This window comes from Artemia sp. Qi Xiang Cuo, chromosome 8 (assembly GCF_049724085.1).
Source record: "Artemia sp. Qi Xiang Cuo chromosome 8, ASM4972408v1, whole genome shotgun sequence".
NCBI lineage: Eukaryota > Metazoa > Arthropoda > Branchiopoda > Anostraca > Artemiidae > Artemia > Artemia sp. Qi Xiang Cuo.
The window spans coordinates 56,461,140-56,588,535 of record NC_142801.1 but is presented as its reverse complement, the minus strand read 5'-3'; the positions used below and the strand labels follow the sequence as shown (position 1 = coordinate 56,588,535).

General features: G+C 36.5%; 1 protein-coding gene across 1 annotated transcript; it reads left to right on the top strand.

Moving 5' to 3' along the window:
* The first annotated feature begins 61,773 nt into the window (after nt 1–61,773).
* On the top strand, nt 61,774–99,535 carry LOC148949593 (uncharacterized). Its single transcript, XM_089093619.1, has 10 exons — nt 61,774–61,908; nt 70,346–70,426; nt 73,918–74,091; nt 78,513–78,974; nt 79,690–79,881; nt 81,886–81,959; nt 87,803–88,019; nt 89,576–89,695; nt 93,084–93,214; nt 99,381–99,535. The coding sequence occupies exons 1-10, from the start codon at nt 61,833–61,835 to the stop codon at nt 99,444–99,446; spliced, it is 1,593 nt and encodes a 530-aa protein (XP_088949745.1). The 5' UTR covers nt 61,774–61,832; the 3' UTR covers nt 99,447–99,535.
* Nucleotides 99,536–127,396: the final 27,861 nt, after the last annotated feature.

Below are 127,396 nucleotides of genomic sequence, written 5' to 3'. Positions count from 1 at the left end.
ATGTTGAGGGTAGAGACCCCTATTATTTATCAGATAAATATTATCCTATTCTTTGCGCAATTTTACACATTAGCTTTAACTTTTGTTCTGGCGCATTACCCAACTTCTCACGAATTCTAAAAGAAATCTAAACAATTCTTAAATTGCCAATGCTTGGAGACACATTGATCTCACAGTCTAGTTTAAGCATAGTATAGTAATCTTTCACCACCGTACTCAGTTCCTATCTGTCATTGAAAACTTCCTGATTGGAACTTGGATTGCTGAAAGGATGTTAGTAGTTGTATGAGAATACTTGTGCCTCTTGAAATGTGAAAGATAGCGGTGCAAACTTTTGCTCATTTTCCATCTTCCTGGGGTGATAGGCAGTGATACCTATAAAACCAGATCTTTTTGCAGACCAGCAGTGAAAAGTCAAGCTAGTCTGAGTGGCAGATCTTAAAGCAGCCTTCTGAACTTCTTTTTTTCTGGCAGCAAAACTTATGTGACAATGGATGGTTCCCCCAAGTGGTGCTTTCAAGCCCCCTGTTTTTTTTTTTAAATAAGCTGTTTCACATCTGGCTTATCAAACACCGAAATTGACAATTTGTCCTTAAACAGGGTTTTGCAGCACAGCATTCTCAGAGCAGCTTGTTTTGATAGACTGGAAATAAACAACCGTCGCATCTCTGCTCTTCTTATTCCAGATTTCAGTAATTCATTGCCCTCTGGGTCACTTGCTTTACTATCTACAGCTTTCTCAAGGGAAGCAGCCTGACTTGATCTATATTTTTTTTTTTTTTGGTTTAAGTTTGTTATTTGCTGCACCAGCCGCATATACTTTATCTTTGTGCATATCAATTGTGTGCTTCCTTTTAAGATAGTATATAAATATCATGGCAGGACTTCCTTAGCCTTTAGAGACGCTCCTCAGAAGTTCCACCTAAAACTTTCTTTGCTTCCTTTTTCCGTAGGGTACCCAGAGAGATATCTTGAAGCATCCAAGTCGTCATCAGAAAATGATATCATGCTTGTCTTAAAACAAAGGTTGATTCTTGGATTTTTCCCAAAATTAGAAGCACCTTCTAGTAGCCTACCATTTTGAAAATTGCACCTCCAGCCAAATATTTGACCCTCTTTCACCTCAGTGACGTAATTAGGAGGAAAGGGGCCAATTTCCTCCTGAGCAGTTTCGCTTGCACAATGAGCCAAGAAAACCTGTCGGCAAAAAAAAGTAAAATAACAGCTCCTAACTACGGTTTCCTGAAAACTTAAACCATTTGCAGCACAGTATTACACGGCTTCCGTGTTCGCCGGAAGATGTGGCATCCTAAAGAATGAGAAAAGTGCATCAGCATTTTATAAGACTTCACCCAGTTACGCAAGAATCAGTTAGTTAGGCCACTGTTTCAACTCTAGGCTTTTCCTGGAAAGGGTTTCCATTGATTCTATTCAGAGATGGTTTTATTAACATGAGAAAAAGTATACTTGGCATCTTGAAAAAAGTATATCTTTTTATGTTGATGCAATAAAACTTGCCAGCAAATACATATATTTCTACTGGACAAGAATTCAATACATTTACACTCCTCTCTGACTAAACATTCCAGAAAATTTGCAATTAATAATCGGTATTTAGCATGTATAGGCGAATATGGTAATCATAGCAAGTCACTGTTATCTAGCAGCATAAATTCCATGGAGACCATTCAATTAGAAGTTTCTTGGCTAAAGGCACGGATTACTTTCCTTAGAATGTAGAATACAGAGGCCCTACCAATAGAACCAGAGTATACAGCAATAAGTGATTTGTTTGAATTTTGCTTCACCTAGACAGTATCTGTACAACTTGGCTGCTCAATTGACTGAATTGAGTTTTAGTGGAACAAAACTGCAACTTTACCGTTCTCCCATTTACACACCTACCTACTCTCATCTGACTCCTAAGCCCTAATTTTGCATAGCTGAAATAATCTAGCAGCACATTTGATATTTTAGACACACTGAGTGCCATCATTTTACTGCCACTTCTACTTTATATTGACGCTCCAATTCCAAAAACTGTATGGGGCGTAACCACGCTTCTTTAAAATTTCAAATTATGATTTAAAACACTATTTTGTAAGTTCGTAATTTTTTAATATATTATTCTAGAATCAATAAAATAAAATCGAGAAAAGAAGAAAAACAGGCAGAAAAAAAAATAGAAGCAGGACAAAATAAAATAGAAACTATTATAAAAACAGAAACAGAACAGAACAGGTAAATAAAAAACAGGTCATCTGTTTCTGTTCTGTTTCTGTTTTTTTTTTTTGTAAGAACAGAACAGCAACAGGTACTTTAAAAACAGAACAGAAAACAGAAACAGTGCCCATGCTTACTCTATAGCTCTGGGGTCAAAATCAGTGGACAACCATTTTTCTCAAATTGTTCAACGGTCAAATAAATATACATTCCACGTTTGACACGGCCAGTGCATCCCCAGTCCCTGAATTATTCCAAGGGCCCTTTATTCACAAATAGTTTACGTAAAATAAAGTGGAGGGCTTGATCCTCGCTAGGAAACTTCATAGGTCATTTTTTTTAGCCAACAAATGACTGCACTTTCCTTGGGAGGGGGAATTTCATGGGCTATTAGTAGTATAAGTTTCGATGCGTCATACCACTTTTTTCCATATTCTGGCATCGCAGTCTTTTTTTTTAGCGGTCATAATAGGTTTTTTTTTAATCACATTCTATGTATCTGCGTGTCTATACCGTGTATTATTTATAAATATATGTTTCTTAGTAGTGCTTGTTTTTGAAACTTTCCTATTAAGGTTAGGCTAAGACCCTGTTTGGCATCTTATAAAGATTAAACAAAATTTCCATTAATTCCAGTTGTTTATGTACTTAGAGTGTCCAGCTGACGTCATCATTAGTGCCATTTTTGAGCTTCACTCACTATCCCCTGTAAAGAAATTGGAATTTCCTCTAAATCCCTTCTTATGACTTCTTCCACATTATTCGTCTTTAAATTAATGTTAGGGCAAAAACTGTCAGATTTAATTCAAAAGACTGTGGAACAAAATAAATTTGACACGAAAGTCGAAAATCTAAAAGAACATCGTTTTAGGGATTCAAGTATTAATAAAAATCACCGCGCACGTCCCTCCTTTACTCCAACCTTTTCAGAGCTACGCTCTTTATCCCCTTTGAAGAAATCCCGATTTTCTCTAAATTCCTTTTTATGGCTTCTTCACAGTACTTTGATTTTAAGTTAACATTGAGATAAATAACTAGTTCCAACTAGTTCCTCACTATAATGAGGAACTAGTTGAAAAGGAAATCTATAAAAAGTTGTGAAAAAGTTTATTTATTTTTATATTTATTTATCTGATCTCATGTGTTATATTTTCTTGTTGTTTGACGTCCGCTGCTAGCTATAAGCTATTATGGAAATAAAGAGTTATTATTATAAATATTTGACTATTTTTAAATCAAAATAATGCAGAACAAAATAAATTTGACAGGAAAGTTAAAATTTAAAAGAAAATCGTTTTAGGGTATAGACTACTATCGAACATCTTTGCCCAAGCTCCCTTTTTACCTTAAGCTTTCCAGAGCTTCACTCTTTTTACCCTGTGAAGAAACTGCAATTTCTTGTAAATCGTTTTTTACGACTTTTTCCTAATTCTTTTTTTTTTTTCAGTTAGATCTGTTACCCTATATTCTACCTATCAGCGGTTGCAGTAGTAGTGAAACTTGAGAGGCTCCTAAGACCTCGAGAAAGGATTTACATGTCTCAATGTGGGACTTTTGGAAATCATAGGAATGTATTGCTAATAATATTTTATTAACGCTAAGCTTCTTATTTCTGTTGGCTTGTGTGCCATATATTTATTCATCGGATCTCAGGTTCAAATCTTACTGTAGCCAAACGTTTCAAAAAAAGTTTAGGGAGACTTTGAGTTTCAATGGCAACCGAGTATGTCTTTTCTGGATTATTGTGGGTTAAAAGACTTGGAGGATCATGTGGAACCTCTTAAAATAAATTATTGATTTTAATAAGGGAACTTTGAGGGTGATTTGGACTAATCTGAGTACACCCCCTATGTTGGGATTTAATGTAGGGCAACTTTGAGTGGCCTAGTGTCTCTCATCAAATCTTATGAGTAGTTTCAATCTCTGAAGTTTAAAAGTTTTGAAAATCCTATTATTTGTTGAGCTAGTTATATTTTATGAACTCATTTCAAAGAAATTATCTTGCTCTTTCCATATATTTTGTTTCCCTGAACCCCCCACCCCACCCTCTTTTCCTCATGCCTAAACCCACAAGTGTAATTAGACCAACACAACAGCCATAAAAATTGTAAAGTAAGTTCAATCTGTTTAGCAGAAAGTTGAAAGTAAGAAATGTATAGGTCGAGCTTAATTTGTGAACCTTTTATTTTTTTTTTATTTAGGCTTGAACAAATATAGCTCTGAAAAAAACGAGCTTAAGCGGCATGATTCTAAGGAACATGACATTTTGCGCTATATCGATTTTTATCAATATAGCGCTAAATATACAGGAGCTTGCCATCATGAACGCAATGGAAAGTTACATATTTGACATGTATGAAGGAAGGCATTTTTTCATTTAAAATGTTTCACAAGTTTACTACTACTTACACTGGTTTACTTTACTAGGTTATACCCACCCTCCCCTTCTCGAGCTCACAGAATTCTATAGTTGTAAATTATTCTTATATTTTTTTTCCAATGAATTGAAAGAAACAACTTTTCTTAGGACTATGTATCCGAACATTGAGATAAGAATATTCAACGGATAATGAGTTTTCAAAATAATGTATTAGAATAGTGACTTCTTTTTATGTTTAAACGTCGAAGTCTTTTAGTTGTAACATGAATATTCACCTTTTATTTTTAGACCTTCGGTCATAACAGACTACAATTTTCAGATTTATTCAAATAAACCCTTTATACTTCAATCTAAAGTTCTTTTCTTTTCAAAGTTAAGCATGGAAAATTCAAATAAATCCTTTATACTTCAATCTAAAGTTCTTGTTTGTTTGTTTTTGTTCCACCACCTGAACAATTAAAAGAAATAAAAGGCGATATGTCATTCATAATGACAAATAATTATTAATAATAATAATTTATTTATAACCTACTGCACAAACAATGTGATAAAAAGAGGAGCAAAGAGAAAAAAGAAGAAAAATAAAGACACACAGCACTTAGAGTAAAAATAAACAAATAAAAAGAACATTCAGCAAAACAAACGAATGATAATAATATATTTCTTACCACTAACAAAAGGGAAAAAAGTGAAGTACCGGGAAAGAAAACAAAAAACTACAAATAAGCAAAAAATACACAAAAAAGAAACAACGAATTAGCTAAATAGGCGGATAAGACGATGGTTAGGACCAAGACAGATTGGCGCATCATCAATTAGTTTCGAACTTAATTTTTCCACTGAAAGAACAATATTTGTTGCCTGATACTGACTAATTAACCTCCGGTTCCGGAATAATCGTGGTAAATAAAGTAAAAACTTGCAATAGCGATAGTAATCCACCTTGGCCCTTTTTACGTCACCTTTGTTCAGAAGCATATATAAACCAGAGCAAAATAACACGGAATGGTCGCAAAAACTCGGGTACAGCTCTGTTAGCGCTTGTCGCCGGAAATGTCTACGATTTCCAACAATTTTAGAATATCCCAGTTTAAGCTTATTCTTAATATCAGGAATTGTCTGAAACCGAAAAGAACTTAGTGAATTGCAGACAGAGATCCCGAGCCATCGAAAAGAGGTGAATTGAGGTATAGAAAAAGAGCTGTAATCCTAAGGATGAGACGAACTAATCCCATTAAAAATTAGATATTCACATTTATCAACGTTTAGGAATAACCCAATACTTGCAAATGCAGTGGCGACGGATCGGACAGAACGCGCTAAACCAAACTCAGTTCGGCTAATAAGAAGCAAGTCGTCAGCATAAGCTAAGTATGATACACCTGTGAATCCCGTAAGGCAAGAACTACGTATATCAGACAAAACATGTTCAATAGAAGCAATAAAGATATGGGGAGAGAGAACTCCCCCCTGCCTAACTCCACACTTAACTGGTATATGTCCGAAAAAATCCCCACTTCCTGATTTTAATCTTAGATATGAATTTGAATACCAAAATTTTAGAACAAGGATCAGAGACGCAGTCACACCGAGCTGACTAAGAGCATAGAAAGCTTGGGCATGGCAAATACTATCGAATGCTTTAAATATATCAAGGGTACAAAAATGAAGACTATAACTATTTCGACTGGCTTCCTTAATAAGGTGCGCTAAAACGCGGTGACCATGTTGACAACTCAAACCTGACCTGAATCCAATCTGGTTAGCCTCGTAATTTGCAAATTTATCAATGTGTGGAAGCAATACATACTCAAATAATTTACTTAGAGTACAGGCGACAGTAAGCGGCCTATACGAATTACATGAATGTAGATCATTTCCTTTTTTTAAGTATAGTACTAACACTTGCCCATAAAAATGAATCAGGGACAATAGACCTAAAAAGGCACAGCTGAAATAATAACTGGAGATGTGATACAAGTTCAGCGGAACGTGGATCAAAATGAGCTGCACAAATACTATCAAGGTCACAAGCCTTTGACTTGAACCGTCGAAGAGAATTCACAATATTAGATTTTTCAGCAGGAGTAATATGTCTTTGGCTCACCCTATTAGGAAGAACCTTTGCCAGTAAAGCAGAAAAACCGATTAATCCACGACAGTCTGGCAATAATATCACTGGCGAAGGAATCTTCGAGTTTTGACGCATTCAGCACACTTTTCCAATGTTTACCATTAGATGGGAATCTAGCGCCCGAAAACCGAACTGCAAGAAGATGATGCTTATAAGCCGATTTTGTATTCTGCTTGATGCTAAAAACTTGCCCACTAGAAGGTCTACCGCAAGCCATCCACAATTTTAAACAAAACTTAGCTTGGTTCTTAACTTTCTTAAGTTCCGGATCACACTTCCAGAAAGTCTTGCGGGTGTTAAGTCACACGCGAATAAACAGAACAGCTATTGCTTCAGCTTGTTTAATTGAAGAGATGATATTTCTATAGTAAGCATTTAGCTGACCACAGACATCACTGATAAAATAACCGGCACCAAGAAGATGTAAAGGCACAGATATATTGGATAGCAGCAAAGCAAGAGTCAAAAGATAGAGGGACCAATTTGCATTACCCCAATCACGTTTGCAAGTCCATTTTTGAGGCTTAGGAGGAGCACTGAAGCTGATTGTAGAGCTAATAGATAGATCAAAAATGAGAGGGAGGTGGTCAGAGTCTCTCTCCTCATCATTGAAATGAACTTCAGAGGAATGAAGAAGGGACGAACACAAACAATGGTCTAAATCAGAAACTGCACCATTATTATGGATATATGAGAAGCTACAATCTTTATTTATAATCCTATGCACATCTGGTTGAGCATTTAGCAGGGTCTCAGAACGACTGGATGTTAAGTGAATGTTGTAATTCAGATCACCAGTAAGTAGCCAAGAGATTCGATGCCACTAATTAGACCTTGTAGCTTATCACAAGACTTGGCAAAGCTCGAGAACGACTGTACCAACTTTTTATCATACGGCAGGTAAGCATTTATTAGGACAGTGTCACCAAGTCTTACAGCTAGAAAGTGCTCACATGAGTGGTGGCACACCGGGGATAAATCTGCAAGAGTCCGTCTAATATAACAGGCGAGACCACCAGAAAACCTACCCCAAGTCTTTCTAGCGTTGGTATTAAACACAATGTGATCACGATTCCTTCGCAAAAAGTTCACGCTACAGGCAGGAAGCAAATGTTCCTGTAGGAAAAGGACATCTAGATGGCACAACTTTTCTTCCACTTTATCTTTAGTCCCGTTAATATTAAACGAACACACAGAGATTTTGCGACAGTTCATTTATGAAGGCGCCCATTAACGTTCTTAATAAGAGCTTGGTTACGGGGACAGCGAAAACTAACTGCCACATGATCATTTCCACAGTTTGCACATTTTATGGGATTCGTACCAGGGGTTTCCTTGCAGTACTCATGAGGGCTGGAGCATCTGGAACATTTATGGGAGTTACTGGGACAGTTAGTAATTAGATGCTCCGGGGACTGGCATTTTCCACAGCATCTTGGGATTTTCTTAAATTCATAGACACGGATCAGTTCATATTCAACTTTCAGTCCCAATCTAAGAGCCAAAATACGAGATCCTTGATCACTAAAAGCAATCTTGACACGCCGTGAATTGCCAATTCGGGTGGCTTCAATAACCCCAGAACAGTTCATGAATAGAGATAAATCAAACGAATCGCCAATCCCTTTCGCGATTCCGTAAAAATTCTTTTCCACAACCTTCACATCAAATCCGCACAAGACCAAACGGGCTGAATCGCAAAAGCCACTTGCCACGACACTGTCAATATTCACTATTATTCTGTCCCCCGAGGCGCAAATATTCTCAACACATTCTTGTCCGGCAATTTTATCAATCCCAGCTTTTCGTTTCGACGGATTGTCAAGATCACGTGGTGTCTTCGTGATAACAATTGTCGCTTTATTCGTTTCAACTGGAAAAGGAGCACCATCGTCCCTTGGTGTCCAAAATCAACGTCCATTTTCCGTGCAATTTGTTAATCCAAAAGAGTAATAAGTTTATCCGTAAAACAATGCGTCTACTAATGTCTAATTTGTTGCTAAAAACTAGTCAGACAGGTTTCACACAATATCGCTACAAGCTACCTTCAAAATAAGTTCATAAAAACTTGCCAAACAGCTTTTATTTAAAATCCAGAAAAGTCGTTTTTTTTTGTTGTTCACTGAATGAATGCAAAAGACAAGTCGAGACAAAAGAAGAAGTGTATTGTCCCACCACCTGAACAATTAAAAGAAATAAAGATTTTACATGTTTTTATTTACGCTTTAGTTCACGTTTTACAAGTTTACAAATTCAACATGACTGAGAACCCTACGGTTTTGATATGTTTCAGCGTAATACTACTGTTCTGATATGTTAAATTCAGCTTTAACCATCTAATGTGTTAAATTTCGATGGTTTTCTACCAGGTTAGGTTATACTCACCCGTCCCCTTCTCGAGGTTCCAGAATTCTAGAGTTGCAAATGATTCTTATAGTTTTTTTTCCAATGAATTGAAAGAAACAACTTTTCTTAGGACTATGTATCCAAACATTGAGATAAAAATATTCAATGGGTTATGAGTTTTTAAAATAATGTATCAGAATAGTGACTTATTCTCATATTTAAACGTCAAAGTCTTTTAGTTATATCATGGATATTCGCCTTCTTTTTTTTAGATCTTCTGTCGTAACAGACTACAAATTTAAAATTTATTCAATTAAACCCTTTATGCTTCAATCTAATTACAAATTTCAGATTTATTCAAATAAATAATAATAATTATAATATAATGCAAAAACGTAGGCCAGAGCCTCTTACTAAACAGGAAAAAGATAATACAAAAATTTAGAAAAATCTTCTAAAGTTATTGAAGTCGTACACACGATTCCCGTATATCTTGTCAAATAGGCTCTTGAAAGAGCGGATGGAGGGTGCAAGAACGTTTTCTTTAGGTGGAGTTCCAGGTGTCGACGAATCTGTTTCGAAAGGCCATTTTGCCTACATCTTTGTAGAACCTTTCAGTTTTAAGCTTTAAGGGATGGCCACGTAGATGATTTTCGTTGAAGACCAACAGTGCTTCTCCGGGGACGTTGCCATAGCAGCCATGGCATAGCTTGTCAGCTCGATCATATTACCTATTAGAAATCTGTATGAGAGTGCTGGTAGGTGAAGCAGACGAAGACGTTGTTCGTGTGGGAGGTCGTTCAGACTTGGGGAGAACTTCGTCATTCGCCTTTGAACTACTTCCAGTGCATCTATATCCTTGTTCAGGGATGGACGAACTGTGCAATGAGCATATTCGAGAATTGGGCGGACTAGCGACTTCGTGAGGGTCGTGAGCATTTCTTTATCGAGACGCTTGAAAATTCTCCTGATCAGCGCTGATACCCGCGTAGCCTGTTTTATCGCCAATTCATAGTGGTCCGATAAGATCAACTTGTGGTCAACCATGATACCCAAATCTCTTTTGATCTTGCTTTGAGCAAGTGATGTGGGACCAATTCTGTATGATGCAGATGAATATTCAGCTCCGAGGGTCAAGTGGTGGCTTTTCGGAATATTAATTTCCATCAGCCAAGTCTTCATCCAGGCGCTAAAACGGTCGAGATCTTCTTGGAGTTTTGCTGAGTCTTCAGGTGACATGATGATACGATATAGCTTGGTGTCATCCGCGTACAGCAGAATTATGGAGTCAATACCATCAACTAGGTCGTTTATATAAAGGTTGAACAGAAGGGGACCTAGGATAGATCCCTATGGGACACCACTGATAAAGTCAAATTCTATTTGGCTTATCTGACCTTCTATAACAATGACTTGCTTGCGCCCCGTTACAAAGTTTGTTATCCGGGAAATATTTTGCAAGATTGAGAAGTAGACGCTTATGGGGCACTTCGTCGAGAGCTTTCTGGAGATCCAGGTAGAAAAAATCTATTTCAAGTCCCTTATCAAGAGAGGTCTTACAGTCTTCTGCTGCGTAGAGCATCTGAATTTCCGCAGATCGTTTTTTAAGAAAATCAAACTGTTTATCAGTAAGAATTCGTTTGCTTTTTAGATAGACGAGAATATGGTCTGATAGTCTAGACTCAAGAATCTTGAAGGGAATACTAGTGAGACGGATCGGACAGTAATTTGACGGGATCTCCCTTTTGACAGATTTGAAAATAGGTGCCACGATTACACTCTTCCAGACCCTTGGTAGTTTACCTTTATCCAACGATTTCTGGGATATAAGTGTTAACGGACGAGCGGTTAAGACAGCTGTCTCTTTTAAAAGTTTTGGATGCAGTTTATCCGGCCCTAAGGATTTCGTCCTGTTTATAGCTTTCAGTTTTTTGAGTACTAAGGATTCAGTTATGCTGGTACTGGAGATCGGCTCGTGATCGTTTGGGCTGCTGGTCGAGGGAATGGGATCTTTAAGGTCTGGTTCTTGAGTAAAGACTCTTGCAAATTGCTTGCCAAGAAGGTCTGCTTTGCCCTTTGGGTCTTCTATGGGGGTGTCTAGCTGCTTGTCAAACAAAGGTGGAATTCCCCCTCCATCCTTACGCTTTGAGTTGACGTATCTCCAGAAGCATTTTGGATTTTTCTTCAGGCTATTGGCCAGTTTCTGTTCCCATTCATTTGCTTTAAAGCGGGTTGCTTTTCGAACTCTGTTCAAAGCCTTTCGATAGCCAGCCTTTTCCGAGGAAGCAGGATGCTCATTTTTTAGTTTCGATTTCATTTTCTCCCAAGCTTCTAGTTCTTCTTTCATGAGGTTAGTTGTTTCACTCGACAATGCTACCCGCGAGTGACTCTCTGATCACTCACGCGAGTGAGTGTCTGATCAGCGGAATGTGTCACCCTTCAGCTTCTTTTATGACCGACAGGAAAATGTCATTGAGTTTGTCAGGTGAGTCTTGGTCCTTGAACGTTTTTTTTCCAGTAAATATTTTGGAGGTCTTGTCTCATCGGTTGATAATTTCCCGTGTAATAGTTGAGCTTCGGCTGAGATGGTGATTTCGCTTGTGGTTTGGCTTTGGTCTCAAACGCTATAACGGCAGAATCGAATTTTCCAACTGGTGCTAGCACTTTGATATTCTCTACCATTTTAATATCACTCATGAGGAGGAGATCTAAGAGGCTTGGGGTGTCGGTGCCACGCACCGTCGTGGGCTCATCTATCAGCTGTTTGAGATAGTTTTCGTTAAACGTTTCCATGTAGAGCCATGTAGGCCCATGCTTCAAAGTGCCAGTGTAGCGTTGTTGCCAGTCAACCTTAGGTGAATTGAAGTCACCGACAATTACAAGGCTCAGATCTTGCTCACTTGCTACAGAGGAAATTGTGGAGAATATCGCCTGGTCATTTTCCAGAAGAGCTGTTGGGGCTTCGGTAGGTTACCCCTACAACAATGCTGTTGCCGCTAGGGATAGTTAGCTTGATCCAAAGGTATTCGTGAGGGTTAGAATTTCCGAAGGAAACGTGCTGAGCTGGCATAGCTCAGCGCGTTTCCTTACTTTCACTAGGTTAGGTTTCAAAGCTAAGCATCGATTTTTTGATTTTTTTTTTATACTCTCGGTCATAAAAAGACTGTAAATTTCAGAATTCTTTAAATAAAACCTTTTTTATACTGTAATTTAAAGTTCTTTCTTTTCATATTTAGACGTCGAAGCCTTTAGTTGTGTGTAAAATGATGGATTCTTGAAATCAATGACTTATGCATATTCAATGTTTCAGGAGAGAATGGTCGCCTTATAATTCGACTAGTCGAGTTACCTGGAATTAGGAGACGCGTGATGGCACTCCCAGAAATCTTAAGGCGGATATTGGCAGGATTGTCAGCATTTCTGCGGGAGCGGGTTATCACATTTGTCACATATACCGGATATTGACAATAAAGTCATCATTGTAAGGAGTGTGATAAATGTCGATCTTACAAATGAATTATTGTTTTTTTTTCTTGTTTTAAATTAAAATGTTATTTTGAATTTACTATGGCTGCGCTTAAAGTAATAGCATTTCTATCGTTGTGAAAATTTTGTTTCATTAAGAGAGAGGATACGAGGGATTGACAACTCCAACATGGGTCCGCTTGTATTGTATAGGTTTTAATGGGAGTACTGTGCGCTTAATTTGCATACAGGGATCCAGGGGGTACTGCTCGATTGAAACGATTTCCTATGGTTGCGCTTAAAGTAATAGCATTTCTATCATTGAGAAAATTTTGTTCTGTTAAGAGAGAGGTTATAAGGGAATTGGAGCGCCTATATGTCTTTGCGTGCATTGTATAGGGCTGCGCTCGTATAGTGGGTGGTTCTGGCCTCCTGGAATGAGGGGCCTCTTGTATGGTGGGGGTACTGGCCTCCTAGAATGATGGCCTCTTTTATGGTGGGAGTACTGGCTTCCTGCAATGATGGGCCTCTTGTATGATGGGTTTACTGGTCCCCTGTATAGATTGACCCCATAATACTAGTGTTGCCCATCAAATGCTATAAGTCTGAGAAAATTTGCCTGATTTTTCGAAAATGGTGGAAAATACCCACTGAAAGCCAAAGAACGTTAATGAAAACCACACCTCCACATTCATCGTATCAGAGATCCCTACTGTAAAGGTTTCAAGCTCCTACCTGCAAAAATGTGGAATTTAGTAATTTTTGCCAGAAGAAAGATCACAGATGCATGTTTATTTGTTGTTGTTTTTTTTTTTTTAGCTTAGATTTCCAGGGGTGATCGTATCGAAACACTGGTCCTATTACATCGGGAGAGGGATAATTTCAACGGAAATTAAAAGTTCTAATGCTCTTTTTAAGCGATTAATTTAAAATAAAACTTTCCGATAAATAAGTTTTTCAAACAAAAGTAAAGGCCATTTTAAACTTAAGCTCAGCAGATACAAATACCTGTTAAAATTCAAACTCAAAACGACCAGAAATTGCTATTAAAGAATAAGTGAAACCAAAACGAACAGAAATTAAATAAACGATCATAGCAAAAAAATACAACAAGTAATAATATAAATAAATAAATAGATCTTAAAGCAAGGTATGCTTAGATTGAACATGAAAATCAAGCTTAAAACGAAAAAAAATATTTTGGTATTGAAGTATAAATGAAACTTAAAATGAACAGAAATTAAACAAACAATGAATGCAACCAAACATACAATAGATATTAATGTAAATGAATAAATAAATCTTAAAACGAATGAAACTTAAATTGAATATCCAAATCAAGCTTGAAACGAACAAAAATCAATACGAACAAGAGTTTGGGTATCGCCTCCTTCTCTCACTGTAAAAGTCTAAAACCTACTGCGTCGTCGGCGCTTGACTGAAAACCAATTTTATTAAAGATATTTTCTTTTGTACTTAATATTGAAAATAAACATTAAAATTATGATAAAATTTTGAACTGATGTGCTTTCAGCAATTAATATTATTATATATCAAATACTCAGTTTCATTTACTAGTTCTTTCTAAAGTTGTTTAAGACGAATATAGTTTCAATACAAACAAGAGTTTGGATACTGCCCCCTTCCTTAACTGTAAATATAAACCAAAAGCCTACTGCATCATTGGCGCCTATTTTCTTACAAATATTTTATTTTACAGTTCTTACAGCATTGAAAATAAAAATAAAATTGCAGTGAAATAAATTCTTGAACTGATGGATCTTTCAACAATTAATATCATTATACATCAAATATTCAATTCGATGTTGTTTATACTTTCCAAGACTGTTCAAGACGCATACAGTTTTCAGTAAAGCGCCAATGACGCAACAGGTTTTAGACTTTTACAGTGAGAGAAGGAGGTGATACCCAAACTTTTTTTGTAGTGATTTTTGTTCGTTTGGAGCTTTATTTGTATATTCAGTTTGGGGAAAAAGGGGAAAAATGGAGCTGGGGAAAATTTTGGGAAAAGGGGCGTTGGGGGGTGGTTGGGAGGCTTGTTGCCCTTAAATCTCTTGACTCGTAAAAAGGGAATTAGAACTTTAAATTTCCAATCAAATGGGCCCTCAATGAAATTTATACGAGCATCCCTTTCATTAGAACCAAACATGCCTTTAGGGTATAACTTAGAACGCCTTCCCCCAGGACCTGGGGGGGTTGTATTGACACCGGAGTTTATCTGACCTTTGAACTATTTTTAACAAAATATCTATCTCAAAAGTTTCATCAGATTGGTTTTGAAAAAGAATGCGTGGGGAGGAGGCTAGCTGCCCTCGGATCTCTTGACTCTTAAAAAGTAAGCTCGAACTTTCAATTTCGAATCAAATGAGCCCTCTCTGAAGTTTATACGAGCATCCCTTTCATAAGAACTATATATGCCCCAGGGCATAATTTACAACGCCTGCCCCCGGGCCCTGGGGGGTTGTGTCGACACCTGAGGTTTTGTTAATGGCTATCTCAAAATTTTTATCGGATGTATTTGGGGAAAAAGGGGCGGGGGGGGGGGGGCTAGTTGCCCTCCAATATCTTTTGACTATCAAAATGTGAACTAGAACTTTTAATTTTCAATCAAATGAGCCCTCTCTGAGTTTTTTACGAGCCTCCCTTACATAAGAACGATACATCCCCCCTGGGAATAACTTACAAAGCCTGCCCTTGGGCCCTGGGGGGCTGTTTCCGCCCCGGAGTTTTCTTTATATGGTCTTTGAACTATTTTTAAAAATATGGCTATCTCCAAGTTCTTATCGGATGGGTTTGAGGAAAAAAGGGTGTGGAAGGGGGGGTCCTCCAATTTCTTTTGACTCTTAAAAAGTGAACTAGAAATTTTCAATTTCCAATCAAATGAGCCATCTCTGAAGTTAATACGAGCATCCCTTCCATAAGAACCATTTATGCCCCCAGGGCATAACTTACAACGCCTGCCCCGGGCCCTGGGAGGGGGGGATGTTTCGACACTGGAGTTTTTATTATATGATCTTTGAACTATTTTTAACAAAATAGCTATCTCAAAATTGTTATCGAATGCATTTGGGAAAAAAGGGCAGGGGGAGGGGCAGGTTACACTCCGATATCTTCTGACGCTTCAAAAGTGAACTAGAACTTTCAATTTCCAATCAAATGAGCCCTCTCTGAAGTTTATACGAGCATTCCTTCCATAAGAACCATATATGCCCCCAGGGCATAAATTATAACCCCTGCTCTGAAGACTGTGGGGGGAGTGTCCAACTCAAAGTTATAATTTCCAGAACCTTCAACTGGTGGCTATCTCAAAATTTTTATTGGATGTGTTTGGGGAAATAGTGGGCTTGGAAGGGGTGTTAGTTGCCCTCTAATCACTTTTGACTATTAAAAAGGGCACTAGCCATTTAAATTTCCTATTGAATGAGCCCTTTTTGAAGTTTTTAAAACAACGCTTTCTATAAAAACCTTATATGCCCACATGACATGACTTACAATCCTTGCCCTCAGGGCCGTTGGGGGGGGGGGGGGTCATCCTCAAAAATCTCTTTTCCCAAATTTTCAACTACGTTGAACAAAATGGCTATCTCAAAATTTTGATTGGATGTGTTTGGGGAAAAGGTGGGCGCGAGAGGGGGGTGAGTTGCCCTCCAATCACTTGATACTATTAAAAAGGGAACTAGCCCTTTGAATTTTCAATCGAATGAGTCCTTTTTGAAGTTTCTATGACAAAGCCTTCTATAAGAAACCTTATATCCCCCCAGGGTATAACTTACAACCCGTGCCCTGAGGGCTGTGGGGAAGTGTCCTCATCAAAACATGATTTCTATCTGGAGATCAACTACGTGGAACAAAATGGCTACCTCAAAATTTTGATTGGATGTTTTTGGTGAAACGGTGGGCGTGGAAGGGATGTTAGTTGCCTTCGAATCAGTTTTGACACTTAAAAAGGGCACTAGAACTCTTGATTTTTAATCGAATGAGACCCCTTTGAAGTTTATACGACGACCCCTTCCATATGAAGTGCCTCTGGGGGAAAAAATATTTGAGATAGACATTTTGTTAGAAAGGGGGGGGGGCGTGGGGGGGGGTAGTTGAACTTTCAATTTCCAATCAAATGAGCCCTCTCTGAAGTTTTTACGAGCATTCCTTCCATAAGAACCATTTATTCCCCCAGGGCATAAAGCCTGCCCTCGGGTTCTGGGGGCTGTGTTGACCTCGTATTTTTTGTTATATCGTCTTTGAACTATTAAAAAAAAATGGCTATCTAAAAGTTCTTATCAGATGGGTTTGAGAAAAAAGGGCGTAGAAGGGGGGGGGGGGGGCTACTTGCCCTCCAGTCTCTTTTGACAAGTGAACTAGAACTTTCAATTTCCAATCAAATGAGCCCTCTTTGAAGCTTATACGAGCATCCCTTCCATAAGAACCATACATGCCCCCAGGGTATGACTTACAACGCCTGCCCCCGGGCCCTTGGGGGTTGTTTTGACATGGATGTAGGGGGATGGTTACCCTTCGATATCTTTTGATGCTTAAAAAGTGAACTAGAACTTTCAGTTTCCAATCAAATGAGCCCTATCTGAAGTTTGTACAAGCATTCCTACCATAAGAACCATATATGCCCCCCAGGAAATAACTTACAGCCCTTGCCCTGAGGGATGTGGAGGGGGGTGTCATCCTCAAAGACCTAATTTCCAGAATGTTCAACTACGTTGAACAAAATGGCTCTCTCAAAATTTTGATTGGATGTGTTTTGGGAAAAGGTGGGCGTGAGAGGGGGGTTAGTTGCCCTCCAATTACTTTCGACTATTAAAAAGGGCACTAGCCCTTTGAATTTCCAATCGAATGAGCCATTTTTAAAGTTTCTAAGACAAAGATTTCTATAAAAACCTTAAAAGCCCCCAGGGCATAACCTAAAACCCTTTCCCTGAGGGTTGGGGGGGAGTGCCCTCCTCAAAACATAATTTCTATCTGGAAATAAACTACGTAGAACAAAATGGCTAAAATGGGGAAATGGTTGGCATGGAAGGTGTGTTGGTTGCCTTCCAATCACTTTTGACCCTTAAAAAGGGCACTAGAACTCTCAATTTCTAATCGTAGGAGCCCCCTTTGAAGTTTATACGACGAAACCTTCCATATGAAGTGCCTCTGGGAAAAAACAATAATAAATATTAATAACAAAACATTGGAGCCGTATGGTCATTACTATAGGCAACGCTATAGCGTTGACTCTGACCAAAAAGACTGGAGAGCAGCTAGCATCCCTCCCATGCCCGTTTTTTCCCCAAAATCGTCCGATCAAAATTTTGAGACAGACATTTTGTTAAACATAGTTGAAAGGTCCAATAAGATACCTTTGGAGATATATGACCCCCACAGCCCCTGGTGGAAGGACCTCAAGTTATAAAGTTTTCCGTTGTTTGCGTATAGTATTTGTTATAGGTAAGTTTTCATACATTTTTTAGGTAAGGGAGGGGTGGTGAACTCTCTGCAGGTGGGACTTTCTACGGGGAAGGAAGTTTCCGGAAACTGAACTTTTCAGAGCAAATATTACACTGGGGGAATATGTTAGAATTTCTATACGAATTTTTTTTTATTTGCCTTGCTTTCTCTTTGCCGACTCAATTCTACGTGTGGAGATGTTAAGGGTAATTATTCAGGATAAATTTTCATCCGGATTTAATTATCTAGGAAATCTTTGTGTGTGTTTGTTTGTGTGGGGGGGGGGTATTTTTCCATGGAGACGGTGCCAGATTTCTCAGTATTATTTAAAAATCCATCAGAAATTAAATTTCAAAAACAAGTTTTGTTTTCAACTGAAAGTAAGGAGAAACATTAAATCTTAAAACAAACAGAAATAACTACACATTCAAAGGGGGTTGCCCCCTTCTTATCACCTTGCACTTTACGCTTGAGGAGAGGGTGGCCCCCTTCATATACCGGAAAGGGCTGTAAGTTTTAAAATTTGCCCACATTGTTTACAAATAGTATTTATCATTGAAATGTACTGCAGATCGAGAGATCACCAGTTCAAACGTGGCTATTGCCCGATTTTAGTCAGAATCCAAGTCAAGAGCTATGACTATGACATTGAATTTTAACAAAGTAGTTAAAAATTTTATCAAAAAATTTTAAAAACAGTGTATCAAATAGTTATATGTGTTTTTGTGTCATTTGGAAAATGATCAGCAATTAAATAAAAATTTTTATTTAACTGAAATTAAGAAGCGACATTAAAACTTAAAACGAACAGAAATTATTTCGTATATCAAAGGGGCTGTCTCGTATTCCACACCTCGCTCTTAGTCACCCCCCTATCACTTTTGACTTTTAAACAGAACACTAGTACTCCAGATTTCCAATTGAATGTACCACATTCGAAGTTTATACGATCTACAACCACCCTTTCTAGAAAAACCTTAAATCTTAATAACAGACAACTACTACAGCTTGTAGTCCTTGCCCTGATGGCCGTGAGGGGGGTGTCATATCCAAAGACATAATTAATGGATCTTTCAAATATACTTCACAAAATGGCTATGTCTGAAGTTTGATTGGTTGTGTTTGGAGGAAATGATGGGGTTGGAAGGGGGGCGGGGCTGATTGCCCTCCAATCACTTTCTATTATTAAAAATGGCATTAGAACCTCTCATTTTCAATCCAATGAGCTTCTTCCAAGTTTACGACCATGCTTTCATAGGCAGCGCGCTAGCGCGGCCTAAGTAAAGAACGATGTGGCACAATGTGTTTTTTTTTCTCTCCATACCCGGGCACTTAGTATCGAAGGAGTTGTCGTAGAAACTTCAAAAAGGGCTCATTCGATTAGAAATTGGAGTGGCTAGTGCCTTTTTTAATAGTCAAAAGTGATTGGAGGGGAACTAGCCCCCCCCCCTCCCCCACGATCATCATTCCCCCAAAAACATCCAATCAAAATTTTGAGATAGCCATTTTGTTCAACCTAGTTGAGTTCCAGATATAAAATATCTTTTTGAGGAGGACCCTCCCCCACAACCCTCGGGGCAAATTATGCCCTGGGGGCACATAAGATCAGTGTTGACACAATGTACAGTTTATTATTTTTTTTCTTTAAAGCAGGGCACTTCATATGGAAGGGGTCGTCGTAGAGACTTCAAAAGGGGTTCATTCGATTGGAAATCCAGATTTCTAGTGCCATTTTTAATATTCGAAAGTGACTGGAGGGCAACTAGACCCCACCTCACGCCAATCATTCCCCCAAACACATCCAATCGAAATTTTGAGATAGTCATTTTGTTCAGCGTAGTTGATTTCCAGATAGAAAATGTGTTTTTCAGGAGGACACTCCCCCAAAACCCTCAGGGCAAGGTTTTTAAGTTATGCCCTGGGGGCATATAAGGTTTTTATAGAAGGTGATGTCGTAGAAACTTCAAAACAGGATCATTCGATTGAAAATTCAAAGGGTTAGTGCCCTTTTTAATAGTCGAAAGTGATTGATGGGCAACAAGCCACCCCCCCACCCCACGCCCATCATTCCCCCAAACACATCCAATCAAAATTCTGAGATAGCCATTTTTTTCAGTGTGGTTGATTTCCACATAGACATCATGTTTTTGAGTAGGACACCCTCCAAAACACTCAGGTCAAAGTTTTTAAGTTATGCCTTGGGGGCATATAAGGTTTTTATTGAAGGCGTTGTCGTAGAAACTTCAAAACAGGCTCATTCGATTGGAAATTCAAAGGGTTAGTGCCCTTTTTAATAATCGAAAGTGATTGGAGGGCAACTAGCCCCCCCCCCACGCCCATCATTCCCCCAAACACATCCAATCAAAATTTTGAGATATCCATTTTGTTCAGCGTAGTTGATTTCAAGGTAGAAAATGTTTTTTGAGGAGGACACTCCCCCACAACCCTCAGGGAAAGGGTTTTAAGTTATGCGTTGGGGGCATATAAGGTTTTTATAGAAGGCGTTGTCGTAGAAACTTCAAAAAAAGCTCATTCGATTGTAAGTTCAAAGGAATAGTGCCCTTTTTAATAGTCGAAAATGTCAGTTAAGGATGGATTTCCCCTAATCTTAACACGACAAATCCAGTGATGAAGTCCGAATTTTTCTATCTGTTATAGTTGCTGAGATACCACCTAGTATCTACATTGATAAAAACATATTTTACCGGTTTTCCACAGCCAAACCTAGTATGCACATACTATAATTGTAAAACCTAGTATCTATATCCAGCAAGAAAATGGGTGGCAAAACCTAGTATCTGCGGCGAAAATCGAGCAGACGAAACCAAGTATCTACGGAATTCATGAAACAACGATAAAATTTCATTATGATCATCACTTTCTTCTGTTTACTTTTTAGAAATAACAATAACGAAGTCTGAACAATAATAAGGGGTTTTAGCAATAGTAGAGAAGAATTACTTGTAAGACTTGCAGTGCAATAGCTTTCTTCCATTCAGTATTTCTTGAGATATTTCAAGATATTGAACCTGTGAAGCATATTGAACCATCGTAGCCCTCCTGTAGTAGACCAGACCTTGGTAAAAAGAGTGTGCTAACTTGCAAGAGCTCAGATATAGGAAGATGAGTGTTACTAAGACTTTTGGTTTTGGTCTTGAGTTCGTGGGTACTGCAATCTCATCCCTATGCAGTAAAAACTACTTTGTCGAGTTTATGCTACGAAACAACTGGTTTCGCATTCCATCTCCAGATTCGATTTGTTTTTACATTTTGTGGGTTACTCAAAGATTTCTGCCGTTTTTTGGTTTCAGCGATTTGGGATTGCTGTTGCGCTAAGCTGGAATCATCTTATATCCCATCTGTATTATGCTCCAGTCAGGTGTTACTCTTTTCATTAGCTGGTGAATTTCTGATAAATCTCGCCATATGTCACAATATTTGCCCTCCTGCGCAACATTTTTATCCCAAGCCACAAAGGATTGAATCAGCAAAGTTTTTTGGCACTTTCGAAAAGACTAAGAACTCTAGAAAACAGGTATGTTGAGTTTTACAATTGGGGTTTCTGGCTCACAACAGCCGGTAAGAATTTTCGCAAAAAATTATGAATCCAGTACAAAAAAAATCTGCATTAGAAAATGGAAAAGACAAATTATGTATTTCCTATTTCAGGTTTGGCCAAGCAGCTACAGGCAGTGATGTAGTCGTGTGACAACCTATTGCTGCAAGAAGCGCAGCTGAGCAGACGACAGCTTACGAAGACACCCAGATTGACAAAGACCCTTCAGTTAATGAGGCTGAACTTCTAGTGTTTCATGAATTGCAACCATTATTCACTGATGATGTCTTTGAACTAAAGCTATTTGTGCCATTTGACATGCCATGCAGTGCACTGAATAAAACTCTTGTTGCTAATAAATATATCAGTAATGGTAAAGTTTTGAGGAATGTCAATAGTTTTGAGGAAAAAAGGGCCTATTATAGTACTAGTGGAAATAAGCTTCAAGGAAACAGTCAAGAAATACGAGAACAAAGAAATACAGAAGCAAGAATTGTGTCGGTAAATGGTAACTCAAATCAAAAAATTAGTGATACTGAACAACAAGAAAATGCGAATACGGAGCACCCCAGGCAAAAAAAGAAAATACTAAGTGCAAGCATCCTTTTATTGAAAACTACTGTGATATTACATATTGTAAGGAGGCCTTATTTTGTGTAAATTTCGTAACTCAATTTTATTAAAGCTTGGAATTCCCTTTCGCTTCATAGATCAGAAATATAGCGACAATTTCAAATTAGCTTGAATTTGAAAATAAATTCTCTTTGCATAACTAGTCATAAATCTTGTAGTGACACTCTTTGTCCAAGAATCAAACGAACTTTGAACCCGTGATATGTTAAGACCTAATTTAGACCAGTTTTGCAAGTCCTTGAAAGACTGGAAAGAAACTACTTTTTACAAATGGTGGTTGATTGGCTAGGAGGGAGGGAAGGTCGCTAAACGGATGAAGTAGCAAAATGAATATAACTTACGGATGAGAGACAAATCGGGGTAGTTTTGCCTCGGAACCAAGGAATATGAGTAAGTGTTTTCTTTATGAATTAGGATAAAGAGCTACTACTAGCCTGCATGAATTTCCTTTGAGAATAACACTCAAATAAAGTAACAAACTTCAGAAAAGTTTCTGTCGCTGGGATTAAATTAAGATCCAACTTTGAATTAATTTAATACTTTCATGTATGCCACATAAATTGAAATTAGGACGAAAATTTCCCTTTGAGGGTTGCCAATATATTTACAGAGGGTTTTGATTCTTACTAATTTGTGATGTAATCCTGAGGTCCTTCGTAATTAATAAAAGGATGTGTAATCTAATTAAAATTGATTAGAGGCGGAAACATCTTAAGACTCTAATTAGGTTTTATTCATTTGGTGGTTGGTATTTCAGTTAATATATTTCACTTAGCAAAGGCTTGAGCCATTTGGACAAAACAGTATTTTAAGGTTAGAATAAGCCAAATTAGATTTCTTCCCAGAAATTTCAGCTTTGAATAACTGAGGGTTCAAAGAGGAAAGGAACCTTAACCAAGAGGAAAACGCTAGTACACCCGTTTGTGCTACCCCTTGTCACCCTAGAGTCTCTTGAGGCTTAGGTTGACTTTACAAAGACCTTACATCCAAAATTCAGAATCATCAGACCATAACATTAATTGCCCCCCCCCCCTTTGTGCAATCTTCAGACGTTTATACGAAGAGGAACACCGTTCACTTTTTAAACATACTTTCATTTCGTTAACCCCGTACTGCATGTTTATACAAATGTGACCTTAATGTTTAAACAGGTAGGTTAGGGGAAAAGGGCACAATATTGTCAGCTTAAGAATTTCCAAACCGTTATGCCCAGAAGTTTTCAATTAAGTATTCCCTGCTAAACTTAAAGCTTAATAAAGGTCGAAGCAATATCTAACCCTTTTTAAGAAATAATAAGAGAATCTCATGGTCTGGGCTTCAGAAATTTGAGCTAAAAGCAAGTACGGTTTTTCTTAACTTAGCTCAGCAATAGCTTGAACTAAAGGGTTTTTATAACCTAGAACTCAAGCCTTGACTAGCTGTTCAAGTTTAACCCTTTTAAGCAGAAACATTCGTTAGCTTAGGGTTAACTTAATCTTTTTCTTTTCGGTAAACATTGGTGGATTGAAAAAGTAGATCATTAGACCTTAGACCTAGAAGAGGTTTGGAAATATTCAACATAATCAGAATTAGAATATTTTTCCTTTTATCTTTTTTTGTAAATAAAATCAGGTGTCACTGAATTCTGAGTACCGATTTCTTACCCAACACCTCTGTTTCTATCACGCTATCAAATTTATTAGCCCTGCTAGTAGAGGCAACTTTATACCTGTTGGCAGCGGTACTCATATTCAGTATAACTTATGTTTAGGCGGGGAAGGATTAATTAGATTTACGATATTTGATAAAATTTAGTCCTCCTTTACTCACAAGAAGGTGTGTGTTCAGTTTTCCAAACCTATCCAAGACAGAAAACTTTGAAAAGTGTTCATTAAAGGAAATTTTAACCTAAGGGGGAAGCTCAGACAGACTTTTACCTTTTATCTTCCTAAGATTCTTTCTTTCTTCTTCTTTTCTTTCTCTTTGCTACAAGTTCTAGTATCCAAATCACCTATAATTTACAAAAAAAAGGTCATAGGTTAATCATCCTCAAGAGCATGTAACTATAATACTAAACTGGAGGATAAATTTAAACCAAGGTACTGAGAAAATTCTCATACAATTTATAAGTAGACCCATTTTAGCGACTTAAAGCACTATAAGGAATCAAAATGTTTCCAACGCTAAGAATTGAAAGGAACATATCCATCATGAGTTCAAATGAAAACCAAATCAAAGAGTTAGAAATTTCACTACAAGACGTACAGTCTAGAATAAACACTATAGAAGGGAAATATAGAGATGCCACGGTCACAAGTAGGCTTCAAAGCCTATTTGTGGAGCAAGCGTCTCCGGTCCCATTACTGACATACCTAAATGAAATCCAGTCATGGATTTACACCCTTAAACAAATACAAAGGAGTTTAGAAAAAAATGACATTGCTGTGATAAATCAAGCTCTTTGTTATACTCGAGGAGAAATGCAAAGATTCGCAACGAGCTTTGATATTCCTAAAATAAAAGATTTAGACCATTTAGAAAAACTTTTAAAAGAAGCCTTTTTACATGAAGAACCAGCCGCCCAAAGACCACAAGAACTGCTTTCCAAAAAACAAAGACGATCTGAGTTGGTACATCCATTTTACTCCCGAATTAGTAGAAAGGCACTAGAGTTTGCAAAAACTTCTCCTGGTATAAGGGCAGATGACATAACTATTGGTATTTTCAAAAATGGTATGCTCCCTTCAATTGGAAGGAAAGTTCATGAACAAACTAAAACAACAGACGACAAAGATGAATTATTAGAGCTGGCAAAGAGATTTGAATCGATTGATTTGATGTATAGGGACTTTTCAGACATGTCTTTGAGAGCAACAGTGGTTGACTTAGGAGACAAGACCTTCCCTGGAGAACAAAGAGATAAGTCCAGAGTAGAATTTCAAAACATAGGAAATTATAAAATAACCCAAAGAAATGTTTGAACTGTGGAAAGAAAGATATGTCAGGATCAACTAGGGATAATTATTACAGGTATAGGTTGAGTAAAAGAAAAAAGGCCTGCATAAAATGCTGGACCTGCGGGGGTCTATATAAATATTCAGAATTTGGAAAACCTCTAACTTGTATCCGTTGGGGTGAAGCAGGACAAAAAACAAGACCTTGTTTAGCCACAGCACCTATAAACCAAGCCCAACGAAAATTTTGGGGCAAATTTTGCCGAAAACATGACGGCCTCCAAGCGATGGTTAGGGAACCACTGGAAGGCACATGCACAGATTCCGTAGTTTTTTAAATATAGGTTAACCGTTAGGAGTAGACCTAGAGTGACTAGAAGTCACGGACATGTCATGACAGGGAGTCATGTACTTCAGAGGGAGGTTGAGAGGACAGCTCTTAAGGATACAAAAATGGGTTGCTTCCACCTCTTAATGATACAAAAATAGGTTGCGTCCACCTCTTAATGAAGCAAAAAGGTTTGCATCCATAGGGATATGAAAAAGGGTTGTATCCCAACGTACATAGGCTGCATTTGCATATACTCACAGAGTATTCATGATCATGAACCTGGATTAGAGTCTCCCAGGCTAAAAATTGAGACAAAGTAAGCTAGCACAGTGCTGAAATGGCTTCTAAAATAAACAGGATACCGAAATATTTCCAAGATTTGATATTTTGAGCAGAGCTCAGAACCAAAAATTTCGAATTTAGGAAAGAAAGGAAATCCCATTTTTTAAGAATTGGTTAGAAAATCTCCGTTTGGTTCCCGTGAATGGCTTATAGTATACACTGGATGATTCTGAAAAAAAAGACGTCAATTTAAGATCATTTTATCAAAAAAAAACTAGTTAATGGAGTCATCCGTTTCCTGCATTCAATTTTTTTTTTCGGGGGGTCAAGATGGGAGCAGTCAAAAACTTAAATAAATTAAGACAATATGGTATCTTTGTATATATGTACTGCCAGGTTGAAGAGGTAGTAAAGAATTATGAACTCTGTTTGAGAATTGTTAAAGTTAGCGTTAGTTACCCCACTCTTTAGGGATAATATTTTCCCTTATGACCTCTTTCACATTCGGTCAAGTGATACCACAGGAAAATTGTGACTTAGCGCGAATGATGACCAATGCACATTGGTAAAAATATAGTATTAGGACCATCTAAGGAATAATGTTAAAACTAAATAGCATTGCCCATAGGATTCAGAATATTGCTGAATATAAAAGGCACTGCCGATAGGATTTAAAAAATCCGTCAAATAAAGGATAAGAATTATAGAAATTAAATAAGACACTTCTTATAATACAGCCATACAATAACTTAAGATATTAATAATTTGTGATTTCTGTCTCCAACAAAGGAGATGAATTCAGAATATTCGAAAGGTTCGAAATTTTCATAATTCGTAATTTTTAAAAAAATAGAGAACGGGTACAGATTTTTTTTCTTTCAGTGTAGAATGTATTTGCATTTGATTTCTCAAGCCTTCCATTGTTACTAGACCTTTTGGCACCTTTAAATACCCTTTCTAGTACTCACTTATAATTTGAAAAAAAAATTGTTAATAAAGTCTGAAGAGGCCCAAATAAGAAAATAGCATTTAGCTGTTCGTAAAGGTCAATTAATATATCTTCTTTTTATTAAAGATATGCTCAATTTTAAACTTAAGTAATCAAATAGTCGATTTATCTATGCTTAGCAACACAAGAGCAGGGGTTTGATTTCAGATGCCGCAAAACAACAAACAAAAACAACCGTAGATTAAAAATATCTGCATGAGCTCATAAGGATTCTGGCTGAGAACTTTGCATAAGTTCTACTACATTAGGAAGACGAAACTGAATATTTAACTTTTATTTACTTTTAGAATAGGTTTAGTTCAACAACTGGCCTGTATGAAGTGAAACAAATACAAGTTTCCTCACAAGAAGAAAAGGGAAGATGCAACAACAAATTGGACACCAAAATATAATATATTTACGATCTTTTAATATAAAATAGGATTTATGTCAGTAGGCCTGATATTCAGGAAATTAACAAATTTATATGCAGATTGTAGAGACCAAAAGTCTTACGGATTAAATTTAAAAGTAGTATAAGGAGAAATTGAATTACACTAGATCTTAGTAAATTTGTGTTTCCTTTTGTTTATTTCTTTTAAAACAAAAATTATAATAAGATTTTAAGTGGGGGAAGATTGTAAAGAGGCCTTATTTTTTGTAAATTTCGAAGCTAAATTTTATTACAGCTTGGAATTCCCTGTCCGATAATAGATAAGAAATAGAGCGTCAATTACAAATTAGCTTGAATTTGGAAATAGCTTCTCCTCGCATAAATAGTCATAAATCTTGTAGTGACACTCTTTGTCCAAGAATCAAACGAACTTTGAACCCGTGATATGTTAAGACCTAATTTAGACCAGTTTTGCAAGTCCTTGAAAGACTGGAAAGAAACTACTTTTTACAAATATTGGTTGATTGGCTAGGAGGGAGGGAAGGTCGGTAAATGGATGAAGTAGCAAAAAGAATATAACTTACGGATGAGAGACAAATCGGGTTAGTTTTGCCTCGGAACTAAGGAATATGAGTAAGTGCTTTCTTTATGAATTAGGATGAAGAGCTACTACTAGCCTGCATGAACTTCCTTTGAGAATAACACTCAAATAAAGAAACAAACTTCAGAAAGGTTTCTGTCGCTGGGATTAAATCAAGATCCTACTTTGAATTAATTTAATACTTTCATTTATGCCACATAAACTGTAATTAGGGCGAAAATTTCCCTTTGAGGGTTGCCAATATATTTACAGAGGGTTTTGAATCTTACTAATAGTGATGTAATCCTGAGGTCCTTTGTAATTAATAAAAGGATGTGTAATCTAATTAAAATTGATTAGAGGCAAAAATATCTTAAGACTCTTATTAGGTTTTATTCATTTGGTGGTTGGTATTTCAGTTAATATATTTCACTTAGCAGAGGCTTGAGCCATTTGGACAAAACAGCATTTTAAGGTTAGAATAAGCCAAATTAAATTTCTTCCCAGAGATTTAAGCTTTGAATGACTGAGGGTTCAAAGAGGAAACCTTAACCAAAAAGAGAACGCTAGGAGAGCCATTTGTGCTTCCCCTTTTCAGCCTAGAGTCCCTTGAGGCTTAGCTTGACTTTATAAAGACCTTATATCCAAAAATTGGAATCATCGGACAATAACATTAATTACCCCCCCCCCCCCCTTGTGCAATCTTCAGACGTTTATACGAAGAGGAACACTGTTCCCTTTTTAGCCATTCTTTCATTTCGTTAACCCCGTACTGCATGTTTATACAAAGGTGACCTTAATGTTTAAACAGGTAGGTTAGGGGAAAAGGGAACAATATTATCAGCTTAAGAATTTCCAAACCTTTATGTCCAGATGATTTCGATTAAGTTTTCCCTGCTAAAGTTAAAGCTTAATAAAGGTCCAAGCAATACACAACCCTTTTCAAGAAATAATAAGAAAATCTCTTGGTTTGGGTTACTGAAAATTGAATTAAAAGCAAGTACGGTTGTTCTTAGCTTACCTCAACAATAGCTTGAAGTAAAGGGTTTTTATAACCTAGAGCTCAAGCCTTGACTAGCTGTTTAAGTTTAACCCTTTTAAGAAGAAACATTCGTTAGCCTAGGAATGACCTAATCTTTTTCTTTTCAGTAAACATTGGTGGATTGAACAAGTAGATCATTAGACCTTAGACCTAGAAGAGGTTTGGAAATATTCAACATAATCAGAATTAGAATATTTTTTTTTTTATCTTCTTTTGTAAATAAAATCAGTTGTCACTGAATTCTGAGTACCGATTTCTTACCCAACGCCTCAGTTTGTATCCCACTACCAAATTTATTAGCCCTGTTAGAGGGGCAACCTTACAATGTAAAAAGAAATGTAAAGAGCTTGACATTGGGACCAGAAAAGAAATCTGGGAAAGTTTTTGGAAAGAAGGCTATGCGTCAAGAACCAAATTTCTCGCCGGCTGTGTGAGGCTGGAGTTTGTAAGAAGACGGACGGTAGAAAGTAACCCTCAATCGTTTTAAGTCCACCGAAAAAATGAAACTAAGCACTACTACCTTCAGAAGAAAGACAAAACTGTGGTAGTGAAGATGGAAATTTGCAAAAAACTTTTCATGAATACTTTTGGGTTTAAATCGGATTATTAGCTAACTGAATTGAGCAAGAAGATGAAAACTGGGCTAACTATGGATTTCAGGGGTAGGCAGAGTCCTCACAACAAGCTACCCCCAGAAGTAGTTGAGAATGTGAAAAATCATATCATTTCTTTTGGACCCTTTACGCCACATTACCGTCGACAAAATGCACCAAACATCAGATATCTGCCATCTTCTTTGACGGTTGATCTGATGCATTAGGACTTTGTTACTAAGAATCCAGTACCAGTTGTGTCGCACGAGACTTACAGACATCAGTTGAAAGAAATTTACATTTTGCTAAAGATGCCAGCATGTGATGTTCGTCCTGAGTGTGAAAAGTACAATCTCATGGAGAACGATGATAGCAGCAAATAAAAAAGCAGCGATGAAGGTGTTAATTGAGAGTTGGAACCTTCTTATGCTGCTGCAAATAAGACTCACGATGCTGAAGTTTCCAGGCGAAACTGGCAAGAACACATTGAACAGGCAAGGAAGGCTACACATGCCTATCAACGTGACGCAACCAAAAGTGAGGAAACTGGAATATGTGCATTCGCAGGTGACTTGCAAAAAAGTGATTCTGTTACCTGACTTGCCAGGGAACAAAGAAGCAATATTCCTTAGTCGTCTTGTTGTCTTCAATGAAACATTCGCCCGTGTCGACCAGTATGAGGCAGTGTCTGTAGGAAAAGGCCGTTCTTTTTGTGCGCTGTGGCACGAAGGTTTGAGGGGCAGGAGTGCGAAAACATAGTGGATTCTGTTTATACTGTAGTTACAGCAGACAAGGATGTGCAGGAATTTATTATTCTGAATGAACAATTGTTCTACTCAGAATAAGAAGTGTGTGCTTTAAGTTTCTCTTGTGATGATGGTCGACAGAGAATATGCGCTAAACAGGAAAAAGTTAAATAATCTGACAAAAGGACACATGAACAGTGCAATAGACGGCATAAACGGCAAAATTGAAACAAAAATAAGAAAAAAAAGAAGAAATGCTATGACTTTCCTGACTTTGTTGAGTGTGTTGCAAACTGCAGGAAGGGAGTTTCTGCAATAGAGTTGAAGGATTTCAGGGATTGGAAATCCAAGAAAAGAACCCCTGGTAAAAAGGATTCACCCCTACCAAAGTTAAACTCAATTGTTGCAGCTACCTTTCAAAAGGGGTTCTGCGGCATGAAATTTCTCCAAGATTTCGACGGAGAGGAAAAGTAATGCTTGTTTCTTCAGAAGAAATTCAATATCAAGCAGCTTCCCGAGCCCAACTCTGTTCCGAGGGATGTTCAAAGCCAGAAAAAAGTTTCAATTGTTAACAAGCTGTGTCTGATGATGCCGGCAAATCGAAGGAAATTTTGGAAGGATCTTACGGTTTCCGACGAAAGCCTGAATCTCATCGAGGATGAAGACTACCCACATGAAGAATAAACCTCTCTGATAAGCTATGGGTTCAGTTCTCCTTTCTTTTTATTCGAAGTAGCAGATTATCTTCATTGTTACTTGAAGATCTTTTTTAAAACAAAATTTGGTGTAGATACAAGGTTTTGGCGGTGGAATACTCAGTTTACTAGCAAAAAAAACCTCTGTCAAAACCTAGTATCTACATTTACTGAAGTTTAAAAAAAAGATAATTTAAAAAAAAATGCTTCTACCTACTAAGCCGACCCCGGAATACCTATTGACGAAGTTTTGTATCGTCATCAGCTATCCCAGCTTAGAAAATGAAAAAAATCACTATTTTACGGTTTTCTTGGAAACTTGAAAAATGTAGATACTTGGTTTTGGCAGAGAACAGCCGAACTAGTCCCCCCCCCCACGCCCATCTTTCCCCCAAACACATCCAATCAAAATTGTGAGATAGCCATTTTGTTCAACGTAGTTGATTTCAAGATAGAAAATAGGTTTTTGAGGAGGACACTCCCCCAAAACCCTTAGGGCAAGGGTTTTAAGTTATGCCCTGGGGGCATATAAGGCTTTTATAGAAGGCGTTGTCGTAGAAACTTCAAAACAGGCTCATTCGATTGGAAAATCAAAGGGCTAGTGCCCTTTATAATAGTCTAAAGTGATTGGAGGGCAACTAGCCCCCCCCCACGCCCAGCATTCCCCCAAACACATCCAATCAAAATTTTGATATAGTTATTTTGTAAGTGTAGCTGATTTCCAGAGAGAAAATATCTTTTTGAGGAGGACACTCCCCTAAACCCTCGGGGCAAGGGTTTTAAGTTATGCCCTGGGGGCATATAAGGTTTTTATAGAAGGCGTTGTCGTAGAAACTTCAAAACAGGCACATTGATTGGAAATTCAAAGGGCTAGTGCCCATTTTAATAGTCGAAAGTGATTGGAGGGCAACTAGCCCACGCCCATCATCCCCCCAAACACATCCGATTAAAATTTTGAGATAGGCATTTTGTCAGCGTAGCTGATTTCCAGATAGAAAATATCTTTTTGAGGAGGGCACTTCCCCAAAACCCTTGGGGCAAGGGTTTTAAGTTATGCCCTGGGGGCATATAATTTTTTTACATAAGGTCTTGTTGTAGAGACTTCAAAACAGGCTCATTCGAATGAAAATTCAAAGGGCTAGTGCCCTTTTTAATAGTAAAAAGTGATTGGAGTGCAACTAGCCCCCCCCCCCCCACGCCTATCCTTCCCCCAAATACATCCAATCAAAATTTTGAGATAGCCATTTTGTTGAGTGTGGTTGATTTAAAAAAGAAAATGTGATTTTGAGGAGGAGACTTCCCCACAACCCTCGGGGCAAGGGTTTTAAGTTATGCCCAGGGGGCATATAAGGTTTTTATAGAAGGCGTTGTCGTAGAAACTTTAAAACAGGCTCATTATTACTCTTTTCATTAGCTGGAGAATTTCTGAAAAGTCTTGCCAGACGTCACAATATGTTCCTTTATACTTAACATTTGTATCCCAAGCCACAAAGGAATGAACTCTGTCGGCCAATTTTTTGGAAATTTCAAAAAGACTAAGAGCTCAGGAAAAACTGATGTTGAGTTTTTACAATTGGAGGTGCTGGCTCACTACAGCCTGCAGGAATTATAGCAAAAATTATGAATCCTGTACAAAAAAAAATTTGCATTAGAAAATGGAAAAGACAAATTATGTATTTCCTATTTCAGGTTTGGCCAAGCAGCTGCAGGCAGTGATGTAGTCGTCGGACAACCTATTACTGTAAGAAGCGCAGCTGAGCAGACGACAGCTTACGAAGACACCCGGATAGATAAAGACCCTTCAGTTAATGAGTCTGAACTTCTAGTGTTTCATGAATTGCAACCATTATTCACTGATGATGTCTTTGAACTAGAGCCATTTGTGCCATTTGACATGCCATGCGGTACACTGACTGAAACTCTTGTTGCTAATAAATATATCAGTAATAGTGAAGTTTTGAGGAATGTCAGTAGTTCTGAGGAAAACAGAGCCGATTATTGTACTGGTAGAAATCAGCTGCAAGGAAACGGTCAAGACATACGAGAACAAAGAAATACAAAAGCAAGAATTGTGTCAGTAAATGGTAACAGAAATCATGAAATAAGTGGTACTGAACAACAAGAAATGCGATTACGGAGCACCCTAGAAGAAAAAGAAACAGAAGTGAAGAGGCAAAAAAGAAAATACTAAGTGCAAGAATCCTTTTATTGAAAACTACTGTGATATTGCATGTGAAAAAAGATGTAAAGAGATTGACATTGGGACCAAAAAACAAATCTGGGAAATTTTTTGGAAAAAAGTGCTGTGCATCAAGAAACGAATTTCTGGCCGGCTGTGTGAGGCTGGAGTTTATAAGAAGACGGACGGTAGAAAGTAACCCTCAATCGTTTTAAGTCTACCGAAAAAATGAAACTAGGCACTACTACCTTCCGAAGAAAGATAACAATGTGGCTGTGAAGATGGAGGTTTACAAAAAACTGTTCATGAATACTTTTGGGTTTAAATCGGACTCTTACCTAACTGAATTGAGCAAGAAGATGAAAACTGGGCAAGTTGGCCAGCGCATAATGGATTTCAGGGGTAGGCAGAGTCCTCACAACAAGCTACCCCCAGAAGTAGTTGAGAATGTGAAAAATCATTTCTTTTGAACCCTCTACGCCACATTACCGTCGCAAAAATGCACCAAACATCAGATATCTGCCATCTTCTTTGACGGTTGATCTGATGCATCAGGACTTTGTTCCTAAGAATCCAGTACCAGTTGTGTCGCACGAGACTTATAGACGTCAGTTGAAAGAAATTTACATTTTGCTAAAGATGCCAGCATTTGATGTTTGTCCTGAGTGTGAAAAGTACAATCTCGTGGAGAACGATGATAGCAGCAAATAAAACAGCAGCGATGAAGGTGTTAATTGAGAATTTGAACCTTCTTATGCTACTGCAAATAAGACTCACGATGCTGAAGTTTCCAGGCGAAACTGGCAAGAACACATTGAACAGGCAAGGAAGGCTACACATGCCTATCAACGTGACGCAACCAAAAGTGGGGAAACTGGAATATGTGTATTAGCAGGTGACATACAAAAAATGATTCTGTTACCTGACTTGCCAGGGAATAAAGAAGCAATATTTCTTAGTCGTCTTGTTGTCTTCAATAAAACCTTCGCCCGTGTCGACCAGTATGAGGCAGTGTCTGTAGGAAAAGGCCGTTCTTTTTGTGCGTTGTGGAAGGAGGCCTTGAGAGACAGGAGTACCAAAAAATAGTGGATTCTGCTTATATTGTAGTTACAGCAGAGAGGGATGTCCAGGAGTTCATATCATGGATGGATAATTTTTCTAGTCAGAATAAGAACTGGGTACTTTATACTTCTCTTGTGATGATGGTCAACAGAGAAGAAGCGCCCAAGAGGATAAAGTTAAAGAATCTGACAAAAGGGCACACGCACAATGCAGCAGACGGCATACACGGCAACATTGAAACGAAAATGAGAAAAAAAGAGGAAATACTATGACTTTCCTGACTTTGTTGAGTGTGTTGCAAACTGCAGGAAGGGAGTTTCTGCAATAGAGTTGAAGGATTTCAGGGATTGGAAATTCAAGAAAAGATCCCCTGGTAAAAAGGATTTACCCCTACTAAAGATAAACTCAATTGTTGCAGCTACCTTTCAAAAGGGGTTCTGCTGCATGAAACTCCTCCTAGATTTCGACGGAGAGGAAAAGTAATGCTTGTTTCTTCTGAAGAAATTCAATATCAAGCAGCTTCCCGAGCCCAGCTCTGTTCCGAGGGATGTTCAAAGCCAGAAAAAAGTTTCAATTGTTAACAAGTTGTGCCCGATGATGCCGGTAAATTGAAGGAAATTTTGGAAGGATCTTCCAGTTTCCGATGAAAGCCTAGATCTCATCGATAATGAAGACGACCCACATGAAGAATAAACCTCTCTGATAAGCTATGGACTCAGTTCTCCTTTCTTTTAATTCGAAATAGCAGTTTATCTTCATTGTTACTTGAAGATCTTTTTTAAAATAAAATTTGGTGTGTATACAAGGTTTTGGCGGTGGAATACTCAGATTATTAGCAAAAAAAAAGCTCTGCCAAAACCTAGAATCTACATTTACTGAAGTTAAAAAAAAAATAATGTGAAAAAAATGTTTCTACCTACTAAGCCGACCCCGGAATACCTATTGACGAAGTTTTGTATCGTCATCTGCTATTCCAGCTTAGAAAATGTAAAAAATCAATATTTTACGATTTTCTTGGAAACTTGAGAAATGTGGATACTTGGTTTTGGCAGAGGACAGCCGAAATAGTCCCCCCCCCCCACACTCATCATTCCCCCAAACATATCCAATCAAAATTGTGAGATAGCCATTTTGTTCAACGTAGTTGATTTCCAGATAGAAAATAGGTTTTTGAGGAGGACACTCCCCCACAACCCTCAGGGCAAGGGTTTTAAGTTATGCCCTGGGAGCATATAAGGCTACTATAGAAGGCGTTGTCGTAGAAACATCAAAACAGGCTCATATGATTGGAAAATCAAAGGGCTAGTGCCGTTTTTAATAGTCGAAAGTGATTGGAGGGCAAATACCCCCCCCCCACGCCCATCATTCCCCCAAGCACATCCAAACAAAATTTTGATATAGGCATTTTGTCAGCGTAGATGATTTCCAGATAGAAAATGTCTTTTTGAGGAGGACTGTCCCCCACAACCCTCGGGGCAAGGGTTTTAAGTTATGCCCTGGGGGCATATAAGGTTTTATAGAAGGCGCTGTCTTAGAAACTTCAAAACAGGCTCATTCGATTAAAAGTTCAAAGGGCTAGCGCCCTTTTTTATAGTCGAAAGTGATTGGAGGGCAACTAGCCCCCCCCTCCTACCCCCATCCTTCCGCCAAACACATCCGATCAAAATTTTGAGATAGGCATTTTGTCAGCGTAGCTGATTTCCAGATAGAAAATATCTTTTTGAGGAGGACACTTCCCCAAAACCCTTGGGGCAGGGGTTTTAAGTTATGCCCTGGGGCATATAAGATTTTTATAGAAGGCGTTGTCGTAGAAACTTCAAAACAGGCTCATTCGATTGGAAATTCAAAGGGCTAGCGCCCTTTTTAATATCGAAAGTGCTTGAAGGGCAACTAGCCCCCCCCCCCCCGCCCATCATTCTCCTTAACACATCCAATCAAAATTGTGAGATAGCCATTTTTGTTCAGATTAGTTGATTTCCAGATAGAGAATATGTTTTTGAGGAGGACACTCCCCCACAACCCTCGGGGCTAGGGTTTTAAGTTATGCCCTGGGGGCATATAAGGTTTTTATGGAAGGCGTTGTCGTAGAAACTTCAAAACAGGTTCATTCGATTGGAAATTCAAAGGGCTAGTGCCCTTTTTAAATTCAAAAGTGGTTGGAGGGCAACTAGCCCCCCCCCCTCGCACGCCAATCATTCCCCCAAATACATCCAATCAAAATTTTGAGATATCCATTTTGTTCAGCATAGTTGATTTCCTGATATAAAATATGTTTTTGAGGAGAAAACTCCCCCACAACCCTCAGGGCATAGGTTTTAAGTTACGCCCTGGGGGCATATAAGGTTTTTATGGAAGGCGTTGTCGTAAAAACTTCAAAACAGGCTCATTCGATTGGGAATTCAAAGGGCTAGTGCTCTTTTTAATAGTTGAAAGTGATTGGAGGACAACTAGCCCCCCACGCCCATCATACCCTCAAACACATCCAATCAAAATTTTGAGATAGCCATTTTGTTCAGCGTAGCCTAGTTGATTTTCAGATAGAAAATATATTTTTTAGGAGGACACTCCCCCACAACCCTCAGGGCAAGGGTTTTAAGTTATGCCCAGGGGTATATAAGGTTTTTATAAGAAGGCGTTGTCGTAGAAACTTCAAAACAGGCTCACTCGATTGGAAATTCAAAGGGCTAGTTCCCTTCTTAATAATCAAAAGTGATTGGAGGGGAACTAGCACCTCCCCCACGCCCATCATTCCCCCAAACACATCCAATCAAAATTTTGGCATAATAGATAGCAATTTTGTTCAGCGTAGTTGGTTTCCAGATAGAAAATATGTTTTTGAGGAGGACACTTCCCAACAACCCTCAGGGCAAGGGTTTTAAGTTATGTGCTGGGGTATATAAAGTTTTTATAGAAGAAGTTGTCATAGAAACTTCAAAAGGGGCTAATTTGATTGGAAATTCAAAGGGTTAGTGCCCTTTTTAATAGTCAAAAGTGACTGGAGGGCAACCAGCCCCACCCCCCAAGTCCATCATTCGCCCAAACACATCCAATCAAAAGTTTGAGATAGCCGTTTTGTTTAGCGTAGGCTATTTGATTTCCAGATAGAAATATATGTTTTTGAGAAGGATACTCCCCCACAACCCTCAGGGCAAGGATTTTCAGTTATGCCCTGGGGGCATATAAGGTTTTTATAGTAGGCGTTGTCGCAGAAACTTCAAAAAATGCTAATTCGACTGGAAATTCAAAGGGCTAGTGAGTAGTAATCAATGTTATACTTTGCTTGGCTTATGTTCCCTCCCATGTTATGTGCTTGGCCTATGTTCCTTCCATGCTATTCTATGTTCCTCCATTGTTATTCTATGGGACCTCTACACGTGATTAAACACGTCATGAAACTACGTGCTATTTGCTTATGTCCTGTTGGTACCATTCCAAACGAGTGGGGATTCCCCACCTGTTCCTAAATATTGCAAAAAAGATAGCAGTATGAACGGGGGATTCCCCGCACAAATTTGTTTCAACTCCAAGTTTTTTTCAACCAGAGTGGGTTTTTTTTTCGAGCTGAAACCTGTTTTTTAGGCAGCCAATCAGAGAACTGCTTAACAATTCGTCATTGAAACCCCGTATAAAACGTTCATGATTTGGAATTTAATTTTCATTATGTATTAGCATATCGAGCATAGTACACTGGATTTTATTAACTCTGAAACAATGGATATTTCTATTTTCAATGTAAGTACACTTTCATTCTTTATCTCCAAAAAAAAAAACGTCTTACTAGTAAATTCAAACTTCAGGGGGACTTAGCCCCCCTCCCCTCCAACAATACAAAACTTTAAAATATAACGAGTATATTCGATAGAAAGCGCTAAGTATGCTTTTTTCTATTATGTAAAACAAAAAACTCCCTTTTCCATTGCTCTGTTAGGAGCATAATTCTGTAGTTTTAGTTCTTTTTCGTTCAAAAGAATCCTTTTCCAATCGCGCGTTTAAAATGTACTGTCTTCTTCCGCTCTAAATTAAACCATCTGTGTTTAACATGTTATCAAAGAGGGGATGATTTCAAGACAACATTTGGCATGCGTCTTATCGGGATTAAGAAAACAAAAAGATGGATATGTGCAATTCAAGACTCATTGACAAAAGAGTTTGTTTTTTGACCAAATTAGACAGATATTTTTCAATTGTATTTGATGAAGGCAAATGAATTTCACAGATGATTAAGAGGCTTTTATAAAAATATATGACAGGGAAGAGGGCAATGAATCAATTCTAACACGGTTTTTCTTTACTTGGTATCCGTTAAAAGCTAAATTTTTGTGTTAAATAAGTTATTCTTGTATCTTTTAAAAGAGCTTTACGGGGTTTGAGAGAGACTCTGTTCCCTGATTCCGTGTGGTTAGAGGGGATTCTTTGTGCAGACTAATTTTTTTTGTGTAAAAAAGGGAATTGTTTTTTTTTCATGCTAAATTTTGCCTTCTTTTTTAAGTAAGAGGATTCCTACAATTACTCTCCTCCGGAAAAGAGAGCTAAGACTAACGACGTCGCTCCAATACAGCAAGTGGAGATAGGCAGTCCATTGGGGGCCACTCACATCCATTCCAGACCGGCGCTGCCTGCTCAAAACTTACCGGTGCCAACTCCTATGCAGCCAGGTAGAAAGCTGAAAAGAGAATGGATGGTTGCTCACATGATGGGGAGCCCCACTGGCTCACCTGTACAAGCCAGTGACATTGCCACCACATCTATGCAAGAAACGGACGGCACTCAACAGCAGTCTGAATTTGGAAATGTGAGTATTTTCACCTCTAGCTTCTACCTATTTCTATCCAACTTTTTTTTTTTTTTTTTTAAGTATTTTCTTTTCGCCATTTTTCACCACCGTAAAAGTGTATGCCAGAGATATTAAAATGTTAGTCCCCCCCCCCACCCCCGACCATTGTTTTAAATTTCTCTGCCCCCCTCAGAGATAGCTGAATATAATGCATTTTTTTTATTAGCAAAGAAAGCACTCTTTTGCTTCTTTCTGAACTTTCTGTAGGAGGGGGGGGGAGGCAAGTATTTAGTTTAAATAATTCAAGGAGGAATTGAGTTTTGAAGGGTGAGGTGAAAAATGAACATGTTTTTTTTTAACTTTATAAAATAATGGTTATTTCACATAGAAAATAAAACCTTTTTTCTATAGGTTAATGAATTAACCTTTTTGCTGTTTTTTTCAACACCGTAAAAGTGTATGTCAGAGATATTAAAATGTTAATCTCCCCCCCCCCACCCCCGACCATTGTTTTAAATTTCTCTGCCACCCTCAGAGATAGCTTAATATAATCCATATTCTTTTTTTAGCAAAGAACGTACTATTTTGAGTCTTTCTGAACTTTCTGTGGGAGGGGGGGGGGTGGATGCAAGTATTTACTCGAAACAAATCTAGGAGGAATTTAGTTTTGAGTATGGGGTGAAAAAAGGAACATGTTTTTTTTTAACTTTATAGAATAATGACTATTTAAAATAGAAAATAAAACCTTTTTTCTATATGTCAGTGAATTAGCATTTTTGCTGTTTTTTTTCAAAACCATATAATTGTATTTACGTGATCTTCAAATGTTAATCTCCCCCCACCCCCGCCCATAGTTTTAAATTTCTCTGCTCCCCTCCGAGATAGCGGAATTTAAAGAATTTTTTTTGTATTAGCAAATAAAACAATCCTTAGTGACTGTCTGAACAGAATGTGGGAGGGGGGTGGAGGCAAGTGTTTAGCCTTTAGAGTTATCGGAGAAATTTAGTTTTGAGGGTGAAGTGAAAAAATTAAAATGTTTTTATTATACTTGATATAATAACGGTTATTTAACATAAAAAATAAAACCTTTTTTCTATAGGTTAATTAATTAACCTTTTCGATGTTTTTTTTTCAACACCGTTAAAGTGTATGTCAGAGATATTAAAATGTTAATCTCCCCCCACCCCCGACCATTGTTTTAAAGTTCTCTGCCCTCCTCAGAGATAGCTGAATATAATGCATTTTTTTATTAGCAAAGAAAGCACTCTTTTGCGTCTTTCTGAACTTTCTGTGGGAGGGGGGGGGGGTGGAGAAAAGTGTTTAGTTTAAATAATTCTAGGAGGAATTGAGTTTTGAGGATGGGGTGAAAAAATGAACATGTTTTTTTTTAACTTTATAAAATAATCGATATTTCACATAGAAAATAAAACATTTTTTATATAGGTTAATGAATTAACCTTTTCGCTGTTTTTTTTCAACACCATAAAAGTGTATGTCAGAGATATTCAAATGTTCATCTCCCCCCACCCCCGACCATTTTTTTAAATTTCTCTGCCCACCTCAGAGATAACTGAATATAAAGCATTTTTTTTTATTAGAAAATAAATCACTATTTTGCGTATTTCTGAACTTTCTGTGGGAGGGGGGTGGAGGCAAGTATTTAGTTTAAATAATTCTAGAAGGAATTGAGTTTTGAGGATGGGGTGAAAATGAACATGTTTTTTTTTAACTTTATAAAATAATGGTTATTTCACATAGAAAATAAAACCTTTTTCTATAGATTAATGAATTAGCCTTTTCGCCATTTTTTTCAACACTATAAAAGTGTGTGTGCGTGTGTGTGTGTAAGTGTAAGTGAGTGTGTGTGCATGTGTGAGTGTGTGTGCATGCGTGAGTGTGTGTGCATGTGTGTTGTGTGTGTGTGAGTGTGTGTGTAAGTGTGTGAGTGTGTTTTCATGTGTGAGTGTCTGCGCATGTGTGTTTTGTGTGTGTGCGTGTGTGTGTGTGAGAGTGTGTGCATATGTGTGAATGTGTGTGTGTATGTGTGTGTGAACGTGTGTACGTGTATGTGTGTGGGCGTGTGTGTGTGCAAGCGTGTGTGTGACAGTGTTTGTGTGTGAGTGTGTGTGTAAGTGTGAGTGTGTGTGTGTGTGCTATTAACAAAATTTGTAATTTATTATGCATTGTTTTGTAAATAATGCTATAAGCAAAAATTTGTAATTTATTATGCATTTGTTTGATAAATATTACTATAATCAAAAAAAAAGTGTGCTATAGTTGTGATAAAACTTTTGTCAAAGAAAAACAAAACTTAATCATTCATTTTCTACCTTCAGAGGGAAGCTGTGAAAACTTCTGCCTTTCCTGGCCCGGGACTTCAAAGTGTCATGGGTAATTGTCCCCTCTCACTGGATGATGATGATGTTAGTGAAGGTATGCCATTTAATATCCCCCTGGATTTTCAATTTACAGCTGAAGAAATGGACAGTCTTATGCAAATTGTTGGACCTAATGTTTCCAGGGACATTTTTGACGATAGTTTTTTAATTAGTGAATTGAGTCCTGTACAAATAGGTGCAGGACATGAAAATAGTGTCACGTCCCCGGAATTACGTGAATTTTATTTGTTAGAATCTGCTCTAGGTCACTTGCAAACATATAGGGTAGATTTTAACCCCCCCGAAGAAAACTCGGTTGACGAGAGCATTATTTTCAAGTACCTTGTAAATGTTCTCCAGATAAACTTTAAAAGAACTTGAGCAAAAACTGAAATTCAGGTTCAGAAATGGGGGGGTCAAGGGGGGGTTACATAAACGATAGATCAAAAAATTTGTTTACAAAAGGCGACACATGGGGACATTTTTTATTTTCATTTTTCAACAGGCAACCAGAATTTTTACCATGGTCAAAACGAATTTGAGACAAACTTTTTTAACTGGGTAATTAAATTAATTTCGACTTTGGACACGTTTAACGAGAGGGGGAGTGGGTCCACCAATTTATAAATTTCACACATGTATCTGAATCTCAGTAGATTTAAAAAAAACTTTATTTCAAGAGGGGCGGGTAGTAGACGAAGAATAAAATGCCACCCAGATTTGTTGGCTACAGGAGGGGTTCAAGGTTTCGATTTTGAAACGGGGCTGCAATGCTTTAAATACGCATTTTTAGCAGCAGCCCATAAAACATTAAAACAAGATTCAACAATAAAAAATCTCGACGGACTTGCTCGTAACGGTGGAAAAAATTTCCCTAAAGTAAATTTTGACTGTTTAGAGGGGAAGTATCCGGTGTCCTTGAAAGAAATAGCCATATTTGAAAAAGCAAATGAAAATCTTGGGTTGGGGGTGGTTGTTCTTAAGCATGACACGAAATTTGTCAATGGAGAAATGAAACCAAATAAAAAAGGAGTTTTGTATTCAGTTAGGACACCGATGGTGAATAATGTTAAAAATTGGGTTTGGGTTATTTACGAGCCTCCCAAAGATGTAAATTCCTATGGTAATTTTTTCCCCGTTACAGCAATAAGTCGACTCCTATCTCAAAGTGTGAAGAAAGGGGAACGTCTCTATTGCCCCATGTGCCCTTTCCCCCTTTAGATCTGAGTGAACATTCTCAGATCACATGGGGCATTCCAAAATTCATGGGAATCAACGAATAGAAATGCCGGCAGGAGGCAAAGATACTTTACAATTTAAAAATTTCCAAAATTCCCTGCTACAAGTTGATAAAGTGTGTTTAAACTGTACAACAAGACTGGTTGAGACATAGAACCCATCATAGCAAAATGTAGTCAATCAACATAAACTGGTTACGTGTTTGTACGTTCACGCCCGTTGCAATCCCACTAATAAAATACAATTGGAAGAGTTTTTTTTGGCTATGGATGAGGAGGGAGTATGGAAAAGTTATTGATATCTTTAATAAAAACAGCAAATGGCGCAATTTCACGATTTCGTCACACCAACTACCCAATGACATTATCAGATAAGGAGCGACTGGCACTAGAAAAGGGGACAATTTGCTGGGTTTGTAGAGGTGTTCTTGCCCCAAAAGACGCAGTCCAGGATCATAATCACCTTATTGACCCCAATTCAACGGGAAAAAATACTTTCGGGGTGGGCTCACAATTCATGTAACTTAAAAATTAAACAGCAACTCTTTCTTCCGGTTTTTATACATAACTCTAACTACGATCTGAAGTATGTGCTATTAGCAATGACACATTTTCAAAGAAATAAAACAGTGATGATGCATGGGTGATAGTCAGTTTTTCCTACAAAATCATTCCTAAATCATCGGAAAAGTTGCTTGTTTTGGAATTTATGTGGAAATTTGTTGAAGCCGACGTTGAGTACACGAATAAATTTCGCTTTTTAGATTCCTACAGTTTTTTCCCCAAATCATTGAGCGAATTAATTCAGGTGCAGAAAAACAATGACGGCTGCAACGCTTTCCCCCTTCTCAAGCAACAATTTCCAAATGATTTATATGATTTGTTGACGGTCAAGGGCATCTATCCTTATGATTATTATTGTTCCATGTCGAGATTCACCGAGAAAACTATTCCTTCGATTGAATCGTTTTACGACAGTCTACATGATCGTAGGTGCACCCCCGATGAATACAGTTTTGCTAAAAAAGTTTGGGCCGAGGGAGGGTGTAAAAATGGGTTTGGCTACTGCGAATTGTATTTGTCGAGGGATGTGTTAACTTTGTTAGACATTATGTGTAAAAATACGGACAAAATCTATGGGGAATTTAATCTTGTTTTGGGCTATTATTTTTCATAATGGACCTCATCCTAAAAATTAGTGGGAAAAAAATTGGGCTAATCACAGACATTGATCAGCATCTGTTCATCGAAAGGTGAATGAGGGGTGGATTTGTTCACGGGGATCGTATCTTGGAAACTGATCCAACTGGAGAGAAGACGGGGACAAAATCGGATGCAGTTTTCCTTGATATGAATTCTTTTTACCCCTCGGCCATGCCCCATTATGCGCTACCTTGCGGTGACTATGTATGGCTCAATGACCCTCAAGCTTCCCATTTCCCCAACATTGACAGTGTTGAGGAGAATGGACCGGTTGGATGGTTTTTTGAAATTGATGGGGAGATACCAGTTGAGCTTCACGATTTAGTAAAGGATTTTATTTTCCCGTGCATAGATAGACCTTTGACTAGGGACTCTTTGAGCCCCCGCAATAGATATTTAGTCGAGGACGACAGATTGCATTGGTCACCTTCAAAACAAAAACTTATTGCTGACCTTCTGCCGAAAAAAATATTGTTGTACATCACGTGGCTTTAAAATGGATGTGCAACAACGGTTTCAACGTCACAAAGGTTCACAGAGCGCTCCAGTTTAGCCAAAAACCATATCTAAAAACGTTTGTTGACACTTTTGTCAAGAAACGTTCTGAAGCACAGACGAAAGCCGAAAAAGAAATTTAGAAGCTCATTTTGAATTCGGCTTTCGGCAAAATGTGTGAGAGTGTTCGCAATAGGAATCGTTTTGACGTCGTGACCGACCCCAAACAATGTGCTCGAATTATTGCCGATCCAAATTACACTTGCGTCACGATAATTACCCCAGATAAGGTACTATTGAATAGGAAAAAAAGACGCATTATCCGGAATACAAATGTTGCTACAGGCAGTTCGATCTTGTAGTTCTATAAAAAGCTTAAGTCGGAATTATAGTACAATGCGGCTCGCGTACAGTGGCCCTAGAAGGGGCAAGTAGAGGTCTGCTACGGGGACACGGATTCTCTACTGTTAAAAGTAAAAACCCCAAAACTAATTGATGATTTGGCGCACGGTGAAATTATCTGCTCACGGATGGACTACACACATTGGAGTGGGCTATACCCAGAGATAGTGAAACGTCGGGTGCCAAATCAGTTTTTATTTTTTAAATCAGAAACGGGAAGCGACCTGATTTCCAGTGGTGTGTTTGTAAGTCCGAAGGTGTACTTTATACAGACACAAGACGAGGAAATCAAGAAACGTTGCAAAGGGGTACCCACGCGCTATGTGGATAAGAATTTCAAAATGGACATCTATAGGAATTGTATTGCTGAAAATACAATTCCACGAGCCAAATTGCTGGCAATTCATTCCCTCAACTACAGGAACTTTACTGTAAATGTAGAAAAAATTGCCATGAGTACCATCTCCGACAAGGTCTATTTTTGTCAAGATGGTGTGACCGCCCTCCCCCTTGGGCGCTATTGAACTTCAGACCGGGCCGAATGTGTTATCCATAGGGAAAGTCTCGGTTTGAATAAAGTCCAGTAATTTTTTTTTCCTAAGCCTTTTGGGGGGGGGGCCGCGCGTCCCGGGGGGGCGGCCGCCAGCGGGGGGCGCAACGCCAGCCACTACCAAAGTTATCTTTTTTTGGACTTAGAGCAGATTTTTTTTTGTGTGCTTTTGTACATGTTGCATTAAAAAAAAGTGGTATTATTTTAAGTGCTTTATTCTAATAAATGTTGTATTTTTTCTATAAAAAAACAAAAAGAAGTGTATTTATTTAAGTGTTTTTTTTCTCTCTCTGTGCCTATGTAAATGTTGTATTTTTTTCAAGTTTAATGTGCTTTTTTTCAATGTAGTATTTTTTTTAAGTATTTTTACTTTTTTGTGCATATAATAAAAAAAAATATGATTCTTTATTCGTCTTCTTATTATTATTATTATTGAACAGAGTAGTAGTAGTAGGGAAATTATTTAGTCATTAGACAACTATGGTCTACAGTTAGTTGTTAAGGTGAACTATTGAAGGGAACATGTATCAATTTAAAACACCATTCAGATTGTTTCTGTGTGGGCCGTTAATGTCGGGGAAAACAACACTCTTAACTAAAATAATTAAAAATTGCGATAAAATGTTTGTGGAAAATCCGAAAAAAATGTACTATTGTTACAGTATTTGGCAGGAGTCATATGATAAAATAAAAGCAATTGCTGCCACCATGGGATTGGTGCAGATACAGTTCATACAGGGACTTGATGTTTTCAGCATTATTGAACCAAACTCTTGGTTGATCATTGACGATTTAGCTGAATCCATTGAACAATGGTCCCAGGAAATGCTACAATTGTTCACCGTTCGCTCTCATCATGAACAGATTTCCGTTACTCAGGTTCTACACAATCTCTTTCATCAGAGCAAATGTATGCGAACACTTGCATTGAACTGCACCTACTATATCATCTACAGCGTTGTTCGTGATTCCAGCTCTCTAATAACTCTCAATAAACAAATCTATCCAGGTGCCCCTAAATTTCTGCTCTCAGCATACAATCAGGCAACTAATAAACCCCATGGCTATATCCTATTGGATCTTAATCAAAATAAACCCAAGGATCTGCGTGTAGTCACAGATATTTTTGACAATGATATTACACTATATCTTCCAGTGAACACTAAAAAGACCAATTTGTCGCTATCATGACACTGAAGGAACTACATGAAAATAGACATCTGTTTTCGGTTCTAAGCACTTCAAAACCGCCGCTTAGGAAAGCCATACTCAAACATGATATTGACAATAATTTCAATAATCTAATATCTGAATTTTTTTTAAATTTGATCCTGGGTAATGTTAAACTGCCATAAGTAGTTAAGCAACAGGAAATGAAACATCGTTCAATTGTACTTACATTGGCCTATAAAAAGAAAGGAAAGAATTTTAAAAGTAAACGACTTCTTCAGGCGGGCGGTAGCTTTTTCACACTTTTACTGCCAATAATTGCAGGACTTGTAAACAGTTTTCTCTAGAGAATGGCAAAACCCTATAAATTGACTACAATAGAACTCGCTCTCTCACCCGTCGAACACTTTGAGAACAATCTGAGTAAATTCCTTGACAACGAGAATATTGAGGATGATAAAAAACTGCTTTTACTTCAAGATGCACTTCGCCGAGTGGACAAACATAAGCTCTATCGTGTGAAGGCCACTGCTGCTGCTGATCACAAAAAAGAATCATCTCCTCAAGAGTCTGCTGGAACACAATTAAAGAAGGAGGAATTTGATTCAGTTGTAATGAAAATTATAAATCTATTGCCTAATTAATATCTCGAAAAATTAACACGCCTCCTAGCCTATCTCTTGGAAAGTGGTCATGATAACATTTAAGTTGAGAGCAATGGAAAAAGGATTATAATTCTGGGCAAGAGTTATAATCTACTTGATTTAATATATGATATGGTTACAAATCGTAAAGGACTATTATCATTTGACGCTCATCTATACAACTTTCTAAATATATTAAACTTTCCCAAAAGTCTTATTGGCAATAGACAAATTCTAAAAAAAATTAAATGAACATCATTGTCAACACCACCACCATTAAAATATGAAGAAGAAGAAGATTTTAAATCAATTTTGGAAAATACTAGCACACCACTGATAGCTAGACAAAAGCAAAGACGTATCAAGTCAACGTCACCACCACCACCACCAGCAATAACAACCGTCAGTATACAAAAGGTTAGCGGACGTTACACAACGTGTTTACGTTCAAAATGGTTAAAGTCCTGAAACGTGTTTATGAAAATATTGGTGAGGTAGGGAGTTTAAGTTCACCCACCACTCTTTCCAAAGTCCCTGGTGTTCACACGTAAAATTATACATGACTATCTACAAAATGAAACAAGTTACGCTCTGCATCGAAATCATATACTTCGTGTCAATCAATATCATAAAACTAAAGCCTTTTACCCATTTCTTATAATGCATGCAGATCTGACTCTAGATGAGGTTCAACGACGTCACAATATACCGTACAAGTACATCCTACTTGCAATCAGTGTTTATAGTCGCTATGCATATGCAATTCCATTGCGTTCGAAGAGAGGCGTTAAAGTTGCTCAGGCCATTGAAAGTATTCTCGAACAGGATTCATATAAAAAAATTCAAACGGATCGTAGTAGTGAATTTGTTAATCCTTATGTTGCAAAAATACTAGAGAAATATAGTACACTGCTCTATCATAGTCATAGTCCTATAAAGGCTGCATTGGCCGAATGATTGATAAGAACTATTCGACTTTTAATTTCAAGATATTGGACATTGAAAAATACACCGGCTTTTATTCATGATTTAGATAAAATCATGTTGATTTAAAATCATCGAGCTCATCAACCATTGTCCAACTCAACAACAACGGAAGTTAATCATTCTGATCATGATTCAATTGACACCTTTCTTAAAGAATATTCCAATGAATCGATTGTTAAGAAGAAAAATAAATTAAATGTTGGTGATACCGTTCGAATTAATAGAACAACTAATGTTTTTGAAAAGGGGAATTACTTGTGGTCCACAGAAATTTTTAAAGTGGCGAAAATCCTAGACACTAGACCCATAACTTATCGCTTGCGCTATACCAAAGATGAAGAGATTCTCGGCGGCTTTTATGACTAAGAACTACAAAAAGTTAAAAATAATAGTGAAATCTATCAAATTGAAAAGATATTAAAGACTCGTACTCACAGGGGTAAGAAACAGTTACTTGTTCGGTGGCTAGGATACAACTCTGATTTTGATTCTTGGATCAGTATTGAAGATATTGACAATGCCCAATGATTTTTATGTAACTTTTCAGTCCAATGTTTCCAATCCTCTCTACAACGACTTAAATACGACAAGTGATTTTTTGACAAAACTCTCCCCCGCAATCAAATTTGACAGTGCGTATGAAGTTGCTCTTGTCGATTGTATTTTAAAAAATACCTACGACATCCTGAGAAAGGTTCGTGTGTATGATATAGAAGTTACACCACTCGATTGGACTATGAATGGGTTGACCTATGTCGACTATGAATGGGTTGAAGCACTTAAATCTAGTGACTATCCACATGCCAAATTGAAATATATTGAATACGATAATATGACAGATTTGTGTCGTACAATCAATAGAAAAATCTCATATCGTAGGAATGGTAAATTCCATTTTAATTATTCATTGGAACATGATAGGATTTACATTAACTCACCTGTTGACACCGAAATAATTATTCTCAATGATAATCTGAGAGATGTTCTTGGCTTTAAACAGAATATGATCAATGGGAAAAATGCTGTCACCGTTTACGGGATGGACCAAGTTTTTTTTGCTAATTATCCACCTGGTTTCGCATCGGACTCTTGAATATTTCTCTATACATCCTTTGTGGAAACATCGAGAGTCGGTAATTCAAATGTCCCCCTCCTACGTGTTCTTGAACAAAAAACATCTCATGAACTTGTTCATCACTATAATATAAAAGCACTATAAAAGCATCTTCAGTATGTTCCTGTAAACACTTCGTATTTGGAACTCTGTCAGTTAACACTAAGAAGTGAATTGGGTGATCCTCTAGCAATAACAAAAGGCTTAGCAGTGATTACATGTCATTTTCGACCCATTGTTGGCGATAGCACAATCACCTAAAATGAACAATAGAAGAATTCCATTTGTCTGTCCCGATATCAATTGATATGTTGGTGCTTTGAGTCCACGTCAAATAGGCAATGGCTTGGACTACTACAAGGGGCGTACTACAATGTCTGGCTATGGTCTTGGTAGCTGGTTTGCTAGGCTATTTCGTTCTGCACTACCCCTTGCCAGAAAATATCTTGTACCTGCTGCATTGAATTTTGCTGCCTCCACACTACAGGACTGGGGGTCGGGCAAGAATTTCAAGGAGAGTGTTAAGGAAAATATTAGATCTTCAGCAAGAGCCGTGGGTGAGCAATTAAAAACTCGGCACAATGGGGAGGGATTGAAAAGGATGCGTGCACGTCATTCACTCATCAGGGTCCACCCAGGTGGGAAGCAAAGGACATCAACAAGGACTTTGAGGAATAAAACAAGGAATACCAATAAGCAGAAGAAGAAAAAGAAAAAGATTGTTAGATCAATGAAGGATTTCTTCTCTTAAGATGACTTATCTCCCCCACAAGGAAGCATATCCATCAATCAGTTCCTCATTGAATCTATTCAATGCTGAAAATGTTGATGTCAGTGTCAAGTATGGCTACTATGAACAATTTCATCCCCAACATCCCCTCTCGGAAAATATACACTTTCAAATATTTTCCAATGAAGTCTATTTCATTGATTTGTCATTAACATTAATTGATTTAAATGTTGCGGTGAAGAAAAAGTCAGATAATACAACTCCAAATGCTGGCGACGGTCTCTCCTACGAGAACTGTACTCTACACAGCCTATTCAAACAAATTAATGTATTTATTAATGGAACATTGGTGAGCACTAGCAATAATTTATCAAACTATGCAAGCTACATACAATTTATGATGATGACACCAAAGGCATACAAGGAGTTGAGAGGATAATCATTGGGCTATGAATATCGATCAGGTGTTGATACTGATGGTGAGTTGACTACTGCAGTGACCCAAGAGTATCATCTGGTTGGAAAATTAAATCATGAGATATTCAATATATCCCAATGGCTACCCCGTAATGTCAAGATTGACATAAAGTTACAGCTGGCCCCATCGAATTTCATTTTGAGAAAAACACTTCCTGTAGCACCCGATGCAAATGTCATTATCACATCGGCAATTCTCCACGTCCGAAAACAACAAGTTATGAGCTCTGTTGCATTGGCAGTGGAAAAGCTAATAGCCAATGGCAACAACATTAAACTTCTTGTCCCCCATACGATCACCAATCAACGTCACATTGCCACCGGCTCTCGTAGGCATAGCGTTTTATCATTTATCAATGGAGAAATGCAATCAAAATTGGCTTTGGTCTTTGTGAAGAGTGGCAGTGCTGTTGGATCCTGGACTGAATCCCCCATGATTTTAATTTGTTCGGTCTATCTAGCCTTGTGTGTAAAGTGAATGGTATTCCATTGTACACTATATCATTTGACAAAAATCCTATAGAACTCTGTACGAGTTGACCATGCAATCCCTAGATTATGACTCTCAACTATTTGAAAATGGAATAACCGATTCAATTTTTTCAAAAAATCATGGGTTAATTGTTTTGGACTTGTCAGGGACTCAGGATATGAGCATAGTACGAACAGGGAATGTACGTTTAGAGTGTACTTTTGCCAATGCTTTGACTGAGAGTATCACGCTAATATCACTGAGTCAATTTGAAACCTATTGGGAAATTACTCCCGACGGCAGTGTTCTACTAGACCTAACACAATGAACACAAATCAAATAATCAACGTATTTAGTATGGATCCATACATGTCCCAGTACAAGTCCTATTGCATACCGTCGGACTTCATTGAAAAAATTCCAAGTGTTAACAATACCTTAATCATTGTTAATAGCAGTCCATCAACTTTGAAGACCGGTCATTGGCTATGCATCTTTCAAACATCGAAGAATATTGAATTTTTTATCCTCTTGGTCTGTTGTATAAATTTTACGCACTAAACATCAGCAACTTTGTTGAAAACAATGGGTAAACTCATATTCAAAATCAACGAAGAATACAGGATTTAGCGACTAAGAAATGTGGGTTTCATTTACTACTCTTTTTCATGTTCAGACGTCGTGGCTACACCTAAAAGCCGTTTTATCGACATCTACGTTGACTTACCTCGATTGAACGACTTTCTAGTGGAAAATATACTTACAAGCGTATTTAATATTGATTTTAGTGCCCTACGAATAAAATGTTCTAAAAATATATGTGAAATTGTTTATTAATAAAAATTTATATACATGATAAAACGACTTTTCTACTCATTAGATTTCATCTTCTACTAGGTATAGGTATTTGTCGACAACAACTAGTGCAGGTAGATTATCTGAATTCACAGTGTACTGATCCTGATGTAGCGCAATGTCAGGGTCACATTTTCTACAATAGAGTGTAACTTCACTCTTGTCATTTCTCTTTGTATAGTCAATGATACTATTCTCATTCATTCTATAGAATTCACATGTTTCAATTTGTTTATTTGAAGTAATGTCACAAATAGTGTCCTCAAGGAGCAAATCACATTCCGTCACAGCCAAATAAACATCAGTGGACTTATAATGATTGTAGTCAATGTATTCACAACGAAGACGTAGAAACCAAAATTTTTTGTTGTTCCAGAAGTTGAATCTTTGACGCGTTTCCTCCTCCCAGAACAATCTAAAACCACGACGATACCGATCTCTTAGCAATAAATTAAAATCACGCTTAGGATTCTTTCCAATCATACCGGGATATGTATTCTCCCACTGATTACATTTATCATAATGGCAATTGGAACATAGGTGGCCTCTAGGATGAGAGTCACACACCTCTTCATGACAGGAATTACAACCTTTAATTTGTACAGCATATCCTTTATGCAATTTACACGGGTTGCATAATCTACACTTTTCATCATACTCATCAATCATTGTGCAATTCTCACATGATGACCAGCTACCCAGTGTGTACATACATAGTGGACATGTATGGAACATTTTTTCATGTGTTGACACTCTCACTGTCACAACGAAACTGAGCTAGCAACAACAAAAAAATTTTCTGAGAGAGAGGAGTAAATATCTCGGTTGTCTCTGATTGGCTGCCTAAAAAACAGTTTTCAGCTCGAAAAAAAAACCACTCTGGTTGAAAAAAACTTAGAGTTGAAACAAATGTGTGAGGGGAATCCCCCGTTCATACTGTTATCTTTGTGGCAATGTTTAGGAACAGGCGGGGAATCCCCATTCTTTTGGAATGGTACCAACAGGACATAAGCAAATAGCACGTAGTTTCATGACGTGTTTAATCACGTGTAGAGGTCCCATAGAATAACAATGGAAGGAACATAGAATAGCATGGAAGGAACATAAACCCTTAGAATAACATGGAGATTGCTATCTTTTTTGCAATGTTTAGGAACAGGCGGGGAATCCCCACTCGTTTGGAATGGTACCAACAGGACATAAGCAAATAGCACGTAGTTTCATGACGTGTTTAATCACGTGTAGAGGTTCCATAGAATAACAATGGAAGGAACATAGAATAGCATGGAAGGAACATAAGTCCTTAGAATAACATGGGAGGGAACATAAGCCAAGCAAAGTATAACATTGATTACTACACTAGTGCCCTTTTTAATAGTCGAAAGTGACTGTAGGGCAACTAGCCCCCCCCCCCACGCCAATCATTCCTCCAAACACATCCAGTCGAAATTTTGAGACAGCCATTTTGTTCAGCGTAGTTGATTTCCAGATAGAAAATATATTTTTGAGGAGGAAACTCTGCCACAACCCTCAGGGCAAGGGTTTTAAGTTATGCCCAGGGGTATATAATGTTTTTATAGAACCCGTTGTCGTAGAAACTTCAAAAAAGGCTCATTCGATTCGAAATTCAAACGGCTAGTGCCCTTTTGAATAGTCGAAAGTTATTGGAGGGCAACTAGCCCCCCCCCACGCCCATCATTCCCCCAAACACATCCAATCAAAATTTTGAGACAGCCAATTGTTTTAGCGTAGCTGATTTCCAGATGGAAAATGTATTTTTGAGGAGGAGACTCTCCCACAACCCTCAAGGCAAGGGTTTTACGTTATGACCAGGGGGCATATAATGTTTTTTATAGAAGGCATTGTCGTAGAAACTTCAAAAAAAGCTCCTTCGATTAGAAATTCAAAGGGCTAGTGCCCTTTTAATAGTTGAAAGTGATTGGAGGGCAACTAGCCCGCCGCCCACGCCCATCATTCTCCCAAACACATCCAGTCAAAATTTTGAGATAGCCAATTTGTTTAGCGTAGCTGATTTCCAGATAGAAAATATATTTTTGAGGAGGAAACTCCCCCACAACCCTCAGGGCAAGGGTTCTAAGTTATGCCCAGGGGGCATATAATGTTTTTATAGAAGCCGTTGGTGTAGAAACTTCAAAAAAAGCTCATTCGATTAGAAATTCAAAAAGCTAGTGCCCTTTTTAATAGTCGAAAGTGATTGGAGGGTAACTAGCCCCCCCACGCCCGGCATTCCCCCAAATACATCCAATAAAACTTTAAGATAGCCATTTTGTTCAGCGTAGTTGATTTCCAGATAGAAAATATGTTTTTGAGGAGGAAACTCCGCCACAACCCTCAGAGCAAGGGTTTTAAGTTATGCCCAGGTGGTATATAATGTTTTTATAGAAGCCGTTGTCTTAGAAACTTCAAACAAAGCTCATTCGATTTTAAATTCCAAGGGCTAGTGCCCTTTTTAATAGTTGAAAGTGATTAGAGGACAACTAGCCCCCCCCCCCCACGCCCATCATTCTCCCAAACACATCCAGTCAAAATTTTGAGATAGCCAATTTGTTTAGCGTAGCTGGTTTCCAGATAGAAATTATGTCTTTGAGGAGGAAACTCCCCCACAACCCTCAGGGCAAGGGTTCTAAGTTATGCCCTGGGGGTATATAAGGTTTTTATATAAGCCGTTGTCGTAGAAACTTCAAAAAAAGCTCATTCGATTAGAAATTCAAAGGGTTAGTCGTCACAACAATGACATAGAAACCAAATTGTCTTGTTACCCCAACAGTTGAATCGTAGACCTGATTATTCCTCCCAAAATAATTTGAATCCACGACGATACTAATCTCGTAGAAATAAACTAAAGTCACGTTTGGGGTTCTTTCCAATCATACCGGGATAAGTATTCTCCCACTGGTCACATTTGTCATAGTGGCAATTTGAGCATAGATGTCCTCTAGGATGAGAGTCACAAATCTCTTCATGACATGAATTACATCCTTTAATTTGTACTGCATATCCTCTATGTAATTTACAAGGATTGCATAATTTGCACTTTTCATTATAGTCATCAATAGTTACACAATTCTCATATGATGACCAACTGCCAAGAGTGTACATGGATAGTGGATATGTATAGAACATTTTTGGTTTCCGATGTCAACTCTCTCACACCTAAAAGGAAACTGATCCTCGTTCGATAAATTCAGAGGGGAGTGGGAGAAGAGTAACTCTGTGACGTTACCTCTTTCGAAGGGGGAGCCATCTACACTGAATCTATGGCAATGTTTTCAAAAGTGTATCCACGATATTATTCTGCTTTATTTCAATTAATATTTTGATAAATGGGGTAAAATCATTTGAGTCATGCCTTAAAAGCTTTATACACTCGTCCGATAAGGGATAGTAAGTTTTCGTTACACTGTGAAGTGACTCCTCTGAAAATATCTTCTATCGACATGATGACTCGAGAAAACCATCTTTCAGAACTATATAATTTTCCGTAAACACCTGATTCAACCTACTTCTCTGTTTCTCGAGTTTATTCATTTTTTAATCCTATGACTCTCACTGCTGACTCTAGACTAACTATGATTCGTTCTACTTCAAGAATATTCGATAATCTAACATTTTAACAAAAGGGTGACATTTTTGATTTCGAAACAATTTTATTGTATAATTACAACAATAATATATATTACACATGTACAATTAGCGATATAACTTATTGTCTTCGATATGCTTCACTATTGCCTTTAAAGCACTTTGAAGTCTATTCACATGTGCTATATCAACTTTTACAGCGAAGCATAATTGATCCTCCATTTTAAATTTGCTCAAAGATAACACATATCTTGCATATACTTCATCCCATTCCAGACATAGTTTTGATCCTCTCGTGATTTCCACCGCAATGTTTGGGGCTCTTGTATCATTGCTATCAACTCCACTATCAACTTCTAATAGTGTAAAAATTCCACTCATTATTACAAATATATCTTAATGAGTAAAGTCAAACTGTTCTCACTCCTTGAATTCTATTCTCGCACTAATAACAACTATAGCAAAAATCCTTCCTTATATTCACTGCGAACATGTCCCGTTAGACTTGAGAATTCCCCGTCGATTATGCAATTAATTTCCCAGAAATCTGTCCCCTTCGTGGATCAATGAACCATGAATAAATTATGTGTATCTCGGAGTCAATATAGAATTCCCCGTCGATTATATAATCAATTTCCCAGAAATCTAGTCCCCTTCGTAGATCAATATAGAATTCCCCGTCGATTATGAAATCAATTTTCCAGAAATCTAGTCCCCTTCGTAGATCAATAAACCATGAATAAATTATGTGTAACTCGGAGTCAATATAGAATTCCCCGTCGATTATGTAATCAATTTCCCAGAAATCTAGTCCCCTTCGTAGATCAATATAGAATTCCCCGTCGATTATGCAATCAATTTCCCATAAATCTAGTCCCCTTCGTAGATCAATAAACCATGAATAAATTATGTGTATCTTGGAGTCAATAACCCATTCCTACTAATGATTGAATTCAGTAGATGGCGTAAAACAGTATTTTCTGGCAAGAAGTACCGACAAAATATGCCATTTACCCTCAAACTGCGTTCTTTCTTTTGATTTTTCTCTCACATACATTTTATAGGAAACAATTAATCTTAAAAGCCGTTTTAAGTTGCGACGAAACATTTCGATAACAAAATAATTATTTTAGTATATTACATTATCTTAAAAATTATGAATTGTTATTTTATAAATTATCATCAATTTATGTAGTCAGCTCAAAGTCATTATTGCTTAAGCAGAACCCATAATTTTAGTGAAAGGGGAAAGTCTCTCCAGGGCCATATCCAGGGGGAGGTTACTCGGTTTGAACCCGCCCCCCTGAAATTTTTGCCCGTATTGAAAATTAGTCGAAAAAATGCCTATAAAGAAAAAATCTTGCCAGAAAAAAAAGGCTCCCATGCTAAATCCTATTACATTTTGTGGGTAAACGGTTGTGCAATCGCTTACGCAATTAGTTAACCCCATGTTCACCTGATCTTCAAGATCCAAATTTACTATGCCAAATTTACTGTCCTAATTTACTGTGCAAGGTCAGACCTTGCAAAGTAAATTAGGATTAATAGGCGCTCGAGGTAAATGTTATAAGAGGGTGCAAGATTATCAGTTCAGTTCAGTTCAATTTCGGACTTGGATAAGAGAAGAGCAATTTTCAACATGAAGAGGAAGTGCGAAATTACGTTGTTTTTCGAACCCAAAAAGACCAGGGATGTTTCTGACAGTGGCGTTAGCCGGACGTCTGCGGAGCATTCATCTACACCTATGGATCTGGAGGGCACTGGAGCCATCGTTGAAGCTTCTGAATCACGCACACTGGAACCAACCACGACACAAAATGAACCTGCACCAACTCAGTCTTAGTCGTTTGCAAATGACATCAGTTGCTTTGTCAACAAACCATCCAGTCTCGATGCAAATTCTAAACTGCGTTTGCTTAAGAGCCCTTGGACTCCAGATATCTCCTACACTTTTCCAGTATTCGGGAAACGGAAGCTGAAGTTTTAGTTAACTTGGCTCGCTCGTTTCAGTTGGATGTCCTACTCTCCATCTGAGGACGCTACTTTTTGTAGATTTTGCGTTCTGTTCTCGTCAGAGACAGCTGGCAAAGGCTGCCACAAGCGCTTGGGGAATCTAGTCACCAAACCATTCAGGAAATGGAAGGATGCGATAGAGTGCTTCACAGCTCACAAACAAGCACAGTTTCAAGAAATTGCACCGTATCAGCTGAAAACTTTATTTCTGTCTCGGAGAAAAGGTAGGACAATATCATGCACCAACTAGACACGGCGAGGAAAGCGCAGGTTCAAGAAAATTGCCAGAAGTTTTGACCAGTTGCTGAGACGGTGATATTTTTTGGGTGGCAACAGCTAGCCCTTCGTGGTACAAACGATTCCGGCCCCATTTCGGTCTCAGATCCAGTACCTTCTCACAATGATGGCAACTTCCGAGCACTACTACGGTTGAGGGCGAGATATGGTGACGATGTTCTGAACAACCATCTTCTTTCTGCAGCCAGAAATGCAAAATATCTTTATTCCATCATCCAGAATGGTATTATTGTCGCATCTGGGGAGCTTCTTCAGCAGTCTATTGTGGAAAGAATAAACGCAAGTCCAGGCTTTTCGGTGCTTGCCGATGAAACAGCAGACATTTCTAATACCGGGCAGCTGTCTGTTTGCGTCCGCTACACTTTCAAATGGAACCTGCATGAGGACTTCTTTGGTTTTACCCCAGTTTCTGATATGGCTGAGCAAGGTCTGGTTTCATCAATCTTGCAATTTCTCAAAAGCCTTGGTCTTAATCTGAACAAGATGGCTAGTCAGGGATATGATGGTGCAGCAGCAACGAGTGGGCATCTTAGGGGTATCAGGCCGTTATACGTGAAAAGTATCCGAAGGCGCTTTATGTCCATTTTAGTGCGCACAGTCTCAACTTGGCCATCTCTTCTGTATGCTCTATCCCGGTGTTTAAGCATTTTTTCGGTGTCTTGTCACAAGTCTGCAGTTTTTACCATACTTCCCCACTCAGGACACCGAATTTAAAAGAGAAGATCAACGAAATACTACCAGATTCGAGGAAACATACTTTAACCGGACTCTGCAAAACAAGATGGGTGGAGCACCACGATCCAGTCGTGCGATTTCTTGAGCTGTACCGACCATTCCTTCTATCCCTGGAAGCTCTTAAAGAGAACGGAAATGCAGAAACGTATGCAAAAGCGGCGCAGTTGCTGGACATGATGAACCTGTCGCAATTTGTTGTGTGTCTTCATGTGGTCAAAGAGCTTTTCTGCCTTATGCTTCCACTGTGCAAGACCCTTCAGTCAGTTGACTGTGATTTGGCAGCTGCATGCAGGCACATGGAAACTATCCTTTCAAAAACAAAGGAAATGCTGCTACTGCTTTTATGTCTATTTTCGACGAAGCTCAGCGTTTTGCCAGCGACTTAGGACTGGAGATGACTCGTCCAAGGACGAAAGGTGGCGGGAGTAGGCATGCAGACGATCCAGACCTTCTCAACTACTATAGAACCTCGCTCTTTATTAACGCAAAAATAAGACAAGTATTTACATGAGTTAAAACTACAAACTTATTTTTTTATTTTTTTTAGTTTTTTTTTGGAGACAGCAAAAACAGTTAACGCAAAAAAAGCCAAATAGTAGAAGTAGTCTATATATTTTTCTGTTTTTTTGTTTTTTTTTGTTTTTTTGTTTTAGCTAAAAGTAAGGGCGAAGCGAACCAATAGTATAGCCAATATCTATAAAACGAACTCCAGACGGCGATTTGTCTTCCCTCCAAAAATGTCGATGACCTTGTCAGGGTCATGAATGGGCTTGTCTGAATCCAGACCTTCTCAACTACTATAGAACCTCGCTCTTTATTAACGCAAAAATAAGACAAGTATTTACATGAGTTAAAACTACAAACTTATTTTTTTATTTTTTTTAGTTTTTTTTTTGAGACAGTAAAAACAGTTAACGCAAAAAAAGCCAAATAGTAGAAGTAGTCTATATATTTTTCTGTTTTTTTTTGTTTTGTTTTTTTTGTTTTAGCTAAAAGTAAGGGCGAAGCGAACCAATAGTATAGCCAATATCTATAAAACGAACTCCAGACGGCGATTTGTCTTCCCTCCAAAAATGTCGATGACCTTGTCAGGGTCATGAATGGGCTTGTCTGAATAAGCTAAGCCATTCAGTCGCTCTTCTCCTGTTGAATTTCTCAGCCAGGTTTTGAGCCTTCTGAGCGTTGAGAAACTTCTTTCCGGAGTAGTAGTGCTAACAGGTAACGTCGCAAGAACAGCCATAAGAAGAAAAAAAATTGGAAAAAAGGTGGCGTCGCATGCCTGAAGCAAAGACACAGCACAAGTAGGCCTCTCTGATACCGCAACATTCTTCCACTTGATGCGCCATAGCTCAATCTCTTGCTTCAGACAATCTGGTTTGGGAACAATATCGCCACACAATTTAACCAGTGACTCCAGGTTTAATGCCTTCAGATTGACAGAAACAATTTTGGCAGGAGAAAGGACGCTGAGCTTTGACAGCAGTTTCTGGTGAAGCTCAAATCGTTGTTTCAGCTCAGAAGTGAAGTGGTCCAGGAAAGGACTAAAAACAAAAGTGCTCCTTAAAGATACCAAAGTATGCCTAGTGGACGCGTCCTCGTTCGCAAGGGGTGGACTAACGGTCTCGAACTAACGTAATGTTGCCCGAGGCTGTTAGACAAAGTCCATGGGAAAAAAACTGGTAGCCCCCCCCCCCCCGAACAAAAATCGTGGATACGGCCCTGAGTCTCTCCCCTTCAGATCATGTTTTGCCCCTTCTCCCATCCTGATCTTCGGAAGCTGACTTAAACAAAAGAAAGAAAGAAGAAAAATGGACGGGAAAAAACACTTTTTACTGCCAATCCAGATTTTTCTTCTTTTTTTTCCCTCGCGACTTAAAACAGCCTTTAAGATTAATTGTTTCCTCTCAAATGTATGTGAGAGACAAATCAAAAGAAAAGGCCAATTAGTTTGAGGCCAATTAGCATATTTTGACAGCACTTTTTGCCAGACAATACCGTTCTAGACCATCTACTGAATTCATTCATTGATTCAATTCATTCATTTGGCAAATAAGTAAAATAAACTTTTTCATATTCTGAATTTCAAAGAAACTTAGACCCTTTGCTACTTAATACTTTCTTTAAGTATTCTCTTCTCTCGAATAGGTTTTCAAAAATATGCAAATATAATGATAGTTGCACTTTTTGATAACTTATTATGAAAATTTCGGTCGCTTTGTGGCAGAAAATACTTTCTCCAACCCATGCACTTGCTCTACTATGAATTAAGTAATAAAAAAACAAATTTTTTCATTGGAAAGTGAGGAACAAAATTAAAATTAAAAACGAACAAAAATAATTCCGCATATGAAGGGGTTGCCCCCTCCTCAATACATTGCCCTTCACGCTAAAGTTCTTAAAATTTAGAAAAAAGCTTCCTATTGTAATTAAACAGCCCTTATGTTTTAAAAGCCGATGTTAAAAAATTGGGACAAACAGTCAAACTTTAGTGTAAAGAGCAAGGTATTGATCGGGGGGGGGCGAATTCTTCATATAAAGATTAATTTCTTTTAGTTTTTAGTTTTAGTGTTGCTCCTTACTTCCAGTTGAAAAAAAGCTTGGTTTTTTAAATTTCTGATCGTTTTTCGAATAGTGCCGGTAAATCTGGCTCACTCTCGATAAAAAACTTCCTCTCCTCACGGGAAATTGCTCCTACATAATATACCCCCCCCCCCCAAAAAAAAATCCTAAAATTTTTTCCGGTCACTCCGAAAATCCCTCTTTCCGTGGGAATTATTTCCCAGAAATCCAAATACGCTAAGAATTTCTCCTGGACAAGTTCCCCGGAACATCTCCACAACAAAATTGAGTAGGCAAAGAGAAAGTAAGACCAGTAAAAATAGTTTTGTACAGGAATTCTGTCAAATCCCCCCAGTGATAAATTTTCCCTGGATTGTTCACCTTTGGAAATTTTTCTCCACATGGAAAATTATTCCCATGGAAACTCAGCCCAAGGATAAATCCCCCCCCCCACCTGAAAGTATCTGTATACTTCGTAATAACAAATACTATACGTAAACCCAGGCCAAGTTTTAAAACGATTTGGGGGGGGGGGGGTTGTTGCCCTCCAATCTTTTTGGGCACTAGAACATTTAATTTTTCTTTCAAATGAGCCCTCTCCCGATGTTTCAGAACCATTGGTTTGATATGATCACCCCTGGTGAAAAAAAAAACGAACACACATCTGTAATTTTTCTTCAGACAAAAAATTCCACATTTTTGCAGATGGGAGCTGGAAACCTCTACAATAGGGTTATCTGATACGTTGAATCTGATGGTGTAACTTTAGCACAGCACCCAGGGCAGCTGTCCCCTCCCCCTTGAAGGGTGTGTCTATAGGCTCATTCCTTCTGAAAAAAATTCTGCGTGTGACTTGCACTCCTGTATTCTCACTTTATTAGGGTGTTTAGTGTTACGTTTCTTAACCATAAATAAATACATGAATCATGCAGCATACGTAATTGTTACACTAGCGCCAAAGGAAAACAAAAACAACCTGGGTTGAACACCGGAGGAGACAAATTTAATGCATTCAGAATCAGCTGATTAGGTTAAAACAGGTTAGTCGCTGAAATATTTTTGACGGGGGTACTCATTATCAGAAAACTGGTCTGTGAATATGTTTGAATAGGGAATGAATTTCAAAACCAAAAGAACTTTTGCTTACATCCTAGTTGGAATTTATCTGTTCCTTGGAGGCGTTGAATATGGTCCGTACTCTTTCTTTAAAGTAATTTGACTGAAATGTACCACTCAAGGCTCTATTTGTCATCCATAAAACAAATAATGAGGAAAGTTAAAAAAGATTACGAAAATTAAAACCAGCTTCGCTAGTTCTAATCATAACTAGGCTATCTGTTGGAATAAATATCCTGAATTGGTTGCTGTTTATTTATATGCTTGAGTGTAGAAATGACCCGAGTTTTAGCAAGCTCATGCTCAGAAACTTGTTATTAGGACGGCCCATTTCAGTAACTTCGTGAAGACCTAAGAATTGTACGAGAAATATGAAAAAAATCTTTAAAATCTGGGCACTATTTAAGCGAAGAGTTAGCCCAGAGTCCTCCGGCTTCTGAGTAACTGTTAGCCAGGACTTCAAGAAATGCTTCATAATTTTTTGGTAACAGCACTAATTCTTATTTTTAGGAAGTACAAAATGTATTGAGTTATGAATGCACGGAATCAATCAGGTACATCCCGAATAAACTATTTATATCTCTGCTTATAAGGGTTTAAAGGTAGAATTACTCTCAGAAAAGTATAGAAACTGTCTCCGTTTTTAAAAAAAAAAAAAAAAAGAAAGTGGAGATGACAAGGTTTGGGTGTGGGGTGCATCATTTGGACTGTTTGTCTTTGCATGGTTTTTATACGGTTTGAGCTAGGAATCTAAGTAAACCTGAACTTTGTTCAAAGCTGGGACTCATTTTCAGAAATTTATCATGCCTTACAATATCCTAAGTTGAGATTTGAAACTTTTCTCCCTGGAGAGGAGGAAAGGGTTAAGCTAGAGACTTGGAAACACATTTTCAAAGCATTACTAGTGCTAGCAATCTATTCCTGAAACTCAATTCGCCTAACTCAATAACTTTCCAAAACAGCAAAAATGCCGCTTATTTAGGATTTTACCATCAATCAAATGCTTCAAAGGTTACACCTATAAGATGGAAAATGGACTTCTGAAATTCCCGTATGAATCATCCGGTTTGCACTTCTCCTCACTCACTTCTAGGTCTTGGAGGCACTTTAGGGAGGAAAGATACTGCAGAGATTCATATAGTTTGGTCAAGATCTTGTGCATCTTGTCTTACGCGTGCACTACCTTGTTTATCCGAACCATTTCCTCACCGTAGCCTCTGTTTTAAACAAATTAACAGGATCGGCATGGATACCCCTGAATATTCTCTATAGGATGTCCATTGGATAGGAGACCCCCCCCCATCTAGATTTTGAAACATGTCTTTTTGGGAGGTATTTTCATTTTTTGGGGGAGGTATTTGCCTTTTTTGGAATTTTCATTGGAAAAAACGAATTTTTGTTCCCCCTAGTTTTGGAATCTTCGTTTTGCCCCTCCCCCTCTATATTTTAGTTGATCGTGAATTGATGCTACCGTATATTCTCTCGTTTATTTTGTTCGGTTGGAGTTAGATAAAACATTTGAATTATTCACGTTATTTCAGGAAAATTGACGTTATTTCAGGAAATACTGATCAAGGACGTACACTTGTGCCTCTATAAAGAGGCGACCCACCACAATGTTAAGCGATTTCCGGTCCTAGCGGTCGCAGAGCGACAGCGGTGATCGCATTTTGTAGCCCAAGCTCCAACTAAGAAACGTGCAAAATTTCACCCCCTCCGACTTTATCTTCATGGGTAAAAGTGGGCCGGAAGTTTCGACCCCCCGACCACAGCCCCCCTTTAAGGTTGTCTGATTGGGCTGAAATTTAAAGGTTAAGCTTTCCTAGGGCCCGGGAGCTTATCCTCGAAATTTCAGCTCAATCCGATCACTCCTTCCCTGTTTTCCAAAAACCAAATATAGCCACTTAAAGCTCATTTCTCTTTTTTTTTATCAACCACGCCTAAAGGCCGCAGTTGGCAACGGATCCGGGTGAATGAGCACTCGTTCGAAGTGGGATTCGACCTGTTAGGGCCTTTTGATATTTTCAGACCGAAAAAATTATCCCCCGAATTTACATTTACGAAAAACCTCGTTTTCCTATAAGAGCCCATGTTAATTTTTCCCACCACAGCCCCCCGTTAACGTTGTCTGATCGGGCTGAAATCTAGAGGATAAGCTTTCCTGGGGCCTGGGAGCTTATCTTTAAAATTTCAGCTCAATCCGATCACTCCTTCCCTGTTTTCCAAAAACCAAATATCAAGTTCTGTGGGGATTTGCTTGCGTCAAAAATACATCGCAGAGAATTAAAATAATGTAATGTCTTTGTGGTACAGTGGTCGCTATTCCTGACTGTTAGGCGGAAGATCCGAGTTCGATTCTCCGACAGAGAAATTTTTGTATATATTGAATTTAAAGTTTGAAAAAAAACTCAGTTTCTTTTTTAAATCCAATCTATTAAATCCTTCGGCTCAACAGGCGTCTCCAGAAGAATATCACAGTCGGCCTTCAGGTTACAGGTAAGTCTCCACTGCTTTGATAACATGGGGCCTGGGGTGGCTGATAAAAATCTTACTGTGCATTTGATTTGAGTATTCAGGAATTAAAAGCATTAACACAAGAATCTTCAAAAGCGGGGGGTTTGGGAGGCGGCAGTCGCCCATCTTCAACTCCTCAAAAGATCAGCTAACAGTTAGTCAAGCAATATTAAGTTATAAATTGCACAAAAACGGGCAGAAATTAATTGAAAAAAACTACGTTTTCTAAAGAGTTAAAGAAGCTGAGTCACAAGTTCAAACCTGAAAACGTACAGGTATTAGGAGGCGCAGTTGGGGGGCTGCCGCCCCCCAAACCCCCGCTTCCGTATATGAAAGGGGCTGTGCCGTCCTCAACGCCTCGCTCTTTACGCTAAAGTTTTTATTGTTTAAAAAAAAGAGTTGTGAGAAAGTCAAACTTTAGCTTAAAGAGCGAGGCGTTGAGGAGGGCACAGCCCCTTTCATATACGGAAGCGGGGGTTTGGGGAGCGGAAGCCCCCCAACTGCACCTCCTAATCCCTGTACGTTTTAAGGTTCGAAATTGTGACTCAGCCTCTTTAACTCTTTAGAAAACGTAGTTTTTTTCAAATAATTATTCTAAGGGACGGGGGTAAGTGCCACCTTCGCCTGTCGCCAAAGTTGTTTCTTTCTCACTTTAACTTTGTTATATAATATAAGCAGGTATTTTTTGTCAGGGGTGTCTGATGGGAGGGAAGTTTGGGGCCTAAGACGTCCTCCAGTGTATCTGACTAAGCCAAGGGTATGCCTTTTTTGTTTATTTCAAGGATTGCATAATCGATTCGATTAGTTAAGAATTGAATGAATAATTATTAATGATTCATGGAATATGTTTGTTTGAAATGGGAGGAGGAGCCAAGGAGGATCTTATAAATGTAGCCAAGCCTTTACTATTCGACGGACTATTTGAATTCTGAATGGCTCTGAAAGCTTTTGGACCCACAGATCACGGGTTTCTGGCATATTTTTCCTTTTTAGATTTTCATCGAATATATGACCAGATTTTAAAAATATTAACAACCTATAACAAGGTTTACAGATTCTGGCGTGGGACAAAAAATGATTATGAGCTCAGTTTTACAACCCAGAATAAAATCACGATTCCCGAGCAATTTTCTTCCAAAATTATAGCCTAACCCTCTTTAAGACTTATGATAGTGACGTCAATTCACGAAGAAGTAGGGAGGAAACACAATGTATTTCTCAAAATATAGGGAGAGGGGCAAATTTATCTTCTTGTTTTTCAATTAAAATACCGAAAAGGCATTTTCAAGAGAACTATCCCAAAAAGATATTTTTCAAAATATACAAAGAGGCGCATCCCGACTTTACGCCAGTGGCTTATTGAGAGGGGTCAAATTATATATTTTCACATCAGGGGGGTGGGGGTAAAGCAACCGTCAAGCACGAACAACTGTCACAACATCCAAAAATTTTTAAGTTTATATAATAACAATAAGTATATAATAGCTTAGAAACAACTTTCGGCCATATATTTGCACTTCATGGGGGTGGGGGAGGCTTAGCATATATTAAATACGTAGCCTAACCTAGGTACCTTCCCCCCCCTTCCTAAACCCCAAAAAACTAAAGTTTTAAAATTTTGGATGTTGTGAAGGTTGGTGGTTCTGACGAATTTTTTTGTTGATATTATGACGGATTTTGTGGATGTCCTGACGGTTGAATGTTATGACGCATTCCCGGATCAAACTATTTTATAATGACAAAAGCTGACTTCTATAATTTTTATTAATTAATTCTTCCCTGCCTTTAAAGTGGTTGTTTTGGTCCACATTTAAAATTAATTTTCAGTTCCCGTCAATGAGACGGGTTTATTCATCTGTCGTCTGATGATCAGATAATGCTCACAAAACTTTGATTTAATTATGCTGATTAGCGTAAGGGTTTTTCGAAATAGGGTACATATTAAATAGACAATTTTGAAAACTTTATTAGCAGCATGAGGTATGAATGTAAACAGGAAACTTGAAAAAAATAACTTCAAAATAGGTACTTTGCATAGATTATAGGAACAGTCTGGTGGTCTGGATATATGGCAAAAGTAAAAAAAAATACCACGGTATATTTTAACCACATTTGACTATATTTTATGCATTTCAGGTTACTAAAAGAAAGTGTCAGAAAAATGAAGTTAAATATTGTTTCAAAGGGCGACAATAATATGTTCAGTTTTCGCGCGCTTTCCACGAAGTTGCCTTATTCATAGGAGACGACTTTAATGATGTTCTTACGAGACTCCTAACTTCTGGGGTCAATTTTTTTTTTTGGGGGGGGGTCATCTTTTCAGGGAGAAACAAATGGAATAGTTTAAATGGACAAATTATATGAAAAATATAAGAAAGGCTAGGGGAAATCCCAAAAGTTTAGGGAGGTACCGGTTCAAAGGCCCTTTCTCTCTGTCTCTTGCGTAAGTGCCTTGCCTGGTGAAGAGTAAAAGCGGTAAAGGGTATTAGCAACTTCGTCATTGTTCCATCAGAAAAAAGGTCCTTTTTACTCTTGTAAAAAGTCCCTTGTCCTATTTTTCCTTTATGCCTGGGCCACCTGATCGACCTTTTTGATCACCGGGAGTTGGGCTAATTTTTTGAAGTTGGAAGCTTTGAATAACATTTTTCTTATAGATTAATATGTCTTAAGATTCAAAGACTTCACAGCACCGAATAGTAGACCTCATAGTACCGAATCAGTTGGCAATAGTCGAGAACAAATTACTGTTGATCCAAGCTTTCAAAATCAATTTCGATTTTTCGCTTCTGTAGTACAAGCGTAATGTTGAACTCAAAAAGCACACACATAATCCACAAGTCTTTGCTGTTTTAGCTGCAGACGTGACTAAAATGCGGCTTGGTTATCACATTTGCAACCTCAGCTAATGCGAAAAAAAGAGTTTCGGTTACTATTGAGCCGGGTCGCTCCTTACTTACAGTTCCTTACAACTATTTGATTTAGGGCTCAAAATTAAATTCGTTTTATTCATAGCATTTATCTTAAAAGTTATAATTTTAGTGGTAGCAATTCTGTTGAAATTAAACCATGAACCTATTGGTTACACACACAAAAAAACCCCTTAGAGTTGGAAGTTCCTACCTCCAAATTGAGTCAATCAACTTCCTAAATTAAATCTTGACTAAGTGTTTGACAATAGCCTGCTTTCTTAATATCAAAAGTGTTGTTGCCAGCGCGGTACAATTGTACCATTTTCGGTGCAGCCTGGAGTTCCTAGTGCATTTAGATATTTCTTGGTACAATTTAAAATTGCTAGTACGTTTCCATACATTTGGGCTGTATTTTCCGGATCAAGTTTTACTTTTCTTTTGAATTTTCAGCACTCCTCAAGTCACATCTTAGGGTAATAGTTGATATATAATGAGAAATATCGTTCAAAATTGGTTTCCAAGATAGAATAAATATAGCGAAAAAAAATTCTTGCTTTTCAGTGATTTAATATGATTTAATATAAACTATAGGTTTCACCCTTCGCCTGCGAGTCCAGGGGACTTGTTAGTCATGTATCAGTCCTATGGCACGGTATTCCACCTTTACACTACAAGCCACTGTATATATAATTAGCACTTATCTGTCTCCCGTTTTTTTTTTTTTTTTTTTTTTTTTTCTTTTTTTTCAACAGGTCTAGCAGGCTATTACAACATCATAAAGAGATTCTTAATGGTTCGTTTAAAAGCTGTTTGTCATACCAATGTTCTTGTTATAAAGTCTTCCATATCCAAGTGTTATGGGACACTTAAATGATACTTTCTGTTCTGCTTCTTAAAAACATGTACTGCGAACATTTTACAACAATCACTATAGTTTGAACATCAGGAGTAACTAGAAGTTTCTTGAGCATGATTTTAAATATGGCAGGATTAGAGCAAAGGACTTGGATTTAAAGATTCCTATCCCTGTGCTCATACCTGAGAATGGGGTTGAAATTATAAACGATTTCTTCGTTCAGTTCATAGCATATATGCTTAGGCCTACTTTATTTTCAATTTCCTTAGCTAAAACCTCTAGCGAATTAAAATCAACTTGGTGAACTGTGATGAAAAAGTTGAGGGCCATGGCTAATTAATAAAAACGCCAAGAGAGATAGTCTGAGTTTTCAGGCAAAGCTGGCATAGGCCCTTTTTCAGAATTGTATAAAAATGATGTCATTACACTTATTGATAGATAGTCTATCATCCATCCTGGGGCAGAAATAAGGTTTATAGGCATGGAGTAAGGGTAATTCAAATAGTATATCAGTTTTGTTAGTCATTTGAAGGCGATTGGAGACCTGACATAAAAAGTTTTATAAAATTCATTACTCTGTTCAGTCCTTCGGACAACTGAGATTGTTCATTTTATTTGAGTTTTGCCTACTGGGAAAGCCCATTGGAATTGCAATGGGGATGACCGAGATTTTTGGGCTGCCTAATGAAAAAGAATTGTCCACTGGACTTGTATGTAAAACAACTTGCTGCTCCCTCGCCTTCTCCTGTGTTAGGTATTGCTTAGGGCGAGAAGAAATGCACAAGACAAGCATAAACTCCTCGAATTACAACTTAACTATATTATTTTCCAGGAAATTAGAAAAAAAGGGATTATGAAATTTATTTACCAATGTTTCATTAGATATAAGATTTGGTTTAAATTGGTCCAATTCTCGGCTAGCGTATCGACACTACTAGACAACGCCGTACGTTTAATCAATAATACTCGGCTCCTACCAGCGGAATGTGTAACTAGAATGGGTGGTAACTTTCTTTGAAAATGGCGGGATGGCGTTGCCAAGCGCTACTTCAGAAAATAATTAAAAATATGATATCTTCAGTGAACATTGACGAATAATTCTTAATTTTTCTGCTAGTCAGTAGGTGATTTATAAAGCCCTGTCTTCATTATGGCTTTTTCAGGCGAAGTCAGACAAGTAAAAACAACCTTTTGCTAATCGAAAAACAAACGTTCCTGAAAAACATGTATTGTTTTGCGAAGTATGGATTTGGACCTTTATATGTTATAGACTGAAAGTTTTTCGTAGCTGTCATGGTTGTTTGCAGTATTTTCTAGGTGTCTTATCTCTCCTAGATCACTGATAATTAGAAATTATATTAAAAATAAGTTTTCAACTGAAACTAAAGAGTGACATTAAAACTTAAAACGAACATACATTATTCCGTATAAATAAAAAAGATAATGGCAGCGTTGTTTGTGCATTAAATTTTAATCAAAACGAACAAAGATTAATTTAAAAAAAACAAAGTTTTTCCGAGGGAATTAAAGAGCGAAGTTGAAACTTAAAACGGACAAAAATTATTACTTCACAGCCTATTTAATATATATTAATATAACTTGTACAAATTAACAAACTAATTGTGTTTCCCTGTGCTTTTATGATTATACAAAACTAGCGCTTTACTGAAAGCACAAAAGTCAAGTATAAAAAACGGGATTACTGATTTAAGACTCAAAAGTGAGTATGTAGCCTGACAACACTAAACGAATCTATAAAGCTTTTCATAGTCTTACACCAGTTCTGACATTAGTAGCTTTCAGTACACAATTAAAACTATCTTAAAAATGTAAGCGTAAAACTAAATAGTTTTTAATAACTGCGAAGTAATCGAACAGCATACAGAAATATTGGATTGATTTATCAAGCAGCATTTTGCTCTCACCAGCTATAATACCAATAGTGGGTAATATACAGTCTTAAATTGTAAGAAATGTACTTTAGTATCACTTAATATGAACTCTTGAAATCCGATTACTTATCTCTATACAAGAGTGAATTTCAAGCTATGATACCAATTCTAAAGCTAGTCTATAGTCCTAATACTATCAAGATGGCCTTAATTCGAACTTGTCTACAAAATAATCATGACATGCCCTTTTAAGAACCAAAACGAGAGCCTGTTATTAACCTGGGTTATTGTGCAGAGAATAATTTATAATAATGTAAAATAATGTTTTCGTCAATTTCAGCCGTAATATTGCCCTCAGCATGGGAGTTTCTTCAATCGCTGGGAGCCACAGATGAATTTTTTCTGGGATTAGCCATTGCTGGTAAGATTTACTTCTTTTGTATACTGATGTTTGAAATGTATGCGTTTTCTCGATAAATGATTATATACTTCCTAGCTATTGGTGAATTTAAGTTATGGCCCTAGGCCAGATTCGTTAATAAAAGCATTTGATCTTTTATTTCCTTAGTTTAACAAATGATAGAAAGGATATAAGCATGGGAACTTATGTAGGAGATGAGGGGCTTCAAGCCTGTTCAAATAGATACATGAATTTGAATAAATAGGTGTTATTTTTGTCATTTGTGGGATTTACCATTTACTTGTTTAACCCGCAGTCTTAAGAACTCTTATATCTCCTATTTGAAACGCTCACGAAAAAAAATGCTTTCGAAGAAGGATAAGTTGACTTAAGATTAAAATATAGTCAGGAAAAGTGCAGAATGAATTTCCTAGCCGATTATACAAGAAATTTCAGTGTTTTTTAATTGGATGTGAAAATGATGGAATAAAAAATAAGTTAGAATAGTCCAATGTTCCTCGAAGCTGGATTTTTTAGGAAAAAAAAAACATTTTTCATGAATTTTCCGAATAAAGAAAAAATAGATTGTGCATTTGTTGTATATTATGGGAAATTTCTGGGTGTTCACTGCCTTATAATGTTCACTGCCTTATAATTTATAATTTTGTACTTACCTGTCGCCGCCCCTTATGAAAGTTATCATTTTTTAACCCTAGAAGAGAAAAAAAAATCTGTAAAATTATTTGTTAAATTAATTTTATTTAACTTGTGAAATTGTTAATTATTTTTACTTCTCTTCTTTACTATATCAACCCACCAGGGCCGTATCTAGGGTTTTTTCGGGAGGAGGAGGGTTTACAAAAGAATTTTTCTGGGGGAGGGGGCTACAAAAAACTTCGAAAAACGTATAAAAAATTTGTTGGGTTCAGCCCCCCCCCCTGTGAAGTTAATCATGTTTTAACCCTTTAACGAAAACAAACTTATAAATACTGTAACATCACGATAGCAAATATTTGAGGGTTGAAGAGAGGTGATATATCGCGTGGAGAGAGGTGAGAAAAAAGCCGAAGAAGCCAGCTCTTTTCATAGTAACGTTTATAACCACAATTTCTGAATATTTTATCTATCTTGCTTCAGAAGTTAAATTCCAAACTCCAACCTGTTCCAAAGGCTGTGGTACAGCCGGTGGCGGGCGTTTACATCCCCTCCAGAAAATACCTCCTGTGGAAAATCGCCCTAGGAAAATAACCCCTGTAGAATCTCCCCCCCCCCACGTGGCTAGTTGGTTTGTAATCACTTTCGACTTATAAAAGAAGGACTTGGAACTCTCAATATCTGATCTAATGAGTACTCTCGTAAGTTTCTGCGACCATGAGGTAGAGGCATGAATGAGGAAGGGGCAGTCCCGCTTTCATAAGGAATAAATTCTGCTCATTTTGGGATTTAATTTTACGGTTTACTTTCATAATAACAATGTAGACCATAAATTTATATCAATTTAAAATATCAGATTTTCATTTTTGGTTCGGTTTTAAAGTTTCTTTTGTGCCCCTCCCACGAAAAAAGTACCCATCCCCCACCAAACGAAAATCCTGGTCACAGCACTGGGGACTATGCATCAATTTCTACCTCCAACCTTCCCTCGTCTCTCCCTTAGAACTAATTATGTATTTATCTGATTGCTCAGTGAGAGTTGGGATGTTTCGGCATTAAAATGCACCCACTGAGGTATTTCCCTCCCTCCCTAACTACAAAAAAAAATCAGAGAACCCCGTTGTGGAAGTTTATGTGTCTTTCAAAGTTTTTTGATTTGTCCATTGCTTTCAGTAGGTATTTGCTATTGGGAAAAACATACGGACATTTTCTCGGGAGTTTTTCTGCAGGGGGGGGGGATTTCAGTAGGGAAAAAAAAATTTGGGAATAATTTCCTTTCAGCAGGGATGTATTTTCCATCCGGGGGTATTTTCCGGGGGTTAACCGTTTAGAACCAGTGCAGCATATGTAATAGACTGTAGTCTCTTTCGTGGGTTCTCCAACACTGAATTTCAGTATGAGGGAGAGGGGATAAGACTAAAACACTGGGTCTTAGGGTCAGAGTGAGCAGACACCCAAGATCTCCTCAAGTTTTTTTTTACACCCCCTTCCCCCTCGAACAAAAATTTTGAATACGGCCCTGGGTATAAAGGTTAATTGAAGAAGCATAAATCTAGAGATATTGATGAGAGGGTGGCCTGGATTCTTCCAATTCTAAACAGTTTTTTGTGACGTTAGCCTTTAAAATTGTGACTAGACGCTGGAATGGTATTAGACACCTAAACACTGCTAAGCTTTCCCGACACCGCCTTAATGGCGCCTTAGTGATCGGAAAAGTAAATCTAAAAAAGGGAAACGTGGTGAAATGGATTTTAAACTCATTTGCATTTCAGACTAGATTATTCAGATATTAGGGTTCTTGGAATTTTTTTTTAGAAACATCTTTGCAGATCGTGACCAGGACTACATAACACTGTAAGTGCTTGTCAAAATATAAGATTTATGGTAAGGGGTTGTCTACTATCAATAGTCGTCTAAGCCAGATGGAGCCCACTAGGTGTGGCAGAACTGAGCCACGCCTGGTGGAGCAAGTAGCACTCACAGATACATAACAGGAGTAGCAGATAGGGGGGGGGAGTATCCTCGCAGTTTATGGTGGCAAAAATGTAAAGAAAGTTCAATGTGTTCGAACTGCGACCTATTTTGAGCCCTGTGAGAAAGTTCATTATGCATAAGTACCTGAAAGGGTATTATGGAAAAGAAGAGGAGGCTAATTTTAAGCTCAATAAGATATTTTGATTTCGGTCAGATAATTTAAAAACTTCATAGAATCACAATAATCATTAGATTTATAAATTTTATAAGAAGGCTATATAACAAATATAAAAAAAGGCATTGTAAAAAGGCATTAACTGGATAATTCAGTAGATTATATTATAGATTGTCGTGCACAAATACGGAATTATTTGATGACCTGATTCTAGTGGTTAGTTTTTATAATGAAAACTGCCTTGAATAAAGAAATTGACCATTAAATATATAAAAATACAATGCACAAATGGTATATACGGCTATAGTTGCTATAGATACGAACTGTTCTGTGCAACAATATTGCTTAGAAATGATGTATGTGGAGGGAGTGCTGATAAAATATTTTTGTTATAATTACTATAAATTAATAATATACTCATAGCCCAGCTGTTGTTGTTTTTTTTTGTTGGGTGGGGGGATTAATTTTGCCACCATGCTGGCTTATTTTCCCGAACAAGATTGCGGTCTCAATTTAAAAGCCCAATTTGTTAAAACCGACCAAGTTCCATGAACTTGGTCGGCTCTCTTGTCATGAACTTGGTCATAAACTTGGTCGGCTAATGTTTTTTACCCTGCCAGCTCTCTTAATATGCGATGTCTGTGATTGCATCTACTTGTTTCTTTTTGCTGAATTCCATTTTATGTATATATATATTTTTTTTTTCTAGGGTACAGTATATCTGGAACAGTAGCTGGATTGATTGGCGGTAGAGTGTCTGATCTTTACCCACATCACACAAAATGGATAGTCATCACTTGTGTCTCAGCTATGGTCATAGGAAATACACAGTATATGCTTGGTGTCTCCGTCTTAAATGTAGTCATGTCTAGGGTCGTATGTGGTATGCATGTTTTCAGCCTTTTTTGGTTTATATTTGAACTTATTTTAATGATTTTCTTTCAATATTTTTTTAGATCCTTTTTTGCTCTTAAACTCTAATAAAACTAACAAACTGTAATTTTAGTGCTTTGGTTTTGGAGGAGATTTCATATTCATTTCATGCCATGAATTCAAACTTAATTGGTCTTTGCATAACTGCTCGAAATTCCACTCAAAGTGGGGAATTTTGGAAAAATCATCCTAAATCCATACAAGTTTCCCTACTTTCCTAAAGCCTCTTAAGAGGATGGGATACCTCAGAATCATTTTTCGAGCCTTAGTGTCGGCTGACCGTCACAAAGACAGGGACCCGTTAGCGAATTCTCCAAGAGGACTTGCCATCATCAAGAGATTTGGAGAATCTACGGTTTGACTGAAAAGACAAAGAAATTTGGAATTCCCTTTGTCGGCAAGCTTGGAATTCAAAGTGGATATGAGCACAGGAAACTCCCAAAACTACCAAATTATTCAAATGGCAATTCCTCTGAGTTAATTTTTAGCTTTTTCCTAGCAGGTGTCCTTGAAAATTTCCCTGATGATTTAGGGACTTCCCTCTCTTGAACTATAAAAAGAAAAATCTGCTACGTTTGAAAGAAGAAAAAAATCCCATTTTTTGATAATGTAAGTTTCATGAATATCTCTTACCTACGGCACAAAACGTGAGGAGCTAAGTTTTTTCATGGGATTTCCAGGAAAGTAATTGTTGGCTTTCAGATTTTTTTCTTAAGCCCCACAAACTAAAATAGATTATGATGGACGATATAAGTAGTACCCCTTCCATTGATTCAAACGCGCCCATAGGGAAATTAACACAGGAAATGAACAAGTGGAATTCCTACCCCCTCGCACCTGTTTCTAGGCGATATTCCCGCCCTTGGCAACAGTTTGAAGAAATGTTGCATTTCGAAGAAATGTTGCAAGTTTCAAATGCTTTAAAGCCAGATAATGTTATTTTTGTCATGGATGCCTCTATTGGCAAGGCCTATTTCCTTTCTTTGTCAATAGTCTATGTCTTTTCTTTTTCTTTAGCCTATATTATTATATTTATTTCCTTTTGCAATAACAGAAAACTAAAAGCCAACACCTACTGTCCCAGAAATCTTAGAAAAAACGTCTAGATTCCCCCATTTTGTGCCGAAGATAAAGATATTCAGGAAATATTATTTGAGTAATTTGGCAGCTTCAGGAGGGGCTAAAACGTGAGGAGCTAAGTATTTTCATGGGATTTCCAGGAAAGTGGTTGTTGGCTTTCGGATTTTCGTCTTTAGCCCCACAAACTAAAATAGATTATGATGGACGATCCTTTAAGGTATCACATCCCCTTAACCATATTTCGAGCAACCTTAACCATAGTATACTTATTGGATTACGGCTATTGTAATGCCACTGAGACTCGAGCTATTGAGGTCCTACTTAATTATGATGGACGATATAAGACGATCCTTTAAGGTATCACATCCCCTTAACCATATCTCGAGCAACCTTAACCATAGTATACTTATTGGATTACGGCTATTGTAATGCCACTGAGACTCGAGCTATTGAGGTCCTACTTAATTATGATGGACGATATAAGACGATCCTTTAAGGTATCACATCCCCTTAACCATATCTCGAGCAACCTTAACCATAGTATACTTATTGGATTACGGCTATTGTAATGCCACTGAGACTCGAGCTATTGAGGTCCTACTTAATTATGATGGACGATATAAGACGATCCTTTAAGGTATCACATCCCCTTAACCATATCTCGAGCAACCTTAACCATAGTATACTTATTGGATTACGGCTATTGTAATGCCACTGAGACTCGAGCTATTGAGGTCCTACTTAATTATGATGGACGATATAAGACGATCCTTTAAGGTATCACATCCCCTTAACCATATCTCGAGCAACCTTAACCATAGTATACTTATTGGATTACGGCTATTGTAATGCCACTGAGACTCGAGCTATTGAGGTCCTACTTAATTATGATGGACGATATAAGACGATCCTTTAAGGTATCACATCCCCTTAGCCATATTTCGAGCAACCTTAACCATAGTATACTTATTGGATTACGTCTATTGAGACTCAAGCTATTGAGGCCCTACTTAATTATGATGGACGATATAAGACTATCTTTTAGGTATTGTATCCCCTTAACCATATTTCGAGTATCCTTAACCAAGGTATATTTATTGGATTACGACTATTGTAATGCCACTGAGAGTCCAGTTATTGAGGTTCTACTTAATTATGATGGACGATCCCTTAAGGTATCGCATCCCCTTAACCATATTTCGTATATGGTTTGTATTATATATGGTTCGTATTACTATATTCGTAAGATACTTTGCAAATTTAAAGTAAAGGCGATGAACTTGCTTTCTCTTACCACAATTAAAAAAAAGACCAAACAGGAGCAAGGGCAAGTAAGTGAGGAACTATTAGGCTATTATATATTATAGCCTAATAATAGCCTATAATAGTTCTACTTAATTATGATGGACGATCCCTTAAGGTATCGCATCCCCTTAACCATATTTCGAGTAACCTTAACCATTGTATATTTATTGGATAACGACTATTGTAATGCCACTGAGACTCGAGTTATTGAGGTCCTACTTAATTATCAAAATTTCCTGGAATTTTTAAAGCTTGTATTTCCGTTAGCCTACTAAATCAGTTTTCAAAATCAGTGAGCATCGAGCTCATTAATAGAAACTATCTAAGTATGTCTCGTACACTGGCATGTAGGCTATATATATTTTCCATGAGGGATGGGGTTAGTGAATTGCTTAGGTGGCACGATTGGCAGACTTACGACAGGAGACAAATTTAAACCCTGGCTTTTGGCGTAGTTGTAGCATCCACTCAAGTTAAACAAATTTGTTGAACGAAACAAAAAGTGCCACAATTAAACAAACACTAATTTTAAAGTAACAACACTAAATTCTGTACGCCCCGAATTTCCATGAGGGATAGGGTTAGTGAATTGCTTAGGTGGCACGATTGGCAGACTTACGAGAGGAGACAAATTTAAACCCTGGCCTTTGGCGTAGTTGTAGCATCCACTCAAGTTAAACAAATTTGTTGAACGAAACAAAAAGTGCCACAATTAAACAAACACTTATTTTAAAGTAACAACATTAAATTCTGTACGCCCTCAATTTCTGAATCTTTTGAGCCAAAATATATATTATGTTACAAAAAAAAAAAAAAAATCAAGTGTGTCTTAGATGCGAAGATTTATGTACTTCTTGTATGTCGTCATTCGATGTAGTTTCTTATTTTATGCCATTCAAGGATCAATTTTAGCTAATAATGCTTAAGAAATTAATCTAATAGCATTACTATTAAATTTTTTTCTAATATAAGTTTTTTTTTCTTTATAGTTTTGGAACTGCATATTTTTGTTTCTCTGCTCACATACTAAAATCTTGATAAATTTTTATGAATTAATAATTATAAAAAATGACTGACTAAATTTGCTGCAATATACCCGACAATACAGTTACTCTTGCTTAAAATAAAATAACGTGTTCAAATTAATTGAGAAACTGTGAGGTAATAGGTGGTAAACCCTGGAATAGAGGTAACAAAACCTAACTGTACCTCAAGTCAGACTCCTTTCGAAAAAGAAAGCATTTTCATCTGAACCTATAAGGATTCATAATACTCACAGTAAACTTAAAACTTTTTCTTAGCAACAATTTACAAAAAATAACCTAACATCAGCTTAGGCCCAAAATGGGCCACAACAACTATATTTTTAAGCAGGTTCACGGACCAACTATCAGATCCAGTTACGTGTCTTACACGTAACTAAAACACCTTATGGAGCACTAACCAGAAATGACCTCTCAATAACTCGCTTCAATCTGAATGGGAGGATGTCTGAGCAGCCGCAGTGATGAGGGAAGACTGGTTATCTAAGGTCGAAGGTAAGGTGTAGTGAAAAGTGAAGTGTGAAGGCTTTTCCAAGAACAATTTTATTAATGATGATCTAAGCGAGAATAATAAGATCCATTAACAAATTTGAGTAGTCTACTTGATTTCGATAAGCGACGGTGTTAGACATAATGATTGTCATTTTAGAAATACCTTGACTCAGTAAATTGTTCTTTCGTAATATAAAATACAAAATTTTGAACAAACCACAGAAAAACGAAGAAAAACTGGACAAATTAAAGCCTATATAAAAAAGAGAAAAATGCTAATGTTTCGGTCGAGAATCCCATTCAACCGTCTCCAGGTGCAGGAATAAGAATAAAAATAGATAAAAGGCACCAAGAAAATGTAAAAAGCTTCAAAAAACGAAAATATTTTTTATTTATTCGTGAAATTAACTATAGACTTCATTTTCAATAAAAACAACATCATTTTTTCCAGGTTTTGGGAGTGGTGCTGGAGCAGCCCTCTTAGCGGAAGTATGTCGGACTACAAATCAAAAAGAACGAACATCTGTTTTAAGCGTGTGCAACGGAACACGTCAGCTAGGGATCTTGATGGGGCCAGCATGTCAACTCTTCTTGTCACTTTTTGAATTCAAAATTTCAAATTTTCAAGTTAATCATTTAAACGCTGCAGGACTCTTCATGGCACTAGTGTGGTTAACTTTTTTTCTTCTTTTTCTGATTCTTTACTCGGATATTTATTATGAATATAAATATGAACTTTTAAGGCAACAATATAACCCCGAAGAAACACCCTTCGGACACTCAATGTACTTGAGTTCTGTAGAAGAAGAGAAGAAAAAGCCAAAAAATAAAGTGGAAGTGGCAAACCTTGGATTAGAATTTACTCAACCTATCTATGGTTCTTTACGCCAAATTTCTAGGAATGTATCTACAGGTGAGTCTTTTTTTGCTATTGATTTTGCTACATCAATTATTGAATAAATTATAACGCCGTTCTAAGTGGCAGAGAAATTCAAGTTGTGCTTTTAAAAAGCTTCTGGATATTCTTAGAGTTAGGGGCAGCAAAAACAGAGCCGTAAGTAAGTTTTATTGGGGCCCAGGGTATTACTAGTTCCCCCTTATAACAACGCAAATGGGCCGGTTTTTCATGATATACACTGCCCAAAGACGTGTACCCCCTTGTTCGTCTATCTAGGTCAAAGTTCTGCAGGGTCGTATATACACAGCACTGTATATAGATAATATAATTTTATAATATCTATAATAATATCTATTATTATATGTATATACATTATATATATATATATATATTAATATATATTATAATAATATCTATTATTTATATACAGTGATACCTAGAGTATTAAATTTGTCTTGACGATTTACATAAATTGTCAAAAACAAAAATTGAAGAAAACGGGCAAACTATATAAAAAGTACAGAAGTAGGAGACCATTGGAATAATCGTAAAGATCTCGCAATTTTAGGGTATGCAGGCCTGATGCGCTATAAGTGTCCCAATGCCCATTGTACAAGCTAAATTTCAGAATACAGATTCGGTATCACAGGAGAGGATTTCAGTGGTAAATTTTTATTTTATCTAGACTAATGCCCTATTAAGTTGTATTGTCAAAGTTCCCATTTTTTAGAAAAACCTGACACCCAGGCCCCAAATTCTGAAGATTTCAGTATAATGGAAAGAGACGGTAGCGTTGCTGATACGTCTTCAGATGAAAGTGATCAGCCTTTGCTAGGTGTGACACCTCGCGAGTGGTTCTTGGTTTCTGATGTACCCACCAAACCTACTCATACTCACATTTCATATCGGATGTATTTTGATGGTATGCTTATGATTTTTTCTTTGCACCCCCCCCAACCCCACTCTTATTTTATTTTTAATGTCTCTGCTATTTTCATGCAGCTAATTGCAGTAGTTTCCAAGAAATATGGCCGTCAATCAAAGTTGCTTTTGAAAGTACTTAAATTTTTTACTTATTCAAAATTTATTCAGTAGAAATCTAAAAAAAAACATATTCGCTCCATAGCAACGGATAGCAAATAAAATATTTAATCGACAAATCAACTATATGGGGTAAAAAAATCTCTTGCAAGTAAAAATAATGAATTTGCTGTAGTCAGGGATAGAAAGAACAGTAGCCATGGTAACTATTCTAGCCTCTAGTGCAAATGTTAAAGTCAACTCTTAACAAAATAAGAATCTACCCGATCTTTATTGTGTTAGTCACCTATGGATGGGACTCCTAGACTCTGTTAGCCTAATTATACTCATGACCTAAATTTACTGACCTTCTCAGCCTTCATAGGGTCATTGGAGTCATTCCAATCTTAAATTTAATAACGCTGACCTACATTGTGCGTTCTCTCAGCCTTAGGACATGTGTAAAAATGATCAATAAGTAAAAAAAAAATAAATACAAATTCACGCATCAATGCTACCAATATGGAACTGAAATTTTCCTTTTGTTCAAGATGTGGGGTTATCTAAAAATATTTTTTTTTTTTTTTTAGTAACTGATTATTTTTAAGAAAAATTTCATGCTCCTGTTTGAAATTCGTAAAATTTCTTCTCGGCATCGTTAATTAACATTTGATGGAATGTGAATGAAAATTACAACTTTCAGAATACTGTTAGATGGGAAATTTTTGTCGTTAGCCAGTTTTTTTACAATCCCGTTTCTTTTCTATGCTATGAACCCTGATTGCTCTTTACTAGGTTGCAGCTACTGGTGCAAACGTACTTTTGAAAAAAAGACGTTGTGCTGGTTTGAACACCTTGCAACCTCAATCAAACAACACCAAGACAAAAAAGCCTCTTTATTGCTAATAATAGGAAGGAAAGGACTGAAAGAAGACCAGGAAAAAGCATACCTTAACTACGCTGATGATGGAATCGAAGTTTGATTGAGGTTTTCAAGGAATTCGTACAGGAGAACCACTATTGACAAGAATAAAGACCAGGAATTGCTGGGAGCTAATCATCTAAATCGAGTGCAAGCAGTGGCAATTGGCGATTCAGCTTGCCCGTTTTTGCCCGTTTAATCAAACAGATAAAATTAACTTCTTAGCGAAATATTTTTGAGCGTATGTGTTAAAATTAAGACCCTATTTATTGCTAACTAAGTTAATTGGTTCATAGAAAAAAGTCTGGATAGGAAATATACGAGAAATAATATCGTTGAGTAATAATGGATCACGTTCTATCAGTTTACTGCTGAATCATTAGACATGTTTTTTTTGTTTTTTTTCTTGTACAAATTTATCATCGTCAAATATATAAAATAAAAATTAACTAAATTAAAGGTGGAAAATATTTTTTTTCTTCTCATTATTCATGCTAAGGATTTACTTAGACTTTAATCCTTATGAAACAGGTCAGAGTGTATTTTGTATCTTGGCGTTTACCTTCAACAATTCCAGTTTTCCCCCTTTGTATATATTTCAAGAACGAGCGTTTCTTCAGGCCTGTTTTGTGATATAGAAAAGAGCTAAAAAATTAAACATGGTCTTATCCTTAGTTCTTAGTACTTTTTTTTTACAGATCTGTAAAGTGTTTTTCAAAATTTGGGACTCGTAAGAGATTTACTTTTATAATTCAATAAAATGTGGGGTATTTAGGGGGATGTGGACAAAAGTTTCATGAGTTTATAGGCCCAAGAGGTTTAAATTTTGCTCTAGATATAATGTATATTTTTATCTCAAAGCTAAAATACGTTTTTAAGAAACTTACTAGTTTGATTGCAATGGTCGATCCTTCATGTAGCTTGTGGAATTGTTTTTTTTTCTACCAAGTATTCTTTTTTTTTACTAAATCTTTTAATTTTTAGAGTTCCTTCATGATGATATTGTTGTCTTGTTCACTATCAATATGTTCTGCTTCTTCACTCAACTAAATGTGGAAGTAAGTTTTCTGATTATTTCTTATTCCTTAACTTCTTTATAAGTGATATTTTCAATGTTGTAGGTCATAAATGTAGTGTAGTTTTGCTAGCTGTGTAGAACAAAAAAGAAGCAAAAGGCAAATTAATTCCTGAAATTAAAAATAACTAAAAGAAATTTAAAAAACACTAATTAAATCATTTGGTCTACATGTTTCCTGATTTACACTATCTACAGGTTTTCCTATTTCATCCTTAACTTCTTTCTAAATGGTCTCTCATTATCCTGTGAACATTAAATGAGGGGGGTTTTGCCTGCTTTGCAGAAAAAAAAGCTTAAAAAAATCACGCAATCAAAATGGTTCTAGATTGAGTAAGTAATTAATTGCTGAAATTAATTATCAATAAAAGAAATTGAAAAATAGTCTAGTTAAAAAAAAAAGATTACTTAGATTACTAATTATCAAAAAAAGACATACGTGGTAATTATTTAGATTATAAATGTGTAGTAATTTTGTAAAAAGAAAGAAAAACACATAAATCCCCCAAAGGTGACCTTGCTTGGACACCCTAGATTACTGAAAAACACAAAAGCAACATATTACTATCTAAAACACAATTTCAGTGTGAACTATGGTAGGGAATGACGTCTTTCTATTCATTTACCCGTAAATTTATTTTCGGCCACTGTAGCCTAGTTTTAAATCTAAAGCCATTCAGTAATTTGGTTTTATTGATATTCCAAATCATTCAATAGTCTCGTGCAGTTATAAGCCAATTTGCCAAGATTTTGAGCCAATTTCCATCCTTTTCAAACAGTTTGTGGTACCGAACGGTAAGTAAGGAGCGACCCGGCTCAATAGTAACCAAAATTCTGAAAAACAGAATTTTGATACCAATAGATAAATAAAAAGAATTGGATTTTTATGCTGAATTCAAATATATAAGTTTTATCAAGTTAAGTCTTAACCATCAAAACTGACGGTCCTGAGAAAATTTGCCTGATTTTCGAAAAAAGGAAGAAACACCCCCTAAAAGTCATAGAATCTTGATAAAATTACATCATCATATTCGGCGTATCAGAGAACCCTACGGTAGAGGTTTTAAGCTCCTATCTGCAAAAATGAGGAATTTAGTATTTTTTGCCAGAAGAAAGATCACGGATGAGTGTTTATTTGTTTTTTTTCTTTTTTGTTTTTTTTTTCCAGGGATGATCGTATCGACGCAGTGGTCCTAGAATATCGCGAGAGGACTCATTCAAACGGAAATAAAAATTTCTAGTGACCAAAAAAAAATTGAAGGGCAACTAGCCCCCCTCTCAAGCTAATTTTTTCCAAAGTCGCTCGATCAAAATTTTGAAATTGTCTTTTTGTTCAGCATAGTCTAAAAATCTAACAACTATGTCTCTGAGGGTGACTTAATCGCCAACAGTCCTCGGGGGAAGGTTGAAAGTTGTGAACTTTGCCCATTGTTTAGATATAGTATTGGTTATTGCGAAGTGTACAGACGTTTTCAGGGAGGATTTTTTCTGATAGGGGGAGGGCTTTTGGGGTTAACGCTGGAGGATATTTTTAATGAGGAATTTTTTATGGGGGAAGGAAATTTTCCGTAAAGGGGGCGCCGGATTTCCCAACATTATTAAAAAAAACAATCAGAAATTAAATAAAAAAACATGTATTTTGATCTGAATGCAAGAAGCACGATTAAAAGCTAAAACGTATAGAACTTGTTACGTATTTGAGAAGGTTCGTCCTCTCATCAAAACCCCACTGTCTACAGCAAGGTTTTTTTTTTTAGCACTAATAAAAGACCTATTTATTCTAATTAAATGACCTTTGTAATCCAAGGGCCATTCTTAAGGACCCGGAAGAAAATTCGAGCTTTAGGGTAAAGAGCGAGGTATTGACGAGGGGGCAAACCTCTCATATACATAATAATTTCTGTTGTCTTACGTTTTAATGTTGCTCCTTACTTTCAGTTGAAAAAACTTGTGTTTTTTATTTAACTGCTGAAAGGAACCTACTGTCCTACTTAAACAAAATAAAATTGATAATCGCTTTGGAGACCAAGTGAACTAAAATTGTCGCTGCATACGAACCTTAAACAGTACAATGCGTTTGATAAGAATTCCAAAAACTTACAAGCCACGTCTTAAGTGATGTAGTGAACTATTTTACTCGGCAAATAACGATGCTCAATTATTATCAATTGAGCATTGCTATCAACTTTCCCAAGATTTTAAATACCTTTTTTGGTTTTAAAACCCTTTTGGGTCGGTAATAACATATTTGAGTCTCTTGTATTAACTTCAGTCTCAAGCATGTCGATTTTATCAAACATACGTAAAAAAACGTTTTTTTCTCTGTAATTTTTTTTCTCAGAATGAAGAAATCAAGGCGTCTAAGTGCTGGATACATATGAATAATTAAATAAAAAAAACAAGTTTTTTTAACTGAAAGTAAGGATCGACGTTAAAACTTAAAACGAACAGAAATTATTCCGTATAAGAAAGGGGCGGTCCCCTCCTCAATACCTCGCTCTTTACGCTAAAGTTTGAATCTGTTACACAACTTTATTTTTTAAAACAATAAAAAACTTTAGCGTAAAGAGCGATGTATTGAGGAGGGGACAGCCCCTTTCATATACGGAATAATTCCTGTTCGTTTTAAGTTTTAACGTCGTTCCTTACTTTCAGTTAAAAAAACTTTTTTTTTTATTTAATTTTTGAACGTTTTTGAATTAATGCAGGTTTTGATTTTGGATCATCGTACATGAATAATAAAAAAAAATTTGAATATTAATTTTATTTTTATTTGGTTCAATGACTTTCTCGAAACTTGTTTAATTTTATTTACGAACGTTTTCATTAGTAATAAATATATCGAATTAACTTGCGTAACGAACTTCTATATTCATATATTTTTAATACGTATATTAGGGGGGTTCGCCCCCTAGTAAATACCTTGTTCTTTAAGCTAAGGTTCGAATTTTGTTCCAATTCTTTAAAAATGACCGCTTAATCACAAAAAATGTTAATTAGAATAAATAGCTCTTATGAAAGTACTTATAAATCTTTGGCTTAAAGAGCGAGGTATTGACTAGGGGGTGAACCCAATCATATACGTAATATTTTCTGTTCGTTTTAAGTTTTGATGTTGCTGCTCACTTTTAGTTGTAAAACTTTTTTTTTTAATTTAATTTCTGATCTTTTTTTAAATAATACTGGGAAATCCGGCGTCCCCTTCATAGCAATGTCCCTTCCCCCATGAAAACTTCCTCCATGGAAAGATCCTCCCACGTAGTCTTCGACCCCCCTCCCCACTACCAGAAAAAATCCCCCCTAAAAACGTCTGTATACTTCCCAATAACCAATACTATATGTTAACATTGGGTAAAGTTCATAAATTTCAGCCCTCCCCCCGAGGACTTCGGGGGCTTAAGTCATCCTAAAAGACATAGTTATCATATTTACGACCATCCTGAACAAAATGGCTATCTCAAAATTTTGATCGGGCGACATTGGGAAAAAAATGAGCGTGGGAGGGGGCCTAGTTGCCCTCCATTTTTTTGTCACTTGAAAAGGGCACTAGAACTTTTAATTTCCATTCCAATGAGCCCTCTCACGATATTCTGGGACCACTGGGTCGATACGATCACCCCTGAAAAAAAAAAAAAAAAAAAAAAAAAAAAAAAAACGCATCCGCGATCTTTCTTCTGGCAAAAAATGTAAAATTCCACATTTTTGTAGATAGAAGCTTGAAACCTATACAGTAGGGTTCTCTGATACGCTTAATATGATGGTGTGATTTTCATTGGGGTTCTATAGCTTTTAGGGGGTCTTTCCCTCTTTTTTCGAAAACAGTCAATTTTTTTCAGGCGCGTAACTTTTGATTGATAGGACTAAACTTGATGAAACTTATATATTTGAAATCAGCATTAAAATCTGATCCTTTTGATGTATCTATTGATATCAAAGTCCTGTCTTCTAGAGTTTCGGTTACCATTGAGCCGGGTCGCTCCTTACTTACAGTTCGTTATCACGAACTGTTTGAAAACTGGATTGATGATTTCGGACAACTTAACTAAGTAGTTCTCACAATTTCAATGTAATCTGAATGATGCTTTGCCTGGTGGCAGAAAAAAAGCAATGATTCTTTTTAACGACGTACACAAATAATGATGATTTGTCTGATCACAAAAATATCGGTGCGATTTCTTGCAACAATAGAAAAAATTGTCTTTTTATCCGATGTAAGAAGACCACAGTGAAACTATTGATAATGACAGAAAAATCGACGACAAAATAGATTTAAGACAAACTATTTGAACTCCCATTTAAGTGCTGGATAAAAAAGAAAACTGAACTAATGACTAATGAACCAATGACTAATAAAAAATTACTAATGACTAATGAACTAATGACTAATAATGAACTAATAACTAATGAACTAATGACTAATAAAAAAGAAAAAAAGAAACTGAACTAATGACTTTGCAACTCCGAAACTGCATGCGTAGATTGTCAAAAGCTCAAAGTATCCTGTTTAGAATAGTTTCTTTTTCCTTTCTGAATTTGAATACTTACTTGTATCTTTTATCAAAAGTGCTAAAGACATAATTTTCCGATTTTAGTTTTCCAGTTTTTCAAGGTGATAGAGTTTTTTACAGCTTTAATCTTGAGTGTTATATACCAAACCACCCCCTCCCCCTATTTATTCCACAATATTTTGCTTTTTATTGCTAATAAAACTGAAAAACGAAAATTTAATTTCACATATTCTTTAGCTAGACCAACTTTGGTTTTAAAGGATTGAATGGAGAGTATACTGTAGCCCAATTCTAAGGCCTTTAACCCAATCCTTCATTATTTTTGTCAAAATAACACAAACAAATTCTTAGCTTTTTTGCCCATTATTTATTTCAATAATCAATGAGTCATTTAACAAGAATCAATCGGCAAAAAAATATCGAATTAGCCATATTCAATTTTAGCTCCAATCTTGGTGCCAAACACGAATGTTATTTTTCGCCAAAAATCTGTGGCGAAAGGAAGTTGTTTCTGCTTAAAGAACAAATCTTTAGCTGAGACACATAAACATTTTAGTAGATTGCAAATGATTGGTCAAATGTCATTAGCTGGTGACTTTAGGACTGCTGAGTTATAGAATTGACACAAGTCCAATGCCACTTCTTGTGGAATAGTTGCTTTTTCCCATCGGAATTTTAAAATTTTCCCATATGCCTTCTACCTGAAATGCTAAAAATTTAATATCAGACAGTGATCAGTTAGTTTTTAGCGCTAATAAAACTGGGAAGTGAGAATAAAGTTTCATGCAGTCTTTGATATAATCTGCTTCAGTTCTATCATTAGGAACTCATGAGCTTAACTGCTCTTTTTAGCACAGTTCCTACTTCTTTTTTGCCAATGTTATTATTTGCTTGATGCTATAATGGATGCAGTAATAGCTGCAACCTTGCAAAGGTGGAACCACAGACCTTAGAATTGCAAGTTTAAAAACACGCTTTAAAAAAAGAAATCTGTCCGGTGATCTTGATTTCAAAATTACCTTAGATCTTGACCTCCTGTATCTCTAAAATACCTTTTTGGTATTTTCATTGAAAAAAAATTTGAAAATGGCAAAATTATCCCCCGTAGATTTTGGATACCCCCTCCCTATACTTTGAATCGGTGCCACTAGATTTGACCACATGAACCGCTTTCGTTGTTAATATTTATGGTTTACCTCTAAACTTTTTTACTCCTCCCAAGGAGCTACCATACAATCAATCTTTTTTTTATCCATTTTTTTTATATTTTAGCTTCTAATTTCTTAAATGTAAACATTTATATTTAATTTTTTTTCAGACAGTCATAGCCCCAATTCTTAAATTTTACTTTGGTATGAGTACCTGGATGTCTAGTCTTGTCTATATGGGTGGAGGAATGGTGTCAATCACAGTTTATATTACTATTGCTTTTGTAAGTCGAAAAGTTCGGGACTCTGTACTCCTTGGCATTGGATGTACAACTCTTTTAGCAGCAAATACATGGTTTATTATTGTTGTTCCAAACTTCAAACCAGGTAAGACTTTTGTTTTATAGACACATTGACCTTTTCTGAGAAATATGACCAAAAGATCTCCAATATCAAAGAAATGACATTCATTATTCTGCATTATGAGCAAAAGTTGGCGGTCATTTAAAATGAATTTCCTTGTGGAAAGTTGGGTTTGTATCCAAGAAAACTGATATACGGGAATCTGTCAGGCTATTCTAAGCTATGACCAAATTTGTAATTAATTTTACATAAAACTTTACCTTAAACCGGATTGAACTATTGGTTTCATTGACATTTTGAGCTTTGGGGACGCAAGACATATCGTCTTTCACCGACAACAAAACAATTTGCAGGTAGCATATCCCTCTTTCCGAACGCGCTTGTCAGGAGCATCAGATACCAAAGAACCAACGTCATATTATACCCCATTTTAGTCAGCCAATAAGCCAGCCCCAAAATTTGTCTATAGAAATATTGCTGGTTTTACAAGCAACACTGATGCTCCACGGGTCTCTGCAATTACCTGCCAAGTTTTTTGGCAGAGGAAATCAGTACGAGCGGGATAATGACGAGTTACTCTCACTGTAATGACTCTTTTCCATAAGATAGTTTGACTTAAGACCTGCTAAAATTCAAGATATGTTTACCATTCCAAAGTGCACGCCAGAGAGGTCTTGAAAATGGTCTGTTATATATAAACAACGCTGCCGTATATTTTTCAATTCCTTCAAGAAAGGAATTAGCATAAACGGTGCTTAATTATTATTAAAAATTAAAAGCCATCATCGATAATTTACAAAATTAGTTTAAATATTTCCAGTTTGCGTTTAATGGATTTTTGTAAAAAATGTGACGTGAGAGACTGACCATCATTCTGAAAAGACATCATTTAAATTATGAAACAAAAAAAAAATTCATAAAAGTAGTAAATCGGATAAATAAACAAAAAAGCACTTAGTCTTCTAGTGGCAGATTAAAAACTGACGAAATAGTGGCTGGTGAAATAGGTGGGTGCCATCATAAGCTTTCCATCATCTGAACTTCTTCAAAATTTTATTTTTCAAAATAGCTTACTTTAGTTATAATGTCTGCTGCCAGACATATTCAAATTAACGTCCGGGTCTTTTACTTTGTTTGTTTATTTACTTAAGCTAAAAGAAACGAAACTTGGACTATCGCTTGCAAGATTTGGTTAGGCTAAGTCGACCCCGAAATGTGTTTTCACGGAAACGTTCCAAAAAAGTGCTTTCGTATCTTTGAAAAGCTTTTCTATTTTTTTTGCAAAGCAGAACGTATCTACAGGACGATTATTGATTTATTTGAAAACCCCTCTGATAGCAGCTGCTATATTATGGGAATTCAGAATTCCCTAGCAATTTGAAAGTGTTTTTGAATTACAGAATAAAAATGTTGCTAAACTGTAATCAAATTCATTAAAGCAAAATAACGTCTTTAAAATGAGTATCCATAATGACAAGACATTAAAAAAAATGCAGTCATGCGAAAATTTCCGTCTGGACTTTTCCAGAGAATACATTCTGTCATAACTATGTGAATTTACAGATCTATCTCTTTTATAGGTGTCATGGAAGGCTTAGAATATTTTCTAATAGGCGGAGTCTTATTATTTATTGGTTATACCATAACTGGAGTTTCCTCAGCAGGCTTGATGTCAAAATGTGTCAGCGAAGGCGTTCAAGGTATTCTTTTACTATTTCATATAACCTTAAATACTCTTATATATCTTAGCCAAATATGATTTTTTCCGAAATTATATGTGCCGAAATTTTACCTTCATCTCAACAAAAATGGGTCGGTTTAAAATAATTGATAATATATTCATAAAAACTTGCTAATTTCGAATTAATATTGTTTTAAAACCATATTGGGTGGTACCGCTTTATGGCTAGTTTACACAATCAACTTTAGTGATCAAAATAGTAAAAAGCTCTTGGGAGTAGGTCCTGATGGATAGCATATACGGGCAAATATTTCTTTTCCTTTTTTCTCTTTAGTGATTTAACCTCGGTAATAAAAAAATAGTAAATATATTTTTTTAAAGAAGAAAATAAGTAACTCGTTCTAAGATTTAGAATGCAGAGTATTTTAATTTAGAGGTTTTTTTCAATTTTACCTACCCAAGTTTGACTGGAAAGTTTGACACATGAGAGACAACAATATTCGTCCTTTTCGCTGATAATCGTACTTTTAGTAAATTTTATGGTTAGTTTTTGACGATATTTCAAAATGTCCAGTATTTCAGATCCAGATTGCAAATTATTTTTGTTTAGAGGTTTTTCTCGTTACTTATTTACCACCAGGGGATGCACAGCTGGAACCTAGTGCGAAAATAGCAATATTTGTTCTTTTTGGCAATTATCGCAGTTTCAAGAAATTTTGTGGTTAGTTTCGATGATATGTCAAAAATACATATCTTGGTAATTAACTTGGTAATTTCAACAAAAAATCACAGATTCAAGTTACAGAAAAACTGATTAGGAAAAAAATGAACATGCAAAAATTAGTTGAGGAATTTTTTTAAAGAGAAAAATAGTTTGGTCAAATTTTATCTGAATGATTGTAATTAAGTGAATAAAAAATTTATGTTTAAAGATTTAAACATAGCAATAAGAAATAAGCATCAAATAGAAAATTGCACTTGAGATTCAACTTGAGCACGGTAAATTCCATCACATGGGATAATTTTCCTAATTAAATCTCTTAGAATTGAAAGATTCCCGATTAGATCTTCTTAAAACAGATGATATTGAAGGTGATGCTTAGTAAAACATCAGCTGCTCTTTTCTTAGTGAATTCTTAACATTTAGTTTAGTGAACGTTTAGTAGCTTTAGTAAGTTTATTTAGTTTAGTAAGTTTAGTAAACATTAACTCCTCTTTTCTTAGTGAATTCTTAACGTTTAGTTTAGTAAACATTTAGTAAGTTTAGTAAGTTTATTTAGTTTAGTAAGTCCAGTAAACATTAGCTGCTTTTTTCTTAGTGAATTCTTAACATTTAGTTTAGTAAACATTTAGTAAGTTTAGTAAGTTTATTTAGTTTAGTAAACATTAGCTGCTCTTTTCTTAGTGAATTCTTAACATTTAGTTTAGTAAACATTTAGTAAGTTTATTTAGTTTAGTAAACATTAGCTTCTCTTTTATTAGTGAATTCTTAACATTTAGTTTAGTAAACATTTAGTAAGTTTATTTAGTTTAGTAAACATTAGCTGCTCTTTTCTTAGTGAATTCTTAACATTTAGTTTAGTAAACATTTAGTAAGTTTAGTAAGTTTATTTAGTTTAGTAAGTTTAGTAAACATTAGCTGCTCTTTTCTTAGTGAATTCTTAACATTTAGTTTAGTAAACATTTAGTAAGTTTAGTAAGTTTATTTAGTTTAGTAAGTTTAGTAAACATTAGCTGCTCTTTTCTTAGTGAATTCTTAACATTTAGTTTAGTAAACATTTAGTAAGTTTAGTAATTTTATTTAGTTTAGTAAGTTTAGTAAACATTAGCTGCTCTTTTCTTAGTGAATTCTTAACATTTAGTTTAGTAAACATTTAGTAAGTTTAGTAAGTTTATTTAGTTTAGTAAGTTTAGTAAACATCAGCTGCTCTTTTCTTAGTGAATTCTTAACATAGTGTGCATGGTAATTTCAAAAATGAAATCAGACATGACCCAACTCAGACAATTGCTGAACATACATTTAAAACTAATTTCAAAACTTAACAAGAACGAAAGCGCCAAAAAATCCAAGTGAAAATGCTAGCTCAAAAACATTTTCGTAGGGAAAATCATGATTTTTTTTCTTGAAAGTAAAATCACCGAAAAATTGCAAAAAAAAACGTTGAAAGTCGCCAATAAATTGCAGCGGTGTAAACTTTCAGTTTTTCATTGATTTTTTGGGGGAAAGAGGGATTTAATAAATTGTCTTTGATAAATTAAAATTTTACACTGTTTGAGCATAGTCTTCTAAACTTATTTTTCGCTAAACTAACAGAATTTGCACTTTTTTTTCTATTGGAGATATAAACTGCCATAACTTTTATCTAATTACTGGTTGCTTATAATTCACAAAAATATTTTCAAACTTCTAAATCACATTTGTTTTCAATTCTAATTCTTTGGTGTATTACATATTCAAACCATTTTTTTTCATGTCTTACATTTTTCAATGAAGCCAAATTCCAGAAGTTATAAAAAGGAATATTCCTGCAAGATCAGTGTTCAATTTTTAAAATTTGTTTTTCAAGTAAAAAGTGTTCGTTAAATTAAAAGGAATTTCTGTTGGTTCTTCTATTAGAAATAAAACTAATGGCTAAACTAATAGCCATTTCTAGTTCAAGAAAATATTTTCAAGCGGCTAAACCACATTTGCAGTCAATTCTATTTTTGTTTTGTATATTACGTATTCAAATAAAAAATTTTATGTCTTACATTTTCTAATTAAGCTTATATTCCCGGAAGTCACAGAAAGAACAATTCCTGCAAGATTAGTATTTTTTTTGTTTCTTAAATCATTTTTTTTAAATCATTTAATTAAATCAGCATTAACTTTGAACTTCGATCTATTCAGAGTTATAAATTGATTTGCTTATGAAAATTGATTCACATATTCTCTTAAACTTGAAGCAAAAAGGGCATGTAATCAATATAATGTTGGTACCCAGACCCTAGTAATTCATTAAAAGAAAAATCGCCCCAATGCCCATTGATTATTGTATCATCTTGTTGTGGTTCTTTCTAATATTTTGCATAGTTATTTGTACTAGTTATTTTCCTTGTCATAAATCAATATATGTTTTTTGTACAGCTAATCCTTCATTTTTTATGCTAACACTTCAAAACTAATGATAATACATTGCAAAAGCCTTTATGTTATTTTTTATAAACAACGTTTTAATTTAGCCATTTTAATTTTTGTACAGTTGTTTATTTAATGATTATTTATATTAACGTTCAGTGGTTTAACAAACTCACCTCGATATTTTAAAAAAAATAAAGATCGAGGTGTTTAACTAAGAATCTACTTTTTTTTACTGTTTAGATAACATGTGAAAAGTCACACGTTTTAAAAACTACTCATGTTTCAGGGGCTGCACAAGGTCTCAGGAGATTGGCAACTTTTGTTGGATTAATTTTAGGCCCAATTTGGGGCGGGGCTACAATGAGACAGCCACATCTGCAGTTCTCTGCTCCCATTCTTCTTCTAAGCTTTGCAGCGGTAAGCATCATTTATTATTTTTCTAGATTTATAGGATGTTGATTAGAGGCCAATTACTAAATTGTTGGCCTCAGGCACCTTAAAGCTGAGGAGAGTTTGTGGTAACTTAGTTTCTTTTTCTGCTTCTATGCAGGCTAGCTGTAAGGTTTTGTCTTTCTCCCAGTAGCTGTAGAATAATTTTCTGTATAGTTGATTATAAGCCCAATTTGGGAGTGGCCTATGCTGAGACATCCCTGTCTTCATTTCTTGGCTTAGTTTCAACTAAGAAGCTTAACTGCAAGGGCGTAATTTGCTATGGGCCAGGAGAGGGGCAACTGCCCCCTCTAGATGTCATTTTGCCCCCTCTTCTCTTCCCCCGCTGAAATTTAATTTCTGCAAAAGATATTGTCAAAACTAAGATAAGCCTGCATAATTCAAGCATTCAGAGAAACACGTCAGTTTTTTAATATATTTTTGCCTTTATGGTACTACATTGCTCATTTTTCATTTTTCACTTTCGTTTTCATTTGATTTGGGAAAATTGGCTCCAAGTTTCCCCCTCCCCCTTGATCTTGGTGAAATTACGCCACTGCTTAACTGTAGTTGCAAGTTCCATTTCAATTGTTATTACGGAAAGAAAAACTGTCTAGAGTTTGTGTTCTGGGTAATATTGTAAACCAAGAAGTTTTATTACTGGATTCCATATTTGTGAAAAGATGTATTAGAAAAGCGGAGACAGGTAACCGCGCTATAATGAAAATGTTGAAAACTTCTCACGAGGAAAAAAAGTCCCATAAAGATCGTTTAAAATACAATAGTTTTATATCTTTTATATCTTTTACGTGAAGTATGATTATAGCTAACAATGGTTGTTGTGGAATGATGTTAGAAGCAGACCGATAAAAGTGCACGGTGTTTTTGCTTAACTCAGGACCGCGTAGAATAAGGTTGAGACTTAGGGTGTTAGGAAAAAAAAGTACTAGGTACAAAAGCTAGGTACGGTGCAGAGGCAAATGCTTCAGTCAAAGAATAGGAATATATGATACTATCGTCGAAATAAATTGTTTCAGGACATTTGTAGGACTAAAACTTAGTGACAAATTGCAAAATGCTGTTTTTCACGAGAAGAATCTTGCTTGCAACTCAGTATTTGTATTATGTTTTGAGCAACTTCTTGAGCACGACTACTCTATATATATATATATATATATATATATATATATATATATATATATATATATATATATATATATATATATATATATATATATATATATATATATATATATATATATATATATATATATATATATATATATATATATATATATATATATTGAAATGTTTCATTTCCACCGTTCTTTCTTAGTGAGCCAGCACAAACGAATCAAACAGTTAGCGGTAACGTACTGTAAGTTAGGAGCGACCCGGCTCAATAGTAACCGAAACTCTAAAAAACTGAATTTTGATACCAATAGATACATCAAAAGCATCATATTTTTACACTGATTTAGAATATATAAGTTTTAACAAGTTTAGTATTACCCATCAAAAGTTACGAGCCTGAGAAAATTTGCCTAGTTTTTGAAAAAAGGGGGAAACACCCCTTAAAAGTCATAGAATCAAGCAAAATCACACCATCAGTTTCAGTGTATCAGAGAACCCTATTGTAGAAGTTTCAAGCTCCTATCTGCAAGAATGTGGAGTTTTGTATTTTTTTTGCCAGAAGAAAGATCACGGTTGGGTTTTTGTTTTTTTTTTTTTTTTTTTTTTTTTCAGGGGTGATCTTACCGACCCAGTGGTTCTAGACTATCGCGAAAGGGCTCCTTAGAACGAAAATTAAAAGTTCTAGTGCCTTTTAAAGTAACCAAGAAAACAGGAGGGTAACTAGGCCCCCTCCCACGCTCATTTTTTCCCAAAGTCACCTGATCAAAATTTTGAGATAGCCATTTTGTTCAGCCTAGTCAAAAACCTAATAACTATGTCTTTAAGGATGACTTAATCCCCCACAGTCCCCCGGGGAAGGGCTTCAAGTTGTGAGCCTTGCTCATTGTTTACATATAGTATAGGTTATTGCGAAGTATACAGACGTTTGCAGGGGGGGATTTTTCTAGGGGAGGGGTTGGGGAGAGGGGGTTACGTAGGAGGATCTTCTCATGGAGGATTTTTTCATTGTGGAAGAGGATTCTTCATGCAGGGGGTGCCAGATTTCTCGGCATTATTTAAAAAACGACAACAAATTAAATAAAAAAAAGTTTTCAACTGAAAGTAAGGAGCAACATTAAAACTTAAAACGAACAGAAGCTATTGAGTATATAAGGGGATTTGCCCCCTAGTCAATACCTCGCGTTTTACACTAAAGTTTTTTTAGTACTTGCAAAAGAGCTATTTATTCTAATTAAACGGCCTTTGTGATTCAGGGGTCATTCTTAAAGAATTGGAACAAAATTCGAACTTTAGCGTAAAGAGCGAGGTATTGACGAGGGGGTAAACCTCCACAAATACCCAATAATAACTGTTCGTTTTAAGTTTTAATGTTGCTCCCTACTTTCAGTTGAAAAAACTTGTTTTTTTTTTATTTGATTGCTTACTCAGAACTCATCACTCTAGCTGAAGATCTCTCATTCATTCGACGTCTTAATGAGGCATGTGCACAGGAATTTATTTGGGGTGGAAAGGGGGGTGCGTGATGGTTCTTCAAGTGTTTTCTAGAGTCGCAACCCCAAACGCATTAACGCTAGAAAGGATAGTAGTGGTATGCGAATTCGTTGATCTTTCCTTGTAGCTTTATGAAGATTAAAAACGAAACTACCCTGTTTGTCCACAGTACAAGAAATTCCAGTACATGAGAACCTTCCAAGATAGTGAAAATAAAGCAATGCGGAATAGCCACCAACTAGTAAAGAGCAAAACGCAGTCTATAGTAACCAAATACATAAGCGCAAGTTTTGAAAAATCTTTAATGAAAATAATTTTTCATTGAAAAGGGACTTAGGAATGACAATTGTTACGTAGGCTTAACTTAATAATATGTTTATTGCGAAACCAATTTTTTAAGGATTTGGAAAAAGAGCCTGAAATCCTTCTATAATATTGAGGGGTCGGAACAAAAAGTGTACAATTGAAACTTCCAGTGTCGAAAACCATGAACTGGAGACTTATGGTACCCTGTCTTGAACACCAAGGAAAATCCCTTTCCCAGATTGGCAGGATTGGTGTCTTCTTTCTTTCCCTCAGGGTGGTGCATATTGAATCCGGGCTCGCTTAATATTGGAATAAGGTTCATTTAATTTGAAGTTACAATATCTAGCGCCCCTTTTAAGTAATGAAACATCACACCACAACTAAGTGGTGTTTTCTGCAGTTTTGTGAAACAAATGTTAATTCTTTTCTAGAAAAGGGCCCAAATGCCCCATCATGTAAGTTCCAAGATAGTCCATTAATTTTCGGTGGTCGAAAATCCGAGACAGAGGGGTTTTGACCCCCCCCCCCCCATTAAAAAAACAAATAAAAATACTTTTTTTGCATGATTAGAAGCAGAGCCTTATCCATAATTTTATTTCGGGGGGTGTTTTACACGGGTATGCTTTTATCCGGGAAGGGGGGGGGGGTTGTACAAACAAAAACTCAAAAAAGACATACGAAATTGTTTATATCCATTTTTTACGTTTCTATTATTCAGACAAATATTTTTTTTTTGGGGGGGGGGTCAAACCCCCTAACCCCCCTCGATGCGGCCTTGATTAGCAGTGATGTATGCTTCTTTTTTTCACCTGGGCTAGTGAGCTATCGCAAGATAGTAGAGATTCTTAACGACCCGTTTGAAGAAGTGCCTTGTGGCACCAACATTTTTGGGGCCATTTCTGAAAAGGCTGAGAAATATATCAAAAGTACGATTGCCTTCTTCATGCTTAAAAACCCTAAGGTGGATGTATACAATCCCCAATCTTCTATACTTGCAATCTCATTTCCCTAGGCAAGTTGAGATCTGAGATGGAAAATAACTAAAAACCCGTCTTGAGAAAAAAAATCCCTTCTTTTATTTTCATGAAAACAATTAAATTTTAATCTGTGCTTTCTCAAAGATACCGTTGATAATATGCCCCATACCCTTTTTTTTATGTGAAAAAGTTGCATATGTCGTGGAAAAGCTTAAAGGATTTAGGAAGTAAAACCTATATATAATCGCCTATTTTAGCAAAAACTCGTATTGACTTCATTAATTTCATTGCCCAAATTACACAAGGAAGCTTTTGTAAGGTTTATTGTGTATATTCAGAGTTAAAAACGAACAAAAAACGATTTTTTAAAAGCAGATTTACCTTACGGTAGTAAAGAGCGAAGTCAGAACTTAAAAGGATAAAATATTACTGCTTCGCAGATTATGCAAGTATCAACAAAACTAGCTGAAATACAACGACTCGTGATATTTACCAACATTTGTGGAATTTTAAGAACTAAGGGGCTTACTGAAAACTGTACTTGATTGCAGTTTTTGGATAATTTACGCTAAAAATTTTTGATGTCATAATTAGTGGAAGACTATTGAGAGTGTAATAACTAGTCTTATGATTTTTTTTTTATTTTTTTTTTGCAGGCTACTTATGGAATTTTCTGCTCTTAAAAGAACATAATTTTTTGTCTGCAGTTTTGTGCTTTCAGCAAAGCCTAATTTTTGTTCTTTTTAATTTTTAACTTTGCTCATTACTTCCGTAAAAAAATCTGTTTCTAAAAATTGATTTTGGTTATATGGCCAAATACAATATTGGTTATACTATTAAAATAATTAAAAATTGAACAATAATCTAAACGCTATCAGGAGGCTAACTTGAAAAATCTGTTGTATACAACTGTTTCTGGTCGTGTGTAACAAAAGGAGTGTGGTTCCCTTGTAATATTGTTTTTTTTTCTTTTTTTTAATAGGAACAAAAACAACAGAAAAACAGAAAAACTAATGGGTGTTGGACCATCGTAATAATTGTAACTATTAATAACGTAATGGCTTATGATAGAAGAACGTCTTTAACTCTAGATGAAAGTTGGGAATGTCACTCATTCACTGTTTTGGAGTACTAAGGACATAAAAATTAAAACACCCCCTCCAACTCCTTGACTCAAGTATATTCATACTTGAAAACTGCAAATTTCAAAGATGTTTCTTTTTTTTTAAAATAATGAAGTTTTTAGGCGAGTATCACATTTTCGTCTGTTTTGCCACATTGGACTGTTGGACTAAGCAAACAGAACCAGGGAACCTGTCCTTGGTACTTTAAGGATTTTTTAGTTACATACTGGGCAGTTTTTTTTCGGAGGGGGGAGGGTTTTCCTGGAAAGATTATAAACAGAAAAGGGCAAAATCTTGGCGTATGATTCTTCCTGTATATACATAACGATAAATAAAAGTTCAGATAGGGATAAAATCCTTGTAATAGACAGTGTTTGACAAACAGTGATAGAAATTCACAAAAATACTAGTTATTTTGGTCACATATGCAGTGACCGTCATCAGTAGTAAAACTTCAACAGTTTTACCACATGTTTTAATACTGATGTCAACAGTTTTACTACTGATGACGGTCACTGCATATGTGACCGAAATATCTGGTATTTTTGTGAATTTCTATCACTGTTTGTGAAACACTGTCTATTAAAAGGATTTTATCCCCATTGAACTTTTATTTATTGTCGTGGAAAGTCAGTGTGGTCTCCGAAATTATCTATGTATATATATATATATATATATATATATATATATATATATATATATATATATATATATATATATATGTATATATATATATATATATATATATATATATGTATGTATATATATATATATATATATATATATATATATATATAAATCTTGAAGTATTACGGTATACCGGGTTTTAACATCCCTGCGAGTTTCTTAGAAGAGGTGTCATATGATTAAAATGAGAGATCCACCTTAAGCTTTCTTACCCGTCGTATAAAAAGAAATGTTGGAAATTTTATATAACAAGCTTGGATTAAAACTTCTATTAGATTACGCTTAACTTAAGTAAAAAGCTGTGTTAACTGGTTGTTCAAAATTCAATGCATCTTTTGAGTAGTTTATGTCACCAGGAAAATTGTCAGAAAGTTTCAAATTTCATCTACACTGTTGTCAAATCCTAGAAAATAACAAAGAAAATTTATATTTCAGGTTCTGTATGCCATGTCACTGCCGAAAATTATTCGAGAAGAAACTGATAGAAGACAAAAGGCTTGACTGGTTGTCTAAATTTTTCCTTCTACATCTTCATTTCTTTTTCATTTTTTGTACAGCTAGCTTTGTAATATATTTCCTTCATTAACAGACCTTTCTCTATTTGATACAGTTCAACGTATCGCCTTGTGATAGTAAAAATGTATCCACAATTTTTAAAATTTCAAGAAAAAGCCAATTGAAAAGATCCAGTGTTTGTGGAGCTGAATGTATGGTAGGTAAAAATGGGAATGTATTGCCAGTTTAAAGCCGCTACTAATGAGATCTGTTGGTAGAATTTGTCCTGCCGGAAGAAATTTACTATTTCAAAAGGTCAAACGAAAAACGGATGCGCCTTTTTTGTTCTTACATTCTGCTACTAGGGTAGTTACGACATAAGTGCAGAATAGCGTTTGGGTTCCTTTTCCACTTTGTTGCAATAATGTCTCGTCAAGTTTTTTTTTCAGGAATAGCCAAGGCTTATCTTAAAGCCCAGACGTGGCGTTTCTATCTTATTCGCACTACTTTGATCGGTTAAACTGTATTTTTACTCCAAAATGATTTTAACTTAAATTCAGGAATTTGTATTCTTTGGTAAAAAAAACAAACAAGGTAACTGCTTAGGTCTTCACTGGTTACTTTTCCCCCTTCTCAAATTTTTCGGTAGGGGAGAGGGGTTGCAGCTTCTTCCTTTTGTAGCTATCTGTAGCTGTTGCAGCTGTCTGTACTGCAGTGAGTTGGCAGTTGCTGTCTGGACACATCCTTGCGAAAACGCACTTTTAGTACGTCACATTTAGAGGAGACATAAACCTATAACCTAACTCCAAATCTTTGATTTTTTCTACAGATTTAAAAGGTTTAAAATCCAACAGCTTTCAGACCCCAATAAAATATCCTTGTGTGAATTGAAGTTGTTTAACTTTGGAAAATGGAATAATAGCACACTTACAGATCTTGGAGGCCTGCTTCAAATTCAGCATTTTGTTCATTTGAATAATGATGTACGGATACTTTCTGTTTTTTTAGCTGCTTCACCAGATCCAGTGGTGAAGGTACTTCAGAATGCTTCTGACTTCGTTATTTACACCGTGAATTTTATTTTAATAGATGCAGTGACGAATTCCATGATAATCGGACATCAGGATAAGAATCGCAGTTTAGAGTTTTATTTTTGACAAATTTATTTGATTATTGTTAGTTCTGTATTTAAAGATTTTAAAATATATTTCAGGCTGGGAAAATCCAACTACTAATTGAAGTACATTTAATGATTTACACCTAAAAATAGTTTTGTGCATAGGATCTATCCGTTCGGTATTTTTTTTTTTTTTTCAAAGAAAAAATTTTTAAATCGAGGATTTCTAAATTACTTTTGAAGAATCCAAAGTGAAAATCCAAAGTTATCAATTCATGGAGAGCTCTGAAACTGAGGTTTAGCTGATTCCTCTCTAAATTAGAGCTCCAAAAGTGCAGATTATTATTTCAGCAGATTTATCCCGAAAGAAATTATGAATTTTACAAAACAAGATAATATATTTCAGGCTGTGCTGCCATCGTAGCAAGTTTCAAGTGAAATTTCTGGTTTTTTCTTTAGTCACAGGTTTTTGCCGCAAAATGGTAAAAAGTCACAGGTTTTGATACAGAAGGATAAAGGGCTGCTAAAAGGGCGTTTTTAATACTTTTTTTTTATTTGTTTTTCATCATAAATGACACTTTGAAATTTGAAAATGACACTTTTGGTATTTTTCCTTCATACATTTCAAACAAAAAGTTAATACTGGTATTTCAGTCCTAAAAATCTTCCGTTAAAAAACAAATAAAAAACTTGCTCATTAGCAAACTCTGTTTCCTCGTGAAAAACCAACCGTTTATTGTTTGGTTCATAAGGACATTTCATTTACCCAGTATTGTATAACAGGCTCATATATTAACAGCAGCTTCAATTATCAGAAAACACATAGTACATTTTGCGTTATTTCGATCAGATGAGGATAGTATTTTCCTTCGCCAAATTTTTATTTGTGATGCTTAGAAAATAAACAAATCTTGAAGTATTTTTATTTTTGTTCGGTTATACATTATGCAACTAAAACTCAGGGAGAAATAATAATTGCGTAGAGCCATAAAAAAAGAAGGTAAATATTATTCTACAAAACATTGCTAAAAGCTAATTTTAAAATAAGTGATTGTAAGATGGGTAATGCATTGTTATTTGGTTGACAAAATGTTTGTGTCCTCTTGGCTGCAAACACCATACTAATAAAATAATTGGTGCATTAAATTCAGAAAATGATTTTCTCGACTTTTGTCTTTTAATAGATTTCCTGAATCCTTATCAGTTTAACTGCTTACTAGCCCCCAACCATAATGCTTTGGTCCATTTTTGTACCTCTTCCCACACAATGTTATCAGAGTACAAGTAAATTCATAGTTTGACGAGAAAAATTTCAGTTACGTGCCTCACAAAGGCTTTGACCGGGGTAGTTATCCCCTTTAACCCCCTTGGTACACCACTGGCTCTTAGTGAGAAATAGGTTCGGTAACTGTGAAAATCAGAAAAATATCGTTTCTAAAGAAGACTGTATTAAGGTATCAATGACAAAAATTACGAAGGGAACTGTCCCCCCCCCTCCCCGGATTCTTTACACAGTTAGATTTTGAAAAAATTCTGTTTCTTTTGGAAGGGGGGGGGGTGTCCTTATGGAAGAAAGGCTTTTGTATTTTCAATCAAAACGCTGCGAAACGGCAAATCTTTCCGCCCAGATATTAAAAAATACATTTTGTGCCTCCCTGTATTGTTGTGAATTGACACCACTTCCAGATATTGTAAGGGAGAAGTAGGTAAACCAGCAGTGACAGAAGTGAAACAGAAATAAATAGAAAATTTTTGAATGTTAAAGAATTAGAATTTTGCTGAAAAATTATTTAGTTCAGAATGAGTCATAAGCTAGACTACTAATAATTTTTTTTTATTCAAAACAAGCAAGTCAGACAAATAAAGGGGGGAAGGCTGCGGTCATTAACCCAAACGTGAGCCACCCTAAAACCCCAAACCGTTTTAAAATTTGTGGCTATAATATATTCAAAATATCCAATATTTGTGTTTCACAATCCCCCCTCCCTGGAAACAGAAGTCATATTTTATTTCTGTTTTTTTTATGGTATTCTCATTCTCTCAATATTTAATCTTTCAATAACAATCTAAGAAAAATTATTTGAAAATGATATCCTCTTAGTTATTATTATTAATAGCAAAATAATATCTCATAGCTTAACGTTTTAAACAAATGTTTGGAACGTTAATTGGTAATTTTTGAAGGAAACCATGTAGTGATCGGTAATGGTTTGTTTTCAGTATACCAAAATTGTCAATCTAGCATTGAGGGACTTCGAAGAGGCAGCATTTATTTCTATTTCACTTAGTGTTTGTTTTGCCAGATTGTTTAATTTATTTTCTTCGTTTTCATTTATTCATTCGCTACATTTTATTTTCAGCAATGTTATAATCATTATTTGTTTTTGTTTTTATAGGTTTTAGCCTTGGAATTGCCCTTTACTTGTCTGTTAAAAGTTTGTCTTAATGGTTCCAAATTGATTTTTGTCTGCATTTCGATTGACGTTGCTTTATCATATCTGGTGGATAAATATCCTGGTTATTTTTTATAGTTGTAGTTTTTAAGAACTAGTATGCCGAGGTTTTTCGCTCTGTTGGTGGACTCATTCCCATTTATATTAATATCTTTTGTTAGAGTATTTTCATACAAAGGGAGCGAGTTTTGCCGTGGAACCAAATATTATATCCGATTATTTTATTAGATTATTTAAATTTTCTTACCCCTTCCTCCCCCACCCTCAGATTTAAAATTAGAGGCTCTCATAACGACTGAATGCTATGATCATCAGATTGCTTTCCAAAATATTGTAGATAAAGTATTTTGTAAATATGAGCACATACCTTTCAATTCACGCTATTATTATGTTCCAAGAAATAGATTCTATGAAATAGGCTTCTGGATCTTACGGCATCTTGAGGGAAAAACCTCTTGACTGAAACCTTGCCCTGAGGGTTTTTTCCTACTACCAAACTGTAAGAAAAGGGCTGATAGCAAAACACTACAGGCATACACTACAATAAATAGTTTTAATCTCCTGCCTCACTTCTTCGCACCAATACATATTTTTAGTCCCTTGGTCACCTCATACTTACCAAAAGTTTTATCTTGACCCCCCCCCCCCTTCATGCTCTTTCTGAGATTGTACAAGTTGAATATTCTGAAAATATGTGTGAACATAAGGTCTCTTGAGTTCTTAGGGGGTGCAAGTTCTTTAGTTTGTACACATTTGGTAAAACTGGGTGTCTACCTCATGGAGAACGACATTGAAGAGTTTCAACCCAATCAAAGGGCTGAGACCAAACATGTTCTTCGGTTTTACTAAAATATGTATCTCTACATTGGGTAATTAGTGGACTTTAAGTCCCTTAGGGCTGAAGAGGGGCTATGATGACTAAAAAATTCATACTTCTGAAACATTTCAGCCATTTTGAAATAAAAGGGCTGTCTGAAAATTTTTGTGCGAATCAACTGGCATGTACGGAGGCACCCAGGAACACGTTTCACCTTGGAGGAGACAATGAAAGGTTTTTGGCATAGGAAAAGCCCATTAGAAAATTTATTTACGTTACACTGAGTCTGGCTTCAAACATTTACCACAATCAATCCATGGAAAACAACTGGCATTACCATTCAATTGAAAGAAAAGGGGAAAAGAAAAGCCTATTTGACTACCATTGTCCCTCCAAGTATTGTAGTTGATGGCATGATTGTTGTGGGTGAGCTGTCTGTTAAAGAAGCATTTACTTCATATTTTGCCACTATTAAAAAAACTACTACTTCTTCAGTTCAGATCTTCTCTGTCGCAACAGAATTAAAAATCTTATCTTGTTCAATTAAACCCAACACAAGTCAACTCTTGTTCAACTAAATTCTCATTAATTTTTACCTTCATTCAACCTTCACTAACCTTGGTTTACCTAACCATCCATGATGACTGAGTTGTAACCAGCGTTACCAACGCTTTGAGATTAATTGTACCATTTTTCACACCAAAGTTGTACCAATAGAGATAAATTTGTACCATCTGAACAGTAGGTTCAAAATTCGAAGCTCACGTTGCTTTGCGACGCTACCCACCGGCGAGTTGCGCGTTGACCACATAATTCACTTGTCATCCTACATAAGTTCTTGGTTGATTCTACTAATCAGAACTAAATTAATTTAAGACAAGTATTTCGACTATATTGCACAAGAAATCAGATTAAACCATACTAAAGTAATAAAACTGTAACATTTAAAAAAAGGAAAAAAGAGGAGCATTTGGGCATTTGGGCATTGGGTTGGGTTTTCTACTCTTTCCTCTTATAGCCCCACTTTTTCATATCCCCTTCCAATATTTTTTCACTTTGGATGCAGAACCGTTTTCAAGGTAGGTCTCCAATTCTTTGAGACGATCCATTTTGGACTGAGAAGCCCGTTCATGGTGGTGAAACCGAGACGATTCTAATGCTGGTTTTGTTCTGATTGACAGCTGAGAAAGTTTGCTTAGCAGCAGCGGAAGCGTGTGGGAGAACAAGTAGGCGTAAATTTAAACGTCCAAGCATGGGAAAACGCTTTGACCCATTAAAATATTTTTGTCTGAAAATCCGAGTCCAAAACAGGGCTGGATCCGAGTCAATCGAAGTAACATGCCCAGAGCAAACGGGTAATCTCCTCCACTCTTGGACGATATCTTCCAGGTCCTTGTCACTGAGTAACTTTAGTAACTGAACCAGAATTGGTGCCTGGTTTGGCTCATTTTACTCTACTCCCATAGTATAGCTTGTATGAAGCCTATCGAAGTTTCTTACCGATGAATACCTGGAGTTGAAAAAACGCTTTCTCATCTCATCAAAGAGCATGATCAAAAATTTCCAACACTCTTTTTTAAAATCAACTGCAGCAGATAGATACCTTTTCTTTGGCAAAAATCACTTCCACTCAGCTCCCACATCCCACGTCCTTGACATCGACGCAGTTGTTGCTGTCGTGTGGGTTTTGAGGCTGGAATCACTTTCTACGGTATAACTAGGCCACAAAAATTGGGATGCTATTGTCTTGTACGCTTCAGAAAAACGTTTACAGACAAGATGAGTCTGGATATCCTCTTCCTGAAATTGCTTGTTTAGGTCTTCGATATACTTCAAAAAATACACCAGGAAGGCAAAGTAAGCCTTGAAAAGCGCTGGCAGCAAATTTTCTAGTATGACAGTGGCCTTTCCCGGCTTGTTGACCTCTTTAAGACTTTCTGCACAGAAGAATAAAGTCAAGCAATCCCACTGCTCCAAATATCAAGGTACAACGGCTTGTCTAGACCATCATCAAGTTTTTATATGTCTCGAAATTCGATGTTCTTTCAACTCTATTTACTTTTACAATTCTAAATCTCACTGGCCCGTTTCGGGCTCTGCCAAATATAGCTGTATACATCCTGACAAAATCTTCAATTTCTTTTGGCAATCGTTTGCCGGCAGTACCAGCAAGGACGTGAATGGAATGGCATGAACAACCAAGTACAAATAAACTGGAGCAGTCCTGTGACAGTTTCGCCTAAACACCACCCTGCTGCCCCATCATAACCGACACATTGTCTGCAGTAAATCCTATTAGGTTCGCCTTTGAAGCTCCAGTTTCTTAAAAAAAGTAGCTTAATCATGGCCTGGTAAATGTCTTCAGCTGTACATTGCTGAACTTCTATAATTCACAAGAAGCAGTCTCTTAGAGAAAAACTGTCTTGTCGATCAACACCATTAAGATCAAGATGGCGGACAACTATAGCCAGGCTCTGTTTGTTGCTCAAGTATGTGCTTTCATCAACAATTATCGAGAAACTCTGCTTCTTGATGATTTCGTACATATCATCAAAACCAACCTCCCCAATAATGTTGTTCACGAGATGTGAACGAAGTTAAAATTTGGATTGTACCAAAAAATTTTCAAATGTACCGCATTGTACCAGGACCTCTAAATTGTACCAAAAACGATACAATTGTACCGCGTTGGCAGCGCTGGTTGTAACCTAACTTAAGTTGAATGGGGTTGAGTTCAAAGTTTATTTTGACAGACATCTGGGTACCCTTCATAAACTAAATGTTTTAATCGCTTGTCCAAGTATTCTATTCTAAGTGCAGCATAGTGTGAAAAGTATAGCATTTAGTAGATAATATAGCATATAATTTCTAATACAAGTAAATAAGTACAGATTAGGTATGTAAGGAGGCCTTATTTTTGTGTAGTTTTGGTTACTCAATTTCAGTAAAAGTTGGAATCTTTTTTCTTCCAATATATCAGAAATAAAGCGACTATTTCAAATTAGCTTAAATTTGAAAATAGCTTTGCTTTGTGTAACTAGTCATAAATCTTGTAGTGACATTACTTCGTTTAAGAGGCGAACGACATTTGAACCTGTAAAAATATTTGAAGACCCAATTTAGACCAGTTTTGTATAAGACAAAGAGGAATGCAAGGCCTCATAATACTGGAAAAAAAAATACCTTTTAACAAAAAGGTTGTTCATTGGCGAAAAGAACGGGGGAAGGAAACTAAGCGAATCAAGCGCCAAAATGAATAAAATGTATGGATCAGAGAAAATAGGGGTTATCTTGTGAGGAGATGATACTAGAAAGGAACTTTGGCTAAGTAACCTTTTTAATGAGTTATGGCAAGTACATGCCTTATCTCAATTTCTGTAAATATAAAGTTAAAATAAGAATATTAAACCTTTTCGTCTCTTTAGACTATACCGAGAAAATCCCATTTCCGTGTTGAATTAAGTTATCAATTGAATCCTTCAAATTTCCTTTGAAAATAACACTGAAATAAAGTAATAGCCTTCAGAGAGATTTCTGTCACTTGGGCTAGACCAAGATCTTATGCTGAATTAATTTGAGCCACTTAAACTAAAACTGGAGTCAGGGCGAAAAATCCCCTTTGACGGTTGTCCATGGGCTTATAATGGGTTTTGAATCTAACTGATAGCGAGGTAACCCTTAGGGCTTTGGTTATTAATTAAAGGATGCGTAATCTAATTAAAATTGATTAAAAGCAGAGAAATACGCAGGTAACTAGTTTAGGACTCTAAATTTTATTCTATTTGGTGATTGGTTTTATAATTCGGTTAGTACATGTTAATCAGCAAAGGCTTGGACCATTTAAACCAAGGACAGCATTTTAAAGGTTAAAATAGGAAAAAATTAATTTCTTCCTAGAAACTTAAACTTGTGAATAACCGAAGGTTTAAGGAACGGAAAAAAACCCTAACCAAGAAGGCATCGTTAGAAGAGCTTTTGTGCCTCCCGTTTCCAGCCTAGTGTCCTTTGGAACTTGGCTTATTATTCATAAAATATCTTACACCCAGAAAACTGGAACTAACTGGATAATAACATTGCTTACCTCCTTGTGGAAAGAGAACTTTATTCCGCTTTTAATAATAATACTTTTATTTCCCCTCAGGATGCACTATGAGGAGTACATCCAATAAATATAAAATATAAAGACACAACTTACAATTACCACGACCAGAACTACCGACAAATACGACCATCTACGTCAATCGGTTAACATCGGTTAGATTTTTCCAAAAAACGGGAATAAATTTCTATATTCAAGATAATTTTAAGCCTTCTCAACTGAAAGCTCAAACTTAATCTTTATTATTTCCAGTTGGTTCTTTATTCCATACGTATATTTAAAGGAAATATTACGAGTACTTAGAGGGATATCAACTAGAAATTGAAGATATATAAAATGCGAAAAATTAATTTGAGATGAAGTAGAAGATGGAAAAGTTTTCAAAATCACATCTGCAAATCTAATCAAAGGTAGAACCATTGACTTATACAGTCTAACTAATATATTCCTTTTCATATTACCCTGCAGATGAACAAGGGAACCAAACGTCTTTCTTATCTTAACTTCTAGTGGCTAATTATTAAAAGAGGTGATAGTCTTTTTACAGAAGAATATGGGATACCTAGGTATATCACCGAGTCCAAAGCATGAAAAATCCGATCATTACCGCAATCAAGAGGAAGAGAGCCAAGAGGGTCATTAATCACAAAATACTGGCATTTCGCGAGGTTAATTTCTAGTCCTTTTTTGTTCAACTCATTTGCTTACAGTCTTTAATTTTAACTTTAAATTTTCAGTGAACAGAGTCTTTAACCAACTAAGTAAAATAATGTCATCTAAAAGAAGTTGGCACTTGCCCAGACAAAAGAATCAGATTAAAAAAAAAGCTTAGCAAAAAATGAAGCCGAGTCAAGTTTCAGGTGATTGGAAAAAATTCCATCATGGTCCGGAACACTTTTATTTTTAGACTCTTCATAGCTACACTCAGATCATAACCAGTAATAAAAAACTGAGGATATTGACGAGAAAGAAATTCATCAAGCTCTCGGACCTCTTCAGGATTATCATTACATAAAGACATTACATTCGAAAAATGGTCCACCCACATTTTCTTTGTTGGGGCTTTATGAGAGAATTTATTGGAACCAGCTCTTTTCCCATTTTTTAAAGTTCTCCACAATGACTGCTGATCATCATCAACTTTTTCTGAAGCCACTTTTATCAGATTATCTTTATGCAGCCAGAATTCTCTTTTGAATGCCACCTTACTTGCTTTCATCTCAAAAAATGCATGTTGATCTGGAGGCTTAACAATGTCTCGCCAACGGAGATAATTAAGCTTAGCTAAATTGTTCGCCGCTACCAAATCTGCGTTATTAGACCAACAAGGTATCTCAGTTCCTACTCTATATATTTTCTTCTCAAAAATTAGATATGCACTAAAACAAGCTGGTGAAATGTACAATCTATATCTAGTAATGTAGACTCTGAAGTTTAAGACTAGAATAATCAGGCACAAGAACTTCCGAAACTTCAGAATCTACAGAGACTTGATAAGAATCAACAAGATTTTTATCCCAAATCAACTTAGTTCTCCAAAGTTGATTTTTTCTTTCATTTCTTTGCTGAGGAATTCCTACAAGCGAAAGCGAAAACTGTAAAGGTCTATGATCACTAATCGGGAAATCTACAACCACTTCAATTGAACAGAAACCGAACTAGAAGTAAGAACAAGACCGTGATCAAGATTACTTGTTGACCCAGAATTATGAAAATAAGTACAATTATCCGTTTTATTTAAGATTGACAGATTTGGTAATGAAGAAAGGAAAAGAGAAGAATGCACACAACTTGGATTGAGTATATCACAGTTCAAGTCACCTGCTATGGAAATATTATAATTAGCTGAGTACTTTTGTACAAAAACACTCAGTTTACCACATATATCTTGGAATAAATAATCAGACGGGTCATTCTGGTAATCTGTTAAAAAATAAAAGTTAATCAAAATACAATCAGAAATACAACATGCAAGAGAATAATGATTATAAAATATCAGAAGAGAATCAAATGTATCGGGTATACCAGTAATTAACCCTCCCGACGATTGTCCCCCAGTAGGTATAGCAGGAATCGAGTATTGTTTATAACCAGGAAGAAACGTATCAAAAAACGGCAAAGAAAAATCAAGGAGGTGATGTTCCTGTAAACATAGTATTCGATTAGTAGGTAAAAGCAGCCTTAACACTTCAGTTTTACCAAAAACTCCGTTCGAATTAAAAGACACTACGGGAACAAGCAATAGATCTACTACTACTACTAACAACTCATCGCAGCACCAAGCCGCCTGATGCCAACACAGCTACGCACGCTCCTCCTCCACCCCAATCTATTCAAAGCCTCCCTTTTTACACCCGCCCACAAAGTTCCCATTTCCTTTAAATCTTTCTTTATGACGTCCTCCCACCCCAGACGGGGTGGGATATTAATAGATCTGGTAAATTGTAACTTTGCATTTATACGCTTACGAATCTGAAGACAACGGAAACTGAAAGACGGATGGTCTTTTGAGCCACAATTCGCACACTAAACCGGAAGAGAGCAAGGCTTGTCTCTGGAGTTTTCGTGGTCGTTGGAACAGCGCGTGCATTTCATAGCACTTCATTTACACTTCTTAGTATCGTCGGACATACTCTGGCAACGCTGACATCTCCTGGGGAGCTTCTTGTCAACAGTAATCCGAAAATGTTCATAACCTTTGTTTAAACCATGGCACAAATAATGCTTCATAAAAGATGCTGAATCAAAAACTATTTTCACCACAGAAGATTTTCCAAGCCGCTTGAAATCACAAATCCCCGAATATTTGCCTGCTAGGGTTTCCAAATAACAAACTGTCTCAATCCCCTGCATGATACCCGCAAACTCACGTTTTCTCGATTCGACGCAGCAATCCGGATAACTATTTTTTTTATCAAGCTCAATACGGGTCCCAACCTATCCGGTTTATCTTTTAATGTACCAGAGTCTCTATTACAGCTGACGTCATAAATGTCATTCATTCCTACTTGACCTAAATCTGCATTCCGCTTTAGCGGACCTGACCAGTAATTGGAAAATGAACTGATTTTCTGAAGTTAAAATTTTTTGCTTGGTGACAGTAAATGGTTCGGACACCTCCTGCGTATGCTGACGACAACCCCAGCCAGAATAGTCTAAGATTTTGACGCTAAAGCTAATGGCTGGTCTCGCCCGAGGGGCAGACCTCAGACAAGGTGGAAGGATAACCTCAACAAATTCCTTGAGATAGCTAACATCGCTGTCGAAGAGGCCCAATTAATAGCAGTAGATCGGTCAGCCTGGAGGAGAAGAGTTGCGACGCTCTCTACGCCACCCCCAACGTGGCAGGAGCCTTAAATCAAAGTAAGTCAAGACGATAAATTTGGCCATTCAGTGGGGATTTCACTAAGGGATGGGGCCTTATCGGTGACGATTGCCTGTAGATGCAGGATATCCTTACAAAGGTTCGTTAACTTCTGTTCACACGAGGACACTCAGCGGTCAAGTCTAACTGATGATTCACTTTTCAGGACTGGAATGGCACAATAATAGGCCACACGAAACCGGCCGAATCATATTCAGCCAAGCTATCTAGAATATCATTTAGCATATTAGTGGCAGCAGCTTTACCCCTCCGCTCGATAGGCTTTATACGATATTTTGTCACATTCCATACCAGTGTCTTTAGGGAGACGAGATTTTCTAAGCTTATAAAAGAAGAGGCAGCCTCAACAATTTCTTCTCGGTCTATTCCACTAGAAAAGCCATCTAGTAGAAAAAATAGTCCTGAATTGACGACCACCTACGATATTCCATTTTACGTGATATAAGTATCTTGGAAATCATCCGTCAATTTTGATGGTAAAAAAAACTGCTCATAAGTTAAAAAGACAGTACGATAATAAGGCACCTGAATCATAGGCAGCGCGCTGGCGCTGCCTACGTAAAGAACGATTTGGGCACAATGTGTTTTTGGTTTCTCCATACCCGGGCACTTCGTATCGAAGGAGTCGTCATAGAAACTTCGAAAATGGCTCATTCGATTGGAAATTGGAGTGGCTAGTGGCCTTTTTAATAGTCAAAAGTGATTAGAGGGCAACTTGCCCCCCCCCCACGCCCATCATTCCCCAAAAAGCATCAAATTAAAATTTCGAGATAGCCATTTTGTTCAACGTAGTTGATTTCCAGATATAAAATATGTTTTTTAAAAGGACATTCCCCCACAACCCTCAGGCCAAGGGTTTTAAGTTATGTCCTGGGGGCATATAAGGTTTTTTATAGAAGGCGTTGATGTAGAAACTTCAAAACAGGCTCATTCGATTGGAAATATAAAGAGCTAGTACCGTTTTTAATAGTTGAAAGTGATTGGAGGGTAACTAGCCCCCCCCCCCCCGCCCATAATTCCCCCAAGCACATCCAATCACAATTTGTAGATAGCCATTTTATTCAGCGTAATTAATTTCCAAACAGAAAATATGCTTTTGAGGAGGACACTCCCCCAAAACCCTCAGGGCAAGGGTTTTAAATTATGCCCTGGGGGCATATATGGTTTTTATAGAAGGTTTTGTCGTATAAACTTCAATAAAAGCTCTTTCAATTTCAAATTCAAATGGCTAGTACCCTTTTTAATAGTCGAATGTGATTGGAGGTAAACTAGCCCCCCCCCCCGCCCACACCCTTCATTCCCCAAGAAACATGCAATAAAAACTTTGAGGCAACTAGTTTGCTCAGCTTAGTCTATATCCAGATAGAAAACAGGTTTTTGAGTTGGTCACTCCTAAACAAACATCGTGTCTTGTTTTTTAAACGCTGCACTGGGGGCACATATTGTTTTTATAGGAAACGTTATCGTAGTGCCATCTACTAAGGATCCATTGAGGGGATTTTCGCATGACTTGCGCCACTTTTGTTTGGCGAAAGCGATGAATGTGCAGTTCACCACCCCCCACGCCCATCATTCACCAACACCCCTACCATCTCACGATGGAGTTAGCACATACTGTTAGCGTACTTGATTTGCAGATATAAAATATGTTTTTGAGGAGGACACTCCCCCACATCCCTCAGGGCAAGGGTTTTAAGTTATGCCCTGGGGTTATATAAGGTTTTTAAAGAAGGTGTTGTCGTAAAAACTTAAATAAAAGCTCATTCAACTGGAAATTCAAAGGGCTAGTGCCCTTTTTAATAGTCGAAAGTGATTGGAGGGCAACTAGCCTCCCCACACCCATCATTCCCCCAAAACACATCCAATAAAAATTTTGAGATAGCCATTTTATTCAGGGTAGTTGATTTCAAACACATCCAATTAAAATTTTGAGATAGCCATTTTGTTCAGCGTAGTTGATTTCCAGATAGAAAATATGTTTTTGAGGAGGACACTCCCCCAGAGCCCTAAGGGCAAGGGTTTTAAGTTATGCCCTGGGGGCATATAAGGTTTTTAAAGAAGGTGTTGTCATAGAAACTTCAAAAAAAGCTCATTCGATTGGAAATTCAAAGGGCTAGTGCCCTTTTTAATAGTCGAAAGTGATTTGAAGTGATTATATGCCCTGGGGGCATATAAGGTTTTTATAGAGGGCGTTATCGTAGAAACCAAAAAAGGCTAATTCGATTGGAAATGCAAAGGGCAAGTCCTTTTTTTAATCGTCGAAAGTGATTGGAGGGCAACTATACCCCCCCCCCCCGTCACGCCCTTCATTCCTCCAAACACATCCAATCAAAATTTTGAGAAAGCCATTTTGTTCAGCTTAGTTGATTTTCGGATAGAAAATATGTTTTTGAGGAGGAAACTCCCCCACAACCCTCAGGGCAAGGGTTTTAAGTTATGCCCAGGGGGCATATAATGTTTTTTAGAGAAGGCGTTGTTGTAGAAACTTCAAAAAAAGCTCATTCGATTGGAAATTCAAAGGGCTAGAGCCTTTTTTAGTAGTCGAAAGTGATTAGTAATATTTTTTGTTGTTGCTGTTGTTTAGACTAGGGCACTTCGTGTCGATGGAGTTGTCGTGGGAACTTCGAAAGGGGCTCATTCGATTCAAAATAGAAAGGGCTTATGCCCTTTCTAATAGTCGAAAGTGATTGAAGGGCAACTAATCCCCCTTCCACTCCCACCCTCCCATTTTCCCATTATGTTTAAAAACTAAATGCTGCCTTAAGATTAAATCAAAGTGCACAGTGTTAATGCTAATTCCCAATAAGGCATCTCAGCAGCATCCCAAAACGACTGAGTTTGAACAATTATGTTCAAACTTTCAAGGCTACTTCTGTTCTTAAAATTTAACCAAATCAAAATAGCTTAAGTGTATCAAAGCTATCAAAGAAAGTAAACAGATTTTTTGGCGAATGGTATGAAGTTTTCCATTTCAGGTCAACAAGAGGAGGTATGACACTAAGTTAAACAGTGCTATCTATGTCCAGATTTTCAAAAGGGTGTAGGTAGTAAAACACTGCTGAAAAATTTTCTCCAGAATCCAAACAACAGGCCAAACTATAAAGTCTTAAAAAACGAAAAGATTTAAAGTGTTATTTTCTTTTTTCCTGAAAAGACTATGTAAATATAAAACGAGCAGAAATTAATTTAAAAAATGTTTTCCACAAAATAAGTTTTTCAAAGAAAAGTAAAGAACTCCATTAATCAAAAAATAACCAAAAATAAAATCAAACGATCTACCAAATTTGAAACTACCTCAAACCAGCATTGATAAATATATGAAACCGAGAATAAACAGAGATAGAAATAGATAAAGAAGTTCAATTCGAAACCAGCAAGTTTTAGCATAAGTTTGATGCAAAACCCATTCGCCTTCCCAAGGCCTGAATAAAATTTGCACTTTACTGAAAAAAATATAAATGTTTTTACTTTTATAACTTTAATAAATTAAATATTTTTAACATTTTGATTACTAAATATCAGTATATGTATATAAAACTGACAATGCACATTCATTTTTATTTTTTCAGTATTTTCAGTATTTCAGTATTTTTTCATTTATATTTTTCATTTGTATTATTTCACTAATGTATTTTACAAGATATAAATATAGGATATCTTGGTTTAGGTTAAACAAATAAATTGAGATCTAATCAAATACGGTTATTCCTAGTTTTCCGAGAAACAAAATTTGTACTAAAGGATCTAAGATACCTCAGAAATTAAGCCTTGCCTAACTATTCAAGTGTAACGCTTTCAATTAGAAGTATTGATAGCCTTAAAACTAAAATAATCCTTATTTTCGGTGAACGACGTGAGCTATAGAGGAAATCTCCTGAACAACGGACACACACACAATATATGATTAGCCAACCCAGAAGAGACCATATTGGAAGAGTTTAGAATAATAAGAATTGCAACATTTTCTCCTTTTATTCTATTTAATAATAAGTACTAGTTGTCACTGGATTTTGAATACCGATTCTTACCAAAACGCCTCAGTTATAACACGCTACCACTTTTTAGCCCTAAATAAGTGGGGCAATCTTACAGGTAATAGCACCAACCCATTTTTTGTCAATTTAAAGTACCAGGTTTATACGATGTACACATAACTTCTAAATATAGCTATATTTTATGCTTAAAAAAGTATCAGAGAAAATTGATCATATCAGTTAAGCGAAGTGAAACAAACATTAAATAGTTTTCCCCATATTTTCCATGTTTTTCGAAGTTTTTCCAGATTTTTCTAGTGTAAGGGTGAAAATTTCCTAAATGTCTATCAAATGTTAGTTCATGTATAAAAATAAGTTTAGGTAAATTTGACAAAGAAAAAACGTACTAAATATTTTTGGCCAGGACCCAAATCCCCCACCAGGTGTCGTCTGATGACTGAAAACAATCTGGAAAACAATGACTCAAAAATGAAATTCCAGAGGAAGAAGTCTGTGATGTCGACAGAATCTGTCAAATTTTTATCAATATCTTATTTTTCTACAACGGCTAAATTGTATCTATATTTTGAAAGAGTGTACTCAACATATTAACACATAGTAATAACAGTTTCATGACTAATCAAAATACCAGTTCAGTTTTGAATGCCAAAGGCTGAAACTACCTGCAAGTGATGCTACAACTCCATTTGCAAGGGAACCCAACTGTTTCCTGAGCTAAAAGATGGCCTATTCGTGGTAAACAGGCAGTAATGGTAAGCTGTACCAAATTAATAAAATAAATGAAAAAAGATACAGGGCAATAAAAAATGATAAATATAATTTATATTTCGGACCAAGGGTAAAAAGGGGTTTAATTCCACCCTCCCCCAAGGCTATGCGTGAGAAAAGTAATTTAATTTTGACTGAACAAAATATATCACTAGGAACCAACATGGAAAACATTGGGGCAGATAGTCCAATCATTATTTTCCTTACATTCCCAATAGCCACCTTTATATACACACATCAATGAATTAGTTAAAGGATCCATTTGTTTCTTGAACCAAACTGGCTCGTACTCAGGCCAAGACTTGCCCTCTTTTGTAGCACGTTCTTCTTCTTCGTCTCTTTGTTTCCTAATTTCCCTATGTTTGTCCACTAGCCAATACTTCTTCTCACTGGCTTCATTCCAATGAGTGTATTCCATGAGTCTTTGATCAGGTCGATTTCTGCTATCAGTTGGGGCAACTCCGTCTTCTATCTCGTTCATCTGGCATGCAAATTCTGAGAAATTATAATACTTTTCTGCCTCTTTAGGTGGAAATTCGGCCGACCAAAGTACATGCTTCTTAAAAGGCTCTCCGGCTACTTTTTCGGCTTAAAATTTCCTATCCCAAGTCCCATTAAGGGTCCAAACAACTTCATCTTTCACGTTCAAAGCTTTACCTGTAACTTGTTTCCCCTCCGACTGACTGAAATAATTATATTGCTCAAATCTTAGCAAACATTTCCCAGTTTTATGATTTAGAATTGTCAGTTTACCATAATGATCAATCCACAGCTTACCAATCATTATATTGTGTACTGCAGTTTTAATTCTACTCCATACATAATGGTTTCCAGTAGCGGGGAATTTTAAGTGGGTGTCTCCTTTCGGTTCTATTTTTATCGATCCACCTACCGAAATTCTTGAATCGCCTACCGAAAATTCTTGGTGACAATCCCAATTTTTACTCTTACAATACTGAGCAGCAGTACGTGGCCTATGGCATATCTGTTCCGAGACACATCTCCATCCAAGATCATCTGTTCTATCCCACTCATATGTTTCTCCCAGTAAGGGATTAAAAGGCTTCGCGGTTCGAAAACTTGTCGTCCCGTAACAAGAAACAACAAATGCAGCTACGTAGGCTAATTGTTCACATACTGAAATGTTATCTTTACGTAAGACGCAACCTACCCTGAAAATTGTTAATTCCTGTACCAGTACCTACCTGTACCAGCCAATATCTCTATTTGATGAAACTTTGGGTCCCTACTGGGACTCTGTCTAATCATTCAAATCGTCACTGGCCTTTTTCTAGCTATACATTACACTGCAAGAGTTGATCTACCGTTCTCTAGAGTAGCCCACATTAGTAGAGTGCTAACTTATACTTCTATAGCCCCCCCGTACCAAACAGTTTTTTCTGGTAGTTGCAGGTCATCACGCTCTGTGCCAAGAGTACCGAGTATGACTTGATTGGCGATTAAGATTTGAATAAAAGGAATAGTTTTCCCTACGATTCATATTAGTAAGAGAATTGGATTCAAAGAGAATAGTTTTTATTTGAGAGTATATTAGTGGAGAAAAAAAAAATGAGCGGTGCATTTACACTATTGGAGATTAATGATGGAACCGACAGCAGCAGCAGCAATGATATACGAGTACCTAATGTAGCTGTGGAAATAACTGCTGGCTGTAGACTATGTCTTGAATGGGACATTATGTATGCGAGATATGTGATATCATTAAGCAAATTTAAGCAGGAGGAACAGCTGTGTTTTGCTGGAAAAGTAAATATTCTCCATATAAATAAACTTCGGTCAGCATTAGATGTTCTATCGAAATATATTGATGATAACAAAATGCATAAGTGAATATTATTATTGTAATTATGTTCAATAAAAATTTTTATAAATCAATGGTATTTTTTTCTTTTTTTTTCTATAGTAGACTAGCGTAAATTTTTAGTACAAAAAGAGATTATGATTATTGTGAAGTTGGTTGTGAGAGAGTTAGGACTCTAAAAAAATGGATAGATTCGAGAAAGATCGAATCATGAGGAATCTAGTTCTTATGGAAAAACGTTTGATTCTAGATGAGGATTTTCTAGAGTTGTCTATTCAAAGGAAGATATTTTCTCGGGGAATGCTTGTCGATATAATGAAAACTGATTCTCCATCATTAGACTATTGTATGAAGCTTCTAAATTGTGGTCCAAATGCATTTAAAAAATTTATTGATATATTGATCACGACACAGCAAAATGATATTTTGGATATGATTTTAAACATTAGTTTTTAGAAATTTAGGACTTTTTTTTTTTCATAAGAAAGATGGCGCTCAAGGACGATTTAATCCTATCTCTATCTCAGACAAATTTTTGTTGTTGCTAGCTCAGTTTAATTGTGACAGTGAGAGCGTCAACACATGACAAAATGTTCCATACTTGTCCACTATGTATGTACTCAATGGGCAGCTGGTCATCATGTGAGAATTGCACAATGATTGATGAGTATGATGAAAAGTGTAGATTATGCAACCCGTGTAAATTGCATAGAGGATATGCTGTAAAAATTAAAGGTTGTAATTCCTGTCTTGAAGAGGTGTGTGACTCTCATCCTAGAGGTTACCTATGCTCCAATTGTCATTATGAAAAATGCAAGCAGTGGGAGAGTACATATCACGGTATGATTGGAAAGAATCCTAACCGTGATTTTAGTTTAGTGCTACGAGATTGGTATCGTCGTGGTTTTAGATTTTTCTGGGAGGAGGAACCTGGTCAACGATTCAACTGTTGGAACAACAAAAGAATATGGTTTCTACGTCATCGCTGCGAATACTATAGGTGTTATAATTATAAGCCCACTGATGTTTATTTGGCTGTAATGAAATGTGATTCGACTCTTGAGTACACTGTTCGTGAAATTGATTCAAATACGCAAATTGAAACACGTGAATTCTATAGAATGAATGCGAATAGTATCATTGACTATACAAAGAGATATGACAAGAGTGAAGTCACACTCTGCTGTAGAAAATGTGACCCTGACATTGCAGTACATCAGAATCATTACACTGTTAATTTAAATAAACTAACTGCACTATTCGTCGTTGACAAATACCTAGTAGGTGATTAAATATAAAGAGTATAAAAGTCGTTTTATAATTTATATATTTCTCTTTTTTTTCATAATAAAAATTAAAAAAAATACTTGTAACATTTTATTATCATTAACAACAAAAAAAAATCAAAAAAAAATTTACGTATAATATAAAAAATAAATTAATTAAATCTAGGTAATTAAACGTATATGTTGAGAAACTGCTTGTAGGTGTAGCCACGACATCTGAACATGAAAAAGAGTAGTGGATGAAAGCCACATGTCTTAGTTGTTAAATCCTGTACTCTTCGTTGATTTTGAATAATGGTTTTCCCACTGCTTTCAATAAACTTGCTAATGTATGGAGCGTAGAATTTATACGATAGACCAAGAGGATCAAAAAATTCAATATTCTTCGCTGTTTGAAAGATGCATAGCCAATGACCAGTCTTCAAAGTCGATGGACTGCTATTAACAATGATTAGAGTATTGTTAACACTTGGAATTTTTTCAATGAAGTCCGAGGGTATGCAATAGGACTTGTATTGGGACATGTATGGATCCATACTAAATACAATGATTATTTGATTTGTGTTCATGGTGCTAGGTCTAGTAGAACACTGCCGTCAGGTGTGATTTCCCAATAGGTTTCAAATTGACTCAGTGATAGTAGCATGATACTCTCAGTCAGAGCATCAGCAAATGTACACTCTAAACGTACATTCCCAGTTCGTACTATGCTCATATCCTGTGTGCCTGACAGATCCAAAAAAATAACCAAAATATTTTTTGAAAACATTGAGTCAGTTAGTACAATTTAAAAAAGGTGAGAGTCATGATATCGGGATTGCATAGTCAAATCTTAACGAGTTCTCTATGATTTCTTATCAAATGGTATAGTGTAAATTGGACTATAATACACTATGAACACAAGACTTGATAGACCGAAAAAATTAAAATCATGGGGGGATTCAGTCCAGGATCCAACGGCACTGCCACTCTTCACAAAGGCCAAAGCCAAGTTTGAAGAGATTTCTCCATTGATAAACGATGACTCGCTATAGCTACGAGAACCGGTGGCAATGTGACGTTGATTGGTGATTGTATGGGGGACAAGAAGTTTAATATTGTTACCATTGGCTCTTAGCTTTTCCACTGCCAATGCAACAGAGCTCATAACTTGCTGTTTTCGGACGTGGAGAATTGCCGATGTGATAATAACATTTACATCGGGTGCTGCAGGAAGTGTTTTTCTCAAAATGAAATTCGATGGGGCCATCTGCAACTTTATGTCAATCTTGACATTGGGAGGTAGCCATTGGTATATATTGAATATCTCATGATTTAATTTTCCAACTAGATGATACTCCTGGGTCACTGCTGTAGTCAACTCACCGTCAGTATCAACACCTGTTCGATATTCATAGCCAGATGATTGTCCTCTCATCTCCTTGTACACCTTCGGCGTCATCATCATAAATTGTATTTAGCTTGCATAGTTGGATAAATTATTGCTGGTGCTCACCAATGTTCCATTAATAAATACATTAATTTGTTTGAATAGGTTGTGTAGAATACAGTTTTCATAGGAGAGACCATCGCCGGCATTTGGAGTTGTATTATCTGACTTTTTCTTCACCAGAACATTTAAATCAATAAATGTTGACGACAAATCAATGAAATAGTCTTCATTGGAAAATATTTGAAAGTGTATATTTTCCGAGAGGGGTTGTTGAGGATGAAATTGTTCATAGTAGCCGTACTTGACACTGACATCAATATTTTCAGCATTGAATAGATTCAATGAGTATGTGATTGATTTATGTCATTCCTTGTGAGGGAGATAAGTCATCTTAAGAGAAGAAATCCTTCTTTGATCTAACAATCTTCTTCTTTTTCTTCTTCTGTTGCTTATTGGTTTTTGTTGTTTTATTCCTCAAAGTTCTTGTTGATGTCCTTCGCTTCCTGTCTGGGTGGAGACTGATGAGTGAATGACGCGAACGCATCCTTTTCAATCCCTCTCCATTTTGTCGAGATTTTAATTGTTCACCAACGGCTCTGGCTGAAGATCTAATATTTTTTTTAACACTCTCCTTGAAATTCTTGCCCGACCCCCAGTCCTGTAGTGTGGAGGCTGCAAAATTTGATGCAGCAGGTACAAGATATTTTCTGGCAAGGGGTAGTGCAGAACGAAATAGCTTAGCAAACCAGCTACCAAGACCATAGCCAGACAGTGTAGTACGCCCCTTGTAGTAGTCCAATCCATTTCCTATTTGACGTGGACTCAAAGCACCGAGATAACAATCGATATCGGGACAGACAAATGGAATTCTTCTATTGTTCATTTTTTAGGTGATTGTACCGTCGTTGACAATGGGTCGAAAATTACATGTAATCACTGCTAAGCCGTTTTTTATTGCTATAGGATCACCCAATTCACTTCTTATTGTTAAATGACAGAGTTCCAAATAAGAAGTGTTTAAAGGAACATACTGAAGATGCTTTATATTGTAGTGGTGAACAAGTTCATGAGTTGTTTTTCGTTCAAAAACACGTAGGAGTGGTAAATTTTAATTAACAACTCTCGACGTTTACACAAATGATTCGTAGAGAAATATGCAAGAGTCCGAGGCAAAACCAGGTGGATAATCACCAAAAATAACTTGATCCATCCCGTAAACGGCGCCAGCATTTTTCCCATGGATCTTATTCTGTTTAAAGCCAAGAACATCTCTCAAATTGTCATTGAGAATAATTGTTTCAGTGTCAACAGGTGAGCTAATGTAAATCCTATCATGTTCCAATGAATAATTAAAATGGAATGTACCATTCCGACGATATGAGATTTTTCTATTGATTGTACGACACCAATCCCTCCTATTATCATATTCAATATATTTCAATCCGACATGTGGATAGTCACTAGCTTTAAGTGCTTCAACCCATTCATAGTCGGTATAGCCCAACCCATTCATAGTCCAATCGAATGGTATAACTTTTATATCATACACGCGATCCTTTCTCAGTATGTCGTAGGTATTTTTGAGGATACAGTCGACAAGGGCCACTTCATATGCACCGTCAAATTTGACGGCGGGTGAGAGTTTTGTCAAAAAATCACTTGTCGTATTCAAGTCATTGTAGAGAGGATCGGAAACGTTGGACATGAAAGTTAAATATAAATCAATTTTCATTTTCAATAAATTCAACACAAATAAAAGAATAAAAATAATATATGTATAATAGAAATAGAAAAATTAAAAGTATAAAACAACATAGAGTACTTGTCTTTAATATCTTTTAAATTTGATAGATTTAAATAGCATTTTTAACTTTTTGCAATTCATAGTCATAAAAGCCGCCGAGAATCTCTTCATCTTTGGTATCACGCAGGCGATAAGTTATGGGTTTAGTGTCTAGGATTTTTGCCACTTTAAAAAGTTCAGTGGACCACAAGTAAGTCTCTTTTTCAAAAACATTAGTTTTTCTATTAATTCGAACCGTATCACCAACCTTGAATTTATTTTTCTTCTTCTTCTTGGCCATTGATTCATTGGAATATTGTTTAAGAAAGGTGTCAATTTTATTATGATCCGAATGATGAACTTCCGTTGGTGTAGAGTTGGACAATGATCGATGAGGTCGTTGATTATAAATCAACATGATTTTATCTAGATCATGAATAAAAGCCGGTGTATTTTTCAATGTACAATATCTTGAAACTAAAAGTCGAACAGTTCTTATCAATCGTTTGGCCAATGCAGCCTTTATAGGACTGTGACTATAATAGAGCAGTGTACTATATTTCTATAGTACTTTTGCAACATGGGGATTAACAAATTCACTACCCCGATCCGTTTGAATTTTTTTTATATGAATCCTGTTCGAGAATACTTTCAATGTCCTGAGCAACTTCAACACCTCTCTTTGATCGCAATTGAATGGCATAGGCATAGCGACTAAAGACATTGATTGCAAGTAGAATATATTTGTACGGTGTATTGTGACGTCTTTGAAGCTCGTCTAGAGTCAACAAATTTTCTTGAATTATATCCAAGGTATAAAATTATTTATTTGGTTGAGATTGTTGTGCATGAAGTCTTTAATCCCGATATAAATCGTTCCTTGGCTAACGTAGTATATCGCATCTGATACATATATGATAAATCCCTTTGACCTCATGAAGACTGTAGGAAAAACAGCTACTAACCACCTTACATATGTTTTTATAAAAACATTTCAGAAAAAAGCCATTTTGAACGTAAACACGTTGTGTAACGTCCGCTACCCTTTTGTATACTGGCTGCTGCTGGTGGCGGAGACGTTGACTTGATACGTCTTCGCTTTTGTCTAGCTATCAGTGGTGTGCTAGTATTTTCCAAAATTGATTTAAAATCTTCTTCTGCTTCAAGTTCATCTTTTAATGTTGATGATGATGATGATGATGCACCGTTATCTAATTTTTTAGAATGTTCCTATTTCCGATAAGACTTTTGGGAAAGTTTAATATATTTGTAAAGCTGTATATACTTATGTCAGTAGATCGTAATCATTCATTATTCATAAACATGTATTAGATTATATAAATTAGATCATATCTATTGCCCTGTATTATAATCCTTTATCAATTGCTCTCAACATCAATTTGATCACTTTCCATGAGATGGATTAGGAGTCGTGTACTTTGTTCTAGATATGTGTGGGGCCTTATATTTACAATTTTAAATACAATTTAATCCAAGTCCTCCGTCTTGCAGGGTGTTCCAGCAGCAGCAGGTGATTCTTGATAAGAGGATTATTTTTTGGAATCAGCAGCAGTGGAATTTGATCGAGCGTGTTTGCGCACTCGGCGACGTACATCTTGAAGTAAAATCAGTTTTTTATCATCATCAATAGTTTCATTGTCGAGGAATTTACTCAGATTGTCTTCAAAGTGTTCGACGGGTGAGAGAGCGAGTTCTATTGGAGTCAATTTATAGGTTTTTGCCATTCTCACTAGAGAAAACTGTTTACAAGTCCTGCAATTATTGGCAGTAAAAGTGTGAAAAAGCTACCGCCTGCTTGAAGAAGTCGTTTCTTTTTAAAATTCTTTACTTTCTTTTTATAGGCCCATGCACGTGCAATTGAATGATGCTGCTTTGCCTGTTGCTTAACTACTTCTGGTAGTTGAACATTAACCTCAGTCAAATTTAAACAAAGTTCAGATATTAGATTAATGAAATCATTGTCAATACCATATTTGAGTATTGCTTTTCTAAGCTGAGGTTTTGAAGTGCTTAGAACTGAAAACAAGTGCCTATTTTCATATAGTTTCTTCAGTGTCATGATAGCGGATAATAGGTCTTTTTAGTGTTCAACGGGAAATATACAGTAATGTCATTGTCGAAAATATCTGTGACTACACGCAGATCCTCGGGTGTATTTTGATTAAGATCCAGCAGGATATAACCGTGGGGTTTATTAGTTGCCTGATTGTTTGCTGAGAGCAGAAATTTAGGGGCTCCTGGATAGATTTGTTTATTGAGGGTTATTAGCGAGCTAGAATCACGAACAACTCTGTAGAGGATATAGTAGGTGCAGTTCAATGCAAGTGTTCGCATGCATTTGCTCTGATGAAAGAGATTGTGTAGAACTAGAGTAACGGAAATCTGTTCATGATGAGAGAGAACAGTGAACAATTGCAGCATTTCCTGAGACCAGTGTTCAATGGATTCATCCAGATCGTCACTGATCAGCCAAGAGTTTGGTTCAATAATGTTTAAAACATCCAGTACCTGTATGAACTTTATCTGCATCGAGCACATAGCAGCACTTTCCTTTATTTTAGTTTATGACTCCTTACAAATTCTATAGCACTAATAGATTTTTTTCTGCTTTTCCTAAAACAGTTTATAACAATTTTTAATTATTTTCGTTAATAGTGTTGTTTTTCCCGACATTTAGGGCCCACACAGAAACGATCTTACTTGTTTTTTAAATTTATAAATTTTCCTTTCCCAATTTAACATGTATAAAAACTACCTGTATACTATACTTGTATAATTAATAAATAATTTTTTTTTTTTCCCTAATAATATTTTATTACAGAATACAAAGACCAATAATAATATTTTTTTATTTTATTATATGAACGTAAAAATTTAAAAATAAATTGAAAAAATAATCTTTTTTTTTAAATTTATTCATAATAAAAAAATACAACAACAACAACAACATTTACATAGGTACACACAGATAAAAAAAACACTTTGTTTTCAGAGAAAAAAAAACTTTAAATTATATACAGCAATTGAAAAAATAAATTTTTTTTTTTTTAATTTATTTATAATAAAAATAAAACAACAACATTTACATGGTTACAGAGAGAGAAAAAACTTTTTTTTTTTTTTTACAGAGAAAATAAAACATTAAATTAGAGATGACACTTGAAAAAATCTGCTCTAAGTCCAAAAAAAAAAGATAACTTTGGTGTCGGTGCGCCTCCCCGCGCTGGCGGCGGCCGGCCCCCCCCCCCCCGGGCCGCGAGGCCCCCCCCCCCCCTGGGCCGCGAGGCCCCCCCCCCCCCCCAAAGGTTTTTAGGAAATTAGTTACAGGACTTTATTTAAACCGAGACTTTCACGGTGGGCAATACATTCGATCCAGTCTGAAGTTAAATAGTGTCCAAGGGGGAGGGTGGTCAAACCATCTTGACAAACATAAACCTGGTCGGAAATGGTACTCATGGCTATTTTCTCTACATTTACAGTATAGTTCCTGTAGTTCTATGAACGAATTGCCAACAATTTGGCTCGTGGAATTGTATTTTCAGCAATACAATTCCTATAACTGTTCATATTGAAATTCTTGTGCACATAGCGCGTGGGTACTCCTTTGCAACGGTTCTTGATTTCCTCGTCGTATGTCTGTATAAAGTACACCTTCGGGCCTACAAACATACCACGGGAAATCAAGTCGCTACCCGTTTCAGATTTTAAAAATAAAAGTTGATTGGGTGCCCGACGGTTTACTAGCTCAGGGTAAAGATCACCACTCCAATTGGGGTAGTCCATCCGTGAACTGATAATTTCACCGTGCGCCAAATCATCGATTAGATTTGATGTTTTTACTTTGAGCAGTAGAGAATCCGTGTCACTGTAGCAGACCTCTACGTGCCCCTTTTCCGGCCACTGTACCCTAGCCACAGTGTAGTAGAATTCCAACCTGAGCTTTTTAGAGATCTCCAAGATAGCACTGCCTGCAGCAATATTTTTATTCAGGACAATGCGTCTTTTTTTCCTATTCAAAAGTACCATGTCCGGGCCAATGATTGTAAAGGAAGTGTAATTGGGAACGGCAATAATTCGAGCACATTGTTTGGGGTCGGTCACAACGTCGCAACGATTCCTATTACGAACACTCTCACACATTTTGCCGAAAGCCGAATTCAAAATGAGTTTATAAATTTCTTTTTCGGCATTCGTCTTTGCTGCAGAACGTTTGCTGACAAAAGTGTCAACAAACGTTTTCAAATAAGGTTTTTGACTAAACTCGAGTGCTCGGTGAACCTTTGTGACGTTGAAACCATTGTTGCACATCCATTTTAACGCTACATGATGTACAACTATGTTTTTTTTCGTCAGTAGGTCAGCAATAATTTTTTGTTTTGAAGGTGCCCAATGCAATCCGTCCACCTCGACTAAACGACTATTGCGAGGGCTCAAAGAGTCCTTAGTCACAGGTCTATTGATGCACGGGAAAACAAAATCCTTTACTGAATCATGAAGCTCGACTGGTATCTCTCCATCAATTTCAAAAAACCATCCCACCGGTCCAGTCTCCTCAACACTGTCGTCGCCAATGTTGGGGAAATGGGGAGCTTGAGGGTCATTGAGCCATTTATAGTCGCCGCAAGGTAGTGCATAATGGGACATGGCCGAGGGGTAGAGAGAATTCATATCGAGGAAAACTGCATTTGATTTTGTCCCCGTCTTCTCCCCCGTAGGATCAGTTTCCAAGATACGGTCTCCGTGAAAAACAAAACCCCCCCTCATTGACCTCTCGATGAACAGATGCTGATCAATGTCAGTGATTAGCCCGATTTTTTCCCCACTGATTTTCAGGATGAGGTCCATCACTAGATGAGGGGAAGAAAAATAATATCCCAACTCAAGATTAAACTCCTCATAGATTTTATCCGTATTTTTACACATAATGTCTAAAAAAGTTAACACGTCACTCGACAAATACAGCTTGCAGTAGTCAAAT

Bases quoted from the DNA above. Each gene is read 5' to 3' on its own strand.
- LOC148949593 (XM_089093619.1), top strand. From the start codon at position 61,833: ATGAATTTCAAAACCAAAAGAACTTTTGCTTACATCCTAGTTGGAATT. The intron at 79,882-81,885 runs GTATGCTTATGA...TTTAATTTTTAG, and splicing joins ATATCGGATGTATTTTGATG to AGTTCCTTCATGATGATATT. The intron at 89,696-93,083 runs GTATTCTTTTAC...CTCATGTTTCAG, and splicing joins TGTCAGCGAAGGCGTTCAAG to GGGCTGCACAAGGTCTCAGG.